Source organism: Trifolium pratense, linkage group LG4 (genome assembly GCF_020283565.1).
Source record: "Trifolium pratense cultivar HEN17-A07 linkage group LG4, ARS_RC_1.1, whole genome shotgun sequence".
Taxonomy (NCBI): domain Eukaryota; kingdom Viridiplantae; phylum Streptophyta; class Magnoliopsida; order Fabales; family Fabaceae; genus Trifolium; species Trifolium pratense.
In genome coordinates, this window is record NC_060062.1 from 55,433,408 (window position 1) to 55,542,615 (window position 109,208).

At 31.8% G+C, this 109,208-nt stretch overlaps 11 protein-coding genes and 2 long non-coding RNA genes across 25 annotated transcripts; 5 read left to right on the forward strand and 8 right to left on the reverse strand.

Annotated features, from left to right (window-relative positions):
* Positions 1-4,756: 4,756 nt before the first annotated feature.
* LOC123923407 (protein TORNADO 2-like) lies at positions 4,757-6,508 on the reverse strand. The gene is made up of 2 exons (XM_045976098.1): positions 5,888-6,508; positions 4,757-5,312 (listed from the first exon to the last, which is right to left on the reverse strand). Exons 1-2 carry the CDS (start codon positions 6,383-6,385, stop codon positions 5,001-5,003), a joined length of 810 nt encoding a protein of 269 aa, XP_045832054.1. The 5' UTR covers positions 6,386-6,508; the 3' UTR covers positions 4,757-5,000.
* Positions 6,509-18,635: 12,127 nt separating this feature from the next.
* On the forward strand, positions 18,636-20,426 carry LOC123882018 (RING-H2 finger protein ATL52). The gene has a single exon (XM_045930797.1). The coding sequence runs from the start codon at positions 19,184-19,186 to the stop codon at positions 20,255-20,257; it is 1,074 nt and encodes a 357-aa protein (XP_045786753.1). The 5' UTR covers positions 18,636-19,183; the 3' UTR covers positions 20,258-20,426.
* A 2,577-nt stretch (positions 20,427-23,003) lies between these two features.
* Positions 23,004-25,765, forward strand: LOC123882463. 5 transcript variants are annotated; one of them, XR_006799823.1, is made up of 5 exons: positions 23,004-23,321; positions 23,455-23,513; positions 23,682-23,743; positions 24,553-24,684; positions 25,279-25,765. It is a non-coding gene; the product is annotated as an uncharacterized LOC123882463 (long non-coding RNA). The 5 variants fall into 5 exon arrangements; XR_006799821.1 differs by having other exon boundaries at positions 23,006-23,272; XR_006799824.1 differs by lacking the exon at positions 23,682-23,743 and having other exon boundaries at positions 23,009-23,276.
* A 3,219-nt stretch (positions 25,766-28,984) lies between these two features.
* Positions 28,985-32,376, reverse strand: LOC123923091 (transcription factor bHLH71-like). Its single transcript, XM_045975732.1, has 3 exons — positions 31,503-32,376; positions 29,928-30,362; positions 28,985-29,388 (listed from the first exon to the last, which is right to left on the reverse strand). Exons 1-3 carry the CDS (start codon positions 31,971-31,973, stop codon positions 29,287-29,289), a joined length of 1,008 nt encoding a protein of 335 aa, XP_045831688.1. The 5' UTR covers positions 31,974-32,376; the 3' UTR covers positions 28,985-29,286.
* A 2,747-nt stretch (positions 32,377-35,123) lies between these two features.
* LOC123923703 (uncharacterized protein At4g17910) lies at positions 35,124-42,400 on the reverse strand. The gene is made up of 16 exons (XM_045976421.1): positions 42,244-42,400; positions 42,066-42,129; positions 41,937-41,982; positions 40,848-40,969; positions 40,608-40,681; positions 40,389-40,464; positions 40,217-40,306; positions 39,455-39,528; positions 39,039-39,126; positions 36,904-37,030; positions 36,721-36,825; positions 36,513-36,639; positions 36,375-36,426; positions 36,238-36,282; positions 35,442-35,540; positions 35,124-35,355 (listed from the first exon to the last, which is right to left on the reverse strand). The coding sequence occupies exons 1-16, from the start codon at positions 42,297-42,299 to the stop codon at positions 35,203-35,205; spliced, it is 1,398 nt and encodes a 465-aa protein (XP_045832377.1). The 5' UTR covers positions 42,300-42,400; the 3' UTR covers positions 35,124-35,202.
* Positions 42,401-44,672: 2,272 nt separating this feature from the next.
* LOC123921111 (zinc finger CCCH domain-containing protein 12) lies at positions 44,673-47,542 on the reverse strand. The gene is made up of 2 exons (XM_045973521.1): positions 46,365-47,542; positions 44,673-45,266 (listed from the first exon to the last, which is right to left on the reverse strand). The coding sequence occupies exons 1-2, from the start codon at positions 47,206-47,208 to the stop codon at positions 44,989-44,991; spliced, it is 1,122 nt and encodes a 373-aa protein (XP_045829477.1). The 5' UTR covers positions 47,209-47,542; the 3' UTR covers positions 44,673-44,988.
* A 2,323-nt stretch (positions 47,543-49,865) lies between these two features.
* On the forward strand, positions 49,866-51,288 carry LOC123921112 (inositol-tetrakisphosphate 1-kinase 1-like). Its single transcript, XM_045973522.1, has one exon. The coding sequence runs from the start codon at positions 49,866-49,868 to the stop codon at positions 50,907-50,909; it is 1,044 nt and encodes a 347-aa protein (XP_045829478.1). The 3' UTR covers positions 50,910-51,288.
* Positions 51,289-54,020: 2,732 nt separating this feature from the next.
* Positions 54,021-58,992, reverse strand: LOC123921110 (putative beta-glucosidase 41). 2 transcript variants are annotated; one of them, XM_045973520.1, is made up of 13 exons: positions 58,433-58,992; positions 58,162-58,228; positions 58,007-58,065; positions 57,685-57,760; positions 56,585-56,656; positions 56,398-56,485; positions 55,907-56,162; positions 55,460-55,575; positions 55,112-55,173; positions 54,988-55,019; positions 54,804-54,906; positions 54,445-54,553; positions 54,021-54,316 (listed from the first exon to the last, which is right to left on the reverse strand). In XM_045973520.1, exons 1-13 carry the CDS (start codon positions 58,562-58,564, stop codon positions 54,121-54,123), a joined length of 1,368 nt encoding a protein of 455 aa, XP_045829476.1. In that variant the 5' UTR covers positions 58,565-58,992; the 3' UTR covers positions 54,021-54,120. The 2 variants fall into 2 exon arrangements, with proteins under 2 accessions (XP_045829476.1, XP_045829474.1); XM_045973518.1 differs by having other exon boundaries at positions 55,112-55,335.
* A 1,223-nt stretch (positions 58,993-60,215) lies between these two features.
* LOC123921270 (ABC transporter B family member 2-like) lies at positions 60,216-73,189 on the reverse strand. 3 transcript variants are annotated; one of them, XM_045973744.1, is made up of 13 exons: positions 73,009-73,189; positions 71,514-71,783; positions 70,072-70,126; positions 69,802-69,977; positions 66,968-67,168; positions 66,408-66,667; positions 65,125-65,665; positions 64,287-64,642; positions 63,183-63,592; positions 62,848-63,089; positions 62,180-62,427; positions 61,318-61,730; positions 60,216-61,036 (listed from the first exon to the last, which is right to left on the reverse strand). In XM_045973744.1, the coding sequence occupies exons 2-13, from the start codon at positions 71,727-71,729 to the stop codon at positions 60,483-60,485; spliced, it is 3,672 nt and encodes a 1,223-aa protein (XP_045829700.1). In that variant the 5' UTR covers positions 71,730-71,783; positions 73,009-73,189; the 3' UTR covers positions 60,216-60,482. The 3 variants fall into 3 exon arrangements, with proteins under 3 accessions (XP_045829700.1, XP_045829702.1, XP_045829701.1); XM_045973746.1 differs by lacking the exons at positions 69,802-69,977; positions 70,072-70,126; positions 71,514-71,783; positions 73,009-73,189 and adding an exon at positions 67,535-67,690 and having other exon boundaries at positions 60,301-61,036; XM_045973745.1 differs by lacking the exons at positions 69,802-69,977; positions 70,072-70,126; positions 71,514-71,783; positions 73,009-73,189 and adding an exon at positions 67,269-67,421 and having other exon boundaries at positions 60,302-61,036.
* Positions 73,190-78,236: 5,047 nt separating this feature from the next.
* On the reverse strand, positions 78,237-86,709 carry LOC123922961 (F-box/FBD/LRR-repeat protein At4g26340-like). Its single transcript, XM_045975617.1, has 3 exons — positions 86,151-86,709; positions 78,958-79,136; positions 78,237-78,491 (listed from the first exon to the last, which is right to left on the reverse strand). The coding sequence occupies exons 1-3, from the start codon at positions 86,707-86,709 to the stop codon at positions 78,237-78,239; spliced, it is 993 nt and encodes a 330-aa protein (XP_045831573.1).
* A 3,042-nt stretch (positions 86,710-89,751) lies between these two features.
* LOC123922962 (putative FBD-associated F-box protein At3g50710) lies at positions 89,752-91,043 on the reverse strand. Its single transcript, XM_045975618.1, has 3 exons — positions 90,351-91,043; positions 90,119-90,262; positions 89,752-90,036 (listed from the first exon to the last, which is right to left on the reverse strand). Exons 1-3 carry the CDS (start codon positions 91,041-91,043, stop codon positions 89,752-89,754), a joined length of 1,122 nt encoding a protein of 373 aa, XP_045831574.1.
* Positions 91,044-94,301: 3,258 nt separating this feature from the next.
* Positions 94,302-95,949, forward strand: LOC123919576. Of its 4 annotated transcripts, none has more exons than XR_006813277.1 (5): positions 94,302-94,386; positions 94,479-94,506; positions 95,172-95,258; positions 95,330-95,576; positions 95,665-95,949. It is a non-coding gene; the product is annotated as an uncharacterized LOC123919576 (long non-coding RNA). The 4 variants fall into 4 exon arrangements; XR_006813275.1 differs by adding an exon at positions 94,997-95,082 and having other exon boundaries at positions 94,328-94,506; XR_006813276.1 differs by having other exon boundaries at positions 94,328-94,506.
* A 7,721-nt stretch (positions 95,950-103,670) lies between these two features.
* Positions 103,671-107,279, forward strand: LOC123923089 (protein hook homolog). Of its 3 annotated transcripts, XM_045975731.1 has the most exons (3): positions 105,375-105,620; positions 106,074-106,631; positions 106,662-107,257. In XM_045975731.1, the coding sequence occupies exons 2-3, from the start codon at positions 106,146-106,148 to the stop codon at positions 106,980-106,982; spliced, it is 807 nt and encodes a 268-aa protein (XP_045831687.1). In that variant the 5' UTR covers positions 105,375-105,620; positions 106,074-106,145; the 3' UTR covers positions 106,983-107,257. The 3 variants fall into 3 exon arrangements, with proteins under 3 accessions (XP_045831686.1, XP_045831685.1, XP_045831687.1); XM_045975730.1 differs by lacking the exon at positions 105,375-105,620 and adding an exon at positions 103,671-104,114 and having other exon boundaries at positions 106,074-107,260; XM_045975729.1 differs by having other exon boundaries at positions 105,373-105,620; positions 106,074-107,279.
* The last annotated feature ends 1,929 nt before the right edge of the window (positions 107,280-109,208 follow it).

Genomic DNA, 109,208 nt, shown 5'->3' on the forward strand with positions numbered 1-109,208 from the left:
GTGGGAGCATATAAAGTACAAATGTCTCATTAAAAATCTTACCCGTAAAATTTTAAGGGAACAAAGAGTGCAGTGTTCCAAAGAGAGATTAACAAAATTTATAGTCCGATAAATCAAACGTATTTCTAGCAAAAATGTGACTAATATTAATAGGAATTGTAACCCACCCAATGAGAGTCTTGTAACTGAAGCCCAAGATCAGCAATACTATCAACACTGATTGCTTTCTCTATAAATGTGATAAATAGTGAAAATTATCTTCTTAGAGATTTCAACACAATTTAACCAACGATTTCATAGCTGCAAAGAACCATAAATAAATTTTGAAAGCGGGAGTACCGGCCCATTAAGGAATTAGTCTCAATCTAAAGTAAATTTCAACCCTTCGAATGAACAATTTCAATCGCCATCATAACTCTATCAATCTCAGCTTGGAAAGCATAAGAAATAGCAAGATTTTTAGAAAAACAACGGAGTTGAACTATCTCTAAATATACTTCCGCAAGCAACTAGGCCTAGACCCTAGAGCAGCCACATTAGTGTTGCATTTTATCCAATAAACTTCTTTGATAATAGGAGCATTAGGTGAACTTTTATCGAAAAAAGGTTTAAGAATTTGAAATTCTCTAATAGAAGAAGTTGTAGCCTTGGTAAAATTACTAGTGATAGAAACACTTGCACAAATATGATTAACAACTGTTTGAAAAGTATTATTTTTATCATGGAAAACGAGCTTGGTTGCGACAAAACTAAATATTGCTTAGACCAACCTTTATCATATAAACCAACGATAGTATCCATATAAATATCAATGGTTATTTGTAAAATAAATCTAAACCAATGCCAAAGCTTTGTAGCAAACTTGCAATCAATAAAATTGTGATGACTAGAATCTATATTAGACTCATATAAATCACAACGAGAGGCAATATTGAAACCTTTGTGCATAAGAACATCATCACTAGGAATGATATTCCAAGGAAGCTTATTAAAAAACAAGAGATTTTGATGGAGGAATGTGTTGATGCCATATAAAAGTAGCCCAATGAACATGTTGCCGAGGAGGAGTGAAGTGAAGATAAGCAAGCCAGATTTGGAGGGAGACAACATTAATTAATCCTCTCACAAATAAATTTGGGAATATGAATGTTGTCCAATAGGGGACTAAGAATAGGAAATTATTGAAAAATAGTAGATGAAATGCACCAAACATTGTCACGAATAAAGGGTTTAACCTTAGCTTCATGTTGAGTATTAGGATCAATGTTCAAGATATTCACCAAAAATTCATCAAGCCAACGATCTGTCCATAAATTGATTCTATCACCATTACCAAGAATATGAATATGAGCCAGGTCATAGAGTTAACCATATACATGGAAGGCATATATGCTTTCTATGTGTGGTAGGGTGGAGTTTGTCAGTAATGATGATGCTGGAAGTGCATAAGTATCGATCCCAAAAAAACTAAGCTAAGTCAGATATACAGCGGTGCATTTTAGAAATGGAGTATGTTAAAAATAATATAAAATCATTGATGTGACTCTATCTTAATAGTTTAAGTTTTTTGGATAATCGGTTATTTGAAATGGTATCAGAGTCTCTATGACTAAGTGGTCTAAAATTTGATCCTCGCTCCCCTCACTTTCTAATTAAAAAGTGGAATTTAAACATACGGTAGGTGGACCTATGCATTATCCACGCTTCAAATCCAAGTGAGCTTTTATGTGAGAGGACGTGTTAGAAATAATATAAAACCATTGATGTGACTCTATCCTAACAGCTTAAACGTTTGGTATAATCGGTCGGTAGAAAAGAAACCGTAGAATGAACAACAACATGGATGTCCACCTCAAACGGGGCATGAGCTCTTATAACATTGTTTCACACATGACACATTTCTCTTCTTTTCGATTTTCTACTTTACTGTTAAAGATGATTTGATTGGTTTGTATGTGTAAAGAAAATTTACACTATTAGTATATATATAATTTAAATGCGTAAACTAAATGAGGTTTACCATCAAAATTTGAAATATAAAAAAAAGTTTATATGGACACCCCCTAACATCAGCTTGCAAAGGAAAGTGGACTATTATTGTTTAGCCTTTTTTATTCAGTATATGGGTTGGCCTGCCAAATCAAAAACAATTTTGATGTTTTCTCTCCCCACCCCCGTGATTCTTTTATACCCCTAATATTCCGATTTTGCCCTTGCAAAAAACTTCGGTTCGCAGAAACCGAATTTTTTCTAGTACAAATTCAAAGTAAATTTCGGTTTTCAAGGCAAAAAAAACTTCGGTTTCTATAAACCGAAGTTTTTTGCAAGGGTAAAATTGGAAATTCAGGGGGTATAAAAGAACCACGGGGGTGGGGAGAGAAAACATCAACAATTTTTTTTTCACGAATAATGATTTTGAGCTAAAAGGTCAAAGGTTGCTGGGTTGGACTTTTAAAAAGGCAATTTAGCTTCCAAAAATCACTAAAAATTATGAAAAAAAAAGAAAAAAAAAAGTACTAATTAATATATATTAAGTGATTTTAGATTTCTTCAAGAATTTACCTGAATAATTATATGATATAAATTTTTAATCAAAGGGTGAATTTTATAAAATTTGTATTCATTAAACCGTATTGAGCGCAGTGGCGGAGTCAGGATCCTAGCTCAGGGGGTGCAGAATATTAAAATTTATAACTATGATATTTAAACATATTTTATTCTTTCATATACATTAAACATCACATTTTCTCTCTAAAGAAGTATATACGCATATTGGTGTACACCAAACATTTTTTTTAAAATTTAATTTATAGGGTGTAATAAGTCGGTTTGGTTCAACTTTTTGAAAGTAAAAACTATGAACTAATAAAAAAATAGTCGGTTTAATATTTGTAATATTTTCTTACGAAGTTTGGACTAAACCTATAAAAATTATGTTAGTTTGGTTCAATTCAACCGAGTTTAGATTTCTCAAAGCAATGATAGAGTATTATTTAAATTTTAAAGCAAAAACAACAAATAAATTCTACAATTTATAACTAAAGTTATATGTTTAGTCAAAAAAAAAAAAAACTAAAGTAATATGTTATGCAATATATTTTCTATATTCACTAATATATTACTCTTATTGTATAATCACTAATATATTACTCCCCTATGTAAGTCACTTTGAGAAAAAATTTGTGTCAAATTATAAGTCACTTTACATTACCAATCAAACATTTAATGTTATTTTTACTATTATACCCTTAATTATTTATTACTCTCTCTTTTTTCAATTATTCAATTTATCTTTCCTATACTATTAATGAAGAACAATTTTGTAAACTAACTCATAATTTTTCTTTTCCATACAACATTAATTACATTTCTTAATTTGATCAAAGTAACTTACATTTTTGGAACGGATGAAGTAATATGAATAATAATGAGGGTGATGAAATAAAATATAAAGAGGTGAAATTGTAACATGTATAAGGTAGAGTTTGAATTCAAAATTACCTACTTATTTATTTAAAGAAGTAAAATTGTGGTCACTAGTCCTCGTGAGCTTAGCTCAGTTGGTAGGGACATCGCACTATATGTGCAGGAGCTCGGGTTCGAACCCGGGACACTCCACTTATTCACCTTTAAGGTGAATTTTCTAGCCATCAGGCTACTTGACAAAAAAAAAAAAAATTGTGGTCACTAAATTATTTCACAAAAGAAAAAGAAACTGTTTTTTTTTATATGAGCACATGAATTTTCTACCTTTCATTATTTTTTGAAAAATTAAAACTATAATATTTACCACTTAGATTATGCACTATACTATATATTTGTGACCATTTTAAACATAAGCCAATCTGCCTCTGGTAGTAGTTCTTTGTGACTGAGATCGGGTTAGACACTTTTTGCACGCCTTTTAAGAGAAAAATTAATAAAATTGAAAATGGAAATTAAAATTGAAGAGAATGAAAGGATGGGCGAAACAGCAGATGGACAGTGAATGGGCCGTGTTAGGAAATGTTGGGCTGTGTGTACAATTGATTTGAAGCAGGTGCAAAATAAAAAACTGAGCGGGTGCAAATATTAATAAATGAAGATTATTGGTATAAATTATGAAAATCCAGGGGGGTGCAGCTGCACCCTCTCATACATATGTGGGTCCGCCCCTGATTGAGCAGCGTAATATTACTCAAATGTTACACCAGTAAAGAGCCCATATTAATCTGTCCCGGTAAGCTTAACTCCGGACATCGCATTATATATGTAGAAATTGGAGTTCAAACCTCAGACACTTCATTTATTCACCTTTAAGGTGAAATTTCTAGTCAATAAAATACTTAATAAAAAAAAAGCCCATAAACGAACTTGCACTCAACATAATGGGTTAGTGATTTTTGCGTGCTGACTCAGAACAAAATTAAGGAAAGGTAGGAAAATATAGAACTCTTTAATTCGTTTAAGATAATTTGTTGTTGATTGATATCAAAATACTTTAAGGCTGTCCTTATTCCTTATTCTTATGAATTTATTCAATGATATTTCTTAAAAGTATCATAATATTATCCATTATTTTTCATCGAAGGCCCTCCTTTCTTTTTGTCTAGTAGTTTAGTGACTAAAAATTTCACTTTTAAAATGGATAAGTGGAATTCGAACCCCGACCTCTGCATATAATACAATGTCCCTACCAAATGACCTAAACTCATGTGGACCATAAAGACTCTCCTTTATTTATCAATGTATATATATTCAATTCAATTAAATTGTAACAACATAAGCAACTTCATAATATCATTGTACTTTCCATTATATTCTCTCTACTCTTTCAATGCATAAGACAAATCCATACATTGTACATCAATTTTTCATGTAAATTCTTCAATACAAATTTTAATAATTAAAACAAATTTAGCAAAATGACCCAATTTCACCATTCACCGCCACTATTTCCATATTCATAATCTAATGAATCTCCTAGAATTTCAACTATATATTAAAAAATATTCTATCTTTTAAGTGTAGCCTTGCTTGTATTTGCGAAAGAGCTCCTCAGTTTTGGCATTCCTAAAAGCAAAGCACCCAAACAAATACACAACAATTAAAGCAACCAATGTAACAATCAATATTACATTGGCTTTTCTCCACTCTATCCTAAGTGTTGCTAATAAACCAGCTTTGCATGAATCACAATTGTAACATAGTTGTGTTTGTTCATTGCTCCATTTCATGCAATCCATATCTTCACTATTGTTAATTGGGCTAATCCAATAGGTTGGGTTCACAAATGTGTAACCACATTTTGTTGGTGGTTTGCAACACCCTGACTGCATGAGATATGAAAGTACAAAATTGGATTAAAAAAATTAAAAGCAAAAGGAATAAAGGGTTAAAGATGAATAACATGTTTTGGGGAAAAGAATATTTAATAGTATATATATGGGTGAAGAATAATATAGGTTAAATAAATCTTCAACTTTTTCTTTTTTTTAAGAAATCTGATATACGTACTTTGATTAATTAATAATTAGTGGTTACTTTAAGAATAATTTACTTAATAATAGGCCAACCCAAAATTTAAGGTTACTTATAAAACCCTTGCCTTAGACATGCATATTGAAAATTATGGGGTTCACTCTGCTTAGTAAACAAGTAATGTAATAAAAAAAATGGTCTCGAGGTGGCAACTCAATTGGTGATTAATTGAGAGACGCAAAATGGGTACTAACAATAACACTTTAGGAATGTGTTGGATAATTTAATTGATTTGAGCTAAAGATAAAAAGATGTAGGAGATTCATGATTCAAACTCTAATAAAAGAGAAAAAATAAATTATTAATCTAACAATTGAAACCATGGTAACAAATGAAAATAAATCAAGTAATGTAGTAGTGGAATTACCTGCAAGGGTGAAAGATGTGCTTTAAAGAAGTCTTGAGCCAATCTATAACTTTGATTTAATTCAGCACACATATTTGATGAACTAAGACAACTCTTAATTCCATCCCACTTGTGTTCACTTCTCACCCTTCTACGAAGCCAAATTGAAAAATCATCCACATGATATTCTAAATATGACCTATTAGGTTCAATATTTCCATGTCCTCTAAGTGTGATTGAATATACAAAAATCACCAAAGAGCCCAATAATATAATGAGCACAATCATTGCAATGAGGTAGAATATAAGAAGCATTGGGATTCTCCAAAAGGCTCCAATGAAGCCTACCATACCAACAATTAAAATTAGTATCCCTAAAATGATTATTGGCCATTGTAGGATTTTGACACATGATTCTGCTTGTAAAGTTGTTAGCCAAATTCCAGCAGCTATGATTGGGATTGAGAGGAGCACAGCTATGAAATTTATGACTCCTATTACATTGTTGCTCAATGCCATTTTGCAAATTTAACCACAAATAAATTTATTTCTCTTATCTAGGATATATATACCATGAAAGCTTTCTTTTATAGCAAGTTAATTATATGATAATTTTAATTAAGAAATTGGGATTTTGATATATATACTTTGTTCACTTGGAGCAATTGAAATTTTTTGACAAAGGAATATGTCTTGCAGAATTAGTACATAGGGAGAGAGTAGAAAGTAAAGGAAAAATGCTTTACAGCGATGATCATTGAACAATGCATGTTGTTAGTTTCTTCACATGTCTTCCAAAGAACCTTGAGCAGTTATTTTGTACTTAACTATTATAGGGCACTGTTTGGTAAACCCAATAAGCTAGCTTATAGCTTATTGAACTAGCTTATAAGCTTGTTTGAAAAAAATGTGAAGTGTTTGGTAACGAGCTTCTCTAACTAACTTATAGCGTTTTTTGAGATGTTATTTCAAGTAGCGTATGAGTTTATAGCTTATAGCTTTTTCATTTTATTCCATATTTACCCTCATTAATTTTATTTATTTATTTTATAAAAATTATAATAACTACCCACTAACACTTACAAAAAAAAAACTACCCACTAACCATGTATTTTTATGTCATTTTGTACTTACAACAGCTAAATTTGCCAAACACTTTAATTTTATTCTACTAGCTTTTCAGCTATAAGCTACCAGTCATCAGCTATCAGCTATAAGCTAGTTTTTCAGCTATAAGCTAGCTTATCAGCTATCAGCTAGCTTATAGCTTATTTTTACCAAACAGAGCCTAGGTGTGTTAGGTAACACAAATAAGCTACCTTATAGCTTATTATATGAGCTTATAAGCTTGTTTCAAAAAATTATAGGTGTTTGGTAACAAACTTTTTTTCATATGTTATTTCAAGTATCGTTTGAGCTTATAACTTTTTATACTTTATTCCATTTTTACTCAATTTAATAACTACCCACTCTAAAAAAAACTACCCACTATTATGTGTTTATTTATTAATTTAATTTTAATGTCATTTTTTGTTGTTGATATCTTTTTTTTGTTGTTAGAATGAAGTTTTGTTTTTTACGGATTGTATATATGTATTAAATTTTTTTAGGTTATTATTTATTGATCATGTTGATCAATTCAATATTTAACATTATTCAAATATTATTATATTGGTGTAATTTGATCATTCTCTTAATAAAGATATAATTTTTCATTAAAATTTAAAAAGATAATTAAACAAAAAAATTAATTGAATTCATACATCATTTTATTATATAAAGATTAAAAATATTCTGAAATAAATCAAAATATTATAATCTATAGATTACCAAAAATAAAATAAATTCAACATACATGTCATTTTATGTCTCTTTAGGCCTCTCAATGTACTCTAAAGCCCCCTAAATTTCTAAAGTATATTGAGGTACCTTGAAGTATATTAAGGAGTCTAAAGAGAATTCATCAAACATTTTTCATATAATTTACTCAAAAAAAATTCATTTTTCATATAAATGATCTTTTATCTGATGAGAAATCTACTAAATATAACAAAAATAAATATTTAATCAATCAAATATGATAACGCATTATATTCAAATCTTATTCATAGAAGGATGGTTCTGACAAACAATTATAACATTTTTTTTTTAAGTTAAATTAAGAGCATTAACGCATTATAGTGACGAAGGTTGTCAGAACCGGACCGGACATCGAATCGGTGAGCTTACCGGTTCAAGGTTCAATTGGTCGGACCGGGGTTCAACCGGATCGGACCGTTTTTGATTAAATATATATATTTTATAATATATAAAACAATATTTAATAAAAAATTACATTAATATTCATAGTTTTATACTATTAAAATCATATTAATTTGAATTTCACATTATACTTACTAAAAAATAATATTAATTTCACATTATTAAATATTTTATACTTTTTAATATGTTGATTGGTATTTTTAATATTTATCTAGAACTAGAGTAAATAAAAAGTCACCATAGTAAACCCTAAATTCTAGTATTTATATCTCTCTCAAATTTTGATGAAGATAAACAACAGCCTCTTTTTTTAGTTATCATCTCCAACAACAACTCTTCTCCTCCCACCTTTTTATTTCTTATTTTTTTTATTTGAACAAGAGATCTTGCTATTCTATCAATTTCCATCTAGCATCAATATTCTACTCAAACCAACATTCACAACTTTTTTTTTTTTACAAAGATTCACAACCTGTGTTTTTAAGTTCAACAAAATATATGAATCAATTTCTAACATGGAAGATCTATTTGCTGAGTTATTTTAACGCACAAAAGTGATTTTGGCGGTGAATCACTGATGCTTGAAAAAAATAAAATAGCAATATGCAAAGATCACATCTAATTGTAGAGATTAAAACATTTACCAATTAATCAATTATGTTTGCTGTTTCTGATTATTTGTTTCAATTAAAAAAAAAAATTTGAAAAGCAGTTTTTGACCAGATAACAAAAAAAAAAATACAATTGTAAAAAAAAAAAAAAAAAAAAAAGTGTTGAACCGCCCAGACCGGCCGTGTCACCGGTTTTTACCGGTTTTTACTGGTTTATCGCCGGTTCAAACGTTTTTTATCCGGTTCGGCTACTCAACGGTTTTTAGCATTAACCGGACCGGATTTTGGTTCGGTTCACGGCTCGACCGGTTCGACCGGCCGGTCCGGTCCGGTTTTGACAACCTTGATAGTGACTAGTATCAAATGGACATCTAGCAGCATCAATCCTATATCCCTATGCTACCATATATATATGGGTAATGCTACAAAACACCCATGAAGATGTTTTTTAGCAACAAACACCTTTTCATTTAGATAATAAAACCAGCTAGAAATATAGCAGAGTAATAAAAAATCAAGATTTGATCATAGGTAAAAGCTAGAAATCTAGCACCGTGAAAATGAGCTCAAGATGTGCGCAGAAATGAAACTTGCACTGAAAAGATGGGCGCATAGGCAAAGAATATTACTGATCACGAATTTAAATATACAAAGTAATTGGCTTATTCTTCATTTTCACTAGTCTGAACAACTTCAAAATCTTAAGTTTGACTAGATCTAGTACAAATTGGTACAATCTTAAAATAGAGATGCAAAAAATTAATACACGGAGAAAAACCTTGTCAAACTTGTATGTTAGTTTCCATTAATTCATAATTTCTCTCTAATTATAAGAATATTTATAACAAGTTTTTGTGTATAATATAAGACTTCCTACAAGATTCAACATACCTTAATGATTTATTTTTATTTATAGAAATGCTCCTATTTTTATTCTTTTTTTACAATGTTTGTCAATGATGATCGAAAACGACCTCATACATACTACACAAATCTTTCACTATTAGACTAAACATGGTGGCTTTCAAATGCTACTATTTGATTTATTATCAGAAAACATAAATATATAGTTTATTTATCTTATGATGGAAAATGCGATAAATTTATTACTTAAATAACCTTTTTTAACTCCCGTAATTTTTATTAGATATTTCTATAGTAAAAAACGGATGAAGTATAAGCTATATAATGCTTCTTATTACAAAACATATTTTTGTCGGAGAAATTCTAAAATATATTTGAAATGATGCAATTGTTAGTTTGAAACAATGTGTCTCTTGGTTTAGTCTTGCAATCTGTTGTAAACAAAAGTGAATCATATGTATTATTTAAATAAACATTGCTGAAAAATTTTCAAGTGTTGTTTTCTTTTATCAATTGGTATGAGTTTCTCTATAAATAGAGTCACTCTAGAGGCAGAAACACATATCCATAAAACCACGAGTTTCATGAGTCAAAAATCTGTCTAAAATATTTTTAAGTCATTTCTTCATTTCTTTAGTCATAAAAGTCATTGAGGAAACTTTATTCTATAAACTATCATTGATTGATATGTTTGATATGAGTATAATCCATATCAAGGATTTCAAAGTATCCTGATGGGGATTCGTCGGTTAACTCATTTGCATCTGGTTTGCATAAGCTGGTGGCGAATCGAATCTAAAGTTTAGTTTGGTAATACAAAAGCTTTGGAATTTATGTGCAGTCACCAACATCACCATCTTCATCTTCTTGCTCAAATATTTGCACTAGACCCCAAACACAAGATCTAACATTTTTCATCGTATATCCATTCAAAATTTTAAACAAACTATATGGAAGTTCTATTTGATTCTAAAATCATTTGAAAGAGATATGTGGTTGATAAAGAGTTGAAAATTGAAGTATATTAATGTAAAGGAAATATAAAATAAGATAGCAACATAATTTTGCATTTACTACAAGTATGGCTAGAGACCCACTTCTTCATTTATCTTAATAGAGCCATGTCCCTTGTTACAAAGACCATATAAGACATTGAATAATGGAATGCCTAGACCTACTACAAATGCCAAATGGCGTCTTAAATATACCATATACCTAACAATATGGTAAAGCCATTTCAGCAAGAAGAAAAATAGTTTCGAGCAAATGGTTGTTGAAGTACTTGGTGAAATGTCACAACTATAATCAACCGTAAGGTTTAAGAAATTAAAACACATACATTTTTTTTAAAAATTGTTTTTGTATAACAAAGTTTAGACAACTTTCGTGACAAAGTTTTTAACTGATTAATAGAGTTTAATTAAACTCTATATATCTACTATTTTAAATAACACTATTCTTTGATTTTGCGAAATGTGATGTTGGAATTAGCTGTAATTTGATAATCATATCAGTAGTAAGTTAGGAAACAAATCAACTACAAATTAGGATTTATTTGTTGTAAATTATTTTGGTATCTTGTTCATTATTAGGGGAGATATGAATCAGATTTGTTTCTGATATATAGTAGGGTATATGCTGTATATATAGACACTATGTCAAGGAATAAAATCATCATTGACTGCCTTCTCAACATGGTATCAGAGCGTGTTAACAAAACTGATGACGAGAAGAATGATAAGGTGGATGATCCTCTGAAGAAGAAGGAGGGTATTGATCAACAAGGGAAGATATCACCCTACTATCTCTCTAACAGTGATAATCCAGGAAATATTATCACACAAGTTCAGCTTAAAGGTGATAATAATTACGACGAATGGGCCCGAGCGGTGAAAACGGCGCTGCGTGCCAAGAAGAAATTTGGCTTTGTTGATGGCTCCTTGAAACAACCATCCGATGATTCTGAAGATCTAGAAGATTGGTGGACTGTGAATTCCATGCTTGTGTCATGGATCTTGAATACGATCGAACCTACTGTGCGCTCGACTATATCATACATGGAGGTAGCAAAACACCTTTGGGATGATATAAAAGAGCGATTCTCGGTGGGGAATGGACCACGCATTCAGCAACTCAAATCAGAGTTGGCTGATTGCAAACAGAGAGGAATGACAATCCTAAATTATTACGGAAAACTCAAAATGATTTGGGAAGAATTGAGAAACTATGAACAATATCCAACATGTAAATGTAGCGGATGCAGATGCAACATCGGTGCAGAGTTGGATAAGAAGCGAGAAGAAGAGAAACTTCATCAGTTTTTGATGGGTCTTGACGACTCGACATACGGTGCGGTCAGAACAAACATCTTAAGCACCGAACCATTGCCAACCTTGAACAAAGCATATGCTTTGGTGATTCAAGCAGAACGGGTTCGAACAATAACTAGGACAAAAGAAGAGAAGGGTGAACAGGTTGCTTTTGCTGTTCGAGTCGGAAAAGGTAGAGTCGAAAGTAAGGATAAAGATGAGGAGTGCTCTAATTGTTCCAAGACAGGTCATGCTGCTGATTCGTGCTTTGAATTAATTGGTTACCCGGAGTGGTGGGGTGATCGAGGACGAACCAGCGGGCGAGGAGCAGGCCGTGGGCGTGGTGGACAACGAGGAGCAATTACAGGAGGAAGAGGACGCGGAGGTCGGATCAAAGCTAATGCAGTGCAGATCGGTAGCACATCGAAGGTAGAGCAAACAGTTGATGCTGACAATGGAGGACTCCATGGGCTCAGCAGCGAACAGTGGAACACATTGCTCAATCTTTTGAGCTCTCAAAAGGAAGGAAGTCAAGGAAGGCTAAGTGGTAAGCATAAGATTATAGAGTGGATAATTGACACAGGGGCTTCTCATCATATGACAGGAAGTTTTGAATCAATGAGTGATGTTAAAGGGATCATGCCATGCTTTGTTGGTCTACCAAATGGCAAAAATGCAGTAGCAGAAAAAGAAGGGACTGTAGTTCTTGATGGTCACTTGAAGTTAACTAATGTGTTATACGTGCCAGACTTGAATTGCAATTTGATTTCTGTGTCACAACTAACTGAGGAATCAAACTGTTTTGTCCAGTTCACTAACAAATTTTGTGTTATACAGGACCATACCTCGAGGATGCTGATTGGAGCGGGTGAGCAATGTGAGGGGCTGTATTACTTTTGCGGCGTACCATTATCAAGAGCACTGAAGGTTGTTGAGAATGAAACAATGAGTCTTTGGCATCAAAGGTTGGGACATCCATCTCATAAAGTTGTTACAATGTTGCCTTTTGCTAGTATTAGAGGAAAAGAAATAAAATGTATTAAGGATTGCGATGTATGCTTCCGAGCTAAACAATGCCGGGAAGAGTTTATTTTGAGTAATAATAAAGCATCTGATATTTTTGAGTTAATTCATTGTGATTTATGGGGACCATATAGAACTGCTGCTTTGTGTGGTCCGCATTATTTTTTGACAATTGTAGATGATTTTTCTAGAGGAGTTTGGATTTATTTACTGAATGATAAAACAGAGGTGACACAAACTCTTCGTAATTTCCTTGCTATGGTGCAAAGACAATTTGGAAAACTTGTAAAGATAATTCGTAGTGATAATGGGACCGAGTTCACTTGCCTAGGTGCTCACTTTGCTGAGAATGGAATAATACATCAGACCTCATGTGTTGGAACCTCTCAACAGAATGGGAGAGTTGAAAGAAAACATCGCCACATACTTAATGTTGCCCGAGCATTGCGTTTTCAAGCTAATTTGCCCATTGAATTTTGGGGAGAATGTGTATTAACAGCAGGGTATTTGATTAATCGAACCCCAAGCACTTTGTTAAGAGGGAAAACGCCTTATGAAGCTTTATATGGGCAGCCTCCCTCTTATGCAAATGTTCGAGTTTTTGGTTGTTTGTCATATGCTCATAATTGTGGACATGGCGGGGATAAATTTGCTAGTAGAAGTAAACGAAGCATTTTTGTTGGTTATCCCTATGGAAAGAAAGGGTGGCGCATGTATGACTTGGAGTCCGGGAAGATATTTGTCTCGAGAGATGTTACTTTTATAGAACACAAGTTTCCTTATGTAGGGAAAGAAGCCACTGGAAATGGTAAGGAGGGAGATGTAGTCTTTAATGATACTGGTGTCGAAGATGAGATAATAGAATCATGTGTAAGTAGACCATCTGTTTTGAATAGAAAAACAAGTGATGAGATAGAACATGGTGAGTTACATGGTAATAGTGGAACAGGATCAAGTAGTGGTGATGGTGTAGTTTGTGTTGATATTCCATCAAGCGATGTTCCTATAGATAATGAAAGACAAGAGAATTCTGAAGAACAAGGGGGCATTTGTGTGATTGAGGATGATCAACAACCATCAGTGGTTCAACTTGGGCGTGGTCATAAGCAACGACAACCGTCCACAAGATTGAGAGATCATGTTACTCATACTGCACAACGATTGAGCCCCTCAAAAAGCCCCTCTAGCAGCTCACCTATCCAAACACATCCCTCAGGTAGTCCCTATCCTATAACACATTATGTGAATTGTAATAAATTCTCTTCGCAACATTGTGCTTTCTTGGCAGCTATTACTGCAGGAAGTGAGCCGAAGTCTTTTGTCGAGGCTATGAAAGATAACAGGTGGCGGGATGCGATGAAGAAAGAGATGCAAGCATTAGAAGATAATGAGACATGGACTTTAGAACCATTGCCACCAGGAAAACGAGCCATAGGTTGTAGGTGGGTGTACAAGATCAAATACAATGCAGATGGGACAGTGGAACGCTACAAGGCACGATTGGTAATACTTGGGAACAAGCAGATCGAGGGAATTGACTATAATGAAACGTTTGCTCCAGTCGCAAAAATGGTCACAGTCCGTACCTTCCTCGCAGTGGCAGCAACTCGAAATTGGGAACTTCATCAAATGGATGTACACAATGCATTCTTGCATGGTGACTTAGAGGAAGAAGTTTACATGCATATGCCGCCTGGATTTGGCACAAGAAGTCAGGGATGGTTTGTCGCTTGAAGAAATCGTTGTATGGTTTAAAACAAGCGCCGAGGTGTTGGTTTGCAAAGTTGGTGGCAGCATTGAGAACATATGGATTCAAGCAATCTTACTCAGACTACTCTCTTTTCACTCTTCTCCGAGGTGATGTGCAGATTCATGTACTTGTGTATGTTGATGACCTTATTGTTTCAGGTAATGATCATGCAGCCATTCAACTTTTCAAGGCATATTTAAGTGATTGTTTTCATATGAAAGACTTGGGTGCGTTAAAGTATTTTTTGGGCATTGAAGTGGCACGTAATCTTGAAGGGATTTTCTTGTGTCAACGTAAGTATGCTTTGGACATTGTTTCTGAGGCTGGTCTACTTGGAGCAAAGCCGGCTTCCTTTCCGATGGAGCAAAATCATAATTTGTCTCTAGCTGAGGGACCTTGTCTTTCTGATCCTGAATGTTATAGGCGTCTAGTGGGCAGACTTATCTATCTCATGGCAACACGTCCAGAGTTGTCTTATTGTGTGCATATTCTTGCACAATTCATGCAGCAACCACGAGAGCAACATTGGGAGGCTGCATTGCGTGTGGTTCGCTACTTGAAAGGTAACCCGGGACAAGGAATTATGTTGAAGTCAGATTGTGATTTACAGATGTATGCTTGGTGTGATTCAGATTGGGGGAGTTGTCCGTTGACCCGTAGGTCTCTTTCTGGATGGTTCATTCTACTTGGAAACTCACCTATTTCTTGGAAGACCAAGAAACAACATATAGTATCTCGTTCCTCGGCAGAGGCAGAATATCGATCTATGGCAGTCACCACATGTGAGTTGAAGTGGTTGAAAGAGTTATTGGTAGCACTTGGCGTACAACACCCAAATCCGATAAGGCTTTACTGTGACAGTCAATCAGCCTTGCATATTGCTGCAAACCCGGTGTTTCATGAGCGGACAAAACATATAGAAATAGACTGTCATTTTGTTCGTGATGAGATTCAAAAAGGATGTATTCGGCCAACATATGTGACGACCAATACACAAGTGGCTGATATCTTTACCAAAGCACTGGGTAGGCGACAATTTGAATACTTGCTCTGCAAGTTGGGCATTAGCAACCTACATGCTCCAACTTGAGGGGGGGTGTTGGAATTAGCTGTAATTTGATAATCATATCAGTAGTAAGTTAGGAAACAAATCAACTACAAATTAGGATTTATTTGTTGTAAATTATTTTGGTATCTTGTTCATTATTAGGGGAGATATGAATCAGATTTGTTTCTGATATATAGTAGGGTATATGCTGTATATATAGACACTATGTCAAGGAATAAAATCATCATTGACTGCCTTCTCAACATGTGAGATAACTGTTTGGACAATTCTATCAGATTCTCTCCCTCTTTTTTTTATCGTTTTTTGTCCCAAAAAAAGAAGAAAAAGAATATTATCATAAAAATTATCACAAATTAATTTTATAAATATCATTACAAGTCTTAATTTTTATAAGTTTAAATGGATCATTACAAGTGGATTTGAACTATTTTCAATTCGGGGATAATATTAATAGATTTGTACTATTTTAAAAGTGAGTTTTAACTAATTGTTGGTCTGGACGATTAAACATGTGATTCGTGAAGAGGGTGAACAAGATTTTTTCTTGCATGGTGAATGTGCGACTTATTATCTAAGTTTTAGGATGGATTTATATTCATCACGTCTCTTGATTCATTCGAGTCTTCTTTTGAAAGGTAATTTCAAACTAAATATTGATGGTAGTTTTTCAGAAGACTCTTGTGCTTGGATTCCGGTGGAGTTGTTCACAACCACAAATTGAGGGCGGGGATTAACTTTAGCGACTATCAAGTTGAAGGCAATGGGTTGTATTGTGTACTATCCAAATTAGACTTAAATTTTGTTGCAACGAATGTTATAATAACATTGTTTGTGAGAGAGACTACTTTGAAACTGTTGAATTGAGAGTTGAGTTTAACTCATCCCTACAAAAGGATTGCTCTCACATATAAACACACATTCATATCATCTCGCAATTGATGTGAAATTTTCTTAACATCTATTCTAATAAGTTTTTTTTTTGAATTAAACAAACTTAATTCATATCATTAACTAATAAATGTTCAATACATAAGAGAATAATCTCAAATCTATGGAAACTAGCCCAAACATTGACCGTCGTACCAAGAGTATGAGCAACCAAATTTGTTTGTCTCCTAACAAACTTAACCTCAAAGTTTACATAAGAAGAATAATGTCGTTAACAATTAAACTAAATTCCGAATTGCCCCGTCTTCTCGAATGGATAGCATCAACTAACAACTTTTGAGTCACTTTCAAATTGAACTCGCTCAAATCCTCGATGGATAGCCTCTTTCATAGCATGTAATAGTGTCAATGTTTCGCCTTCCACTATGAAATAAAAAGGCTGCTGTCATTGAGTCAAGTCAGCCACAAAATATTCATTGGTATCACGAAAGCAAAGACTCATAGAAGTAACATCGGACTCAACTACAAAGGCAGCATCAACATTACATTTTATTCATCCCACTCCTGATTTCTCCCACCGAACCGGCCTAGGATCCTCAACAGGAATAACATTATGACGCTGCAGTTGGTGGACAGTAAATCACTCATTCCAGACGACGAACGCCATGCTTTTAACTTGGCTCGGGGACTAAATATTATCATTCCAGATCTTGTCATTTCGATTATGTCAAATACACCAAAATAATGATGCAACCCGTCCTATCATTGTATTGTCCTTGTTTCTGATAAGTTATTCCTACTAATTCACCACTTTTATTTGGTCATGATTGTGTTCTCAAAATATGAAGTGGACCAACGCCTTTATTATAGCTTAATAATTGGAATATTTCTTTACACATAGAAGTTACTCCCAAACATGGCATTAAGTTGTGGAAGATAAAGATAAAATTGTTGGGATAGTGGGGAGAATATATGCAAAGTAGAATAGAATAATAACACAAAAGAGAAAACGACGACAAAGCACCATAACCATATTTTTACCACTTAATATCAAAAGTACAAGTGTCCTAACAAATAGATTCGAAGTTAATTTAGGCAAAATATTTTTTCTATGAACATTGTGATTCCACGTATCACAAGTAATGAACACATTTTTCTTTATTTTAAAAAAAAAAATATATTGTTTAATTTATGCATAGTAGATAGCCCAAGTTATGCATTTAATTCAAAAAGTACTAAAATTTCTTGCGTAACTCAACTTCTTTTGTGTCTGGTATAACTAACTTGACGGCTAAATCAGCTCCACACATAGCACAATGCAAGCAATTAATGAAGTTCTTGATCTATAAGGATTTTATTTCACAATTCATGAATGTCTTGTACTCAAAGCAATTTAATATAGTTTAATAGTAATGGAACATAAATCAAGTGATTGTACATTATTTAAAGTTAAATTCGAATTATCATAAAAAAAGAAGTTAAAGTCTAATCATTAGATTTTAGATTCTGGTAGTTAATGAGTTCAGCTCTTTAGGATAAATACTAGTTCGAAAGAATTCGGATACAATTTTCGATATAAGCAATTTTTAGTTAGGCTTGACGTATCTTGCAGCCAAATTCCGAACTATCAAGGTTCACTTCTCCTAAAAATCAGAATTATTTTTTTTATAATCTTAAAAATCATAGAGTTAATAATATAAAAAATAAGTTAAAGTTGAATAGAAGCAAACTATTTTGAGTTTTATTTTTTTTTGGAAACAATCATTTATTCTAATTAAATATAAACTTTAACTAAAAGATTTATTGATTAAATTTTATTTATTTTTAGGTTGAATTTTAAATCATGAAAAAAAAATAGAAGTGGGACTTAAAAATTAATAAAGGGAAAATCATTGATCATTTTAATAAATTTCCCAACCAACACCAACACACCAAAGTACACAAGAACACACCTCCTTTATTAGTCAACAAAACATTTCTAAGTTCTAACCAACAAAGATAAAACTAGTGAATATATAAAGCTATGAACAGAAAAAGAAAAAGTACTATTATGGAAAAGAAAAGTTAAATAGAGATCCCATTTTCCTTTTCTTTGCTTTGCTTTCCATCTAAGCCTATGACCCCTTTCTCAAGTTTTCTATTCCCTTCATATAAACTTGTCTTCTTGCAAGTTTTTTGTGCCTTCTAATCATTGTTTTGACATGAAACTTTTTCTTACACTAATTTTCATTACATAGTGTAATATATATGTCTTGTGTATATTTACTTTATTTTTAAGAGCTTCTTTCAACTTCCTCAAAAAAGAAAATTCATTTCCTTTAGTAGGAAAACACAAACACATGATTCTAAGATTGTTCATGGATTAGTATTTATAGCAAGGTTTCTACAAAGAGTTAAAAACTGCTATCTAGATCGCGACATCAATTTTTTTTTATGTCTGCACCGTTTGGCGACTAACTCCCAACATGTGTATTTAACTGCGATTCTCTGCAATATCAAGAATCACAACGCGACTTCGATTTAAAACCTTCTAGTATCTCCATGGCTCGTCCCGATTATCCGACAACATGGATTCCTTACATAAATAGCAAAGATTGTTCTCAAGGATTTTGTAGCATGTATTGTCCACAATGGTGCTACATAGTTTATGCTCCTCCACCACCACCAACTTTTCAATACCCTGATGATGATTCAAAACCATATTTTTCTCCTCTTGTTATTGCAATCATGGGAATTTTAGCCACAGCTTTCTTACTAATCACTTACTACACTCTAATAACCAAATACTGTGGTCATAGAGAATCTTCACAAAGAAACAGCACTGACCAAGTTGATGAAATCCAACAAAATCGCCGCGAAAATTGTCAAGTTTCAACCTTTGGTTTAGATGATGCTCAAATAAAATCCATTGCAGTTTTTAAGTACAAAAAAGGCGACACTTTTTTCGCTGGTACTGTCACTGATTGTTCTGTTTGTTTAAGTGAATTTCAAGATGATGAAAGTGTTAGACTTTTACCAATGTGTAACCATGTTTTTCATCTTCCTTGTATCGATACGTGGCTTAAATCCAACTCTTCGTGTCCTCTATGTCGTTCGAACATACTCACTTTGAATGCTTCAACACTTCAAGCTCCAATTCCAGCTACAGTTATAGAACTTCCTTCAAGAAATGAAATTTTATTAGAAAGTGAACAAATACTTGTGGAAGAAGCAACGATTCATCATGATAGAGTTGATTCGAAGATACCTTCATTACGCGCTTATAGTGATTTATGTAATTTACAAGGAAGAGAAAGAATAATTGAAATTAGAGATGAAGTTTGTGAATCCATTGGAAGATCAGTTTCTATGGATCATTCATTTCAAAATGGTTTTTCAATAAGTGATGTGTTGAATATGAATGAAGATGAAGATTCTGATGAAGAAGGTTGTTCAATGGATGCTTGTTCATCAAAGAGATTACAAGGACAAAGTAGTAATTATAAGTCAAGGTACAAAAAAAGGATGTTGCATTGTGTTATGAGTCCAATTGCAATGAAGAGATCATTTTCTAATGGTAGATTTTCACTTAGTAAAATTGATAGAGGAAAAAGGCAGGGAATTTTGCCTGTTTGAGATTTTTTTTTGTTTATTTTTATGCTTTGATCATATGATTAAGATGAGATAGACCCATTTTTTGTGTTAAGAATTAAGATGGTATAAGTGTCATGTTACTAATTTATTTTTTGTATTATTCTTCAAAAAAAAATTATTTTTATGATTAAGGATTCGTTTGATCCGTAAAGTGTATGTACTGAACAGAACAGAAATGTTGTATTGTCTTGTCAAATCTCTTATTTTTTTAGTGGATCAAACATACCTTAAGTGTTAGTTTTACGAGCGGGTCATTTTTTTTCTTATTTGTAAATGTTGCAATTAGGATCCCTTAATTAATTAATTATGTAATCTAATCAAATTTAGAAGTAATGGGATAAAAATTCTCTGCAGTATCCTGACTTTACTTACTCAACATATGGTTGACCATAAGATCAAGATTGGATGGGTTGAATTTCAAGTTCGGTATTTTCAATTTAGAAAAAATTAAAATGTGCAATGTATTAAGTCTTCGATCCAAATCTAAAAGTCACCAATGCCTTAAGTGCGTGAATACAAAGATATCTCAATTGAGAGAATTCATTTTTGAATTAAGAATTTCACATTTTTCTTGGTAAACGGGAAATCCATTAACCATCTGATCATGATTTTGTGGATGTTTATATTTAGAAATAGAGTGAATAAGTCTCTTGAAAGAAGCAACTCAAAACAAAATATTGAAACGGAAAGAATAAAACAAATGAGGTTACTCGTAATTTTTTCCGATATTAAGACAAATATAACTATATAAACAATCACAAAAGTTGGTTGCTTAGTTAATTAGTTAGTTGGTTGGCAATCAAATCAACTATTTAAGAATTAAGAACTACTCATATCAAATACTTCATCGTTAAGGAAAAGGAAGTATTTGTAAGCACAACCTAAAATATTGTAGCATCACCGTTTATTGCTTAATACATTAAAAATGTATTGGCTTGTGTATTAAGATTTGAGTTGAAGAAACATAAAGAAAGATATAAAATTATATGAAGTTAATTATGAGTTGCTTATATTCAATTATGATTGGAGTAATTAAATCTAGTTGAGTTGCTTGTGTATTGCTTGAATGAAAAAATTTCTTCCCTATTTCTTTTATCCCTTTGAAATTCCATTTTTTCTATGCGAAAAAAGTTCAAAAATGTATTTTCTGAACTTTTTTAGCCGTTGAAAATAATATTTTATACTAAAAAAAATTCGAAAAATATTTTCCAAACTTTTTATACATGGCAAAAATAAAATTTTAAGGGGGATAAAAGAAATATGGGGGTGGGGGAGAGAGAATTTTTCTGCCCGAATGATATATGATATTTTGGGCCCATAAAAACTTTAGTTAGTAACTCCTGCCATTAAAGATACTCTCCTAGTGATGGACTTTATAATATGTTTGACATTTTCTTTTTTCTTCCCTGTGACATTCAACCGTCCCTTGGCATTCTAAATTTACTTCTTTCACTACTTAGAAAACAATGATCGGATGCTACACTATGAATAGTGTTCGCATGCCACATAGCGAACTGGTCGACAGATGAAAAAAATGATCTTCCATGTAGTCAAAAGTGAATGATACGTGGTCAAATATGATTGATCATGTGTATGATTGTGCCATAGCTCCGACCAATAATAATTTATTTTGATTTCTATAAATAGGCACCATATGTGCCATTTATTTTACTCATTCTCCCCCATTCTCTCATTCTTATTTTTATTTACTTTATTTGTTGTGTTTATTTTTCTTAGTTTCCGGTAAACGGTCGCATAGTTTATCGTCAGTTACTCATAACACTTTCGCCGGTGTTATTTTGTCACCATGGTTGGGAGCGATATGGTAATCGACGAGGAACTTTTAATTGGGAACGATATGAGTAACCGAAACATGTCCTACCAAGTTTAGGTCCTACCAAGCTTACAATTGGGACACAAATGAGGATGTCCGATGCACAAATGGAACTGTCCTATCCTGCAAAAGTGTTTGGTGGTAGTCACAAGGTGGGGCTAACTAATGTATTTTTTCTCTCTAAGCCCAGGTTTACTTTTACCCCAAGCCCATATTTACTTTATCCCCAATTGGGGTTTATTGGTGTATTTTTTCTGTCTAATGTAATTTTATTTGTGGTTGTAATGAAAATCAATAAAATTGTTGTCTTTGAAATTTTAGTGCAATGTCTTTCCTGTTTTCTCTGCTATTCTGTAACAGACAGGTTCACTATATAGAAAGCGAACTCCTTGATCCATTCACGTCTTAGAAAGTGAACCTTGTACTTGTTCGCTTTCTAGACAGCGAACACCACACATACCAGAACACAGTTTGTTGTTTTGGTATTTTTTTTTCACTATACATGTTGCTCATATCTTAATAATATACAAACCCAAACCCATGTTAGGGAAATTTTGCTTATTTGTCCACCTCTAACCACATTCTTGCCAAATCATCATCAAATAATATTATTTCCATTCCATATTTAGTTTTATTGCCATGTTGGATGCATGAGTTGGATGCAAATTCAAACTTTGAAGAAAATAAAAGAGTGACTTTTGTCTTTGCCAATTCAAATAATAAATTTTTACCATTTTAAACTTAAGAGTAGTCCAACTTGGTTGCTTGAGTTGGAAGTAAAATTTAAATGTTTGAATTTCCCCCCCTTCTTTTGGCTAAAGATGCAAACATGGGCCTTCCACTTAACATGTATATCCGGCCCACCACATGGTCTTTCTCTTTTGGCAACAAAAAAAAATGGTAAACCCTCACAAGAATCCAAAGAAACAAAGCACACGTGATACACAATTTGGGCAACCTCTCCCCTTCACGCCCACTGTTCCAGAATTTCTCCTCCCAAATCATACAAAGATCTGAACCATGAAGAAGAAGCCAAAATCCCTCCTCTGCACCCATTAACCAAAGCGCTCAAACCTGTCACTTTCTCAAAACCTCTTCTCCCAATTTTTCCCCAAATCGTGATTACCAACACAGAGGTTCCAGGCTGGAATACAAGAGTTGTGGTATGTACATTTGAATTTTGAATTTGAATTTCCCCCCTTCAGTTTTAGGGTTAATATTTTAATCTGATTTGAGTAGTAGTATATAAGTGATGCTTTGGGTTTCATTTGTTTCATCTGTCTATGTTTTCAGTTTTGATTTTGATTTCTTTTTTGATGTTTTGTTGTTTTTTTTTAAAACGCAGAGATTTTGTTGAATTCAAAGTTGGATCCTTTATTGCTGGAGAAAAGCAGACAAACAGAGGTAAGAGATTAATAATTTTTAAAAATAAGAACAAAGAAAGATGAAACAGACACACCCTTTTTCTTCTTCGGTTTTGTTTGTTCTCTAATTGATGATGCACCTCAAATGTTGTTTTATACATAGCTTATTTTATCAATATGTTAATATCTGGTTTTGTATGGTAACAAGTTTTAAGCATCAAGTATGAAAGAGTTCAAATAAATGATGTTGGAGAGTCGATCAAATTGAAGGTATAATCATGGCTTCAAACTGGTTTTGTATGGTAACACTGTTTGGAGACTACCTTTAATAGTTTACATTTTTAGTTAAAACTATATTTAATTCTCACATTGGCATAAGAATGTTTTAGTTGAAACTGTAAAAACTTTTTATAAAGTTTGGTTTGATGGAAGGTTTTTTGAATGTTTTAGTTGTTTTTAGTTTCATTGTTCTGTTTATAAGCTCAAGAAACTTTCATATTTGGATATATGTTTCTTGATTAAAGGTTTATGAAAGAATCCCACATGAACAAGACAATGGTTGTTCTAAAGGCTCTTAAGTAATATGCTCACTTTATTAAAAAGGAACTAAATATGTATCTATTCATACAATTTCAAAGCTCCATTTTGGTTATAGAACTTCCAATTATTCGAGATAGCACAATAATATGCATGTAGAAGATTATCTATTTATTTCCAAGAAACTAATAAGTGTTCACCGTAGAATGCATATTTAAACCTCTCTCTCAAATGAGTGTTCACTGCAGAACGAACTAATTAATCCTTTACTTATGATTGTTAGTGTTACAGGTTCATTTTTATATTTTTTTATTTATTTTTGAGTTTTGTTTGCCCTTTAATCAGAGGAGCACCACAAGTTTTGAGAGATGCAGTGGTTTTTATAATTTCACCATAATGTAAAGAGAAACACTAATATCACGATGGTCCTATTAGATATATTATATCATGCGTCATAATTCAATTTTAAGTCATTTTCATGTCTTACTTGAATATTTTTTGTGTGACTCTTTTATTAATCGGCGATGTGTGACACTTTGCAGGTCTGCTTTAATTACAAGCTACAAATAGTGGCTCATGGATTCCTTTTCATTCACTGGATTTGTAGTGTTTCATTGGAATAGTCTTGGCCAAAGTTTTACTGTTCTTATTTTTGAAACCGTTTATTAGTTTGAGTAAGATTCTTAATTTGTTTGTGTTCTATCGGATTTTAAACTTTTCTGCTATATATTGAGTTTTTTTTTTTCATTCATGTTTTCATTGAATAATTGGGTGTAATGTTACCCAGAAAATCCTAAGTACTTTGATGGTATCTCAATTTAGAAGCATTGTTATACTTTAATACCAAAAATAGAGTCATGCACTTACCATTGGCAGGACAAGGGATACTGGAATATATAAATTTTTTGTTGGTATATTTCAATTTGATTGCTGCGTTCAATAAATAAATATAAGTGTTAGTGTCCATTAATATAACTTGATTCCTTACTATAGCGAGAGTTAGTGAGGTGCATAGCTTGATTGTATTTGAAAACTCCTCATTAGATGGATTTAATTTTTTGATTGTGAAAGTGAGCACTTAAGTGTTTGTGAGGAAATGTTTCAATATGAAAAATTAATGGCTTTGTGGTCTTATTTTATATGAAATATATCTACAAATTTCATGATATGTATTAGTCTTTTTATGTATTAATCTCAAACATTATGTTCTAATATTTCTCAGATTTTTGTTTTGTTATCAATTTACTGATTGATAAAATTTTCTGCAGAGGTTGAAGTTGGATTTTGAGCTTATAGCTTGCTAACCGAAGACTAGATCATGATACTATCAAACAATAATGACTATAGGCAAGATATATAGAGTAGGAGCAGCTTGCATATTTGTTATAGATAGATGCATCTTTCAATATAAGAGACTTTTCTTGGTTAATCGATGTTAGGAAGAATCTCAATGCTAGCTAATGGCAATCTATCATAATCCATTTACTTGATATTTCATTGTTATTCAAGTGCATTGAAACTTTTTTAGCCATATGATCTACTTTTGATCGTTTTATATATGATTTGTAGCATAACTAAAATTGTTAATAGCTATGTAAATTCAAAAAACACGGGGTGCACCGAAAGGGTTATGTCTATGCGTATATCAACTTTGTAAATATTATAGAATGATTGTGTTATGTATCTTTATTATAATTAAGTTCCAATTGTTATATTTAGAAAAAACAGGGGGAGCGTCCCATAAGGGTTATTTTATGATGTAGTTGTATTATGTGAATTAACATATGTCTAAATTTGTTATTGAAGTACATTATATATATATATATATATATATATATATATATATATAATTGAATCATATAAATGAATTGTTATCTGGGCACCCTTTGCGGTGCACGTGTATAAATACGGCTAATTGTCCCCATGAGCTTAGATCGGTTGGTAGGGACATCGCACTATTTGTGCAGGAGATCGAGTTTCTAACCACCAGACAAAAAAAATACGGCTAATTTAATATGATTAAGAATTGTCATTCTCATCCACACAACTATTTATTGTATTAGCATGCTATATACATATATATATGGATCAAATTACACCGGTGTAACATTTGAGTAATGTTACACCGCTCAGTAACGCTTTAACGAATACAAAATTTACTGTTTGATTGAATGTTTATATTGTATAGATCATCTATGTTAAGTTTTATAAAAATCTAAAATCGTTTGATATGTTTTTGAGATAGGTCAAGATTGACGGTATTCAATAAAAACACATAAACCATTAATCTTCATCGGTCTCAATATCCGATAATTAGTTTTAATCAGAACCATCTATTTTAATCTAATGGTTGATAAATATTTTCTCATCATTCTCATATATACATACATACCATTCTCATATGATATGCCCCCATATATATATATTTTGAATTTCGTGATATTAAGGTATATTTTACGGATACTATTTATCGGATATTTATTATACAAAATTACTACAAGACGGTGTTTCCCGTGCGTTAGCACGGGCACTAGAACTAGTTATATATATATATATATATTAACTTGACTAGTTATTTACATTTTGGACTGTAACAATTCTTAAAAAAAGATTAATTTATTAATTATATTAGTTATTTATGATATTAAAAGCCATTAAGTTTTTAAATAAAGTTAAACGACTAATTGGATTTCTATTTAGAAATTAATTTATTAATTGGATATGAGTTCAAATGGGTGGATGTCAGAATGAACTATTTCAAAATAATGGGTCATCACCCTATATATAGGTTATGGTCCCCAATATAGCGTATGTAAGCAAACACTTTCAATTCTCCTCATCTAAAGAGAAACCAGACATTAGGGTACTGATTGAGGAAGAACCATAGAAACCGTCAAACCTTTTGAGTTTCAGGATTACTGCCAAAAGACTATTCTTATGAATCCAGATATTTGTAAAGATCAATTTATTGATCCTATAATTTTATACATGTTTATAATTATTTGGTAACCGATCCTAGAATTTTATACATGTAGTATAATTATTTGGTTTCTGGACTAAGCTTATGTTATAATATGTTAAAGCATAAAGCATGTATATGTTTGTTATTGATTGAATTCTAACATAAAAACTTTTGAGCATTTTTTTGTCATCTCATGTTGAGAGTTTTTAAAACTTGATGAAAACGAAAAAAAAAATTATTTTAAACCAATGTATTGTAAAGAAAATTTCAACACCTTAACAAAATGATGGTTAAATGGATGGTGAATATATGTGGACAAACCCATTTAATATATACCTATAGTTTTTTTTGTCATTTTCTGTTTGTCTAGGAACACAAAGTTAGTTTGACTTTTTTTTTTCTTCGATTCATGTACTATTTTTATTTTAATTAACCTCATCAGTCAAAAACTATTCATTCATAATGATATTTTACATCGCTTTCATTTAAAGAAAAGTATGGATTAATTAAACCCGGGTTTATAGCTTTGCTTTTGTTCTCAAAAAATGAAAACAACAATTTAACTTAGTTTATATATCAATGTTCCCTCTAATTAGTGTTTGTAATAATGGTAACAACTGATAGCAACCCCAAGTAAATCCAAAATGTTGTCTTTAAAATTTGTAAGTCCTTATGGCCCCCCAATTCATTAAGCAAGGACAAATTTTGCTTATATTATCTAGCTGCAAAAATCATACCACATCTTACAAATTTTACTATCTCTATCTATAACCAAAAAAGAACAAAAAATTTAAATGTAGCCACAGCAAAACAACATGGTCTAATTTTGTTTTGTTTTACCTATATATAATATAATAATATAATAAAAGACAAGTCTTTCATAGGTATATTTTTTTAAAAAAAAGTCTTCCATAGGTGTGATTAGTCGCTGATGATTCTGTTTAAAGTTATTATATATGTCAAGTTTCCTACCAAAATAAATCTAAAAGTACATAGTTAATTTGAAATATTGAGTACTTGATCTACAGTTGATTGATGACGACTTAGTTGGACGGGGACTGAAGGTAGACGCTACTTCATAAGAGGTGGTATATTTGTAAGGACTAAACATTCAAGCAAGAGATGATTTTAGGAGAATCAAAAACTTTAACATACTTTGTATTCTGACTGTTTTATCTGTTATATATATATATTTATCTATTTGCCACTCAAAAAAAAAAAAACTTTAACAAGAATTAGAGAGCATATAACTTTCGTCGATGGATTGAAGACGTCATATAGGTAAAGTGCAGGGAGCATTAGGCCCTGATAAATATATTTGATGTTTGTATCTTGGCATGATTCGTGAATTAGCGTCTGATTAATTAATGCAATCAAAATGCAGTGATTCGATCACGAATAATTGTTTGGTGTGTCGTTGGGAACACAATATAGTTCTTGTAGATTGAGGATCTACGCTAATTAACCGACCACCAACTCAAGTCCAAAACATTTGATTTACTAAGTAAAATTTATCTTTCATTTAAAATATGATCGACAATTTCTTTTAAAATTATCATGTAAAGATACGGAGTTTTAATTTTGTGACTACTTATTTAAAAGAAGTTCAACTCGATCTTATCATTTTAACTAATTTATTGTTGGTTCAACAATTGACTCTTACATATACATATACATATCTAAGTTAAATAACTTCACAAATTTTCAATATATATAACAAAATACACATATAACATATGTTCTAATATCATGCATTTTCTTTTATATATAATAGTTATAATATCAAGATTTCAAATTTTGCTTCTAACTTCAAACAAAATATATGAGAGATGTTCATTTATGTTTAATTAAATATCTTTTTTTTTCATCAATACAAATTCATTATTAATTATTTCAATAAAAAAAATATACTAAAGATATATTTTATACTAAAATATACTAAATAAAATACCCTAAAATATATTTCAAAAACAAAACAAAATGATTAGTACCCTTTGTTGCAAAATGACCTTCATATTGGGCCATTGAAATGAACAATACAAGTTAAACTGCAAGCAATATCAACTATGTCAGCTTTTTTTTTCCCATTAGGTTTCAACCCTATAATTTTATCGAATTTTTGTAGCAACCAAATTAAGCATAATTAACAGCTACTATAGTTAACATTAAATACATCAACTCACCAAACTAACAAAAAAAAAATATTAAGGAAAAAAAAACTCAAGCCATCCTCAAATATTATTTTTGTTCCCCTCTCTCTAAATGCTAGTTGAGGGTTAATTTGGTCACTTCACAGAAATCATGCACCCTCAGATTAACAGCAAATTAGGGAAGTTTCTTCCTCAATTCTTCCAAGTAAATGATGAACTGCTGTTGCAATGCCATCTACTGAACCAAGTTGGAATCCTTCTTCAACCTTCATAAATAAATTAATTAATTAACACACCTTAGATACTATATAATATTTTGCACAATGAAAAAATTTATATGTTCTTTCACATTTACTAATATAAAAATTTAATCAACTTAAAAAAAAATAATTATAATCAACAAAAATTAAAAAATAATAATTTAGGACAAAATTTGCGGAGAATTTCAATTCATTTTCTTTTTCTCTAAGTTTCTCTTGCTAATTTGAATTATTCCGATAGTGTTTAATTCATTTTTGTAGTATACTACTACAAAAAGTTGAAATAGCAACGAAAATCTATAAACGGAAAATCGAGCCACCACCAATTAATTTCATCGCTAAGTATATTAGAGACACAAAATTAGTGATATAAATATATTGTTTTTTTTTAACGGCAAATATATTATATAAAAACGAAAAAATATATAAGAGAAAATTCAGTAAAATAAAGAGGTATCAGACTTCACCAAAACCTAACAATCTCTAAGGCAACAGATGCAAATTTTAGTTACTTTCGTAATATAAAATGAAGGAAAATTGCATACCTTGGCACTGATAGAGTAGAATACCAAAGGTTGTAGAGTAGTGACATTGAGATGTAGAATTGTGAAGAAGAGTGATTGAAAACCAGCAACTAATTTAGTTAATTGTCCAGGTCTTGTCCTAGTGAGAATTCTAAGGTTTGCATGAGTCTCGATTAATGTAACCTCGATATCAGCTATGGCAGCTTTGGTCTTGGATGTGTATTTGTTAGGTGTTTGGGACCATGTATATTGAGGATACACAAAAAATTGTGCAAAAGGTGGTTTCATTATTTGTTTTGAAACAACACTATTGGATGTATCTTCAATATTATTGCTTTGTTGTTGTGCTAATTCTTGTTGTAATTGTTGTAGCTTTCTAGCTTCAAGTGATTGTAAGAGATGTTCTAGCTCTTTTACAAACTCTATGGCACCTCCTACTATTGAAGCTTGGTCACCCTAAAACAAAAACAAAGATTGCATATTAGTTAATTAATTAAACCAAAATAATAATTGCATTTAGAAAATGTAGAAGAATTTTGTATATGAAGCTTTTCAATTGGTAAGTATGTTTGTAAAGCATGCATGTTTGATTTTAAAAGCTTTTCACTTATATGGTAGTTGTAAAAAAAATGATACCGTGATTTAATTTTAACCGCGAGATTAATGTTTTTTATGTCTTTTGAGATTTGAGATCACGATTAAGGTTGTATCAATCTCATTCTACGGAGATCATCCACAGTATCAATCAAGAATCACAATGCGAACCAAAACGTAAGCACAGCTGTGATTAAAAACGTTGTTTGGCACCACAAGTAGTAAATTGTATACAATTTTGGCTTAGTATTCTACACCTTACAAAAGAAAAGAAAGAATTCATCAAAAAAAAAAAAAGAAAGAAAAAATGATGAAAAAGAATTAAAAAAAAAAAACTAGTATTAAGAACATAGGGAAATGCTACAGCATATCTGTGCATGTCTTAGAATATTCCCACCTCATTGATATAATATAGTCATAAAGTTTTAAATATTAGTATTTAATTAATGAACTACTTCATCCTTCTCTTGCTCACCATTATTTGAGAAGAGAATGAATCTCCTCATTTTTGCTATTAAGGGAAATAACACATTTATGATTTAAATTATGTGAATTAAAAATCCCAACAACAAATTAAATACAATCTTCATGAGTCAAAAAGAAAAAGTGAGATAAATAAATCATAGTAACACACCCTTTCAACATAGGATTCAGGCATACTAACGTGTACCTAAACCCATACAACGTACCAAAATGAATTGCGAATTAGGTGACGGTGAAATAAGTAAAAAAGTGAAAAACAAAACATATACCCTTTGAACATAGGATTCAAGCATACTAACGTAATGTCTACCTAAACTCATACCACGTACCAAAGCGATTTGTGAACCAAGTAACAGTGAAATAAATAAAAAAGTGAGAAACAAAACGTACCCTTTGAACAATAGGATTCAGGCATACTAAGGTAATGTGTACCTGAACTCATATCACGTACCAAAGCAAATTGCGAACCAGATGACAGCGAAATAAATAAATAAATAAAAAGTGAGAAACAAAACATACCCTTTGAACATAAGATTCAGGCATGAGAGAACGAAGTACAGCAAGATGTTCATTCATTTGCTTTCTACGATTTCTCTCAACAGTAATGTGTGTGATTCTTTGTGTTTCAGCTTCTTCTTTGTTCTTACAAACTCTTGGTTTTCTTCTCCTCTTCTTCCTCTGCACCACTTGATTATTACTATTATTATTATTCATCTCCTTCATTGTTTCTTCTTGTTCCATTAATTGCCTTTTTCTGTTATTCATCATAGAAAAGTTACTATGATCAAATATTGTAGCCTCATGATGAATATTTTCCTCATAGTTGTTGTTCATTGTGTTTTCCAAGAAACCAGAGTACTCTGTAGTATTAGTATTACTACTAAATGGAGTTGCAGAAATTGTGTCATAGATAATGAAATTTGAAAACTCATTACATGATGAAAGTGTTTCCAAAGCCATTGTATTACAAGAAGAATCTTCAATCTTCATGCGTTCATTTATAGCAAAATACCACTATATATATACTATATAATAAACTATATAATAATATATATAAGAGTTGGTGAAATTTTTGATGTGTGACAAAGAGGAAGAAAAGAAGTGAAATATTGGTTAAGAAGAAAAGAAAAATGTAACATATGCAGCACGTGAGAAAGTGCAGAAAAAGGTATAGTGCTTTTCAGGAATCAGAAAGGTGTGTGTGTAGGGTGTAGATAGTAAAACGAAAACACACTCTCCCTTGCTTTGATATTGATTTTGCTTTGGTTTCTTCACTTCCTAATTTTGAAGATGCTGTCATATACACTCTCACTTATGTTAATCAAGTGAGAGAAGGTGGACCCAAATCTAAATAGAAATAAGCAAAAAAACAACATAACATGCTGTGTAATAGCTACTCCTCACATTCAAATCTGTGTTGGAGTTTGTAGGAAAATGATCAAATATTGGCTCTTGTACCTAAGATTCTCTTATAAATTAGTAAATTAATATTAATAATAATAATAATAATAATAATAATAATAATAATAATAATAATTTTATGTTGTCTCGGAGTATCATGGCTGAATTCTTCCGGTGTCATTTCTTATGTTAGAACATCTCCAATGAGATATCTAAGGTACCGTATCATCAATTGAATATTGGCTTATTTAGTAGATCATATTAAATATTTTCTATATATATATATATATATATATATATATATATATATATATATATATGAGTTGCATAATTTTGTATCATTGAATTAAAATATGTATGACTTGTAAAAGTATTACATGGCATTATATGAACGACTTGTTAGTAATGTATGAAACTCAAATTGGTATCACCATTAGAAATGCTTAGATGGTGTATACAAAACAAAAATTCGGACTTTAAGTTGTCTCTCATTAGTGGATGGTAGAATTAGTGTCTCTCATATTAGTTAGTTTTAAAAAATATTGTTTAGTTTATTTCTTTTATTAACCCTCTAGTTTCTAGGAGAAGGGACCTTAATAATTCGGAGTTCGATTGTAAAGTAAGTAAAATCTGATAAAAAATTTTATTCCGCCCAGAAAAAATTGTTTAGTTTAGAAAAAAGACTATTGCATTATGGTGTACTATATTGTACTAGTACTTGTCAAATATCAACAATTTTGGTTGGTTGTTGATAATCTTACGGTAGATATTGATTTTTAAGGTACATTATTAGTTAGGATGCTGCTTTCCCCATCCTCTCCTATTAAAATAATTCTAATGTTTTCAAAAAATACACATCCAAACTGTACTAATTGTTTATAAGTATGCATTTTAAATTGTACAAATTTAGTGTTTGTTTATTCATATATACACACATTTGAACTAATATTAGAGGTGTTCCTATTAGTTAAGTTTTATTCTGATTGGGTTTGATGGGAAATAAATCCAAATCAGTAGATGCTTTGGTCCATTTAAGTTTATGGCAAAAAAACAATATGGAGATAGTTGGTAAGTTAGTTTATAGCTATTAATTTAGCTAGTTAAATTTAAGCAAGATGACTTCAAGCAAGATGAGTCGCTCCTAAGAAGGTCAAGAATGTCGTCCGGCGGTGAGGCGTGAATTAAAAAATCTGCATCCGAAAAGGCTCCGAGCTTGGCCTAGACTAGATAAAAATGAATCCAGCTCTGATTTTACCCATATTCAATTTTACAAGTGATTTAACTCAAAATTCATACATAAAAGGTAAAATCGAGTGATTTACCATTTAAAACTCAATTTCAACAAACTGGCTTTAATGAATTAATGGGATTTGCCGGTTAGTCCAGACTCCAACTATATAGACTCTTTTACCTAATCTAACCTCATTTGATCTCATGAAATTACTGAAGTTAAGTAACATATGTTTGAATTGGCAATCAAGTTTGGCAAAATTACTTTGTGTCACCATGATTTTAATAACAAACTATGATATCTACCATGATTTCATCAAATCAAACTCACTGAAATGCCAAAGTTGCTCTTGAAACTTCATCATTGTAATTTGTAATCTAAGACACCAAGCCAAACACTGTGACGGCTTGGACCACCACAAAGTTTATATGAAAAACCCTCTCAAATTCACCTCTTTCAAACACGTGACATCACAAAGTACACCAATTTTTCATCATATATATCCTTATATATCAGTTTAATCCTTGACTAAGATAAAAATTTACTACAACATAAATTAAATCTAGCAATTAAAACTATAAGTTATCATTTCATAATTTCTAATGTTCATATCTCTCTTACTTCGTTGGATATATAAAAAAACAATTTTTTATAAGCAATATTGATGTGGTGATCTTTTGTGCATGTATATAGGTTCTACCTCGGACCTGGATTGCCTGCTGTAAAATTAGCACACAGTTTTGAATCACAATCGTTGATATAAACAATCTACCAGTTTATGTTACATATGAACAAAGGTAATATAAACAATCTTAGACGTCAATTATAGATCAGACGGTTATGGTCATATAATATCATCCCTTCTACCTAGGTGTGCATGATTTTTAATATTAAAAAATGGAGATGTTTCAAACAGCAGAATTCAGGCTTATATTATGTGATGAATTGAAGAGGACACAAGAAAGGACAGAAATGGAGCTAGGACCATGGTCCAATATGTCAGACTCTGCTGAATTAACCATGTGAGTGACTGTATGTAAGCTACCCCTTCTCGAAAAAGCACATAGCATGCAGGTCCTCTTTCACATTTCACTTATATACATTACTCAGATCCCCATAATTCATTTTTCATCCTTTCTTTTCACCTTCTATCTGTTGTCCCTATAACATTGTTGCTTCTTTTAACCCCTACCTTATTTCACTGTTCAACTGTGTTGTATTGAAACTACTTAAAGGAAGCCACAAACCAACTAGATATGAAAATGAAACATATCAAACATATAAAAACACCAAAGTATGAGTTGTAAGTTGCATATTATCAGAGTGGTCAATCACTATCTGTGTTGAAATTGCATACTGTTACATGTGCAGTGCAGGGAAAATGTAGTAATCTTTTTTTTGTGGTCAACGAGATATGATTATTTGTCCTTAATATCAAGTGTCATTAAGATAAGATTTGTCCTTTTACTACCAATCATAATTGCCACACGTGTTATAGATTCAACTGATGATGGTTAGAAAAAATCTTATCTTTATAATAAACAATGACAATAATACAACAGATTAGTACAGCATATAGTAGCTGCTTTACCAAAATTTTAACTTCATACCAAAATAATCAGCAATTCCAATCACAGTTGATAAAGTATAAGCATAGACAATCAAGATAAAAAGAGATGTGGTTGATGATGCAGAAAGGGTATCAACAGACAAGTTTACCAACCCAGTGAGAAGATTTGCCTGCATAAAATTATTCGATGAAATTATAAAATGAAATCTAGATAGAAAAAGCATATATGATAGTCAGTACGAAATATTTTGCTCACCAGAAGAAATGTAGCAAGTAAGTTCCGATTAAATGCTTCTTCAAGTACTGAAGTTTTACTTCCAGGAATAAGATCGGCCAGTGTTAAAATTGATAATAGCTGAAAAATGGGTACACCGAGATTAAATACTCGAATCAAATCCAAAATCAGATGCCAAATTACAATGTCGGCTATAGATCAAAAATGCCATGCTGCGAAATTAAGATTATGGTACTCATTGGGATGTCTGTAGTATTAATCTTAGATCAAAATTTCAAATCAAACCGTGACTTGTGGTTTTTTTTTTTTTCTGTAACATTAAATAGCCTCAATTGGGAATAAGTTTCTGAACCAGGATAAAAAAATTATACAAGTCGATGTTTAATTGAAAACCAAAGAGCAACAATCATATAAGAAACTAATCTGTTTTCTCAAATCAGACAATCATTAAGGCTTTGTTTGCGATTTGGGTTTGGGTTTGGGTTTGGGTTTGGGTTTGGGTTTGAATGAAGTGTAATCGAAGTATTATACCATCATTTATCATTTTTCCTTTCAACTTTTTTTAAATATTAAATATATATCAAAATATAGCCTTAGCCCTCCAAAGTGCTCCCCTTTAAAATCCAACTCGCAAACAAAGCCTAAATATGTCAGACTATTTCAAAATTATTCAACTCCGTAAATATAAATTAACACTAATCGAGATAGAGCCAACAAAAGAATCCTAAAGTGATGACCACAATAAAAGCTATAAAGCCATCACACTATGTTAGACACCGATCCAAATGAACAAAACAGAAGTGAGAGTGGTAGTGACCTGTAGATTGTCAGCCACTACCATAGTAACATATGGCAGGTTGCACTGCATAAAGTATCAAGAATTAGTTAGTTTTCATCCATTGATGCCAAAAGAGAGCCTTTCCGAGTAAGAAACTATAACATGGTGGGACATACCGTTCTCCGGGAAATTCTTTCTACGTGGCTATCTAGAAGCACAGTTAATAACCTGACACAGGCATCATGGAAAAGGTGCAAATTCAATTTTGTGGACTTCATTGAAAAGGGTAAATAAGTTCGGGATTAAGATTTTACCAAAACAGGATTGATAGAATCCAAACTCTCATTCGAACCCATCTGCTACTTCTATTTGCAGAGGAATGGCTTCCAAAGATGAGATAGTTACCTAACTGAACACCAATAAGGTACATACCCCAATATCCTGAAGACAAAACAAGATATTTGTAACAAATACAAAAGTGAAATTACATCATTATTGAACAATGCAAAGTGCAATCCTTACCAAATATGCTAAAAATCCCCTCCTTGTTTTGACTTATGATATCCGTTCCTCTCTCATTAGAAAGCAAGTAATGATTTAACCCGTGCATCAAACTGAACTGGTACCCTTTGAAATATAGATTGGATTTGATAAGAAAAACAGATTTCAAAAAAGATGACAGAAGGATATGACAGAAAAAAGTACCTACTAGGACAAGTGATCCAAAAACTCCAGAATATTGTGGAGGAATATTAATAAAGGATGTAATGATCGAGATAGCAGCAAGCGTGAAGAAGAAATTCCAATGCACACCATATTCACTCATATGCACCTATTCAGTGAAAAATAATTACTGGCTTCCTTGAGATCATCATGAATTAGACAATTATAACTCAAATTGTAAAGAATGAGAAAAAAACATAATAATGGATTCCTTCAGAATGGCTTGAACTAGTGAATTAGGCAATTAGCACTCAAACAATCCTATATGTTGTTAAATGAGACTCTTGAATGTGAAGCACTCACTGACTAAACTATCTATCCCACAAGTAACCACATATCTTTCTGGAAAAACCTCCATGTGGCCTCTCTTTTTTATTCTTCATATTTTTTAACACTTTAAGAACATAAGTTGCACCACATCGTAGAGGATAACTATATCATTTTACATCTAGATCTTCTAAGAACTAAGGTATTTCATTATTCATGTGTTAAAAGGCTACATAACAAAATGAGAATTCTATCTTAATATATCCACACTCTAGTATCTATTAATGTGGCAATTTTATTAGCTCCCCTTATAGTCTTAATCTCATCATTTGCAAGCAAACCCACAATTTCAATTGCATAAGCAACTTGTTACTCATCATTCCCTTTACAGGAACACAGCATTAAGAAACCATGTTCAAATTTCAAGAAAGAAAAAAAAACCATAAACACTAACTACTACTTATTCTGAAGCAACAAGAGTGTGTGTTGTGTTGTCTTTGATGAATCAAACATTGTACATAATATGCATAAGGACAATTTTGAAGAAGTCGAGGTTTACGCTGATTTCTATCTCCGTCATATCCTTAGCCCCAAATTTTCAAAATGTTAAGTTTGTGATTGGATAATATTGAGCAAATGCTTACTTAAGGTTGCATATGTATCATATCCAAGAATAAAAATGCACAATCTCTTTTATATTTAATTTTTTCCAATTTATAGATTCTTTTAAAGTGAATGGACTTGATTTTTAGAAATTAAATGGCATGAAAATAAAAAATATTCATTTGACTCCTGTAACCAAAGGTAAAGTTTAAAACCATTGGGCTTGAAATAGATGAGAATGATCATATTCAACTTAACCAGATTGTGGATGCACATCCATTAAAAATTGATATCTAAATTTTATGCGTGCCTAGAAAATTTCATCTTCATGATTAACAAATTAACTCCAAATTTGTGGACATTTTTCAGGATCACAAATCAATATTGATTCTTTTTTTCAAACATCAAAAGCTTTTAAAGCAAGTTGTTCCATGATGACAGTTTTTGTCTTTCAACTTCAAAACACTTTCAACATTACCATATAAGTAGGAAACATAAGGTTGACTTGGTGGTTGTGGTTGGGGTGAGGGAGTTAACAAGTGGAGTAGTAAAGTGGTCGAGGGTGCTATCCCCGACCCACAAGTGGGGGAATGTAGGGGAAGAAGGGTAGAAGGGAACCACAGATGGACTTGGGGGAAAAGGGTGGGGAGGAGACCAATTTACCCATCTAACCGGTGTTTTAAAATTTAAAAAGTGTGTAGATCTTACAGTTCCAATGTTATTTCCACTAATGCACCCCTTTCCAAATGGTACATTTGAAACAGCGTTTGATTTTCCTAGTAATGATATAATGCATTCAATTATGAAAGCATATAAAAATATCAAGCCTGTTGAGTGCTAATTACTAAATCGTTTCTCAAATCTCACAGTCTAAACTCAGTCTCAATGTCTAAGCTTGTATAGTTCAACTCCACCAATACCTATTACTACAAGTAATAATGAAATAATCCAGCACAGTACAATCAAGATTAAATTTCATTTCCAATTTTAAGTGAATTGTTTTTGCAAAAAAAAAAAAAAAAACCCTCACTCACCCAATCATGCATGGCATCAGCGTTGATAGGCTTACAAATCATAGGGATCAGATTTTATAGGGCTTCGAGAACTATGTCATATAACATAAAAATTTCAAAACCACATCGGTCATTATATTCATTAAAGTTGAATAAGATGCAGTATTAGCAAATGCATGTCAAAATGTTTGTTGGCACAGAAATTTCTAAGAATCTCAATGAATATAATCCCACCTGATAATCCACACCAGTTGTTGTAACAAGACGAAAAAATCCTAAGAAGATAAGTGGACTAGATGAAACTATTGCAGTCTTCCAGTTTCTGAGGAAAGTGAATAAATGATGTTATCAGGGGAATGTAGAATGCAATATATTTGTGCAAGTTCATTCAAAAAGACAACAATGTCATTACAGAGCAGGTAAATACATCTAGGAAAGCAGCAATTCAATTTTCAGAAGCCTACTACCAGCATGTTCATGTTAATAATTCTTATTTGCCTAATGTATGAGCTTGTCAAAAATTCCCTTATGCGTTCACTTAAGAAAACTAATGTTTAATCAAACTCAACAAGCATCTATATATTTAGGTAAACATGATTATTCTATTTCAGAAACACATTTTCGAGAATTCATTTTGTAAACATACTTACACAGATGCAATATTCCGTGCTTGACGAGAAACTAATGAATTTGCTAAAACAAATGCTCCAACTCCGAGATCCATCTGCAATGCAAACGTAATGTCAAATATCAGCAGAACAATCAAATTATTGACTATACCTCTTGTTAGCAACATAACAGAACAAAATTGATGCACCAAATACTATGTACAGATCAGAATCTATAAAACAGTTTGAGAGAGAGATAGAGAGAGAAACAGAGATTAAAAAAAAAAAAAAAAGCAAATCCCCGCCCATTGCCCATTTCTCCCCTACATTTGCTTTACTTGTATAGTATTACTGAAGTGATACGTAACATAGTATACAGATTTATAAACAGAAGTGGACTATATATAGTAGAGAACCAGAAACCCAAATAAAGTAACCTCGCGAAAGAAACCACGAGCATTATAATCTAAGTTTTAATTGAGAAATGCTCCCCCAAATAATCAGCTTCGATGAGAGGGAGGGAACTGTTCGTATAGACTCTGGCATTATAATCTAAGTTTTAATTGAGAAATTTGGGAACCTACCTCCCTACCCCTTGACTTTCAAAAGTACTTAAAACTACCTTCTTAACCTTTTTTTTCCCTCAAAACTACTTCAAAAGTTAATGAATCACGCCGTTGTTGGAGAAGTGTTGGATTAAGAAGCAAATAAAACATATTATATGAAATTTTTCAAACATTTTTTAGGTAAGACATGTCTTTCAATTTTTCACTTTTTGAATTTAGAACTGTCATAGAATCCTACCAAACTAGCTCCATATGTTTCAGTCTTCGCATATCTTCTAGGAAATATTCTGAAATCAACAGCCAAGATGCACAAAACTGTTATAATCATCTGCAAAAATAATTTTTATCAACATAATAGCACATTAAGATCAAAACAATGGAATGAAAAACTCTATTGTCGCACTTCATACCACAATAACCCTGTACGAAGTAATGTATGCCCTAAGAGAATTAGGCTCTTCTAAAACAGGAGATGAACCACCAGGCCTGCAGTTAAGTGTATGGAAGTCAGTGATTACCAACATCAAAATATGGCTCGTGTGAAACCTTTTGGCCGAACTTATTTACGTTATTAAAGTCTCGGTTCTTTTAAGAAGTTAGCTAACCAAAATTGAACAATTATGGATTACCTCTTCACTGCAATATAAAGCAATGTTAAGATTGTGAACAAACTTGCCAAGATATCGCTCCAGTCAGCAAGTACCTATCACCAAGTTCATTATAACAATTACAAAACAAAATGACTGTAATTTAATTCAAAAACCTAGTTAGCATCATAGCTTCATTGTCATGTACTCCTCCCACCCGACGACGACAACAAAAAAACCAACTAGGCTAGCAAAACATTTGATGCTACAGGAGACACTTACAGTGAAAAATAAGAGCATAGGAACAACGATGACAAGAAAATCCAAAGTCAATGTCGCTAGGTAAGCTTTAAAACTTCTATGCTCAGATGACGCGTCATCGTTTTTCTTCTTCAGGGAGTCACCTATAAGTAAAAAAGAGATAAATAGGATTTTAGACCCTGTTTGGATAAACAGCTTAATTAAGCATTTACAGCATAAACCCTTACCATATAAGTGCTTATATATAAACTATGGGCATGTTTGGATAAATAGCTTATTTGCAACTTATAGCACAAACACTTAACATGATAAGCTCTTATGTATAAGCTTATATAAGCTATTTTTATAGCAGAAGATAAAATAATGATTAAAAAAAATTATATATGTTACGAGCTGTTTCCATAAGCTAAGCTATATCGGAGAACTTATGAAAATGAGCCAAAAAAAAACTTAGGAAAATTATCATAAGCTGTTTTCATAAGCTCTCCCAGATAGTCTCACAAAACTTATGTCAATAGATACGCTCAAATCAATCCAAAGAGGCCCTATTTTTATAACAAAATATAAAATAAAGTCAAATTGGCATGTACATGTCATAAGCTGGAAATAAGCTGATCATAAGTTATCTTGGAGAGCTTATAAAAATAAGCTGAAAACAGCTTATGTACATGCCGTAAACTCTCTTAAGAGCCTGTTTGGATTGGCTTATTTGAACTTGTCTATTGGCATAAGTTTTGTGTGACTGTTTGGCAGTACTTTTAAAAACAACTTCCCCAAAATAGCTTATGAAAACAGCTTATAGCATATACAAAAACAATTTAATTTAATCTGATGTTATAAAAATAGCTTATGTGAACTTATACATAAGCGCTTATTATGCTATAAGCTGCAAATAAGTTGTTTATCCAAATAGGGCCCAAAATAGTCACACAAGTGCTTAAGTTAGTAGATATGCTTAAATAAGTCAATTCAAAAACGTCAGAACAGAGAAATGCAAAATAAAAAATGTTGTATTTGAGTGTCAATTAACTTAACAAAAAAGTTGTTTATTAAGAAAGAAACAATTATAAGATTTGAAAATGCAAAACTGAAACATTGTAAGGAACTAACCAGTTATAGGAATGGATGCGAATGAGTGACGAATAAGCACCAAAATCTGTAAGAAGAGAAAATAAACATTGATCAGAATTGAAAATCACGTTACATTTAAGCTGAGACTATAATTCAGAATTGACTTACAGGGATCGTTACTGTAAGAGCCGTGAGTTCGAGCAAAGAGGAACCGGTCAAATTGCTAACGAATCTGCGAAATTAAGAGAAAATGAAATGGGGATTAATTAATTAATAATGAAAAATTGAATTCTGCTACTAATTGTTATGATTAAGATACAATAAGGAAAATAGAGAGAGTAGTAACTGTTCTTTGAGTTGCTTGTTGGGGTTGAAGGAGGGTTTGGGGAGAGGAGTATCCATTGCAACGGTCGAGGCACCCCAAAACAGCGAACAGTAGTAGTTATTATTTCAGGAGAAAATTCATCATTTTTCGAGGATATCCCCACTTTGATTGATCAGCAAAACATAAAACAGAACAATTGTCAACAAAAAAAAAAAAAAAACATAAAACAGGACAAAATAAAACACAATAACAAAGGACAAACATTTAAGGTATCGATCAAACTTTGTGTTGTATGATGTTTGGTGGACAAAAAAATTATTTTGATATTTTAGACAATTTTTGTTAAGGACAAAGAGTTGCTCATATGATTTTGTGGGGACAAGAATTTCAGTTTGTCTGTTACCAGAAACAGTTTTAAAATCAAATGCACTCTATGGAAATGGATCATGAAATAATAATAATAATAATAATAATAATAATAATAATAATAATAATATTTATTTTGGTTACAATAATGATGATAATAATAATAATAATAATAATAATATTATGAAAAAAAATTATGCCACTCCTACAATTATACCTACAAATCAATTTTTTTTCCAATTTTATTTTTATTTTTTATTTTTTAGAATAATTTTACTCTTTATGGATCTGAATTATTTAGTTGCCGAATGTGTTGATTTGGATTCAATCAATGAATTATTGGTAGCATATAGGAATAACTACCTAATTGAATTTATAGCGTTTTGTAAAATTATCGGTTGAACTAACTTGTAAATATGAAATGACATGAAAATAAATGTTTAATTAATATTTAATTTTTTTTATACAAAATGATAAAGATAAGATTGAGAGAAAAGATAATAAATTATACTAAGTTTTAAGCTATAAACTTATAAAAGTAAGCTATAAACTTATAAAAGTAAGCTATAATCTCGTAAGAAAAAAGAAGTTCTCAAACGAGTCTTTTCCTATCGTATTGATCATCAGTAATATCTAACACCATTGAAACTCTCGTGTTGGATAACCATTCCAAATGTTAAATTCAAAGGTGGAAATGGATCCATAAGCAAGATTTGAGAATGCACCATAACATAATTGGCATCCAATCCGGTGAGGAAAAGAAGATCGAGATCTTCTTCCTTGTATTTCTTGGCATTTCTCATTGCATCACACGAACAAGGAACCGGACAAGCACAGTTGGAACTAGGACGGTACAACTCTAATTCCTCCTAAAAGCCCTTAAGGATGATTCTCGACGAAAAGCATGGAGATTGTGTCGAAGAGATGATACACGAACTTTATTCGCATAAGGAAAAATAGTAGGAATGACAAAGTTCATCAACCAAGAAAGGACAAGATTGTTGCTCTTGATCCACGGTTCAAAGATGGGATCAAACGGATCTGGCACCGGGCATGAACCATTCTAGAAACGAAGCTTATTCTTCATGATGATGGTTTTCATCATTGACCATGACCAAGCATGATAGTTCTCGCCATCAAGAGGTGGTGCAACGAGCGTGGACGTGGCACTTTCATTATTGGGATGAATGTAAAATGGGTTTTGTGACAGAGGATCAATGAGTATAGGTGCCAGTGGAATTTACCCCACATTCGCACGACCCCATGGCATTATGATCGAAACGGAAGCAATAGAGAAACAAAGAGACGTAACATAGAAGAGATATGCGTAGCAGGGCTCAAGCGTTGAGCTCTGAAAATTAGACTCCATAGATGGTGAAAAAACTTGAACAATAGACATGAAACTTGAATTTAGAGAAGTTAGAAGGGTAGATTTCTTATTGATGAAATCAGTGTACAAGAAGCGCGGGCACACACGCGCGCACACACACACAACCTAACTTACATTCTTGTGTAAAAAATTAACTAACTATTTTACAGCTCAACAAACTAAACAGCTTATATTAGCACTATATTTTGTCACCATAGGTCAATACATTTTTGTTCTTGGTGAAAAACATAACAACTGGTTAGGAGACAAAGCATGCTACAGTCCTCAAACTCTAGCAACACGCAAATGGCAGATACTAAGTTGTAACTCTTCTCCTTGTAGCCGTCCTCCATGAAGGCTTAGAGCAAAGTTGAGAATTTGTCTAGAAGGGTGAGAGACAAACGAGGGATTCTGAGGCCATGCATTGTAAAGCATAAGTGTGGAAAAGTCCTGCAAAACAATACATGCAAAAGTACACAAAGCATAGGATAAGGACAGTGAGGGTGAATGCTACTAGTGCAGTGGGGTCTGTCTTGTATGTTGGGGCTGCAGGATGAAATAATCAGGTTCCGATGAATAAGCGATTAGGATTATTATTAAATATTAACTATATATAGCATATGGAAATTTTGTGAGATAAAAAGACCCCAACGTTCCTTATCATTTCTAGCTTGTTGATAACCCTACCAAAGCCTGGGGAAGAAAATGCCGACAATAAAATAGAAACCAGAATCTTAAATTAGATCCAACATGGGGTAACAAAAGAACAATTGTGACACAATCTGATGCACATACAAGGAAGCCGTTGTTACATTCAAACCTCAGAAAGAAAAACTTCAAAAGGATGAATCCTCTACCAAACATAAATGCAAGTGCTACAACTGCTGGAAGCTAAGGATCATAAGACAATAGATAATATAACAAAATGGGGATGGAAATCATGGTGTATTCAGCTACATGGTGATTACATAAGCCCTCATCATCAGCTATTTTCAAAGTTTCAGAGATTGCGAATATAAGTTATTGTAGCTCTATTCGAAGTCATCGATCCAATCACCATATATCCTACTGATTTTATCTGGACCTTTCCACTTCTGATGAGCTCTCTGTCCTGGCCTCTGGCTCACAATGGAAGGCCTCTGTGAAGGGACTCCAATATGATAAACATCTGATTGAGCAACAGGAGTTGATGCAACCACATTATCAGCATGATTTTTTGATAAAACCCCCTGTTTTGTGTCGGACGCAACACCAGAAGCAGTGTCTCTGCTTTCTCCTTCCATAAGCCCACCTCCATATCTGTGTAATTCTGTGGTCACAATATATATAAAAATAGCTTATAGGTCATTTTGATATATAATATAATCAATTTAAGCCATTAAAACACTCATGTTTCAATATCACAAAATGTTCTTGAATGTGCATGTTTTTTGGATTGGCCATAAAATCGGTAGAATCATGGTGCCTCGCCGCGATTTTGGTAAAAGCTATACTTTGGAGCTTTAACAAAATCACAGTGCCACAACAATTTTGTTAATCCAAACATGCATGTAATGGACAAGGCCGAACACCAACACAACAAAAGTATGAAATGGTATTATAATCATTTATCTCAAATGTTATCCCTTAGTATGCATGTCTTTTAAAGAAGTTTCCTTTCTTTTGAAACAACAAAGAGGAATTATATAAAATAAGGAGTACAAGGGGTACTCCAATGAATAAACAATGAAGTTCCTTTTCTTAAACACAGTAATTGCCAAAAGCTGCATCAGTGCAAGCTTTGATTTCTTACAAGTATCTGCATTAGATCCAGTGCTGTCAATTGCAGATCGCAAAAATAACAATTTGTTCAAATTTCACTATGCTATTGTCCTATAGTGTTTTACTATAAACGCCATTTGACAACAGTTTGTACTAAATCATGTATCACAGAAAAATAACGGTTTGTTAAAATTCTACCACACGATAGCGTTGTAGCACTGCTATTTGACAAAACAGATTAGTTCTAAGCTGTCATCTATTCATTCCGAACCCACGAACACTCATGAAATGAAACTATTATTTTCTCATCTGTTGCAGATAGGGTTTCTTTTATTCAGAAAATGAAGCCTTAGATATTTGAAGCATACAAGGCATATGAAAAGTATTAAAGTAATCACAAATAAGGAAAGGAAATTCATTGTGAAGTGAAACAATACTTGGAAACTTTAACAACCCTTCTCTGTTGTAAATTAAGTTCTTTATGTTTTTCATTGTGCAAAAGGGAACATTTCTACTACACGAGTATCTTTTCTAGAATGCAATTATTATTTTCTATAACATAAATCTTCAATCAACTCACATAACAAAAGCATCATCATAAAAATTCCAAGAAAAACAAAGGCAATAACATGGAAATGGATCATACCTGTAGCACCATGAGCAAAATGACATTTGTTGCCAAAGGGACAATACCCTGTCATCTCCCACTTATTACAAATCCTAGTTTTCCAATTCGAAGGCTTCAAATTAGGTCCATTTCCAGCGGCCGCTGCACCAGCTGCAACAACAACAACGCCACTACTACTAACACCACCACCACCACCACCACTACCAATACTACCACCTCCACCACCACCATAACCACCAGGACCTAAACTTATAGCAACACTTTCGCGATTCTTTGATTGTTCATCATGAAGAAAAGTGCAACTATCACCATAAGGACAACCTTCTTCAGTATAAAATTTCTTACAATGTCTACCCTTATAAGACCTATTATTCATACTCTCCCCAACAAAAGTACTCGAACCAACTGTCGGAATCTGAAACTCTTCCCTCGGCTGCTCAAGCACATTTCTCTCTTCCTCATGAGCAGCAACAATCTCCTGCCAATTTGCCGGCGGCCGCCGAAGCTCCTCAACACTATGAGCAAAATTACAGTTTGTTATATAAGGACAAGTCCCCACACGAAACTTGCAACACAGTTTCGTCTTAAAGAACATTTTCCCGATTGCTTTCGCTCGATTCGATCCGCCATCTTGTGAATTGCTTCTTGATTTCTTACTCGGCGGCTCGCTTCCTGACCGTTGTTGTATCTCGGAATTCGAGTTTGAAGATGGCGTGGTTTCGCCGGCTTCATTTCCGTTCCAGTAACGATATTCATCTTCCGTTGCCCAATCGGCTTGGTCGGTTGACCAGCTATCGGCACCACCTCCACCGCCGCCGGAGGTGATGATTTGAACGACGTTGCCGTCTCGGTTGTAATCCATTATTACAAAACCCTAACTGCGGTTTTTTTTTTTTTTGTTGTCTGAGTGTATTGGAAGAAAAAGAAGTGAAACTTCTTAGGAGTGTGTCTGAACACGTGTTGAGATTAGAAGAATAGAAATGAAAATAATAAAAAGAAAAATTTAATTTACGGTGAAGAGGAAGAAAGGGGTAGGTGATTTATTTAGGCAAGTAATAAATGCATAAATATAAATTTAAAAAAAGTTGGATATAGAAAGAACTAACTAGATCTTGTGGAACTGAGTTACACATAATAGTCCTGGACAAGGACCGAAGTGTGGAGTGAGTAATGGAACTGCAATGTCTTGTTGGTCTACTTACTTATCGTACATGTTTCCATTTTTATTTTTGAAAAATTCTCTTCTCCTCCCTCACATATTTTTTCTACCCTAAATTCCTTTTTTGCCCTTGCAAACAAAATTCGGAAAGCGTTTTTCGATTTTTTTTTTGCCTTGAATAAAAATTTTGAAATGTGTTTTTTTCAAATTTTTCTCAAATGTGAACTAAAAAAACTTCGAAAAATACTTTATGAACTTTTTATTCAAGGGTAAAATTGAAAATTGAGGGGGGAAAGAGTCGTAGGGGGAGAGTTTTTTTTAAGCAATCTAGTGGCCACCGTGAATAGTTTATTTTGTTTTTCTCTAAACTGGTAAAGCAGAACAACTCATTTGGCAAAGCTAAGGCGTTATTTATTTGTGATGGTTGAGAGCCCAAATACGATTGGCCACGTGGGAGGTAGTGAATAGTGTTCAATCAATCACATTGCTTTAAAACTTCTATAAAGGCGGGGTGGACCATTGTGTGAAAAAATCACATTACTCTTTCTCTCCAATTTTAAATTTATTTTATTGTTTTTATTTTAGTTAATTTCGTGTAAACGACAACATATTCCTTCATCGATTACTCATATCGCTCCCACATATGCCCTTAATTATTTTTCCTCCCAAGCCCTAGCTTATCACAATCCAAAAGTATCAATCAACCCATTGTAATAATAATTGTATGAGTCGCTAAATAGTGACTCTGAGACAATGGTTCAAGGAAACAAAAATAAAAGCAAAAATTTTGAGTAGAATTTCTTTAAAAAAATTTCAAGCATTTAGGGTGAGATGATGATGCCCCAATTCAAGATGGTGAAGACCTTAAAACTTTTAGAGCACTATAACGACAATTATTTACCTCCCTCTAAGAGCACTAGACCAAACCCTTATGGTGTACTCCCTCCGTCCCAAAATATAAGCAAAAATTGGTCAATAAAAGTTGATGTATTTGGTTTAAAATTTAGTCCAGATACATTCACTTTTGTTGACCTCCTTTTGCTTATATTTTGAGACGGAGTAGTATTTGGTTTTAGGGAAGAAAAAAAGGAAGAAAACACAAAAACCAATGAATGAATTTGGACTAGTGTTTAGTCTAGATTCATTCTTTGATTTCTATATTTTTATTTTTCCTCATTTCCTTCGGTCAAACGAAATACATGGAGAATTGGAATATTGTTTACTCCCTTCATCCCAAATATTTGATCGTTTTAGAGTTTTCCATATGGATTAAAGAATAATAAATATTAATATGTTAAGTTATTTTTAATTTTATTGTTATTAAGAAAAACAAAATTAATTTAATGAACACTTTAGTTATTATAAGGGTATAAATAATAAAACATCATTAAATAATTAATGTATCTGGTTAGTAAAAAAAATTAATATTTCTGATCTATATTATTGACTATATACATTATATACATTAGTTATTAAATAAATCTAAAAAATAGTTATGTGAAAATAGCATTTTGCTTATTTTACTTATTTTGGTTATAATTAATGGGCTAATGCTACGGTGGACCACCTTCACAAGTGATCCACCGTGGATAAGTGATCTACCGAATATGAATTTTACGAAATTCACTGTTGGATTGAAAGTTTATATCATACGGATCATCCACAAATTTTTTAAAATTTTTTGAAAATCATTTGATATGTTATTGAGACCCATCAAGATTTACATTATTTAATAAACCGCTAATCTTGATGTGTCTCAATAACATACCAAATGATTTTCAATTTTTCTAAATTTTTTATGGATATCTATATGATATAAACTTTCAATCAAACAGTAAATTTTATAAAATTCGTATTCGTTATAATGTTATTCATGACTGATCCACCATGGACCACTTAATGAAGTCATCCATATTAGAATTTACAATAATTAATGATAGAGGGAGTACCTTAATTTCTTAAAAAATACTAAAATTTTTAGAACAAAAATAAAAAATTCCTAATTTTATAGTATCATTATCACACTCATCCCACCCCATATTTCAACACGGGCTTCATAAAGCGGCGCGAACCCTCAACCTCAACCCCAACCCCCCCATAAATTCACCACGTGTACTCTTTCACCCCTCATTTTTCCAACAAACCCAGTCACCTCATCATTCTCTCTAACCCTAATCCTCAAACCTATATATACTCACTCACCTCTCTTCATCTCTCTCTCTCTCTCTCTTTGCCCCTTCCATTCTTTCATTTTCCCCAATTCTCCTCCAAAATCCAAACCCTAATCATCCAAAATTAGGGTTTCTTCACTGTAATGTGATTCACAAATACACCATTAATTCTTCCAATTTCTCATTCCAATGGCTGATAATAACAAATTCGGCGTCATAGGTTACGCGTTAGCACCCAAGAAACAGAACAGTTTCATCCGCGAATCACTCTTAACGCTTGCAAAATCACGCGGTATTCAACTCGTCCGAGTCGACTCAAACCGTTCTTTAGCAGATCAAGGTCCGTTCGATTGTATTCTCCACAAACTCTACGGCGACGATTGGAAACGCCAGCTTCAAGAATTCCAAACAAGAAATCCAAATGCTGTTATTCTCGACGCACCTGAAGCGATCGAACGTCTTCACAACAGAATTTCAATGCTTCAGGTTGTTTCTGAACTTAGGGTTGATGACCGAACCGAAACGTTCGGGATCCCCAAGCAGATTGTCATTTATGATAAAGAAACTCTTTCTGATAGTCAGGCTTGGGAGAGTTTGAAGTTTCCGGTGATTGCGAAACCGCTTGTCGCTGATGGTAGCGCGAAATCGCATAAAATGGCGTTGGTTTTTAGTCATAATGCTTTGAATAAGCTGAAACCACCGATTGTTTTGCAAGAGTTTGTTAACCATGGTGGTGTGATTTTCAAAGTGTATGTTGTTGGTGAGCATGTTCGTTGCGTGAAGAGGAAGTCTTTACCTGATGTTTCGGAGGAAAAGGTGTTAGGGGTTTCGGAGGATTTGTTGTCGTTTTCGCAGGTTTCGAATTTGGCTAATCGGGATAGTGTGGATGATGATGAGAAGTTTTATCAGATGATGAATTTGGATGATACTACTGAGATGCCGCCTCAACCTTTTATTGTTGATATTGCTAGTGGATTGAGGCGTGCTATGAAGCTGAATCTATTCAATTTCGATGTGATTCGTGATGCTAGATATGGAAATCGGTATCTTATTATTGATATCAATTACTTTCCTGGGTATGCTAAAATGCCGGGTTATGAAAGCGTTTTGACCCAATTTTTCGTTGATTTAATGCACAAGAAAGAATTAGAAGTTCAAGAGGGTAATGTGGCAAAGATTGATGGTAGTGATGAGGTTTTAACTGAAGAAAAAGACGAAGATGTTAAGGTTTAGAAATGATTGTGTTGAATGAACCATTCTGTTTGTTGGTGGCTTTTGGGTAACCCTTTAAGCTGAATTGATGATGATGGGTAAAGAAGGGACCTGAGTTGAAGAATTTCTGATTAGGTGTAGAAGTTGGGTGGGTACAGTGGTGAAAAAAACGAGTTTTAGGGTTGTTTGTGGGTTAGTTTTTTTAACTTCTTTAACAACATGTATATTCTATCCACCATTGCTTTGGAGATAGGTACCTTTTTCAAACACCCTCAAGGTTTAGGAAAGTTGTATTTTGAGGCTAAGATCAGTATGCTAGAAACTGTTTTTGCTTTGTGCTTTTGCTTTTTAACTCAATGCCTTTATTCTCCATTTTGTTAAATTCTATTCTTATTTTAGATTTATTGCTTTGATTGGTTTCATTACATTGATTCTGTTTTAAGAGTTTCCTTTTCAGTTTATATATTGTCGTTTGTTTATTCAAACCTGTTGTTTTCAATCATGAGGTTCGTTGTATGGTATTATGCTTATGAATATTCCTTAAAGATATGATCAGAATAAAGTAGAAAGGATATAGGCTTTTCAAGTTGCCATCGCTTTCGCCTCCAGCTATTTGAACTCCTGAGTAAAGGAGAAAGATGCTTAAATTATGGCAAGTTGGCAACATGAGAAAAGAAAACCCATTAATTATCTGTGTAAATACAGGTTAAATTGTTATCAAGATACTAAATATTAACATCTGATCTATAGTTTCACACAACCTTTCTTGTTAATTGTTTTTAATGAGCATATTAAGTGTTTATCAATTTATGTATTGAAGGAAGCCCGTGTACATATTTTTTGATGGGATTATGGATTATTAAAAACCTACTTATAACTTTGATTATGAGTACCTTGACACATTACTCTAACAAAAGCAATTATATTAAGAACCTCATACAAAACAATTATTTTGGTTTGAATTCTAATTGCTCTTTTTCTGTATGACCAATGATTGCACTGATCTTGCATTAACTGATGTTCTCACATATTAACCTTATATAGCCCCTTGTATGTTTATATATATATATATATATCCACAGAAGTTTTACTTACAATTCTAAGTTATTTCCTATCAACATATTTTTGGGAAACCATAAATGTGTGCCTTAATTCTAAATCCTTTATGTTGTTCTCAGCTGGTCATTACAGTTAGTATGTGCTGCCAAGATATTTAGCATTTCTTTTGTTAAATATCTCCCACAAAATATGTTCATATATATATATATATTGCATTAGAAGGTATGTCTTGTGTGTAAACAATTTAGCCCGGGTGGGTTGTCTCATGTTTTGCCCATGTTTTCTTGTCAGTGTAAACTAAACGCTTGTTGCATTGAATGATAAGTGGTCAACAGAGGTGCATGAGATATTAATTTGAACTATTTGTTGCATATTTTGTTTTCTGTACTTGAAGTGATGTGGGTCTAACCTAAACAAGTGAAGCACGTAACTTTTCTCACAATTTTTGGAGACAATATCCAGTGCCCTGTATAGTGGTACTCCCCTGTGATGCTATTTTAAGATAAGTTATTGGTATGTTTGGTGTTTTAATTTTTTATTTAGTTTTATCCATTGAAGGGGGGAGCCTTAACAGTCTAGTTGGAGGTTGTGGGCTTGAGTCATAGAACTAATCTTTTTACAGAATGCACGGTATGAGTACTTATGGTAGATTTGTAATTATTTTGAATCTTGCTTGAAGTCTTGAACCCTGCCATGGCAGAAACTTCATTGCATCAGATTGCCCTTTTTAACATTTATCATTTACCCTTTTAATCATGGACCTTCTGCTAACTGAGTTTTTTTCTTCAACTGTTCATTTGGACCTCATTTTTGAGATTTGAAGTTTGTTAGAATATATTCATATTTATGTAGGCTCATTAGGTTGTTGTAGACCCAATAGTACTTAATCTATTACGATGATGTTGTAGACCCGATAGTAGTTAATCTATTACGATGACTTAACTTCTGAAGTTTTACATATATATTATATGGCATGCAACAATGGATTACATTTTTTCTTTGCAAAAGACAATGGATTCTATCATGCTCCTCATTTTGATCAGTATACTTATTGTACGCGGGATTGTAGACAATGTTTTTTCCTTTTCAAAGGAGGTTTGCTTCACCTTTCTAAATTCCTTAATATAATACTTTGATCTGTAGACAAGTTGTAAGTATTTCACTCAGCTATGTGGACCTTTATATTGACTTGGAGTTATTCAAGTTTTCCATTTGTGAAATTTCATAGAATGATAGTCAGATCATATGTTTCTCGAGTGTTAAACCCATCAATATCAAAACTGTTACTTTGCATTTCCATGATTGGAAGAAAAGAAAGTTGAAGTGCCATTTGGGCATATAATAAGTACCATAGGTAATTATTTTTGCTTAGGGATTGGTTAGACAATCTTTATGTGTTTTGCTTGATTAGCCTCAGTTTTGTTTGTCATCTTGGCTACAGGCTGGTGACTCAAAGATCTGTGATTCAGTCGTGCCTTTCCCTTTCTAGTAGCAAATACTATATAATGTGTTGAGTGATTGTGATTTAAGAGTAGTGTACCCATGGAATTTTTCTGTCATGGGAGTTTTGTATTGAAAAACCCATCACTGATACTATGTTATTTTGTTTCTTGGCACAACTTGTGCTAGGGTCAGTAATGCATCATTTTGCTATTTCAGAAAAAAGAAAATGTATGTGTTGTCTGATTGTGATAGCTTATATCAGTAGTTAGTGGAGCTATCTGTGCTTGTTCAAAACTGTAAAAGCTGAAAAATGGATTAAGAAATTTGTAGAAGGGCCAAGAAGGTTCCCCTCTTCTTGTTACACAAGGTATTATCCCTGGTTGCTACTATCTTCGTTTTTGTTGTGTTGCTTAAAGCTATATAGATTGAACATCCTGTCATGGATGTGTTAATTTAAAAAAAGATTGAGAAACTTGGGTTTTGAGTGTTCTTTAAATGATGGGTTATTTCCTGAAGTGGTGAGTGGCATTAAGGATTGAACATTAAAAATATTCATAAATAATAAATAATTCAGACTGAATTATTTATGAATATCAGTGTTTAATCTGAAAATCAAGTGATTCTCATGCCTTTTATCAAAATAATATTAAGCAATACCAAATTATCTTTTTAACATTTCTTAAAGAGTGCTATACACTTGCCATCATATTTGTATTTGTACGAGAACAATTCAAATTTCACTAATTTTCTCATTTTCCAATCTAAGCATATTTTTGAACCATTGCACAGAAGATTTTGGTATCCTAGTAAGGTTGTTTTTGAAATCAACATAGTAGAGCCCAAACCGTACTGTATATCCCATGTTCCACTCCCAATTGTCAAGCAATGACCACACAAAGTAACCCTTCACATTGCAATTATCTTCCCTGCATTGATTTCATGTTATTATATTATCAAGATAGCTACCAATTAATCTTATATAATACATTAGCTACATGCAAGGATTCCACAGCTGCATGAATTCAAGAACTTGTTAAAATTTGCAAATAATAACCTTATAGCAGAAGATAGGTTTGAGAGATAGTCCCTATGATATCTTATTCTCTTGTCATCATTTAATGCCTTTTGTAATGTCATAAAGGGTCTGCTTGGATCATCCATTCCTGCAAGAAAACATCTAATAAATGTTAAAGGATATATGATAATTTGAGCATTGCGATGAATTTAATATCTAGATATGGATTTATGAAGCACCGACAAAGAGACGACATTGATACTGACACATTCATATGTGTAATAATTTTTAAATATAATTTTAAAGACACGCCATGTTGGACAAAAGACGCGCCTTCATCTCATGTGTAGTTCGTAAACGCAATTAAGGCTAGCTTTGTGCACACAAAAACTACTAACCATTTTCGGTTATGATTACTGGTGTGTTTCCATATTTGATTTTCACATGTTTCATCAATTTTCTGATTCCCCATGGGACAATGTGCAGCCAACTTGAAGCTGCCTGAAAAAGGAAAATTGGTGTTGATTTAATAGCATGAAGTGTATATGTAAAATTACAGCATTAGTGGTTTTTTGAGCGTACCTTTTCTCCAATTGCAGCTCCTCTTCTGTATGCTAAAATATCAGAAACTTCCATTCAGCTTAATTAAGGTTATGAATTGATGAAATGAACTAAAAACTGGTTTCAATTTGCATCAATAGCTTACCTGTTGTAATAACAGCAACATCAGAAATAGCATCTTGCATAACCAGTTTATGAATCCGAGTCCTGTCGTTTCGAGCATACAACGATGTATAGTGATTTATACCGATAAAATCTAATGATCCCTTAAGCAAGTTTGAGGTTGCATGAGTAATCTTTGGCAATCTCTCAGCTACAAGTTTTTTCATTGAGAGAGGATATTTTCCAAAGATAAGAGGATCAAGGAACCTGATTCACATTTGTGTTATGTTACACATCTTTAATGTGGTAGATGAGTTCTTAATTACTTAACTGTTACAAATTAAGTAGCTGTCAATTTTTTTGATAATCATTATGTTATGCTAAGATTTACCATCCAAGTGAAAAGTCCATAGCTCTAGCTGCTGCTTCTTTGTCTTCATCAAGTTCAGTTATAGGTTCATACCAAACAGCATCTAGTGCTATCCCTATTTTACCTCCTTGGTGTTCCTGAATCAACATGCAAGATCATCGTTTTAAAAATTAGACAACAGATTGAACCAGTGAGACATAGGTCATGATGATTCAATTGGTTCAATCATTTCAATGACACTTCAATTAGATGACAAATAAATAAATAAAAAACTAAAAAAAAAAGTAAAAAATGTAAATCGGTTGAACTGGTTAGACTACAATGTAATCGAGATCAAACCAATTGACCAATTCCTAGTTCAACCGGTCAAATAGGCCGGTTTGGTTTTTAAAACATTGTTTGACATATGAAGAATGTGATGCTAGTAATATTTCTTAGTATTAATTGTATAGATTATGTGTTTGGAACCTTGAAATGTAGCTGGTAACTTCTATAAGCAGCAGCATGAGATAAGAGAATGTTATGAGCAACAACATATGGTTCAATGGATGATTTTCCCTTCTTACAAAGAAGATGACCAAGAAGGGAACATCTTCCTGGTGCTTGAATGCCTAAATCATAGCCATGAAGGGCAAAGTTGTGAGGTTCATTGAAAGTAATCCAGTGCTTAACTCTGTCTCCAAAAGCTTGGAAGCATGTATATGCATAATTCTCAAAATCTTTTCTGTTAATAAGTAGAGATCAGTATGAAGCTCAAAAACTATTTTTCTCAAAAGACCTCTATATTATGAAGCTATGACACATATACGAACATTGACATGTCGACTCTGGTTATAATTTAAAAATTGAATTAAATGAATGTAACTGCATGTGTTGGTGTCGTGTCGAATCATACACCAAATATACATTCGATAAGAAATGTCAGTGCTACAAAGATCTATAACTTTGGTGTAACTTACATGATTTGTGTACTTAACCATCCTTCATATTTATCTTCCAACATCTGTGGAAGATCCCAATGATATAGAGTTACAAAAGGCTGGATTCCTAAGTGGAAAGAAAATATAAAATTTTAGTCTTATGTATTTATTACATTTTTGCTATAGTATAATTAAGATAAAATTCTAAAATAAATTCTCTAGTAACCTTTTTCCAATAAAGCATCAATGAGGGTGTTGTAATATTTTATTCCCTCTGTATTTGGTTCCCCTGTTCCATCTATTAAGTTTTAAAAAATGCAGTTAGCACTAAGAACTTTTATTTTATGGATGTTCAAAAAATACACTTGACTTAACCAAACCGTAAACCAAACTGCATTGAACCATATGTTAAACTGAACTATTGAATATAGTTTTGAACTGAACCACTTTTAAAAAACAACTATAATTCAATTTATAACCGGTTCATAATCAGTTTATATTTATGAACCACTTTTTATAAAAAAAAATGTAATTGTTTCTTAGTTTTGAACTATTGAATACATTTTTGCTATAATTTAAGATCAAATTCTAAAATAAATTCTCTGGTAAAAATGTTGAGAATGTCTTTTCGGAAAAATTTTGAAAATTTTTTTACCCAAAAAACTCCAAAATTAATTTTTTTGAATCTAAAGTTTTTTCTCGAAAAAAGATTGGGAACTTTTTTCAAAAAAATTGAAAAATTTTGTTTCCGAAAAAAACATTGAAAATGTTTTCCTCGAAAAAATGGGAACTTTTTTCCGAAAAAAACTTTGGAATTTTTTCCCAAAATCGAATTTTTTTTCGAAAAATAAATCGGAAACATTTCTTTTTCATACAAATTTTGACTTTTTTATGAAAAATTCGAGAATTTTTTTTTTCAAAAAAATTTGGGATTTTTTATTCTGAAAAAAATATCGAAAACTTATTTCCAAAAAAAAACCCCATAATTGTTTCTAATTAAAATTGAAACTTTTTTCCTTAAAAATAATTGGAAACTTTTTTCCACAAAAGTTTTGGAATTTTATTTCTAGAGAAAACATCAAAAGTTTTAAAAAATAAACTAGTTCTATTAGAAAACCGGTTTGAAACCAAGTATCTGAAACTAAATCGGTTCTGAACTGAATTGAAATTGGTTTGAGAAATAAAACAATTTTTCTTGAAGTGGTTTTTAGAACTGAACTAAACCATAATATAGTTCAGTTCAACGCAATTTATGAACCATAAATACCCCTATTTTAATTACCAAGTTACACAAAATACATAAGGTTTGAAAATATTGTAACTTACTTGGGAAAATTCTTGGCCATGATATAGAAAATCTATAAGAATCCATTCCCAAATCCTTCATCAAGTTTATATCATTCTGTATTGAATATGAAATTAGTATATATGTGCTTCAATGATTGGTTTCAATTTTTTCAAAAAAAAATTGTAACCTTGCGTCACTTATCATCATAATATGCTTTAGTATATCATTATTAATTACTTTGGCGGTGCTCATTTATCTGACTTGTTATTATTCTATAGATATATTATCCACATGCACTGTTTTTACAAAAAGAAAATTGGTGCAAGTTATCTAACTAGCTAAGAGTAAAGTTAAAGTCACCTCAAATCGGTGATATTGATCCACTGCCATATCTGCATTGCTGAAGTCCAAAATTCTCCCTATCATTATAATTCCAAAAAAAAACTGAAAATTGATCTTCCAACTTAAAGAGAAATTTTGGTAATTTTTTATCCACTTAAAAATTAATTTTCTACCTGGTAATCTTGAGAAAGTGTCCCATATACTATCTCCTTTGTTTCCTTCATCAACTGCTCCCTCAAACTATATTACATAACACATTATTTAATTTTTAACCACTTCTATATAAAAAAACTTAAAAAAATGCATTCCGAAGTTTTTAACAATGACAAAAATAAAAAAAATGGAAGGTAGAAAAGAAACACGGTTGGGAAGAGAAAAATTCTAATTAATTTATAGTTATATTATTTCAAAATTTTCAATTATAAGGTGATTGAATAATAGTACCTGGTGAGCTGAAGAAGCAGTTCCAAAGATAAACCCCTCTGGAAAATCTCCTCTACTAATTGACTCTGTTCTTACAAGGAGTTGAGTTATAATAAGGAAAAGAATAATTGTATTGGTAATACTAACTTTCATGGTGGTTGATGTAGCAAATTTTCTGTAATTGGTTGTTAGTTATTTGTTTGGTAAAGAGGCTAATATATGTATGGCAAAAAATATCCTAGCAATATATCTTTGCCTTAAAGGTGAAAACTATGGTTGAATAAGAAATAGACTAATTAAAGATGATGAGTACTTCCTTAGAAAATGGCATATGCATGTTCTTAAAATATGGATGAATTATCTTTTAAGGGACTAATTAATAAGATGGCATGTGTGAATTGAAGAGATTTCCTCTTAAAAAGGAAACTTTGTAGAACTTAGAAGTGTGTGAAGGGAGATGAAGAATTTAAGATGATAAAGAAACTTGAATTTCAAGAATGGTGCAATCTAATTCAATTAGTTGCTTACAAGAGATCATTTGTGTTCTAAATACCACCTAGAGAGTTGTCTTTCCATTCTTATACTTTGTCCATTTCTAGAGAACTTATATTTTCTGTCCTTTTTACTTAATCGAACACTTATTGGATAACTATCTTAATTGTAAAGGCAAGTAATATAATAAGGCAAATTAGTATGGGATTTTACTTAATCGAACACCTATTGGATGATAACTACCTAATTGTTTTAAGTTTTTGGTATATATCAATGATAAACATTTTTTTTTTTTTAAGGAATATCAATGACGAACATTGTTCATAGATGTTTCTGTTTTTTTATAAAAAAAATTATTAATTTAAACAAATTTTTTTGAGGCTTGACAATTAAAATTTGTGGTTATATGGTATATGGGTTAAATAAGCTTTTTGGACATTATAAATAACTCAAGTTTCGTTTTTAGTGTCTATAAAATAAATTCAATTAGTTTTGTTCCTCCAAATATATGTGATGTCACAATTTTTAGTCCATGTTTTAAATAACACATGTGTACTCTTCACATTTTTGAATGAATTTTTGTATAAATCTTGTAGAAATCACCAAAACAATTAGGTTCCCGTATTAATATAGTATAAATATAAGTTCGTAGAAGGTATAAAAAATAAACAACCTTATTAATATATGAGTAAAAATATAGGTCCTATAGAAATCACAAAAAAATTAGGTATGATTATTTATAAATATAAGTCTCGTAGAAATTATAAAAAAAATTAGACAACTTTATTAATATATGAGTAAGAAAACATAGATCCCTATTGAAATTATGAAAAAATAAACAACTTTATTAACACATGAATATAAATATACGTCCTGTGTAAAAATTATGAAATATAAAATAAATTCAATAGAATGCTCCATCTACTTCAAATGATAGAAAAGTAATTTTTTACAAGGAATCTTACCTTACTCTATAACTATCATACACTAGACATTAACATTTCAATGATGAATGATTTTATTATAAAGGAACAAATTTCGTAGTATATTATATTTGCCCTACGATAAAAAAAACAACACAACAAGGTCGCGACATGTGCGTATGCACGGGTATTATGCTAGTTATTGAAATTTGTTGTGTATAATTTTTGAGTTATACAAAATTTTCATTTGTAAGCGATGACTAATATCTCCAAGAAATTTGTAGGACACACAAGTGCATTATCTCCTCTCAATTGAATTTTTTCCATACGCGAAGTCGTAAATCGAATCATGACCACCTGCTTAAAGGGTTTAAGACCCTTACCACTTGGACAATTAATTTGTTGTGCATATTAATTCTGAAATTTAACACTAATAAAATATTTAGCACAACATAAATGTGATACAGCACAACTGTGTAGTAAATTATACTACTATATAATGACCACATAACAAATTACTTTGAAAAGGGAATTTGTTGTAACTTATTATAAGTCTCAATGTATATTTTTACAATAGTTACAAAATCATTTCATTTAACTGTGTGGTAGCAAGTATTAAAAAAGTGTTGGCAATTTTGTTATGTCATCTATAATATTCATGTATTATGTACATGTGGTTGTTGTTGTAAGCTGGCTAATTTGAAATAAGCTCCCTCTATATTTTCCATAAGACTTGAATGAGTACCTTGCTCAATAATCTTTCCATCCTGCAAAACTGATATTTGATCTGCATTTCTTATTGTAGTTAGCCTATGTGCCACAATAATTGTTGTTCTATTTTGCATCAACTTGTCTAAAGCTTGTTGTACAACGCGTTCCGACTCTACATCGAGTGCACTTGTTGCTTCATCCAGAAGTAATATTTTCGGGTTTCTTAAAACAGCCCTTGCAATGGCTACCCTTTGTTTTTGGCCACCAGATAGTTGTACTCCTCTCTCACCTGCTTTGGTTTTGTAGCCATCAGGAAGTGCACTTATGAAGTTATGAGCATTGGCTAGTTTAGCTGCTTCAATCACTTCTGATTCTGATGCTTCTTCTTTGCCATAAAGAATGTTTTTATAAATTGATGTTGCAAATAGTGCTGGTTCTTGTTGTACTAGACCAATATGCTTCCTTAGGGATTTCAAATCCATTTTCTTGATATCTTTTCCTGTAAAAGTTTGATGAGTCATTGTTAAGAGAATGTTTTACATTTATGGTTATCATAATTCTAAATTGCAATCCGCAACTGCAACTGGATGTAAATAATGTATTTGGTTTATATTATATGCCAGATACATTAGTTATTGAATGAACCTAAAAAGTGAACTTTTGCTTATATATGAAACCAGAGAGAGTATGAGTATAACCTAGAGCATTTTACTTATTGAAAGACTATCCTATACTAATGGAATAAGAAAAGTTAAGGCATAAGTTGTTGAAACAAATTACCATCAATCATAACCTTCCCAGATGTTGGATCATAAAATCTAAGTATAAGTGAGATTATTGAGCTTTTACCAGAACCACTGTGCCCCACCAAGGCAAGACTCTTCCTTGAAGGAACTATTAGATTGAAATCATTAAAAATAACAATGTTTGGTCTTGAAGGGTAGCTAAAATTGATCTTTCTTAGCTCAATTGTTCCTTCCACTGTCGTCAACTCTTCTCCAACATTATACATTATTCCTGACTTTCTATCTATCATATCAAAAATTGATGAAACCATTTGATTCCCTTTCAAAAGGTCTGGTGCAAGTGCCAAAGTTTCCCCCATAGCCAATGCTGTTACGATTAAAACCATAAATGACTTCATGATTGATTTAAAGGTAGAAAGATCCTTTTGAACCAATAAAGATCCATACCTGTAAAAGGTGTGTATATATATAAGTCCCAAAACAAAGGAAACTATCAAACAGTGACTGAGATGGGAAAATCGGTAACAGTGACACTGATAAAAACACGGGACACAACACTAACCTCGTAGCACCGACACTTTCGATTGAAAGTGTATTAGACAGGTGTCCGACACCGACACATATAGGTACATTCAATTATTAAATTTTCTCAAGTTATTACCAGTGTCGTGGCCAGTGTGTCAGCACTTCATAGACACTAACATTTCTACACCGGTAATAATCTTAGAAAATGAATAATTAGATGTGCCACATGTGTCGGTGTCGGACACTGAACACTCTTTCAATCTGAAGTGTCAGTGTTACATAGAAAGGAAATCTATGATGGATAAGACATTTATCCTTTTATTTCATATAATAAATAGTAAATGAGAAATTAAGGAAGTTAGAGATTGTACCACAAGGCTATGCCATAAGATGAGAAAATAAAGAACTGGGAAATGCCATAAAATATGCCAGCAATTTGGCCTCGTCTGAATGAACGTTTGGATGGCTCAACAAGCTCATGAGCATAAAGACCAATAATCTTTTCTTCTGCACAAAATGCAGCCACAGTCCTTATATTACTAACAGCCTCCCCAGCTAACATGTTTGCTTTTAGATATGCTTTGCTTAGGTTGCCACCAAATCCTTGCATGAAAAGTTTCTGAAATAAAGGATGGCATGAAGATAGTTAGACACAATGATTTTGTAACGTTACATTATTTTTGGCCGGTAGGTAAGTAAAGTCTGGCAAAAAGTTGTTCCACCCAAGAATCAAACTGGGGTTCTCCCAAATAATTCGTCCTTAGGTGGATTTCATTAACCACTCGAGCCCAATCACTTAGTCGGTTACATATGTTTTTAGTCTCTATAATATTTACATGTTTTGTTTATAGTTGCCAAATTACAAAATTGCATGCTCTTAGTCACTAAAGTGGGACTAAAACAAACAATTTTGTAATTTATAGAGACAGAAAAGTTAGAACAAAAACTAAACAAAATTCAAGATAATTGTAGGACTAAAAATATATTTAACTCATTTTTTAATTTCTTAACGTTTAAATGCAGTGAAAGAGGAAACTACCTCACCAATGTGACCACTAATTATCAAAGGATATGTTGCCAAGACAACAAGTGTTATCCTCCAGTTCAAAAAGAATGCAATAATAAATGAAGTAACAACTAGGCCAACATTCTGCAATAGAATTGTAGAACGGTCCACCACTATAGTTTTTAACAAAGTTGCATCTGTCTCTAAACGTGATGAAAGCATAGTACTTGTGTTTCTCGTATCATCAAACCAACCGATTTCATTCTTCAAAATAGCTGCAGTTAGATGAACGAAGGAAATTAAGTGAAAGAAAGTTCATGTCATAGGATAACAGACACAAGTGTAATCAAGAAGTTAATCACGATTACCAGAAATCATAATTTCCCTGACACGAAGGGTAAGTCGTTCCCCCATGATTCCAAAAGAAAGATGTTCAATGGTATAGGCCGTGATAGCTACAATTGCTGCTCCACAGAAGAGGAAAGCAATTTTTTTCACTTCATGTTGTGTGCTATCCCAATCCATATAATATGATACAAGAGCATGAGAGATTCCAAGAGCAAAGAGTGGCATAAGAGCACCAGTTGTAAAAGCAGCCAAGGTTCCAAAAACTCCATAAGACCAATAAGGACCAATCATTGAATATAATCTTATTAATGAAACATGCCTCGGCTTTTCAACACTTCCTGCTTCATCAGCACATGCATTGCTAGTAGTATCTGAACGAAAACTACCACCAATAATTGATGTATGGGATGTTTCTACCGAGTTCTTTATGCTACAATTACAAACATATACATATACATAAATGTGATACCTTATCTAAAAGGAAGTATTGGAATTTACTGAAATGTGACTGAGTTTAAACAACTTAATTGAGTGCTTATAGCATAAGCGATTATCATATACGTACTTATGTATAAGCTATTTCTATAACAAAAGATAAAATAAAGACATTTTTTTCATTTAAGCTATAAGTTGTTTACATAAGCTATCCTAGAGAGCTTATGGAAATAAACATAAAACAGCTGATGGACATGTAACAAGCTGCTTTTATAAACTCACTCAAACAGTTTTAAAAGTGCTTATGCCAGAAGATGAACTCAATTAAGTCAATCCAAACAGATCCTAAGAGATATAGATTTGAGTCATGGAATTGGTCTTTTGCAAATGCAAATGCAAGCTGTGATCCTTGCTATACATAGTTAGGGTTTATTTCATTAAGTATCCTTGTTTTGCACGAACTGTATTTAAATATCATATCTTGATAAGGTGAAGCAATTTTAGTCAGGGTTTTAAAAAATGTCTTTGACTACATTTTCGGTCACAGCTTCACAACCCTACTTGAGGTTGCATCAGTCGCTTTTGACTGCCATTCTGCTCTATATCAAGAGTTTTGGAGCAATCGCAACTATGACTTAGGACCCTAATTTCAATTATGTTAATTGTAATTATGGATGAGAGTGAAGCACCTTGATGACTGTCCCAAGCTAGGATCCGGAGAAGGGTGGCCTTGAACAAGAGATACATATACACTATTTGAGTTGGAAATGAGCTCTTCATGATTTCCAGTTTCCACAATGCTCCCTCGTTCAACAACAGCTATCATATCTGCATTTCTAATGGTTGAAAGTCTGTGTGCTACTATCACAGTTGTTCTACCAATCATGACACGATCAAGAGCTTCTTGTACACTTTTCTCAGATTCTGCATCTAGAGCACTAGTTGCTTCATCTAATAAAAGGATTGATGGATTTTTAACTATCGCACGAGATATTGCAATTCTCTGCTTTTGTCCCCCTGATAATTGTATTCCTCTCTCACCAACCTACAAAAGAAATTTAGTATCATCTTGTGAACCAAAAGCATTATCAAATTTTAACTTTTGAGCTATGAAACTTATTTTCAAACCCTTGTTATGTAATGCACACACTTATTAGTCACAAATCACAATATAACATAGTTAGAAGGAAAGAATTTAACCTTTAATCTATAAATATTTTCCTTGGTTACGCCTAGTTTCTAGGATAATTATTTATATATAGATAGGGCGAGAAAAAATTGACGGAAACATGGAAGTTAACACATGATCAAGGTTTTAAATAGCGGCCACGTCGTGATTCTCATTATTGTGTAAAATTGTGGTCAAATATCACTGATACAGCCATATCGTGATATGGACGCAAGGCATCAAAGACCTTGACGCTGCTTCCACAATCGCAACCACAAATTCTTTCTCAAATTGTTGTACATGATTAAGAAACATTTTGGTAATTTGTTTACGTTTAAATGTTGTTCAAGTATTATTACCTGAGTATCTAATCCATCAGGAAGATTGTTGATGAAAGAGTGAGCATTAGAAAGTTCCAAAGCACGGCTTAGTTCTTCAGGAGTGGCATCATTTTTACCATACAATATGTTCTCCCTTATGCTTGTAGCAAAAAGTGCAGGCTCTTGATTAACTAGTCCAATTTGATGTCTAAGCCATTTAAGATCAAGTTCTTTTATATCATTCCTATCTAACAGAATTTGACCAGAAATTGGTTCATAGAAACGCTCAATTAACGATATAATTGTACTTTTTCCTGAACCACTCCCTCCTACAAGTGCCAAAACTTTACCTGAAGGAATCTCAAGACAAAGATTGTTGAAAATAGCAACATCAGGGCGAGATGGGTAATTGAAACAGACATTAATAAATTGTATGTGACCATCTATTTTTTTTAATTTTCGACAATTTTTTGAGCTATTTTTGCTAACTGTGTCTCTCTCTATCATCTCGAAAATGGGATAAGCTGCTGTCTTTGCTCTGATAAATGCAGAAATGTCGGGTGTTGCCTGCCCAAGTGACCTGAGAAGTGAGAAACAAAATATCATTTATCATAATTTAGAAAAATGATATGTAAACAAAGAAAATGGAATATCGTAGTATGCATTGGGACAGGTTGGTTATTATAACAAAGAAAAGTCCTGATGAGAACACATGATGAGCCACCACTTCATTTTGTAGCTTTTCAAATTCACGACGAAATATGCATTGGGACAGGTTGGTTATTCCGAACTTGGTTCCAAAGACACTATAAAAATTTGATGATGGAGTTCGGCCAAATGATGGCCATGTCTCCGAGACTAAGCACAACTTCAGTCCAATCTTATTCAAAAGTCTTTAAGGATTGAAGCTAGGAATTGTTCTCTCTCGAGTTTTCTGACAACTTTCACGCAATTTCCCTTGATCCCAATTACACCTAAATCTCACCTACAAAACCTCACTACAGTTTCTCACTTTGAATACTGAATAGAATTCTCTCAACCAATTTTAGCGTGTAAAATCATACAACTTACAATCTTGTAAACTGTTTTATATAACGGGAGTAGATGGAAGGGAAAAAATCAAAAGTTAGTTAGAAGGAAAAACTAACTTAACTAACTTGCAATCATATATGCCACATCAGCAACTATTTTTCTAAACTAGTTTTATATCATGAATTTACTCAACAAAAACTTTTAACATGAAATTAAAAACTTTTAACATGAAATTAACAATATCTTCTACCCTATAGCCATTTCAAAACACAGTTAAAACAAAGGCTTACAGGCCAGAGATAACCACATTGAGCATGGTAGTGAAAGCCACTCCACCGTTGGCGATGCCCTTGTGAACAATAATGCTGGTAAACCAAACAAGCAGAGCCCATGATAGAAAAAGGACACAATGCATAGAGCCTAGTCCTAGACCCTTTGCTAAACCTGCTTTTCGACCATTCTTATATGTGTTCCTCAGAGCCACTTTGTATGATATCACCGCTCTTTGTTCTCCTCCAAATGCTTGTACGGTTCTGACATTTCCTATCACCTTATATTTTCACCAAGAGTGGAATATTAGTATAATTTTGTAATAGGTCCTGCATAAACAAATCTTGCCATAAACAATAAATACAAGCTTGCTATAGTGATAGCATTCTCTTAAAATGGTTCCTATAACATTTTTTATTCTAGTCGTTGTTGATATGTTTTTTGTTCTCATAGGCTCCCTCCACCGTATCCACTGGAGATAATCCTATTTGAGAGACTTTGGAATACTATTCTGTTATTTTTTTTTATCCATTTAATTAGCAAATGTGAGTTGTGTGACAAAAACATGATATGATCTCACCTCCTGAGTGATTTCACCTGCCCTTAGATATGATTTACGAACTTTTGCAATAAGCCCAAATGTCACATATGCATAAAGACCTCCAGCAATAGCAATCAAAGGAACAACAGCAAGTGTCACTATACTGATCTGCCAAACTCTGAAAAAGCCGATGATAAAGCCCGCTATAAATCGGCTTACAAAGTGCATAAAGTTCCCAACCTGTAAAAGCATCAATCATTTAGTTAACACAACTTTTATTGAACAAATAAACAGGTAAGGGTTAACTGAGTAGAATATTCCCAAATAGAGCCTAACTAACCATATATAGAATATTCTGGGGTGTTGAATAGTTCAACTAGTTTGAACTAAGGGTTAACTGAGTTAAGAGTTTAAAAGGACTAGGTTAAAGTATGTTGAAGGAGAAAATTACTCACATTAACAACTAATTACTAATTACTGACTTAAGGCGTTTCGAAGAAAAACAAAAACAAAAAGAGAAAATGGTGAACAGAACAAACGAAGAGTACTAGAAGCAGAACAAATGATGGCAGTAACAATGTTAAGTGAAGTTATATATATATATACCTTGTAGTTGTGTATGGAGGAAATGTAACAGCAAGATAGAATTTGCCTTCTTTCCGACAGGGAAATTGAAAACGGATGGCATGTTATCCAAGACACGATTCTTCTAATAATACTATAGAGTGAGTGAATTTGGATGGAAGAGGAGAAAATGAGAGGAGGAAGCTATCAAGGTGATGACTCATGATGAGAACAAAATCTAACTTCGATGATTGGAAGAATGTGATTGAATATGGTAGGTCATGTATTTTAAAAGGAATTTAATTTATATGCACCGTCAGTCTAAAGTTATTTTGCACATGCGTCTAATAATATGTCGACACATTATGTATGGTAATTAAAAACACATGATGTGTCACATTCATTAAATGATGTGGCAACGCGTCATTGGATGTATGTGCAAAAAAAATTTATAACGACGGTGCATAACAATTAAACTCAAAGAGAGTTTAATCGTTGAGTTTAATTGATATGCACCGACGATGTAAAATAGTTTTACACAATCGTACAATAAACAACCGCCATTTTGCCATGTCATATCAAGAAAGTGGGGTGAAGTGGGGTGATGTGGCGGAAAACATGGTTGGTATTTATTGACGGTGTAAAATTATTTTACACCGTTAGTGTATTTAAATTAAATCCTTAATTGTTCTGTATCGTCAGTGTAAAGATTTTTTATACATGCATTCAATAATGTGTTGTCACATCATTTAATGAACGTAACATATTATGTGTTTTTAAACACAATACATGATGTGTTATATATTATTGAACGCATACTGACGATGTATATAAATTAAATTATTTAAAATAATTGGATGTATCTGTAAATAACTTTAAACCAAAACCATATATATAAATTAAATTTTTGGCTTAACCGCAGTTTTGGCCCCCCAAGTTTTAGAATTGTGCGATTTTGGTGCCTCAGGTTTCAATTGTGCGATTTTAACCCCCTAAGTTTGACAACTGTGCGATTTTGGCCCCCCAAGTTTTAACCGTGCAATTTTGGCCCCCCAAATTTACCTCATTTTGCAATTGTTAGCCCCCGTTGACTTTTTTAACTAAAAATTGCTCTTGCAACATTTTAAAATTGAAAAAATGTACTAATTTTTTTAATAAAATATTGAATAATTGTTGTTTTTTTCTAAAAAAAACAGTTGACAAAGTATTAAAACATATTTTAATGTTTTATAAAAATATATTTTATTTTAATTGTTGTTTTTAAAAATAAAATAAAAAAACATTTTACAAAGTTTTAAAACATATTTTAATTTTTTATAAAAAAAATTTATTTTAAAATTTATTTTATTTTTAAAATTTTATAAACTATTTTTTAAAAAAAACAATAATGATTAAACCTTTTAAAAATTAATACGTTTTTTTTTTAAAAAAAAAAATTTAAAAAATTTAAACGGGGACTAGCTAATGCCAAACGGGGTAAATTTGGGGGCCAAAATCGCACAATTGAAACTTGGGGGGCAAAATCACACAATTATCAAACTCAGGGCGTTAAAATCGCACAATTAAAACCTGGGGGCTAAAATCACACAATTGTGTAACATGGAGGGCCAAAACTGCAATTAAGGCTAAATTCTTTTAAAAATTTTACTACACATAGTTTAAGATAATTCTATTATTTTTGTTGTTTTTTGCTTTGCGCTTTGGTTTCTTTAAGGAGTATCACATGGATATTAGTTAGCATTTTCTTTTAAAACTCGTATTTTATGTCAAACTCGAACTACCCAATTTGGTGGTGAGTGGGTTGGATTTCACACTTATAATTTGAAGGCACTTTGTTTTTAGTCCTCGTGATATCTTTTTTGAACAGAACCCTCATGATATCTAATGACATTTGAATATACCAAATAGATTATGTGGCATGCGGCAACTTTAATGGTTTGACTTTTTTTAATATCTAACTCAACAATTTTAAAGAAATATTAGAGGGGGGGGGGGGGGGGGGGGGGTGGGGTGGTGGTGGTGGTTAAAATAACACATTTGCCCTCTATTATTTGGACGAATTTTGGTTTTCTTCCTGTAAAATGTCATCAAGTACTACGAGAGACTTAAAACGAGAAATCTTCAAATTATAAGAATAAAATTACAAAGAAAATATTAGAAGGAAGAAAACCAAAATTCGCTTAAATAACACTAGACAAAAATATTATAAACCCTAAATTTAATGAAAAAAAAAAACAATTACTAAAGAAATACATTTGTTGATGTACTTGCAATTCCAATACAATTAAGAAAAACGTCACTCAACATACCTTCTCAGATAATGCTTCTTGAACAACAATGATGTCAGTTGTAATAGAAGAAATAACATCTCCAGTTGATGACTCAGCATCAAAAAGACTTATATCTTGATTCAACATTGAGCTTAAATATGCCATCCTCATCTTTGCTACTTGACGTTCCCCGGTATGCATCCAACAAGCTACCTCTGTGGATTATTAATTCAATCAAACATTTCAAATATTTTTACTTGAGTAGGACTAGGAGGAGTACTATTTAAAGTTTTATAAATAAATTCATACCTGCCCATGATGAAAACAATATTACTATACTTAGATATAGAAAATCCAACGCATACTGCACAATCACAAACCGGTATAATATTAAAAATATTTTTATTTTACATATTTTTTTTACTAAATAGAATAGTAGCTGTTCATAAATCCTAGCTCAACTGACAAAAATATCAAAATTGATAGGTCGGATGAACCCCAATCACTCCACTTTGTGTGTGTGAGTTTTTCAATAGTTGTTATTTGGTCTATTTTTTTTCTTAAAAAAGAAAAATTAATTTATATATATATATATATATATATATATAGAGAGAGAGAGAGAGAGAGAGAGAGAGAGAGTGAGTGTGTATACTATGAGAATGGTAAAGTTATATGAGAACATGAGAATGAATAATAGTCATTAGATTAAAAATGAAGGGTTGAGATTAAAACACTAAAAGTGTATCATGTCACACTCTAATTTATCACAAGTACAGAACTTCTCTCTCTTCATTGAATGCTTTATTCTTAGATAAAAAAAAATCAAATAAAAAACCTAAAAATCTTGATGGTGCTACTGAAATTCACAACCTGCAACCGCCACCGTCACCGACTAATTCTTTTTCATTCTCCACGTTTTAGATCTGATTTCATTTTTGAATCTCCCTGCGACCGCCACTGTCACCGACGACGAAAATCTAATCAGCGGCGATGTTTTTTTTTTTTTTTTTGAAGAAGCTAAATTAGCACCAGAGATAATTGAACCTCAGACCTCAAGAGGAGCACACTCCCAGGTCCCAAGTCAATACCAATGCACCAACCCAAGTGGGTTAATCAGCGGCGATGTTATTCATTCCGGCTACCCTATGCTCATTCCGACTAATGACGGTGACCCAATGGCTAAAAATTCATTCTCATATTCTCATATATCTTTATCATTCTCATACTATACATCATATATATATATATATATATATATATACACACACATTAATGAAAGGTAAACGGACAACAAGCTGCGCCGCTTGTCCTTTTGATCCATGTAACAGAAAAAAAAAATCTAGATAGATTTTAAAAATGATGTTAGTCCATTTCATTTTATTTCACCATGTACCACCAATGGAAATTACTACCCTTAGATACACAAAATTAAATGAAAAATTACCAGTATATATAAGAACTTATTGGCCAATACTTAGAGTTTAGAAAATTTGATTTTTATATTTAATTTGTCAACAATCATGAACATTCTTTTGTAAAAAAAAAATACACTTTTTAATGATGAAATTCAATAAAAGTGTTAAATACGTTACCCTTTTTTTTTTTTTGGTAGTATATTAGTATTATGGTATTATCTCATTTGGGTAGAAAACTTAACATATGTTCTCCATGGAAAACACATGGGAAGAGGACAACACATGAAAGTTCTTAATTAGTAACATACTTATTAATTTTTAGAAGAAAAAACAAACCTTGGCAACTTGGTGAGAAGCTTCTTTAGGATAAAGGTAAGCCAAACCTATGACATTAATAATTTTTCCAAAGAAGATAAAGAAAACAGGCACAGATGCACCATGAATACATGCCCCAATTGATCCAACGGCCATCAAGACATAATCATAGAAGTCAGCAAATGAGAAAAGCTTCAGCAATGGAACCCTTTTCCCCCTTGAACCTCTTCTTGACATAATTGACTTGAGAGATCAATGATACAAAGAAATGTTCACTATATATATGAGCTTCTGAAACAGCAATTAAACAAAAAATTAATATCATGTGACTACGTGATATTATAATTTGTTAAAAAATAATATAACTAGGGACGTCTTCACGTCTACATGCATGTGCAGTTGGTGGATGGGTTATTAACTCAAAATTTAAGGTGAAAATGATTGAATATAGTCATTTTTTAGTTCAGGTCATGATGTTCGATCTAGCAATTTCGGTATTTATGTCAGTTGAACTAGAATTTGTGGACAGAATATAATCATTCTAAATAGATTTAATACATACTAGTATCTTCTTACCATACATTATAAAGGTTAACTATTTTTTTTTAGTTTGTATGAAATTTTGAAATTTCTTTTATTGTCTAAATAATTTTTTTTTCCCCAACTTTTAGCCCCATTATATTTTCCATAACTAGGTTTGGTCCTATATAAAATCAAATAAATTGTGACCATATCTAAATAATGCTACCGAACTTTGAAGATAATATTTTATATATTATAATGACAAGTATTTGCAACAAAAAAAGAACTTGAAATTCAATTTATAAGAGCCCGTTTGGATTGATTTAATTTTGAGTTTACGTTAAACAACATATGCAAATAAATTTTTATATATTATTATAAGTTTTTCAAGTTAGTTTATGAAAAAACAATTTATAAAGATACAATTTTTTTTAGTGTGGTAACTTATGAATTAACATAAAAGTTTATTTATTTGTATAAGTTATTTTCATAAGCTCAAAAATAAGTTAAATCTAAACGGCTCATAGATCTATAATTCTGTTATTTTGTTTCTTGATCTTTTGACACTAAAATTTTGTATATTTAATTTATCATTTATTAAAATATTTTAAGTTTTTATGAGTGCCGGAAGATGTTCATAATGTTATAAACATACCTATAGCAAATTATTTGAATCATATTGACTTAATAGTAAAAGAGTGAGCTGAAAATATTGTAAGACTATAATTATTTCAAGATAAATTTTTATTTTTTTAGGAACTATAAAATCATATTCAACATACAATATAATTATTATATTTTGAAAATTAGTTTATACTCCAGTAATAATAAATCTAATCATAGTCGCTAATGACGGTGAAAATTTCATACAAATATTATAGTAACAAAAAAAATCTGATTATATTTTGACAAAAGTGCATAATTAATTAATTAATTATTATACGATATAGACATTAGAATGAATTGTAAAGAAAAGGAAAAAGAAAAAAAAAACCTGTGGGAGGAAGTGCTTGTGGAAATTAAGCTCAAAACTTCACTAAAATATATTGTAGCGAACTACAAGCTTGTGTTTTGGTTAACTTGGTTGTAACGATCAACATTCACACACACACTCTTTTATGCAATACATATTGTATTGTATTGTATTGAGAGGAACGTTGGTTAGGCTTCAATTTGAGTCGAAGAAAGCTACCACATTTGCCTTAATGAAGAAGAAATCAATAAGATTACAAAATTGAGGCAGCTTGCGTAATTGGTATCTATACTTCTTTGTTTCTGTGTTTTTCCTTAGATTCTAAGAATATCTATTGTATTATTAACTATCAGACAAATTAGTGATATCAATTCTATTTTTTTAAATAATAATATACAATATTATTATTATTATTATTATTATTATTATTATTATTATTATTATTATTATTATTATTATTATATTTAACAAATACAATATACAATTATGAGGAATGCTATATAAGCGAACGCGGTTTCACGAAAATTCCACGAACCCTGTTTTTATTCATTCTGCATCGCTTCACATACAAAACCTAGGATCTTTAAATTTCTTTGATCTCCCAAAAAGAAATCAGTTCATGAAATCTTTGATCCACCTTTTTTCTTACTATAAGGGCCCGTTTGGTGCACAGGATAAGATAACTATATCATATCATGTCTCAATCCAGTGTTTGGTGACACAACAGGATATGATAAGTTAATCATGAAGCTTATCCTATCCTGTTTCTCTAGTTAAAATCCTTATCCTGAATTTGAGCTGGGTTACCAGCAGGATAGGATAAGAAAAAAAAAAATCATTGATTTATTCTATAAAATATATTTTAAAATAAAAAATTGAAAATTAATAAAATAATTTGATAGTAAATTAATAATAAAATAATTAATTTTTAAATATATATGTGATTTTCTCACAAGGGTAATTTTGTAATTTATATAATCTAAAAAATCAAAATTCTCCTAAAATTACAATATTTTAAATTAAAATAATTATTAAAAAATTGCAAAATAAGAATATTAATTTAAATTTAATAACAACTTAAATATAATTCTTTTGCAATGGTAGTTTTATTATTTACATATATCATATATTTATTTAGCTTATCTAACATGTATAATTGAGTTATTTATTTGATCATGATTCATATAAAAAACTTAATTTGTTTATTTTCTCATGATTTGTATTTAAAATTTAAAGTTATTTGATTACTTTTTCTTTTTGTACAATTACTTATTTATATTTTTATTTATAAAATTCAAAGTATTACAATATAATTTTTAACAAATAACAATTGTTTTACGAGGGTAATTTTGTCATTTAAATATGTTATGTATCTTATCATATTGGTATGAACAAATATGTATTAAAAATATGATATAATAGTTATCATGTTTGTTATCCTGTGTGCACCAAACACAGGATAGGATAACTGAGAATAACTGTTATCCTGCTGATATCCTATCCTATCACTATCCTATTGTATATCCTATACTATCACTATCCTATCATGCGCACCAAACGGGCCCTAAAACTACACCAATATTCTCATTTCCATCATGATTAGAACAGACTTGTTGTGTTACTGCTGGAACGGTAGATGCTGATATATGTTTGGGTCCAAATTTCTTCTCACCAACAAGATATAAATGCTTCAAGATATGCACAGTAGAGGTGTGAAAATACACACAACGTCGGAAATGTAGTTGCCATGAATGAAGGTGAAGCGGTTGTGGAAGAAAAGAAAGAGATAAATATTTGAAAAGAAAAGTCGGAGAGAGAAACACGTGGTGAAAGATACAGAAATAGAAAAATAATAGGCAAAGTTGCGGTTGCCACGTCAGTTCGTGAAACAATTTTCGTGATAATGAGCATTTTCCTACAATTATTTGATGTGGCAGTCATATAAGCAAAATATTTAGTGCTACATCATTTAATGAAGCATCACATCATTAAAATTGTAAGGAAAAAAATGAAGAGGATCAAATGTTTTAATTTTTTTAAAATGAGAGGACCAAAATTGCGAAATAAAAATTGGAGAACAAAAATCATTAATTTTGTAAAATAGAGAGATCAAAACTGTATTTAAGCAAAATAATAATAATAATAATAATAATAATAATAATAATAAAAATTTTCAACCCATCAATACAAATGTCTTTGATTAGAGGCACAACCAATAGGATTTTACACCATCATAAAAATACAAGCTCGAATTAACTATTTTATTACATAGTTTTTTTTTTTACGGATATTTTATTACATAGTAAAATACATTTTTTATCCTTATATATATATGTACTCTATATTTTGTTTTAGGTTCTCTAATTTTTTTAGTAAGTTTTAATCTTTAAATATTTTGCGTCACAACTTTTGGTCTTACTTTTATGGTTCTGTTTAGTAAAAATAGAGGATTACTGATAAGTTAACTAATAGTTGATGGCTAATTCCAAATTGAAATATTTGATAAAAGTAGCGTTTTTTTTAAACGGCTAAAATATTATTAATAACGCAACTAGGCAAAAAAATGAGCACAATGCGCAAAATCAACTCATACAAATTCTTCACAATGGAAGGATTCCAACAACAACAATGGCAAACCCTAAAAACCTTTAAAATCATCCATATGAGAGCAACTAAAACAACAATCTAGAACAATAGCAATAGCAATACACAACTAGGGGTGATCGTATCCGAACCAATCCAAAAGTAAAACCGCAAACCGAACCAATCCAAATCGAAACCGCAAAAAACCGCATTTAGTCTTAACCGCACGAGTCATTTTTCTTCTAATCCGCACAGTTTGGTTTGCGATTTTCATTTCAGAAAATCGAACCAAACCAAACTGTAATACTTAACTTAACTCTATCAACTATTAACAATCAACCCAAATTGAGTCCATAAAATAGTAGGCTGTCAAAACATATCATTTCACGCGATCCATAACTATACTGTTGGTATTAAAAATAAGTTATTATGTATATGCAATTTCTTGATATGCATTTTGTATCATGTAAACAATATAATAAATTAAAATTTCCTATGTTTATTGTAACAAGTTGGAAATATTGTCATATTTTTTATATCGTGATAAACCGCACAAATCGAACCAACTCTAACCGCATTGGTTCGGTTCGATTTGGATGACTTCTTAAAAATCAACCAAACCAAACCGAGACACATGCATTTTTATCTTGCGGTTAGGATGACTTTTATACTCAAAACCGAACCAAACCACACCGCAAGCATCCCTATAAACAACTCCAAACACAACAACCACAACCAAAACTAAAATTAGTCCCAAAGGTCAAACAAAAGCACCGAATACGTACCATATCACCCCCACCTAGGGGTGTGCAAAAAATCCAAGTAACCTTAACCAAATCACTAACCAAACCATATCCAAAATTAATAACCAAATCCATTTTAAAAAAAAACCACACCAATCCAATACAAAAAAACCAATTCTAAACCATATCCAATTTTTTATAATTGGTTTAAAATTGGTTTTTAAATTGAGGCCCAATAAGGAAAAAGCCCAATAGTTTCTTTTAAAAAAAAAAAAAAAATTCCAAATTCAATTAATTATATAATTTAATAAATAAATAATTAATAAGGTGGTGGAGGAATTGGTCAACGCCGGACCACCGGCGGCCGGTACGGCGGAGCTCCGGCGGCGGACGGCGGCGGACGGCGATTTTCCGGCGACTTCCGGTGAACTTCCGGCGACCGACGCGGTGGTTGGTGGTGGTTGGCGGCGGCGCTCCGGCGGCCGGCCACCGTCAACCACCCTTTAATATTTAATTATTTTTTATTTAACAAAATTTATTTATTTTAAAAATAATTATAAAAAACAGATTTTTGATGGTTTTATTTTTTTAAAAAAATCTATATTTTAATTATTTTGGGCTTAAAAAAATCTGTTTTGTTGGGCTTAGTTTGAAATATGTTTGGGCTTAGAAAAAAAACTTTTATGAATTGATTATAAACCAAAAATTCATAAAATTAAAGAAAAATTATGTTTTTTTTATAAACAATAATTATTAAATATGTTCTTTTAATCAATTAAACAAAAAAAAAATGGCTTAATTATTGTAAAAAAAAAAGTTTAAATATATAGGAATTAAAAGTTATAATAATGCATTTTTAAAAAAAATAAAAAATAAAATAAAATTTAAGATGAATCGATTATAAATAAGTAACCTATTTTTTATTATAAACCGGTTATAAATTGGTTTCGAACCGATTATAAACCATATCCAAATTAGTTTTGCAAAATAACCAATTTTTCATTAAAATGGTTTTGATTTTAAACCAAAATCATAAATATGGTTTGGTGTGGTGTGGTTTTTAAACCATGCACACCCCTACCCCACCCATCCTACTCTAACTCCATCAGCCACAACCAAAACCACGGCTTCGAAGTCAAGAAGTAGCCACACTCACATTAGGATATCAAACCAAACCTGATCATGACATGAATAGTCTTATACCTCATGGTATGAATAGTTTTATACATGTGTGTGTGTTTTATATGTGAGACTTATTTCTAAAATGAGAGACCCAATTTTGATTTTAATCAATTAGAAAGTGAGTCTTCAAAAGAAAATGTTATTAGCACTCCACATATCGGTCAACTAAAAATTAGATAGACTAGTTTAACTTAAAAATATTCAGTAAAATAATAACATAACAATTTGAATAATAAAACATATTGTGTACTCACTCCGTCCCATAATATAAGGAAAAAAATATTTTCACACTTATTAAGAAAAGTAAAATATGATAATTTCAAGATGACTTTTTGTGTTTTTGTTGAAATAAGTTTCATGAGAAGATGTAAAAAGAGTTTTTATTGGTTATTGATTATGGGGAAAAGAAGAGAGAGAGTAAATTAAGTAAAAGTCTATCTTGAAAATGATAAAAGTTGATTTTTTTTTTCTTATAATTTGGGACATGAAAAAGTGATTTTTTTGTTACTTATAATATGAGACGGAGAGAGTATAGTTTAAAACATATTGTGTATGGTTTTTCCAGAATAATAGGCATTCATTCTAAAATTATACTCGATCCGTCCCAAAATATAAGCAAAAGTTGGTCAATAAAAATGAATGTATTTGGTCTAAATCTTTAACTAAATACTTCAAGTTTCTTTGACTTGTTTTTGCTTATATTATGAGATGGAGGGATTATCATATTAAGAATTGTTGCTACTATGGAATCGTCAAAAGTTTACATCGGGAAGAAATCATTGGAGACGAGGACAATTCTTCTAAAACAAGCAACCGATTTGGCCTTGGATATAAGCTGGTAACTCTCATGTCAATCTTCATGATCTCTAAAAGTCGTGCATTTTGTAAAACGTATTTTGCAAATCGAAGTTCATCATATTCCCAACCTTCATAGTTTGTAGTAAATGATCTGAGGGAAGATGAAATGCATTCAGGAACAGAATTTGGATATTTCCACTTTAAGGACAAATTACATAATTTTGTGTAAAAAAAATTTATAAATAAACTTTTTATAAATGTTTCAAGTAAAAATTTGGTTTGAATAGTTATTTTTAAAATGTGATTTTAGGTATTTGATCATTTTGTTGAAACTTTTTTTGGATATCAAAATTTCGAAAAATCACTTAATTTTGAAGCTATTTCAAATAGATTTTCATAAAAATTATTTTTAAAATACAACTCTTTGAAAAAATTGTGATTTTCACTATGTTTTGATCTTCAATATAATATATGATATCAAAACTAATTTTTTTAATTTAAAAAAAAATATATACAAAAAAACTTTTAATATTTTGAAAATCAATTTTAGAAAATTTATTTTAAAAAATACAATTTTTTTTTTTAAAGCTGAAACGACCCATACTCGAAGAAAAGAAGCCATTCAAAAAAAAAAAAACAATAACAACCCATGAACACAAGAAACCTTTGAAAAAGAAAGAATTTGAAGTTTGGGGCAATACTGGAGCAGTTCCACGACATCATCCAAGCGTCCAAGGTTAGTAATGCTTAATTCAAGGTGGATTAAGTTTCGAAGTACAGGACAGTCCTTGTAATAAGATTTGACAGTTGGACCAGGACCAGGACCAGGACCAGGAAGAGAACCTATCTACAATAAAAAGTTCCCATATATAAAAATAAAATTGAATGTCAAAAACATATATAATTTAGGGTTTTGCTAACTGGTGCCTCCGGGGTACTAGTTAAGGAACAAAAAAAAGAAATAAAATAAAAGTTGTGCATGGAAAACATCAAAATATAAACTTTTGTTGTATTGACTACACTATTTCAAAGTAAAACTTTCTAAATTTGAATTCTTAACAAGTGTCCCTGAGACACTATTTAGCATTTGCCATTAATATCAAAATCAGTACTCTCTCGGTTTCTTTTTAAACTTGTTTTTGCCAGCTGCACACATATGCCAATACAAACTTCGATCACTAAATAAAATCATAACACGTGTACCGCTATTTTCAACAAATCCAAAATTCTCATCCAAACCTCCCCTCCGTGGAAAGATCTCATTCGACGCCACACCAAATCCAACCTCTGCGGCTTGTTAGCAGAAGAGGAGGTGATGATGGAGGAGAAGTAGGCATGACAATAAAACTCATACCCGCGGGTACCCACCCAAATCATACCCGCTTTAACGGGGAAAACCCGAGTTGACTGGGTTTGGGTTCGGGTTTGAGTTTTCCCTGATTTCAAAAGATGGGTTTGGGACGGGTAATGGGTACATTGATACCCACCCCGAACCCGTCCCCGAACCCGCCTCGTTTATACTAAAAATTAGATTTCACCTCTTTTAAATTAGAAACGCTTAAACAATCTCTTAAATTACGTTCATATATTTATTTTTTATTTTAGTTTGAGTATTAAACAAACCATTTTCTCTATATTTTTTTTTTCTTTATTTAAAAAAATATTGTTGAGAGAAAATAATTTTGGACATTTAACTTTTTTTTAATAAAAAATACTAAAATATAATTTAAATTCATGTGGAAAGAGGCGTAATGGGAATACCCGAAACCTGATGGGGATACCCGATCCCCGTTGGGTATGAGTTTGGGGTTATCATTTTTATCCCCGCTCGAATTTGGGATGGGTTTGGGGAAACCCGAACTTTATGGGTTTGGGTTTGGGGAGGGCAAAACCCGTCCCCGCCCCGCCCGATTGCCATGCCTAAGGAGAAGTAAAGAACAATACATTGAAGTGAATCTTGCAACTGGGGATCTGATTCTAAATTTTATTTTTTTAATAATGAAAACAATACAAAAAAGGGTGTTTTAATCTGTGGTTATGGTGTTTCAATTTGGTGTTATGGTTGCTATATGGTGTTTAATACATGATTTTCTTATCTTATCTTAGAGATGAGATTATTAAAAATTTTTGTTGTTAAAACCAGTTTCGTAAATGTTGACTAAGAATTTTAAGATGGTTGAGGTGTTCTATTTCTCAAAGATTCAATTTTTTCCGGTGAAGATCAGAGGTTGGGTTTGGTGTGGCGTCGAATGGGATCTTTCAACGACGGGGAGGATTGGATGAGAATTTTGGATTTGTTGGAAATAGCATTACACGTGTTATGATTTGATTGGAGTTTAGGTTCTCTCCATTTATTATCCCTCCATTTATTCTCCATTTGGAGAGAGATAGACACATTAAGAATTAGTGGGACCCATTAAAAGTGGGTCCCACTAATTTGTGGACCCCACTAATTTTTTCTTGTGTCTATCTCTCTCTAAATGGAGAATAAATGGAGAGATAATAAATGGAGGGAACCTGAACTCATTTGATTGAGAACAATACCAACAGTACTTGTAGTAACTGCACCTAAGTTTTATCCTATATTAAAATCGATTACCACCAAAGTTACTAATTTATCTTTATTACTTTTAACCACGCTGCAAGTTTTATATCATTCATTGTAATCTCACTAAAAAAACTTTAAAAAATATATATAGAAAGAATATGAGATAAATAAAGAAAAACAAATATATGGAAAGAATATCGGTGAACACTTCGGTACACGTATTATGTGGACGTGTACCGGTACACCGTTGACGTGGTAAACAAGTGGCAAATATTTAATGCAGATTTTGTTTCTTTATTAAATTTTTTATATTAAATATTACTTTTTAATATTTGCAAATATATCTTTCACATAAATGTAATCACTAATCATGTTCCACAATAAATCAAAGCATATATCAAATCTTTCAAAAAAATTTTACAAGATTCAAATATTATAATATCCTATTAAAATAATTTATTTATTTTTTGGATAAGCTCCTATTAAAATAATATGATTTTAGTATTATTATTTTTTTACAAACATATGGTACTTTCTGGAAAAAAAACAAACGTATGAATTTAAACTTATTATTATTATTATTATTATTATTATTATTATTATTATTATTATTATTATTACATCCAATCGTGATTTTAATATTTCACTATTATTACCTTTCCATTTTTTTAATATTATTAGTTTATAAAGTTTAATATGTATTTACGGTTGAACCATTAATAGATATAATTATTAAAATACATTTATTTTTTTGTGAAATTTTTTTTATAATTCTTAATATGTTTATATATTGACGATATATATTATTGTTTTTTTTACGATATATATATATATATATATATATATATATATATATATTATTGTTATACTGTTAATTTTTAGTGTTGCCTAATATTTTATTGGTTAAATAAGTTCTTTTTTTCTCTGCAAAATTACTAAATTTAAATTTTTGTCTTCAAAAAAAAATGTCATGTTTTCATCTCTACAAATTGTTTATGCATACAATTATCCTCATGTTGTTAAGTTGACGTGTATTTATGATAATTTTGCAAATACATATTGAGCATTAAAAAAAGTTTGTCAAAAAATAAGGAGTTCAATATTTGGTTTTTAAGTCAAAATATTTGTTACTTTTATCTTCATATTTTGATTTCAAAAACTCATATTTAATTCATTTTATTTTGAAAAATGTTAAAGTTTTGTGAATGAACTTTTTATATTGTTCTAGAAATGCTTGATTGTCGAAATTTAAATTCATAAGTTATTGTTAGTTCAATTAGGTGATATTGAACGACTTGATTGAAAAATTTAATGAAAGTAAGTATAATTATAATGGTAGTATTTTTTGAAAGAAATCAAACTTGAAAGATGTTGTTAACTTTTGTTTAGAAAGGTAGTATTTTGAAGAAAAAAATCGAAGTTGAAAGATGTTGTTGATTTTTGTTTATAAAGGTAGTATTTTTGAAGAAAATCGAAGTTGAAAGATATTCTTGATTTTGTTTAGAAAGATAGTATTTCTGAAGAAAATCAAAGATGAAAGATGTTAATTTTTGTTTATTGTACGTGACGACAAATGACATTAAGAAATAAAGTTAGGATGCTGTTTTACATCTTTATTTTTATTTTTTATTACTTTAACAAGATGATTATTTTTCTTGTTGGTAAGTTGTACGCGTTGTTAACGTATGATCATGGGTTCTAATTCTAATCCAAGTAAATTCTAATATGGACCACTTCATCAAGCGGTCCATGATAGAACAGACATGAATAACATTATAACGAATACGAATTTTACAAAATCTACCGTTGGATTGAAATTTTATATCATATAGATCATCCATAGAAAAATTTAGAAAAATTGAAAATCATTTGATATGTTATTGAGACCCATCAAGATTACCGTTAATCTTGATGGGTCTCAATAACATATCAAATGATTTTTAATTTTTCTAAAACTTTCAATCTAACGCTGAATTTTTTAAAATTCGTATTCGGTAAATCACTTGTCCACGGTGGACCACTTGTGAAGGTGGTCCACCGTAGCATTAGCCTTCTAATCCATCCTAGGCCAAATTTTATTTTACTATTTTTTTAATAAATTTTTAGTCTTTACAAAATTAGAATCTTTTGGTCTATTGGTGAAGGTTTGGTTCGTCGGTTAAGGTCATGGGAATTGTAAACTAACAACAACAAAAAAAGTCTATTTGGATTAAATTATTTTTAAACTTATAAAAAAATAAGGCTTAATTGTACTTTTGGTCCCTTATCTTTATTTTAGGTTTCAAGTTGGTCCCTTATCTTTTAAAAGTTTCAAGTTGGTCCCTTATCTTTTTTGCAGGTTTCATGTTGGTCCCTCCCGTCAAATTTTTCACTATTATCGTTAAATTTGGACACGTGGCAAACAGAAACCACCCTTGAAAACATGACACGTGTCCAAATTTAACGATAACAGTGACGGAATGGACCAACTTGAAACCTGAAGAAAAGATAAGGGACCAATTTGAAACTTTTAAAAGATAAGGGACCAACTTGAAACCTAAAATAAAGATAAATGACCAAAAGTGCAATTAGGCCAAAAAATAACTTATACAAATAAATAATTGTTAAATCTCAACTAACTGAAATAATAGTTACTTAAAATTTCTTCATGGACCAATTTTTATTTTGCTTTTATTTTTTAGCTTATGAAAAATATTTGGCTTAATTAGTAAAATGGTCCCTTAAAGACATTTTTGGTTTCACATTGGTCCCTTAAAGAAAAAAAGGACCAAATAGGTCCCTTAAAGAAAAAAATGTCTGAATAGGTCCCTTAAAGACATCTCTGTTAATCAGTTTGGTCCCTTAAAGACATCTCCTTTAATCAGTTTGGTCCTCGAAAAAATGGACGGAAAGGACCAAACTGATTAACGGAGATGTCTTTAAGGGACCTATTCGGACTTTTTTTTCTTTAAGGGACCTATTCGGACCTTTTTTTCTTTAAGGGATCTATGTGAAACCAAAAATGTCTTTAAGGGACTATTTTACTAATTAAACCTAGAATATTTTGTACAAACAATTAAACTTTGATTTATAAGTTGCTTAAAAAAAAAAATTAATTTACAAGTTTTACCTAGTGAAAATGGTGAAGGCTAACATGTACAAGTGTCTTAAGTGGTGCACTTGTGCATGTTATACAAAATTCACTGTTGGGTTGAAAGTTTATATCATATAGATCATCCCATGCAAATTTTTCATAAATACTTTGACAAGCTTATAAATAATACATAAGAGTATATTTATTTTTCCAAGTTTAAAAATAAGTCAATCCATCAGCCCTAAGTTTTATCCTTAAATCATATTTAACCCTACGAACCTACTAATTTCAAAAATCTTAACTCAACCCAAAACGCCGATATTAAATCATATTTCAATTAGATTGTTCAAAATCACTTAATTGGGATGATGGGCAACAAATACTTAGAAATTGTAATTTTGATAATCTAATGGTTAGTCGAGTAGACTGCGGTACCATCCGCGGGATTTCTGTAAATACCCGAAATGGAATGATGACAAAAAGAATTTTGATACAAACATAACGAATGTGACTAGGGAAATTAAATTTCTCTGAAACAATTCAATACCACCTAATTAGAATGACACACGTATGATTCAAATTTCTGACAATATAAACGCCTGAATATCAACTAGTTTGATTAATTGTTACTCAAAAACCTATTTATCAAGAACTGATAATTAAGTCTCTACCAATTCTTTTTTTTTGGTCAGTAGTCTCTACCAATTTTACCGTAAGAACTACGGAAATAAAATGACCAAATTGGAATGAAAAATATTTATGAATTTAAATGTCGACAATTAACAGTTCAACATCAACTGGTTAGATTAACTATTACAATAAAATATTTAAGCATATTAAAAAAATAAAGTTTTTTTGTACAAAAAAATAATTATATGTTGTGTTAATGGTTAAACTGTAAATAAATATTAAACTTTGTAAACTAATAATATTATAAAAAATGAAAGGAAATAATAATAATAATAATAATAATAATAATAATGATGATGATGATGATGATAGTATAAAAAAAATTATTTAAATCATACGTTTTTTATTTTGAAAATACCATGTGTTGTTCAAATACTAAAATTATATTATTTTATTGGATATTAAATAATATTAAATTATTTGAATCTTGTTAAAAAAATGTGACAATCTAGATTAAAAGATTTGATGCATGTTTTTTTTTTATTGTGGAACATGATTGATAATTATATTTATGTGGATGATATATTTATAAATATTAAAAAGTAGTGTTTAAAATAGAAATTTTAATAAAGAAATAAAATCTGCATTAAATATTTGCCACTTGTTAACCACGTCAACAGTGTACCGATACACGTCCACATAATATGTGTACCGAAGAATTCACCAAGAATATAAGATAAATATAAAAAAAAAGAAGATGATATGCATAAAAATAGGAACAAAACAAACTATATGCATAAAAATAGGGAAAAAAATAAAAATATTATACAAAGTTTAGTCAATAAAAAATATTATAGAAAGAATATAGAAAAAATAAGTAGAAACCGCATAAAAATAAGATACTCCTATTTTTAATTATAGAGAAGAAATAATTAAAAAAAGACTCTATCAAAAAAGAAAAAAAAATTAAAACATAAAAAAAAATATAAACAATATTTTTCATAAAAAAAGAAGAAGAAAAGAAACATAAACAATTTACTACCAAGTTTACTACTAACCTCTTCACAAAAAAAAATGTTTACTAATAACCACTAATAAGAATATAATAAAGTTAATTAGTATCAAACTTACTAAATTACCCTAAATATTAATATTGGTAATAAAATTTATAGTTCTTTTTATTAAAAATACACACGGGACTATTATTTTTCATTGGAACATAAAAAATTGAAGAAATAAATTTACTAGAAAAAATACAATAATTCTCCTTATATTTTAACAATATTATTTAACAATTTTTTTAAATATATAATTATAAATAAATTTTCTAGCTTACTATAATGACAAACTTAATATTGAATAAAATTCAATTGACCCGCAGGAGTTTTTAAACTAGTTTAAAGTAATAAAAATAGTTTATGTGAATAGTGTGCGGTAATCAAGAGTAACACTAAAAAAATAAAAGAAGGATGGAGTAGTACCTTACTTTGAGTATTAAAAAGTGGGCATTTTGAATTGCTTTGATTAACGGAACATCCAATCTATATATATGTCCAGATATTGGTTGTGATCAAGTTGGATAAAATTTTAAGGCTGTCAGTGTCACCCCTGCCGCAATGAAGTTTCAAATCCTCCAAAAAGGAACACCCATTAAGAAGATTGTTGAAATCGTCCTTATTTACAAATTTAACACGAAGCAAATGAAGGGTTTTGAGCGATGGTAGATCAACAGAGATATTATCAACCGCCATCTCTACCCTCGACAATTTGAGAACAACGAGTGTTGGAAATCTAAAAATACTCGATGGTAAAGGGACATAGCAACTGATGTGGAGACTCTCCACTGGATGCCGTTTTATAGTTTCGATCCAACGTTGGAAGTTGAAACCGTCATAGTGGCTGGAATATGAGAGGTGGATCGTTTTGATAAGTCGGGTGGAGAGTGTGATTTTATCGACGAATTGCCAAAAGTGAAGGTAAGACTCTTCGTTGTCGACGGAATCATCATGGAAATGGAGACATGTGAGTAATTTAAAGAGTGAGGACCATCTTTTGGAGAGAATAGTTGCGGAGAAAGAATCTTTGATTGGAAGAAAAGAGAGTATGTGACACAATATGTCATCAGAAAAGTCGCTAATCCTATCAATGGGTGTTGACTTCTCCATCACGGCAAAACGGTAGTAACGTAGTGAATATTGATTTAGGGTTTATTTGTATAAAAAAGTCATGTGTGTGTGAATTGAAATCAAATTGGCATTTGAATTATAAATAAAAGTGGGCCGGAGCCCTATTAGTTTCAATATTTAAATTGTAAATAAATTTTTTAATATTTTCAGTAATTTAAATATTGAGTACTGAAATTTATCAAAAAATAAAATAAAATATTGAGTACTGAAACTAACTGAGTGGGTTGATCCTCATTCCTCAGCCTCTAACTACACAACCCAACAACTATTTGTGAACACAAGGAGGATGGTTTGAGAGAATTAAACAAGGGAAGTTCATTGTCTTACTTGCTTTCTAGTAATATATTGTGAGTAGTGAAGTTGGAATTGCATGCAGGTTCTGATATTTGTAAGTGAATTTGCGTTGAAAGGAAGAGCTAGAATGAATGAATGAATGAGTTGGTGATGGAACTGTGCGTGAGAGAGAAGGAAGGAGTGCTTGGGATGAATGTTTTCTGATTGATTGACGGCTGCTATTGCAAGCAACATCAGATTCTGCAGATAAAAATATGACACCTTAGTTCAGCCACTCTACACACGCACATTGAAACAACTTAAATAATTATGGGTAAATGATCATTTACCCCCTGCAAAATAAGCAAATTTTCGTTTACCCCCTTGCATATATTTGTTTTCTGTTTACCCCCTTGCAAAAAATAGATTCCCTCATTTCGCCCCCTGAGTGTACAACAGGACAAGTGACTATGCAAATCTGTTGACGTGGCTTGTACATGTGGAAAAAATTATTTATATTTATTTTTTAAATTCCACGTCAGATAATATTTTTTTAAAAAAATAAAAAATAATTTTTTTCCTACAAAATAAAAAAAAAATTCTGTTTTTTTTCCCCAAAATTTTTTAAAAAAATTCCTACAAAAAAAAAATTAATTTTTTTTCATATAAATGATTTTAAAAAAATTTCCAACAAAAAAAAATTCCTCCCAAAATAAAATTTTTTTTTTTTTTCTTATTTTGCTCCCAAAATAAAGATTTACTCCGAAATAAAGTTTATTTCCGAAATAAAAATTTTAAAGATTTATTTTTAAACTTTTTGAATTAAAAAAAACATAATCTTTATTTTTTAAAAATAAAACTTTATTTTTTGTTATTCTCTTTGAATTAAAAAAAATAGAAAAAGATTTCCAAAAAAAATATAAAATAGAAAAACAAGTTTTATTGGTGTTTTCCTCTTCTATCAAAACCATTTGCCCTAAAACTAGAAAAATATAAAGAAGCAGAAGACAATAATGAAGTAGAAGATGATTTCGGCGATTGAAGAAGACGACGACGAATACAATCATGACGGTGGAAGCAAACGATTACGGCGAAGATTTTGTTTTTTTTAATTCAAAAAGATTTGAAAATAAATCTTTATTTTTGGAGTAAAATAAGAAAATTCGTTTTTTATTTTATTTTAGGAAAACAATACTCAATAATTTTGTACGAAAAAGAAAAGTTATTTCTAGGAAATGTTTTTTAAAATTTTTTTTAAAAAAAAACAAAATTCGTTTTTTAAATTTTGTAGGAAAAAAAATATTTTATTTTTATTTTTTGAAAAAAAAATATCTGACGTGGAATTTAAAAATAAATATAAATGATTTTTTTCCATGTGTACAAGCCACGTCAGCAAATTTGCACATTCACTTGTCCTGCTGTACACCCAGGGGGCGAAATGAGAGAATCTATTTTTTGCAGGGGGGTAAACAGAAAAAAAAATTGTGCAGGGGGTAAACGAAAATTTCCTTATTTTGCAGGGGTAAATGATTATTTACCCAATAATTATTAAAAAAGTCAAACAGTACATATTGTCATATTTTTGTTTGTTACATTATGTTCACATAACATTTTTCTTTTTGATTGTATATTCTTTGGTTAAGACCAATAGATATGCTCCACTTACGAGTACTTGCATTTTATTACTTCTTAATCAAAAGTCAAAACTAATGGATTCCAATGCTTACACCCAATTCGATTTTAATTTCAGGTCCAACTCTAATAATGCAATGATTATTGGTAATACTGCAATGATATATTGACAACCAAATTTTGCAACAAATGGACTACCTACCAACTCAAAGGATATATAATTTTGGCATTTCAACATAAAAACAAAAATAAGAAATAAAAACAAACAAAAACAAAAAAAATAGGAAGAACATAATAACAGTCATGCGTCCGTCGTCATTTTAACCTCCGCCATCAAACCACACCATCCACAACCACCATCATTGTTGTTGACCTCCACCACCATCAATGCTTCTGAGAGAGAGAGATAGAGAGAGATGTGAAAGAGACAACAACAGCCGGAGTGAGTGAGAGAGTTGTGGGGAGACACGACACTGGTGGCCGAAGGATGGTAGCCAGCGAACTAAAGAGAACTGAGAGAGAGAGAGAGAGAGAGAGAGATAGAGAGAGAGAGAGAGAGAGAGAGAGAGAGAGAGAGAGTGAGGCAAAGCCGTGAAAGAGAAAGTGAGTTGGAGAAGAAAGTGTAAAGGGAATGGGAAAGAGAACAAAAAAGTGAACAAAATAAAAGGCGCGCTAAATTGCACTCTTTGCCCCTCTATGTGAAAATATAATTTGTTTGTTAATATGCACTTACATGTTACAAGTATAATTCCCAGCTATGGCGTAAGAAACAGTGTCAGATGTGATTATAAAGTCACATTTTTAATTGAATTAATCTCCTTAAGATGTTTTTCCACGTGAAAATGGTTGATAAACAAATTGTGAAATCACTCCCCACGTATGTCAGTTCCCCACTCATCAGTTCAGGAGACCTCACGATTTCAGCCTACGCCATTTCAAAGTTCATCATTTCACGAATCTTGGGGCAGTTTGCAATTTCTAGGGCAAATGACTGAGAGCTTTATCATATCAAGAACTCGGCTATCGACCTACTGTTGATTTCCCTATTTAAATTGGAGTTTTACCTACTTACCGAGCTAGGTAAGTAATCTGTTACCTCAACTCAACTTAATGTTGCTAACATGGAATCGTCGAAAGTTTACATTGGGGAGAAATCCTTGGACACGAGGTTAATTCTTCTAAAACATAGGTCCGACTTAGCCTTGGATCTAAGGTAGCTCTCATGTCGATCTTCATGATCTCTAAAAGCCGTGCATTCTGTAAAATGTATTTTGCAAATCGAAGTTCATCTAGATGCCAACCTACATAGTTTACAGTACATGATTTGAGGTAAGATGAAATGCATTCAGGAACAAAATTTGGATATTTCCACTTTATGAACAAATCTCTCGGAGCCTCCATCTGCAAAATATATACACATATAAAATTTGTGAAATATACTCAAAGAAAAGAAGAAATAAAACAATCCACAAACACAAGAAACCTTTTCAAAAGAAAAAATTTGAAGCTTGGGGCAATGTCGGAGCAGTTCCACTACATCATCCAAGCGCTTAAGGTTAGTAACGCTTAATTCAAGTTGGATTAAGTTTCGAAATATAGGAAAGTCCGTGTGATTAAACCTGTTGATCTACAATAAAAAGTTCCTTATGTTAAAAAAAAAAAATTGAATGTAAATAACATATATAATATTCATATTAAAATCAGTAGTAACTTACATCGAGTATTAAAAAGTGGACATTTTGAATTGCTTTACATATCGGAACATCCAATATATATGTCCAAATATTGGTTGTGATCAAGTTGGATAAAATTTTGAGGTTGTCAGTGTAACCCCTGCTTCTATTGTAAATATCAGTTTTAAAATCCTCCAAAATGGGACACCCATTAAGAACATTGTTGAAATTGTCCCTATTTTTAAAATAAACAAGAAACAAATGTAGGGTTTTGAGAGAGGGTAGATTGACAGAGATATTATCAACCGATATCGTTACCTTCAACAATTTGAGAACAACAAGTGTTGAAAATCTAAAAATACTTGAAGGCAAGAGGATAGAGAAACTGATTTGGAGATTCTCCACCGGATGCCGTTTTATAGTTTCAATCCAACGGTCGAATTTGAAACAGTCATGATGCCTATGACATGTGATTGTGAGGAGAATTCTTTTGATGAGTTGGGTGGAGAGTGTGATTGTGTCGACGAATTGCCAAAAGTGAAGGTAAGACTCTTTGTTGTCGGAAACGGAATAATCGGAGAAATCGAGAGCTGTGAGTAATTTAAAGAGTGAGGACCATCTTTTGGAGAGAAGAGTTGTGGAGAAAGAATCTTTGGTCGGAAGAAAAGAGAGTATGTGACACAATATGTCATCAGGTATGTTGCTAATCCTATCGATAGATGTTGAGTTCTCCATCATCATGACAAAACCTACGGTTCTGAATATTGATTTAGGGTTTACATATATTTGTATAATTAGGTCAGGTCAGGTGTGTGATATAATTTTTTTTTTTTTTATGAAGGTGTGATTTTTTTTTTTGTTGTAAAATTGTGTGATATAATTGAAAAGCTTTTCCGCTATCAAATTGGCATTTGAATAGACAGTTAGTTTCCATATTGAAAAACTTTTTAACCCTGATAGGGGGCCTTGAGGTGCTAACTAAATATAAAAGATATTAAGCAACTAGATTTGGTCGAGTGGTGAGGGATTTGGTAGTATGTTATAGGTTTTTGGTTTGATTCCCAGCTCATTGTAAACAAAAATAAAAATATAAAAGATATTAATAATTTATACAATGATATGCTAATTAAATATAGAAGATACTAATAATTTATACAATGAATATTTTATATTCCTTATTTTTACCATCAGTTTAATCTGGTTCGGGGTCAGTTCTGACATCAAGTTGTTCCAGCCCCCTCCCGATCGCAGTTGCGGGGAATCGAACCGTGGTCCTCCCTACCAAATTCAGCGTCAATCACCACTGAACCAAATTGATATATATATACCAAAACTACCTTTTTATATATATATATATATATATATATATATATATATATATATATATATATACCAAAACTAGACCAGGTCAAAAAGTTTGTGATTATAGGTACTCTGATCGATTCAGAACTAGATCATCCAACAACGAAGTTTGAAGCGTGCGGTGATGTAAAGCCTATGAAATGGTGGTTCACAATGGGAAGGAACCTGCAAAACATTTTAGCACTCCAACGCTCAATTATATGATCAAAGAGAAATGAAAAGTGAAAAGTGATTGAATTGTGTAGCTTAGCTCTAAAGTCTTACCCTTATATATGCACTACTACAAAAATTAGATTTAATAGCGCCCATTTAATAGCGCTTATTTAAAAAGCGCTATTAAAACTTGACACGGAGCATATTTAATAGCGGTTATAAGAAAAGCGCTTTTAAAAGGTCAAACGCAAGGACAATATGATAGCGCTTTTGGTGAAAACGCTATTAAATATGTGAACACCGATCACTATAATAACGCTTCTACACAAAACGCTATTAAAGCAAATATTTTATAATAGCGCTTTTAACCTAAGCGCTATAGTAGGAAAAATTAATAAAATAAATTTCTAGTTGCTGGGTGTCGAACCCTTGACCCCAGGGTTGTTGATTAATTAATAAATTGAAAAAAAAAAAAAAGAGAGATTAAATTTCCTATTTTCCTTTGTTTCTCTCCATTTCATCAAACCTCCATCTTCATCCTTATCAAACTTCCTTTTCACCCCAGAACCTCACCGTCGACCATAAATCGTTGTAGTTCCGTTAACACCTCCATCTTCGCCAAACCCTAGTTCCTTCGTTTCGACCCAGCACCTCCATATCCGTCGAACCCTAAATCTCTCGTGATTTCTCTCCCGACCCAGCAAGAACCCTAAAATTTTGCTTTCAACAACTCTGATTCCCTCACTCCCTTCTACGTCTTTTTGTGTGTATTTTAGGTGCTTAGAAGAAAGACATACCTGGAAAGGCTCTGGGAAATTCTTGTTGCTTTACAAGAGCTTAAGGTAATTTCAATTTTGCCCTGTTATTTAATTTTTAAGATTCAGTTTTTTGGGTTTTTTTTCTTCTTTCTAATGGGTTTGTAGGAAGAGGGTTTATGGAAGGACCTCAATTCACAAGGTGGCAATGAAGATGTAAAGGGGAGTTCTTTTTTTACGATTTCTTAATTTATGTTTTTTTAGAAGTATAATTGGTTTATTAGGTTTGGTATTAGTTAATCTTAGTCTTAGTAATAGTCAATCCCTTGTCTGTTATTATGATATATTATTGATGCATAGCCTACCAATTGTGTGCAAATATTTGAAATCTAAGGGTAAAAGGACTTATTCACACTACTTCGGAAAATCTAAGTATTGACACTTTTTTTGAACAAAAGTATTGACACTTAAATCAATATATCTTGATAATATAGAAGTTTGATGTATAATTATAGAATAATTAGGGTGTGTGTGTATAATAAGGTATTTTATATTTTATATATGATAATTGAATCATTCTATGTGGCGTGAGTTGAAACTTAAAAGAGTACAAAAATTGCTATACCTTAAATTTTACTCTTATATGAAATTTTGAATAGTCTATAATGGGATATTGTTTGATAGTAATGATTTAATGTCCTCCGATTGTATGTTTGTTTGATGTCATTTGTTGCTTGGGCGAGTCTGTGCTGCTGTATGTTTACATTTATTTGCTATTTCTAAACTTTTGTTATTCCCTCCCTTGTTAATTGCATTAAAATTTCCACTATATTTGTCTTTTTTCTTTATGCTGTCATTGGGACTTCATATCCCATGAACTGTTTGGCTAGGTGATTCTTTCATGCTGAGTGTGTTTTGGTGTTGTTTTTTCTACTGTGCAACTGTGGTTTTTGAACAATTTACCTTCTTGTCTGTCTCACAATTGAAGGTTCCATCTTTCTTATGCTTCTCGGCTGCAGACATCGTTTTCTTTTGTTGATTAAACAAAAAGGTATTGAGCATTTTGAAGCAACATCACCAAACTTTTGTCCTGAAGTTTATTTCTTATTAGTGCATTAAAATTCACCAATATGTGATAATGTTATGAGTTAGAGCATTAAATCTGATTTGTATATTGAGGTATAAGTTCATGATTTGTATATTGATTTGATCTTGGTATTATTTTACTTGAATCTGGCCCGATAGTTAATAAAGTTAACTTGTACTAAGGCAAGATGCATGCATGATGTATCCAACAATCTATCATAATTGCTGAAAGAGGAAAATAATTTGTTTTTGTTAGATAAAAACTCAGACCAGGTGCATGAGTGCCTATGGAGATTTTGCAAAAAAATTGTGCTTGGACTAGTGTGTCATGAACTCAGGTTTTAACAATCATGTGGTTTAGTGGCTGAGAATTCTTAAATGATAATGATAAGTTGTGATAATATAATTGTTGCAGAATCACTAATTTTTTATTTAGCATGTTTTAGTCTCTATGATATGATGATTAGAATTAATCTATTACTAAATATTGATGATGTTAGGGAATTGGAGATGGTGTTAAACTATGCTTCTTTGGCAACTATTTGGTTAGTTTTCTGCAATGTGGTCCATTGTTTCTAGCTATGCTAAGTAAAGGCCTAACTAATACAAGGTGTTGGTGGTTTTTTCATCTTTGTTTTCTTTTGTTCAAATGTGAAAATGTTGGTCATTCATATAAGCTATAGGTCACCCTGTTTTGTAAATGCCAATGTTGTCAGAGAAAGGTAATTAAGCTATCACTAAGAACATTGTTTTATTTGAGATTAGAATTAATTAATGTCAAAACATTGAAACTTAAACTATTTAAATTTTGCAGGTATTGCAGAGTGTTGTTTTTCAGACAGGTAAATGTTTGATATATTTTTTGTTGTCCACTATTTGTTGATCCTTTCCTGTAATCAGAATAAGAGCCATTGTATTGAAGTCTCTATTAATTGAATCATATACCTATGTTTCTCTGGTGTTCAATTTTTAGTATTCTTCAACTATTGTATGTTTGTTATTTTGGTTTGCGTTATGCTTTTGCAATCCTATGATTTTTTGCAAATAATTCTCATACTCGATCCTTCATCTTGCATGTATTTAGAGTTCATTAAACTTAAGTATCCGGTGCTGAATTTTAAACTTAAGTATCCGGTGCCTATGGCAAAATTAGTGTACATGCCCTTGAGTTTTATACTGGTTGTAGTTTTGTTTAGATGTAAATTTAATAATGATTATTGAACTTTTTTTTTTAATTTAGTATATTGATTTTACATGATAGTCCTGTCAGTTATCTACTTAATTTTGTTAGTCTTTATGCTATTGTGTTGTTGTGTTTTGGTCCTCTTTCAGGTCAGTGTTGTCATCTAAATGGTATGTTATTAGTGCCTGGTTTGCATCCATTATTGAGCAACTGTTTCACATGCATCCATTATTAAGTGAGTTAAGTTGTTTTTCTATAAAACCCAAGAATGATTCATTTGCATCCATTATTAAGCAATTGTTTCACTTGTATCCTAATCTGCAGGTATGCTAAGGAAATCCTTCAATAGGAGATGTTTCCACATGTTGGTATTGGAGAGTATTGCGAGATAAAAAATGCGTACTATTTTGGGTAAGTTTGTTACAAGGCTGATCTTGTTATCTTCATTTTGAGTATCTATTATGCTTATCATTGCCCCACAGATATATCATTCACCGGGCTACTACCGTGTGCACTTGGGCGGAGGGCTGAAGATACGGAAACAAGAGGCTGGACCTGGCAGGCCCTTTGCTTGGTGGTCTCTTTAGAGGGGTTTGTTTCTCAAATAATTGATATGATTTTACTTTCTTGGTCTTGTTATTTCTTAATTTCTGGTTCTTAATTTCTTGGTGTTGCAATGCATTGGAAAATATACCTATACTACTACAAGAATCAAATTGCAGCATGCAGGTATCTCTTTCTCTCTTTCACTTGATTAGTTCCATTCATTAAAAATTAAACACATTCCTTTGTATACCGTGAATTGAATAACTTTCAGGTAAAGAAGCTCTACACCCAAAGGGAAGATTAAATCAAATAGTATATAAAGATCTAAAGGGAGAGTGACATAGTTAAATTGGAAGAGATTGTCCACGTTGCACTCATGTTTAGACATTTTAGGTGACTGTTGATTTTTTTGATTTTTTGTGGAATTGAATTTGCCACTAAACATTAGTAGTAAGGCACCACAGGAAATTTTATGAATCTTGTGACATTAGTACTAAGGTTTTTTTCTTGTACCAAAGATCAGCTATTTGAAACCAGCGATGTCATACATACATGCTTATAAGCAAAGGATCGATTAAGTTTATCATTTTTATGCCTAGTTATATTTGAGTTGTATTTTGTTGGATTATTTTATAACCTATACTTAGTTATGTTGTAGTGCAGTCACTTATTTCTTATATATTGTTTGATTTTATGATTAATAAAAATTTGTTTAGTTTTGGTTATTCAAGTTTATAATAATTAAAAAAAAATTAAAAAATAAAATATTAGATAAAATCATAAAAAAGAATTTTTTTTTTTAATTTGGAAAAGGACATATAATAGCGCTTTTGGAAAGACCGCTGTTAAAAGATGACCTATTATAGCGTTTTCAGGTCACGGGCGCTATTAAAAGTTGTATGCTTGAAGAGCTATAATAGCGTTTTTCGAATAAAGCGCTGTTAAACGTCGTTTCCAAAGGCCTCCCAGGTAGCGGAAGTTTGCATACGATAGCGCTTTTTAACAAAAGCGCCGTTAAAAGTGGACTTTTGATAGCGCTTTTAAGCGCTATTATATGCACCCAGACTTACAATAGCGGTAACAGTAATAGCGTTTTTAAGCGCTATTAAAAGTCAAAACAAGCGCTATTAAATACCCTTTTTTGTTGTAGTGATGGGGGGACGGTTATAACCGTATATGACAGTCAACATGGTATAAGGGAGCCGTTGAGATTAGTCTAACGCAGTGGTGGAGCTAGCCCGAAAAATTGGGGCGGACAGCTACAAATATAAATCGAATATACAAAAAAATTACTAAAAAAAGACATATCATATTGAGGGTGTGTCTAATATGGATATCTCAAAAATAGTCAAAAGGTGGACCATTACCATTTTTAATAAATAAATTTTAAAAATATATTATGAAATATATTTTATGTAGATTCATGTGTAAACTTAATACTTTTTAATTAGTTCGTATTTATGTTTATAATATTTTATGAATCTCTCCAATAAAAATTTAAATCTTTTTAATAAAAGATTGATCAAACATGAATTTTTATACACAAATTCTATTTTAAATAAAAATTTGATTACTTTTTTCTTCAAAAAAATATACTTGAATACTTTGACAAAATAAATTACACATTTTAAAACATCTATAAATTATTAAACAATAAAACATTAGAAGGGATGCTTAAAAAAAAATTAATAATTGAATTATTAATATATAATAGTGAATTTTGGGTCGTCCAAATAGCAGGGGTTTGAAACCCCCGTAAACGGAAAACTGTTAAAAAATTCTGGATGGTCTGGTTTGAAACCCCCGCAAACCAAAAAGTAACAAATTACGCAAACTATTTAGCGGGGTTCCTAACCGCCGCTAAAAAGTATACCTATGAAAAAAATTAAAAATCTGGGGCGGGCCATGGCCTGCCCAGCCCAACCCATGAAGGGCTTCGCCCCTGATCTAACGATCCTTATGGAACTGAAGAAATGATCCACTACAGGGGGTAACATGAGAATAGTGGTGTTCGACATTATTAATAGCTTGCATGGGAAGCCAACGAAATGAAGTGGTATGAATTAGACCTTAGGCTCTCAAGCTGCTTGAATTGAGGCTTCGCCTAGTCTGAAATAATAGGAGTACTTGTGTACATGATAATAAATAAATTGCATAAATACAGTTTTACCCCTTATTTTAAATAAATCGGAATTTTACTTCCTATTTCACTAAAATAGTAATTAATCTTTTTCTGTAACTCCAAATTTAGTGGAGTTTGATTCTGTGAAAAGCTAACTTGATTACAATCATTTTGATATCAGTTTGGTGAATTATTGATCAAAATTTAAATCAAATTAAAGTGTCAATGATATACTTGATTAGAAGGACAACCAAGGGAATTAATACGTTATCCATCCATATCATTTGTATATGTTTTATTTCTTTGTAGGAAACAATGAAATATAATATAAATATTTTGGAACTTGTATAATTAATATATTTTTTTTAAAAAAAATGGCATAAAATATTTTCAATACAAAATTTAACTTTTTTGTTTCCTTGACAAGTGCCTATATTTCATTAAATAATCAACTAAATAAGTTTTTGGTCCTTATAAATATCTTGAACTTTACTTTTAGTCCTTATGAAAAATTTCAGCAATTTTTGGTCCTTACTCCTTACTTTTAAATCAACTCTTGTATACTTTCATATTTTTTTAATAGTTTTTGTATTCATATTTATAATAATATGATAAGAATCTCTCCTACAAAAATTTAGAATTTTTTAACATAAGATGAATTATTTTTAAATTATTAAGTGCAAAAAACTAAAAAAATTCATATTTAATTCATCATTTGTTAAAAAAAATTAATTTTTGCAAGAAAGATTCATATAATGTACTAAACGTACATGATCGCAGAAAAATTTAAAATTTCAAATGATATTTACAAACTTTTAATTAATCTGGACCATTCAAAATTTTTAATGTGTTGCACATCAATGAAAACAATTGAGTAAATGGAGAGTTCAACAAATGGAGGTACCCGAACTCACCGGTGATGATTTCTCTTTCGACCCTGTGATTCTTTTATACCTTCAATATTTCAATTTTTCCTTTGCAGAAAAATTCGGTTCGCATAAACCGAATTTTTTCTAGTACAAATTCAAAATAAATTTCGATTTTTAAAAATTGAAATTTGTTTTCAAAACAATAAAATTGGATATTCAAGACCTCTTCCAAGAGAAATAATCCTCACCAATATCCGGCTCTTCCTTTCCTTATTATTTTGTGATAAGTAACAATTTCGGAAATTCAAATACTAAAATTTTCATAACGTTCATCTCTCACTTCAACAAAACTCCTCTCTCTCTCTCTCTCTCTCTCTCTCTCTCTCTCTCTCTCTCTCTAACCATGAACATGAATCAAAAGAACAACACAAATGGTTTCTTCGGAACCTTCTCTTCTACTTCCATAGAAAACTTCTTCCAATTTCATCCTTCCGTAAACCCATTTCTTCAAACCCAAAATCCGATCTTGAAACCCTAAAAGCCCATTAATCACTACGAGAATTTTTTTACGTTTCGATGCCAGCCTTTGTTCTTTGTTTGCGACGTTTTAGTCATCTGCATCATCAAGAACTCAAGGTAAAACCCTTTATTTCTCTCTAAATTTTGTTTTTTGAAGTTTAGGTTACTGGTTTAGAAATAATTCAGAAACATAATTGAAATTGAAAAGGGATTTATATGATTTCTGTTGATTGTTGGTTTGATGGTTATTCCTTGTTTATTTTAAGGTTTGTCAATTTTGTTAGATAGGATGTTTGTTGGGATTGGTAGTGGTTGAGAAAACCTCGGATAAGTTGTGATATTGTTAGATAGGATAGGATGCAAGTAGGACTGGTTTAATTTTTCCATTGAAAAGATAATTACTTTTTTGCAAGAAAAAATATGCAAGGATTAGGAAATTAGGACATGTCTCCGGCTGTTGTTGATGATGTTTGGTACTTAGAGCCGCAAAATCTGAAGCCACGATAGACACCCCTTTAAGGACTAGTTTACAAATATGGATCCCACACCAGGGACTGGATTGAGAACTGATAAAGAATATAGTTGAGACATACAACTTTGTAACATGTCCCTGACATTCTCTCATTTTTGTTTAATTTCAATATACTATGAGGTAGAGTAGTAGAAGTAGAACTCACTCTAATTTCACAATATGACTCTTTGAGTCGATTTAACATTAACAGTTCTAGTGATGCCTTTGTGTATAGAGAAGTCTCCTTGATATATTATTGGCTTAATTTTAGCAACTTTATCTTTACAAGTTTTATGATTGTCATTTTATTTAGCTGTGAAAGGTCATTCAAAGTTTGTACGACCTGGAGATCTTGACTTTTGCAATGTGCATTTTACAGTTCAGAATATTCAAAAGAGGATGAAGATGACATTGATGATATGCTGCAAAAGGTGCATTTTTTCTCCTTTGATTATTAAAGATACAATAGTTGATTTAATTTGGTGCACACTGATTTAATATGATATTTGTTGTTACTATAATCCTATTTAGACACATGTTACAATGTTATGTTGCTTTATGGTCTTAGTTTTGTGCATAACCACAGTCCAGATTTGACCAGTAAGGTTTAATGTTGCATGATGTTATGTTGGTTTTCATAAATTTAAGTGGTAGCGTTGTTATACTTTGTGTCGGCTGTGTTCAGAATTATGAGATAATGTTTTAAGTTCTGATTTATGTTTAGTTATAGAACACATTTCAATTGTAAAGCATGATTCAAAAGGTTTAGTTCAATTTTTAACCATTTTTGTTTATGTCTAATTTGATGACACTAATGTAAACACAATGGAAGAGAATAACATGCAATTGTTTATCATTTGGAAGCCTCTTTAGCAATTTAGATGAGAATTATAGAATGATGTGAACCCTTCATTTTTGTTGCACTATTGTGTGAGATATGTTGTGAACCCTCAATGACCCTTACGTCCAATTGTTATTGTCTTGATGGCCATTAAGTCAAATTGGTATTCGCTCTATAAAATCTGAGATTCTTATATGTTGCCTTCGATGACCGTTAAATAAAATTGTTATTGGATATAAAAATTCAGAGATGCTTAACTGTTTTCTCGATGATCCTTAAGTCCAATTTTTATTGGCTATATAAATATTGAGATGGATATATGTTGCCTTCGGTGACCCTTAAAAATCAAATTTTGGGATGTTATTTGTTGCCTTCGGTGACCCTTAAATTAAATTGTTATTGGATATATCAATTCAGGGATGGTTAATTGTTGTCTCGATGACTCTTAAGTCTAGTTGTTATTGACTATATAAATACTGAGATGGATAAATGTTGCCTTTGATGACCTTTAAATTAATTTGTTATTGGATATATAAATTCAGAGATGGTTAACTGTTGCCTCGAAGACCCATAAGTCCAACTGTTATAGGCTATATAAATATTGAGATGGATATATGTTGCCTTCGATGACCCGTAGATTAAATTGTTATTGGGTATATAAATAGAGATGGTTAATTGTTGCCTCGATAACCTTTAAATCCAATTGTTATTGGCTATATAAATACCGAGATGGATACATGTTGCCTTCGATGACTCTTAAGTCCAATTGTTATTGACTATATAAATACTGAGATGAATATATGTTGCCTTCAATGACCCGTAAATTAAATTTTATTGAACCTATAAATTCTGGGATGGTTAAATGTTGTCTTGATGATCATTAAATCCAATTGCTATTGGCTATATAAATTATGATATGGTATAATGTTGCTTCGATGATCCATTGCTATTGGCTAAATAAATTCTGAGATGGTTAAATGTTGTCTTGATACTCTTAAGTCAACTTGCTATTGGCTATATAAATTTTGATATTGTTTTATGTTGCCTCAAGGATCCTTAATTCCAATTGCTATTGGCTAAATAAATTACGAAATGGTAAAATGTTGCCTCAATGACTCTTAAGTCTAATTGTTAGTAGCTATATAAATTCTAAGATGGATATATTTTGTCTCGATGACCATTTATTATTATTGGCATTGGTTATATAAATTCTGAGATGCTTATAAGTTGCTTTCGATGACCCTTAAATCAAATTGTTATTGGATATATAAATTCAGAGATGGTTTAACTGTTGCCTCGATGACCTTTAAGCCCAATTGTTATTGGCTATATACATACTGAGATGGATATATGTTGTCTTCGATGACCCTTAAGTCTAATTGTTATTGGCTATATAAATATTGAGATGAATATATGTTGCCTTCGATGACCCATAAATCAATTTGCTATTGAATATATAAATTTTGAGATGGTTAAATGTTGCTTCGATGACCTTTAAGTTGAATTGTGTTTGGCTATATAAATTAGAAGATGTATATATGTTGGCTCAATGACCCTTCAGATTTAGAGATGGTTGTACGATGCATCGATGACTCTTGACTCTTAAGTCCAATTCTTATTGTATTTATAAATTTTGAGATGGTTAAATGTTGCCTTGACCCTTAAATCCATTTGCTATTGGCTAAATAAATCATGAGATGGTAAAATGTTGCTTTGATGACCATTTAAGTCCAATTAGCCAAATATTTAACTGAGATCGTTAAATATGACAAATGTCGTCTCGATGACACTTAAGTACCCCTTTAAAATGGAATCTTTGAGCCAATGATGACCCTATAATTAGGTACTATTGCAATGTGAATTCTTTATTCATAATGCATTCTTGCGATGGACGGTGTGTTTGATTTTGAATTTTCCTTTTCCTTTAGATTCTGGAAACTGGATAGTACATCAAGTCAATCTACTACTCCTAAGGAAAAAGTAGTTTATGCTCCTTTCCTTTAACTCCAATTGTGTTTTAGTTAGTGACTGATTTTTTTGTTCTACATAACTGCTTAAGATTTATTTGGTTAAATGTAGCATTGATGATCCTACATGGTATGATTGAGTCTGATGATCCTTGGTGTTGTGGTGATTAAGGAAACTGTCTTAAGTTATGCTTTTGCAGTGATTTACACGTTCGCTATGGGTAGTTTCATAGTATTGATGAGGTGAATGATGAGTAGTCTTTTAGTTTCATAGTATTGATGAGGTGAAGGATTATGAGTTTAATCTTCCAGTTAGTCCGTATTTATCATACAATCAAAGCCAGGAACAGAAAATGTCATGGTTTTCAAAGATTTGGACTGACGAGCACGTAGTAAAGGTGTCTTTAAATCAAGTAGGAAATAACCTGCAGAAATCTTTGAATCATATTTGGTGTAATAGAAATGGCTCCCTAGGTATGCTTCGAAGAAGTATCATATGATAATTTTGAAATGGTATCTTTGAGCCATTAATGACCCTAGAACTAAATGCTATTTCAATGTGAAATCTCTATTAATAATGCATTATTGGGATGGATGGCATAGTGTGCGGCTTTGACCCACTGATAACCATGAAACTAAATGCTTTACAAGTTGAATTATTTATTCTCTTAGTATATATAAAGTGTAGCCTTAATAATCCTCAAGTACAAGGGTTTGCTTGGTTGAATTGTTTGCTTTCTGGATGTCTAAATTAGTATCACATATTTTTTGGTTTGGCCTCGTCATTTTGGAAGATGCGTCCTTTTCTAGCTGTGATTTTTGCTAGTTTTTTTTTCTTCTTTCTTTTGACTGTTGCATTGTGCTTTCTAAGAACACCTAAATTGTCACAGGCTAGCTTGGTACATACTGTCTTCTGCCATTTTTACACATAGGAAGTTATGCTTAGTTTGTGATTACCATGTGACTAGAGGGTTAGTTTTTCATAGTTGTCTGGCTAACTCGTTTAGATGATAATCTAGTGCTTAGTTGTCCTTTGTCTTGGACTTGACTTTCACGACTTTGGATCAGATTTGGTGAAATAAATTTGAGTTTGTTTTCTAGAGATACTCGGGATTGATCAATGGTATCAATCAAGTTTCCAGGTGTCTGATAGTCTTGCAAAGAGGTGAATGATTCTTTGTATGGTGAAATGGTAAACAACAAAAGTAAAAATTAATTGGTTGCTTTGCTTCAATCAGTCCAGTCTTTGGACAAGAGTTTATTTGTTCAATGTAAAATTTCTCGCAATAGAATATATTGTAATCTCTCAAGGCCATTTGTTATTACTTGGGAAATTTTGTTGTGTGGAGATTAAGGAAATTGTCTAAAATCCTGCTTTTATAGTGATTTACAGGTTTTGTAGGGGTAGTATGTAGTTTCATAGCGTTTATAAGGTGACTGATTATAAATTCAATATTCCAGTTAGTCTTTGAATCATATGATCAAAACGGTGTGGAAAACAACCAAGACATTGAGCTCAGGTGGTTAATGAGCTCCCCCTAGGACGATTGTTCGGGAGAACCCGAGTTCGATTCTTGGTGGAAAAAATTATTGGCTAGACTTTACTTACCTCACAGACGAACTCTTGATCAATAATTCTATATGTAGTATTAGTCAGATTTCGAGGAGTGGCAGATACTCTTGCACGGTGTGTGGCCTTACCTTGAGTTTTAGTTCTCTTCCCTCTTTTAATTGATGATTCTTTATTCTGATGTAGTATCAATCAGTATGTTAATATATTTAGTTCCATCAGGAATCACCCACTACAAGTCTATTTGTTGTGTTTTTGTTCACAGCAGTGGAGTTCATGCCGAACACTACCATGTTTATACAAGTCCACTTTCAAATCGGTGGTACGTACTAGTTTGATAAATATTCTATATTTTCAGTTTTTTGTGTGCTATTCTATTTATCATAGGGCATATTATATATTCAATTTGGACTTTTCTATTTATCACAAATCACATAAAGTGGCATAATAATTTATTTTTAAGGACAATAATGATCTCCATTTTAACAATGAACACAACCAAATTGACTCATCGTTTGTGTCCTTAATATTAATTTGTGTGTATAGAAATAATTTTAAGGTGTCCGTGAAATTCTATTAGTCTGTAACATCACCATCATCATCATCATCATCATCATCATCTGTGCTTATGGTTTCTAGACAGAGATGTTAATGGAGCAGGATGGTGACGAAGAATACTTTTTCATTTCTCGTCACCACTCAAATTATCATTTATCCCCGATCTCATTTCTTATTATGGGGGATTTTCTTTCAATATTCATGTGGATCTCCAGAGTCTCTATGGAGCCCTATTAGTATAAAAAAAGTAATAACTAAATTTCTATTTTTTTTCCTAAAAAAAAAAAAATTATATTATTTTTAATCAATTAATTGTTAAAAATAAAATAAAATTTAACCATAAGAAATTATGTTGAAACATATATGGAGAAAAAATAAAATTAGTAATTATGTTGAAACATATATGGAGAAAAAATAAAATTAGCAATTACTAATTAGTTAGTATTGTCTTATTGGTGACTTTACCACTTAGACATATGCGTTAAAGTTTTTACCATAAAGTCAAAATTGTCTTTCTCCGAAAAGACTTTTTTTACATAAAATGTTCAAAAAATACATTTCGAACTTTTTATATTTTAGAGGCTAAAACTCTTGCTTATGTTGTATTACTCTTGAGCCGATCCTACATTTGTATTATCTATTTTACATATATTTGTATCTTATATATATACATATAGAGGAGGGATTCGTTGACTCCAGGAGTAAGTCTCCATTAACATACTCCACTTAATAACTTGATATCAGCATTATATTTTTTCAATCAAACCATTGAATTCAAAGATCCCATTGAGTAGATCAACTCCACAAATTTTTATAAAAATTCCAAATCGTTTGATACTTTTTTTGATAACTTCAATTGAACGTACGCAAACTTTTAAAAAACCCATTAAATTTCAATAGTTTGAATATATAACTACATTAATTAGTTAAGAGATCAAGTTATAACTTTAATTAAGTAAGTAAGAGACAATATAAAAACCAATAAAAAAAAGTTAAGAGACCAATTAAGGGTAAAATCCATAAGTAATTACCTAATAATTCCTAGGGGTGAAAAGGGAAAATTACTGCTAAAACAGCCCACCTCACTCCTACTCTCACAAACTTAAGGGAGAAGTAAGTACTCACTTCTGTCAGAGCTCATTTTACAAACTCAGCGGTGAGAGAGACATGCACAGAATGAGCTTGAGCTAGAGAGAAGGAGAAAGGTTGTACAAGGAGAAATCTAAGTTGCTGGTTTTTGAAATCACCATCATCTTCTCCCTTAAATTTGGTGAGTATATTCATATATTTCTATTTTTCATGTGGGAGCAAACATCTAAAATTAGGGTTATGTGCTTGCATGTTCTTGTTGAGTTTATATATATGCATGTTTAAACTAATTATTGTGCATTTATTCTCTAATAAACCTTAATGTTGTGTTGTTTTCAAGTATTACAATTACTGACTCTGTTGTGGTAGATGGAATTTTTTTTGCATGTTCCACCAAACGTTTTAGTGTTTTATGAGAAATGAAGATGAAAAGATGTTGAGGTTTATTTGTTAGTCAGGGAAAAGATTTGTTTGTTGTTTTCTATCAAATCGATGTTTCATGTGTTTGTAAAATTAGTTGTGTGAGTACAGAACCCTGTTTTTGAGTAGCTTCTTCTAATACTCCTTCATTTTTTATTTTTGATTTCTTGCTTTCTACTACTAACTTGGCTTTCCATGTATTTTTTCCACGAAGGCTATCTACAATGTCATTGTTGGTGAAAGAAGTCTCTGCAAAGGAGCTGCTTGATTTTCACGGAAAAATAAGATGGTTAATCTCATAAGGAAATCGTCACAGGAAGCTCCAAGCAATAATTCTCCAAACACTCTCCTCATGAATGCTGAACGAAAACGGCCTCGACTCGAGGTCTCAAGTTCACCTCTCGTACAAATTGTTGGAAACAACCAGCCTAATTCTTCGGAAGGGAGGGATGAAATGTGGACATCGTTTGTCCCTAAAATCAATGGTAGTGGTGATGGTGATGCCACTTCAATATGGGATGATCATTTCCCATTAAGAGAGCTTATTGATAAGCATTTCATTCAGAAAGAAAAAGTTGAGGAGTTGGATTTAGAAAGAGTACTCCAAACAAGCTTGGCAGAATCCGTTCGATCAAACTTCCGTCTTCGTGTTCTTGCGGGAAAGTTTCGTGATATGGAAAAGAAAAACAAGACTTATGTTGCTGAGATTTCTGAATTGCAAAAGAAGTTGTCTGAAAATGAAAAGAATTATGCTGGAGAGGTTAATGAATTGGAGAAGAAGAAGAAGAAGAAGAAGAAGAAGAAGAAGAAGATGTCTGAATACGGGAAGAATATGGCTGAGATGACTAGTCTCAAAGATGAACTAAACAAACTGAAGAAATCTTTGGAAGAATCAAGTGTGGAGAAGAGCCAATTGGTAGGAAGAGAAAAAGACTTGATGGAGGAAAATTCAAATTTGAAAACAAAATTATCGATAGAAGAAGATGCTCACAAGTTAGTTGTCGACAAGTTGAAAGCTGAGATTGAAGAGTTGAAGGGTGAAAATAAACTGCAGTACAAAGCTGGCTATGATAAGGCGAGAAGCCAAGTTCTAATTTTTACAACAAGACTTAATGTTGACTGAACTAAAATTATGCAGGGTAAAGAAGTTCTATAAGGTAGTTAAGAAATTAGTTGTTGACAGTAGCATATTGAGAGGATGCCCTTTAAAACTTATGTATGTAGCAGGAGTTTCTTTTTGGGGTTAAATATTTTGGATACCTCTTAAAACTTACATGGTTTTCTAGTAGTCTGTTTTGGGACTCTTTTGGTTTATGTAAAATATATGGTGTTTTGGTTTATGTAAAATATATGGTGTATGAAGTATGAACTCCGGCTTTATGTTTTAAAATATGTTTTCATATGTAAGTGCTGGTTTAAAGATGTTATATGCTCTTGCTAGGTCATTGTCTCTATATTTTAAAAATAATCATATTACAAAATAAACAGAAACTTGATTTTCACATTACAAGGGAAAGAATTGGCACATTGATAATGTACATTCAAAATCCCCATATAGTTTCCACAATGAAGCAGTTTTGGTTTGCAACATGACAAGGGAAAGAAAATTGGCACAAACAAATGCCTCTCTTAAACTTGTATTTGTAATCCCACATATAAAATATTCTGATTGGGCAGGCTGCCCCCTAACTCGGCGCTCAACTACTGGCTGGTTTGTGTTTTTGGGACACTCACCCATACTAAGAAACAACACATTGTCCTCTGCTGAAGCAGAATATCACGTTTGATATGGCTACTGTAACACCCTAACCCATACTACCCTTAAAAACGTAATTTTAAAAACTTTTTAACAAGTGTAAAGGCAGAGTGTCACGCGGTAATTAAAACACAAACATACACACAGAGCATCATGAAGTTTAACATGAAAAGAAACAGCGGATTCAATCAAACCAAGCATGCATATATATACTTAAGCCATATTCATCCCTAAGGATGTCACTTATACAAGAACTAGCATATCAAAAAGGTAACACCGATATACGATGTAAGCCAAGCGTAAACCCCGACTCGATGTTATATTACCAGAGCATTTACTATTTACAAACTCTAGCCAAAAGCTAGCACTAAAAGGAGAAATCTATGCTAAGTCTCCTCACCAAAAGGTACTTCAACACCGAGCTAAAACAGCAGTCTAAACGTCGGCACAGTCCTCAGCCTGAATATCTGAACCCCCAAAGGTCCAGCAAATAACATAAAACAGAGAGTTAGAAAACATAATCGCATAACATACGAGCATAAGAAAGGTCTTACACTTTCGAACTACATCATACATATTCTAACTCACGCCAAAACATCGCACTAAACAATTATCAATTAATAAAGTTCAACACAATTCAACCAAATAATGTCACATACCATTTATCAAATATATGCGCATTTACCCTAAGGTATCTAATGCCAATCAATTCACTGTCATGTCATCCCTAGACATAACTAAATGCATGTGGTACCAAGGTGTCTCACCAACGGTGGACCAAGAACAGTTTTATATCTTGCTGGATATGTCGGAACTTACCGAACCATCTTATCTCCCTTGGATAAGCCAACACAGTTTTATATCCTGTTGGATAGCAACTCTGGACTCATGGATTCATCTAATCCGATCCTCGGCTTCATTATGGACACATAATCCATTTTCGTTATTGGAACCCAAGTTTCCAATGTTCACATACAATCATGAATGCATGTATGTATACACATATCAACCATATGATATTCTCTAGCTCGAAGCTACTCTTTTATGAATGCAGGAACACAATCCTAACACATTCACTTAACATTGCACATTAATGCCAAAACATCACATTACTCACTCTAAACTGCAATTTATTGCATACACGTTTATCAATCATATAACGATTAACAATAAACATTAACAGCATCAACATGTATCAACAATCATGTAAGGATACCCTTAAACCATGTTACAAGTGCCTAATTACACTTACAAACATCAACAAAAATTGCTGTCACAGAGGCCTTCGCTGAGCGAAGACTCAGCGAGACATGGCGAACCGCACCAGGAAGTCACCTGCTCATGGCGAGCATTGGCGAGCTTCAACGAACTATTCGTTGAGCGAAGGCTTAGCGAGCCTACGCGAACCTCACCAGGGGATCACCTGCTCATGGCGAGCATTGGCGAGCTTCAGCGAACATGTTCGCTACAGCGAACTCCTGGTCGCTTAGCGAACTACACCAGAAAAGAATATCTGTTCTTGAGTTTTCTAAGGCGGTTTAACATTGAATCAACTCAAAAATTCATTCAAACATGTTATAAATTCTTATAAAC

Bases quoted from the DNA above. Each gene is read 5' to 3' on its own strand.
- LOC123923089 (XM_045975730.1), top strand. From the start codon at position 106,146: ATGGTTAATCTCATAAGGAAATCGTCACAGGAAGCTCCAAGCAATAAT.
- LOC123922962 (XM_045975618.1), bottom strand. From the start codon at position 91,043: ATGGAGAACTCAACATCTATCGATAGGATTAGCAACATACCTGATGAC. The intron at 90,263-90,350 runs GTAAGTTACTAC...TTTTTATTGTAG, and splicing joins TCCACTTTTTAATACTCGAT to ATCAACAGGTTTAATCACAC. The intron at 90,037-90,118 runs GTTTCTTGTGTT...TATATTTTGCAG, and splicing joins AAATTTTTTCTTTTGAAAAG to ATGGAGGCTCCGAGAGATTT.
- LOC123923091 (XM_045975732.1), bottom strand. From the start codon at position 31,973: ATGAAGATTGAAGATTCTTCTTGTAATACAATGGCTTTGGAAACACTT. The intron at 30,363-31,502 runs GTATGTTTTGTT...TTTTTGTTTTAG, and splicing joins CTGAATCTTATGTTCAAAGG to GGTGACCAAGCTTCAATAGT. The intron at 29,389-29,927 runs GTATGCAATTTT...TTATTTATGAAG, and splicing joins TCTACTCTATCAGTGCCAAG to GTTGAAGAAGGATTCCAACT.
- LOC123921270 (XM_045973744.1), bottom strand. From the start codon at position 71,729: ATGTCAAGAAGAGGTTCAAGGGGGAAAAGGGTTCCATTGCTGAAGCTT. The intron at 61,731-62,179 runs GTACAATCTCTA...CACCTTTTACAG, and splicing joins TCTTATGGCATAGCCTTGTG to GTATGGATCTTTATTGGTTC. The intron at 61,037-61,317 runs GTAATTTGTTTC...AAACTTTTACAG, and splicing joins TGGGAAGGTTATGATTGATG to GAAAAGATATCAAGAAAATG.
- LOC123923703 (XM_045976421.1), bottom strand. From the start codon at position 42,299: ATGGATACTCCTCTCCCCAAACCCTCCTTCAACCCCAACAAGCAACTC. The intron at 42,130-42,243 runs GTTACTACTCTC...TTAATTTCGCAG, and splicing joins AACAAGCAACTCAAAGAACA to ATTCGTTAGCAATTTGACCG. The intron at 36,640-36,720 runs GTAAGGATTGCA...TTTTGTCTTCAG, and splicing joins GGGGATTTTTAGCATATTTG to GATATTGGGGTATGTACCTT.
- LOC123882018 (XM_045930797.1), top strand. From the start codon at position 19,184: ATGGCTCGTCCCGATTATCCGACAACATGGATTCCTTACATAAATAGC.
- LOC123922961 (XM_045975617.1), bottom strand. From the start codon at position 86,709: ATGGAGAAGTCAACACCCATTGATAGGATTAGCGACTTTTCTGATGAC. The intron at 79,137-86,150 runs GTGACACTGACA...TATTGTAGATAG, and splicing joins GAAACTTCATTGCGGCAGGG to GTTCTCTTCCTGGTCCTGGT. The intron at 78,492-78,957 runs GTTTCTTGTGTT...TTGTCCTTAAAG, and splicing joins AAATTCTTTCTTTTTCAAAG to TGGAAATATCCAAATTCTGT.
- LOC123923407 (XM_045976098.1), bottom strand. From the start codon at position 6,385: ATGGCATTGAGCAACAATGTAATAGGAGTCATAAATTTCATAGCTGTG. The intron at 5,313-5,887 runs GTAATTCCACTA...TATCTCATGCAG, and splicing joins CACATCTTTCACCCTTGCAG to TCAGGGTGTTGCAAACCACC.
- LOC123921112 (XM_045973522.1), top strand. From the start codon at position 49,866: ATGGCTGATAATAACAAATTCGGCGTCATAGGTTACGCGTTAGCACCC.
- LOC123921111 (XM_045973521.1), bottom strand. From the start codon at position 47,208: ATGGATTACAACCGAGACGGCAACGTCGTTCAAATCATCACCTCCGGC. The intron at 45,267-46,364 runs GTATGATCCATT...TTGTGACCACAG, and splicing joins TTTTGCTCATGGTGCTACAG to AATTACACAGATATGGAGGT.
- LOC123921110 (XM_045973518.1), bottom strand. From the start codon at position 58,564: ATGAAAGTTAGTATTACCAATACAATTATTCTTTTCCTTATTATAACT. The intron at 56,163-56,397 runs GTAAGTTACACC...ACTTATTAACAG, and splicing joins TGGTTAAGTACACAAATCAT to AAAAGATTTTGAGAATTATG. The intron at 54,907-54,987 runs GTACGCTCAAAA...TTCCTTTTTCAG, and splicing joins GAGCTGCAATTGGAGAAAAG to GCAGCTTCAAGTTGGCTGCA.